Source organism: Onychomys torridus, chromosome 19 (assembly GCF_903995425.1).
Source record: "Onychomys torridus chromosome 19, mOncTor1.1, whole genome shotgun sequence".
Classification (NCBI taxonomy): Eukaryota; Metazoa; Chordata; class Mammalia; order Rodentia; family Cricetidae; genus Onychomys; species Onychomys torridus.
Genome location: NC_050461.1, coordinates 17,021,217 through 17,133,275, shown reverse-complemented (window position 1 = coordinate 17,133,275; position 112,059 = coordinate 17,021,217). Strand labels below are relative to the sequence as shown.

At 45.0% G+C, this 112,059-nt stretch overlaps 1 protein-coding gene across 1 annotated transcript; it reads right to left on the bottom strand.

Moving 5' to 3' along the window:
• Positions 1-11,048: 11,048 nt before the first annotated feature.
• Dcbld1 (discoidin, CUB and LCCL domain containing 1) lies at positions 11,049-92,266 on the bottom strand. Its single transcript, XM_036169345.1, has 11 exons — positions 92,021-92,266; positions 64,457-64,669; positions 46,452-46,586; positions 43,793-43,844; positions 39,387-39,459; positions 28,607-28,740; positions 21,683-21,723; positions 19,704-19,791; positions 18,349-18,398; positions 15,486-15,605; positions 11,049-13,162 (listed from the first exon to the last, which is right to left on the bottom strand). Exons 1-11 carry the CDS (start codon positions 92,103-92,105, stop codon positions 12,642-12,644), a joined length of 1,512 nt encoding a protein of 503 aa, XP_036025238.1. The 5' UTR covers positions 92,106-92,266; the 3' UTR covers positions 11,049-12,641.
• Positions 92,267-112,059: the final 19,793 nt, after the last annotated feature.

Sequence of the window (112,059 nt, the reverse complement as noted above, 5' to 3'; positions counted from 1 at the left end):
TTTTGCCCCCCAAAAGCCAATTTGTTAATATAAAACAGATTAAAACAAAAAGCATTTGGGATAGAAATGTTTTTACAGTTTACCACAAAGTTGAAATAATTTTAACCTTCTGACTTAGTTACTGTCCTGCCTGTTCCCATGGTAAGACACCATGACCAAGGCAACTTAGCAGAAGAGTTTATTTGGGGCTTACATTTGCAGCATTCATGCCATCATGGCAGAGAGCGTAGTGGCAGGCAGGCATCGTGTTGGAGCAGTAGCTAAGAGCTTATTGATCAACAAGCATGAGGCAGAGAGAGCTAATTGGGAAGTCCAACAGTGACACACCCCCTAATCCTTCCCAAACAGTTCCACCAATGGGCCTAAATATTCAAATATGTTAACTTATAATGGCCGTTCTTACTCAAACCACCACAATGTATTAGCCTATGAGGACTATGCCCACTCAAACCACCACACCTTGTATACACCTACTTAAAATAGCCTCCAAATATATAAAGGGAGGGGGCAAGATGGTTCAGTGGGTGAAAGCTCTAGCCTGATGACGAGATCAGCCCCTGGAACCCATCTTGGTAACAGCAACACAACATCAGAAGAAATCAAGATTTGAACAAAGGTTTGCTTTAAATCTTAAGTTAAAGCTATATTTTTTGTATTTCGTAAAAGAAAGACCTGCAGTGTCTAATGAGGAAGGTAGATGGATGATGGTCTGTATCAAGGAAACTTGGGTAAATGTAAAACAGACACTAAAACGGATTGTTAGTTTAGGAAAGGTAGGTGCAATTTGAGAGAGTGCCAGTAGGGGGCAAGAAATTCCAAGTGCTGCGTATAGCCTGCTGGGCTAAATGTTTTTGAGGATCCTTACATAAACTAGACTCATTCTAAGGATGAATAAATTGAAGTTTGGAGAAGTTATGTCATTTGTCCAGGGTTACACGGTGTCGGTCGTGATTTAAATTCCTCTCCTCGTTCTTTAATAAGCCATGAAGAGAGAAAAGGGAACTAGAGGTGATCTCAAAGGCTTTCCGTGGCTCATTCCATTTACATGACTTTCATTTTTTCCTAAGTGGGACAAGGCCTGATGAAGCCTAGGTTTGGAGCAGTCTTAATTTTTTTTAATGGTGATGGAGAACTGTAAGGTGATGAAAGGGAGGCAGGGAGATCAGGAATTCAGGAGTATCCTCAGCTACGTAATGAATTCCCTGCCCGCTGACCTATATGAGACTCTATCCAAAACCAAAAGGAAAGAGTGTCAGGCTTGTCTGTAATCCCAGGACTAGGAATGTCTTGGAGATGTAATTATAAGTGACAAAATGCAATCTGTGCTCCCATATGATGAGATGGCACCTATGGAATCAAGTTGTCTATGTGTGTCTGACCATGTGTGGTAATACTCTGGCAAAGTGTCGCGGCATGGGTGTGTGGGTTCACACTGTCTGTGGAAAGAAGATTCAGAGGCACCTTAAGAATGAATCTAGGGCCAGAGGATGAATCTAGGGAGGCAGAGCCAGGCAGATTTCTGTGAGTTCGAGGCCAGCCCGGTCTACAGAGCAAGATCAGGACAAGCACCAAAACTACACAGAGAAACCCTGTCTCAAAAAAACAAAACAAAACAAAAAATGAATGAATGAATCTAGCCTTTCTCGGCTGCAGGGGGGTCCAGCCTCTAAGGACTTAAGCACTTTCCCTTCGCCCAGGGCATTTTTATTTTCTCAATATTTAACTTTGGCAAGTTGATTTCCATATGCTCAAAACAGCCTGAAAGAGCTGCCCAAATACAATGCCAAGTGCAAATTCCTCGATTCGTCAGGTACCATGGTTTTCCAGGTTTCCTGAACCAAGTTTTGCGCAGGCTTTTGATCCTTGGGAGACTCTCAGACAAGATTCACATAGGCGATATGAGAAGCAAAAGGTAACAAAGGGTAAATAAAAGATGGGTTAGGGCTAGGTGCTACTCCGGAGCCAGGCCAGGAGTAGCTCAGCAGGAATGCAGCTGCAATACTCAGAATACAGAAAAGCTCCGTTTTTCTGTGCTCACCTGCTAGTTCCGGCTTAGCTGTGGAGAGTTTATCAGAACATTCCACTCGCCCACCCTGTTCTGCACAGAGAGGCCACACTGACGGAGTGCGGTCTTCAATCTCCCTTCTTTTGTTGGAGGAGCTAAGATGTGTAGAGAAGAAGTGTAATGGGTGCAGAACACATTGTATAAAGAGGACTCTAGAGGCTGTGCATGGTAACATAGGCCATGAATCCCAGAACTTGGAAGGCAGAAGCAAGCAGTTCTTTGTGAGTTGGAGACTCACAAAGTTTGGTCTACATAGCAAGTTCCAGACCAGCTGGAGTTATTCAATGAGACCATACCTCAAAAACAAGCAAGCAAAAAGATTCCTATCTGTAACTGTGGCAGTTTAAATGAGAATGGCCCCCATAGGCTCATATATTAAAATGTTTGGTTCCCAGTTGGACTGTTTAGGAAGGAGGTATGACCTTGGAGGAGGTGTGGCCTTGTTGAAGGTGTGTCGCTGGAGTGTGCTTTGAGGTTTCAAAATCCCATGCCATTCCCCATTCTCTTTTTCTCTCCCCCTTTCCCCCTCCCTCTCCTTCCAGCTTATTGATAAGATGTAAGCTCTCAGCTACTGTTCCAGCACCATGCCTGCCTGCCTGCTGCTACACTCGCAGCCATGATGATACTGGACTGGGCCTCTGAAACTAAGCAAGCTCCCAATTAAATACTTTCTTTTATAAGAGTTGTCTTGGTCATGGTATCTCTTCACAGCAATAGATCAGTGACTAAAACAGCAGCAACCTTTGCGGGCGGGGGGGGGGGGGGGGGGGGGGGGACGGGACACAACATCTTCTACCCAGAGGAACTGGAGTTCCGTGTGTTATATAACTAACTAAGGAGAATTTATCACTCCCTATGTGTGGGATCAGGATGTGGAAACCAATGCCTTATTCATTGTACCTCCTGCTCTCTCTCTTTCTCTTTCTCTCTGTTTTTGTTATTGTTTGTTTGTTTTTCTTTTTTCTTTCTTTCTTTCTTTCTTTCTTTCTTTCTTTCTTTCTTTCTTTCTTTCTTTCTTTTTTTTTTTTTGAGCTGAGGATCGAACCCAGGGCCTTGTGCTTGCAAGGCAAGCGCTCTACCACTGAGCTAAATCCCCAACCCCTGTTTGTTTTTTGAGACAGGGTTTCTCTGTGTAGCCTTGGCTGTCCTGGAACTCTCTTTGTAGAACGGGCTGGCCTCGAACTCACAGAGATCCTCCTGCCTTTGCCTCCCAAGTGCTGGGATTAAAGGTGTGTGCCACCACCGCCCAGCTTATTTAGAACCATGCTTATCTTTCTCACAGCACAGGAGCTAATCCATGAAGTTGATTTGTTTTGCAAAAGTGGGAGTTTAATTCATCCTGCAGCCACAGAACATAAGTGATAGAATGCTGGACTCATCTGCCTTCCTAAGGATTGATCTTAGAGAGCTTAAATCATTTTTTAACCTTTTTTTTTTTTTTTTTTTGTATTTTATGCATTCAGGTATTTTGCCTGCATGAGTCTGTTCACCAAATGCATGCTCAGGAGGCCAGAAGAGAGCATCGGGTCTCCCAGAATTGGAATCGGAGACAGTTGTAAACCATCTTAGGGATGCTAGGAATTGAACTTGGGTCCTCTGGAAGGACAGCCAGTGCACTTGACCACTGAGCCATCTCTCCAGCCTCATGGAGGTGAGCACCAATCAAGAAATCGGCTGGCGGTGCATGTGTAAACCCTATTGATGGCTCATTATAGCACACATATCAGATAATGGCAGCATTAGTGTGATCTGAGGGGTGACATCCATGAGACATGATTGCAGAGCCAGGTGAGGAAGTCCCTGCCTTCAGTGAGTTTGAGCCACACAGGGCTCTCTTCAAATCCCTAAAAGATCAGCAGCTTTAAACAATCATTACAAAAGGCGGAAATAGTGATGAATGCTTATAACCCCAGCAGTTGGGTCACAGGCAGGAGCGTTATCTCAAGTTTAAGGACAGCTTTTTCAATTGAGTGGTTCCAGGACACCCAAAGCTACATTAGCAAGACCCTGTCTCAAAAGAAATAAACAGTCAGCCAGGCAGGGTTGCTCATGCCTAAAGGCCCAGTGCTTGGAGGCTAAGTCAGAACTGCTGGGAGTTTGAAGCTAACTTGGGCTACATGGTGAGTTCGAAACCAACTTGGACTATATAATGAGAACTTGCATCAAAAAAGGGAAATCAGGCAAACATACAAAATGTCCTGTCTTTGCTAGGGTACTGTCGCTGTGATGAAACATCATGACCAAAAGCAGGTTGGGGAGGAAAGGGTTTATTTGGCTTACATATGCACATCATAGTCCATCACTGAAGGAAGTCAGGGCAGGAACCTGGAGGCAGGAGCTGATGGAGAAGCCATGGAAAAATGCTGCTTAGTGGCTTGATCCTCATGACTTGCTCAGCCTCTCTTACAGAATCCAGTACCATCAGCCTAGGGGTGGACCCACCCACAGTGGACTGGGCTCTCTCACATCAATCACCAATTAACCCTACAGGCTTGTCTATAGCCCAGTCTTATGGAGACATTTTCTCAGTTGAGGTTCCCATCTCTCAAATGACTCTAACCTGTGTGAAGTTCACAGCACATCCTCTTAAACAGAAACCATCATTACCACATTGATGCGTAACCTGTTGCTAACTGGAGGGTCCAGCCTCCAGACAGCACTAGGGTATGCAAAAAAGATAAATAAAATAATAATAATAATAATAATAATAATAATAATAATAATAATAATCCACAAATGGGATGAGGGCTAGACTTTTTTCTATTTGAGGGGAAAATAAGGAAGCACATACTTTCTGATGACAGCTTTCTCTTTTACTTCATCTTAAAAAATCCCTTTCTGAAAATCTGTCTCTGCATAATTACATCCCACACTGTTACATTCTCCACACGGCCACATACCTCTTTTGCACGGTTACATCTCTTTTCTATACAGCTTCATTTTCCTTGTTTCCACACAGTTACACATCTCCACACAGCCATACGTCTGTCTCATTTACACAGCTCTCTCACCATACAGCCACATCTCTCCCTGCACAGCCATGTTTCTATACAGTTACATCTCTTTTTTACATAGCTCCACATCCTTCTTCTATACACATTTCTTCTCTCTATTCTGCTACATTCTTTCACATATTACTACACCATTTATTCACTCTTTACTCATTCATTTAGTCTCTCACATTACTCCTGCACACTCAACACACACACACACACACACACACACACACACACACACCTCACTCTCACACTCACTCTTCAACAGTCAAACTCAGGTACATGTTCAGGGTCTGACTCATTCTCATAACACATGATTTTTTTTCTCATGCTAGGGAGGTCACACCGACTGGACACTGAGTAATGCTTGTCCATGCACATAGCTCTTTCCCAGACAGAAAGTGACATTGAAATTCGGGACTTAATAACAGTTAGTTGGCTGAACTCTGAGTCCTGTACAATAAATGGAGGCTGGGAGTACGTGCAGAAAGTCAATTACTGCAGAGGGTTATTTCTGCCAAAGTTGCTTCAAGTCTGATCTTGATTCAGCAATAAACACCTGGGAATTTGTTTTTGTGTATTCTCTGCAGGGACAGCTAGCCTGTTTTGAATTTGTTATGAAGTCTAAAAGTTGCTGTCTTTGTGACTGAGAATACTGCTCTTTTCCTGTGTCAGTTATGAAAAAATATTCTAGTATTATTTCTATTCATCAGAATTATACAGCTTAAGCAGAAATCATCTTCCTGACCATCCACAGCAATATGTGTGCCCAAAGATGCAATATTTTCTCAAGATAAACACGCAAGCAGTGGGAAAATACCTGTTGCAGTTTTTAGGGAAGAAATGTAGTGGCACATGAGAAAAATTACAGGCAGAAGCAACATTTACATTCATTTACAGTCAGTGACCCTTTGCCAGGTGGGGCTCCCATCAGATAATTTTTCATCTAGAGGGTTGACCTGCTAAACACTAGTTGTCAACTGCTGTATACTTCCACGGCCTCTGGTCAAGCCATTGCTATCAGCAGCTCTCAGCAGTAACCTAAAGAAATCCTAGTGTATTCAGGGTCCTCTGGTGACTTTCAAAAGAATGTCTTTATTGGTTGCTGTTGTTGTTCTTTACTCCTTTGGGGGGGCCCAGCTCCCAAATAAACCACACACAAAGGCTTATTATTATGTATAAATGCCCAGCCTTAGCTTGGCTTATTTCTAGCCAGCTTTCCTTAACTTAAATTATCCTGTCTACCTTTTTGCCTTTGGGCTTTTTTTCTTTTCTTCTGTATATTTTACTTTCAGCCTTACTTTGTGGCTTGCTGTGTGGCTGTGTGGTTGGGTGGCCCCTTGTTCTTTTGCTCTTTCTTCTTTTCCTCCCAGATTTCTCCTTCTATTTATTCTCTCTGCCTGCCAGCCCCACCTATTCTTTTTTCTGCCTTGCTATTGGCCATTCACCTCTTTATTAGAAATATCAGATGTTTTAGACAAAAAGAGTAACACAGCTTCACAGAGTTAAGTAAATGCAATATAAAAGAATACAACATAGGGCTGGAGAGATGGCTCAGTGTTTAAGAACATTGGCTGCTCTTCCAGATGTCCTGAGTTCAATTCCCAGAAACCACATGGTGGCTCACAATCATCTGTCATGAGATCTGGTGCCTTTTTCTGGCCTGCAGGCATACATGCAGGCAGAACACTGTATACATTATAAATTAATCTTTAAAAAAAAGAATGCAACATGCCTTTGCATTATTAAACATTTCACAGCACACAAAAAAATGTAACACATCTTAAGATAATATTCTACAACATATTCATTTTATGTATATGATGCTTTGCCCAGATGTATGTCTATGCACCACATGCATGCCTGGTGTCCTCAGAGGTCAGAAGAGATTATCGGATAGCCTGGAGCTGGATTTACAGACAGTTGTGAACTGTCATGTGGGTACTAGGAATTGAACCCAGGGCCTCTACCACAGCAGCCAGTGCTTCTAAGCACTGAGCTGTCTGTCTTTCCAGCCCTCGGGCTTATACTTTTTTTTTGTAACTTTTATTACATTAAAACATTTATTTTGTGAGAGAAGAGGAAATGGTGTATGTATGCAGGTTGCAGAATAACTTGCAGGGAGTCTGTTCTCTCTCTCCATCGTGTGGGACCTGGGGATTGAACTTGGGTCTTCAGACTTGATGGTAAGTGCCTTCACCCACTGCACTGGGTAAAGTTAAGTTTTTAAGTTGGCACACAAAGCAATGGTTCTTTGTTTTTGTCTTTTTAATTGTATTACAGAAATGTGGTTTGAAGATAAGCCTTCCAGCCAAGCTAGGTGGGCCTATGTGACAGTCAACGGCACTCTTATTTAGCATAGATCATTAGAGTTGGTAATAGCAGAAATGAGGAAGCTTTCATTCCATTGACAACAAATGCAAACACACTTACAGGTAGGATGTGGTTGGATATGCCTGTCCTAACATGGGAGTTAGAGGCAGGTGGACCACAAGTTCAAGGTTATCTTCTGCTACATAGAGAGTCAGAGGACATCCTGTGGGACATCAGGGTCTATCTCAATAAAATAATAATATAAACCAACTTTTTGGTTTTGTTTTTTGAGAGTTTCCCTGTATAGCCCTGGCTGACCTGGAACTTGCTCTGTAGACCAGGCTGGCCTCAAACTCAGAGATCTGCCTGCCTCTGCCTCCCAAATGCTGGGATTAAAGGTGTGCACAACCACCACTGCCTGGCATTTTTCTATTTTTCCTAAGAGCTGGAGATTGCAGGTGGACTATAGTTTGTCATTAATTTTAAGAGGAATAAGAAGGTTCAAGTTACCTTTGCAACACAAAAAGGCCATGTATGACTTTGGAGAGATTTGGACAACCCTAATTTAGGGGTATGTTCTAGCAGACCTCAACTACATTTATGGCCTTTTCTGTGGTAGTGAGGAAGGCTTCTCTTGATCCTATGAAATTGTCTGTAAATCCTGTGAACATTTGCACCTTGCTTTAAAGGTTTTGAGGTAAAGTTTAATTGCCATTCTTTCTCTGCAGATGTATCTAACACTGGACAGTCTTTAAAAAGTTGAAGTTAGCCAGGCAATGGTGGTGCACTCCTTTAATCCCAGCACTCAGAAAGCACAGGCAGGCAGGTACATCTCTATGAGTTTGAGGCCAGCCTGGTCCACATAGTTCCAGGATAGTCAGGATTACATGTAGAGACTGACTCTCTCTCTCTCTTCTCTCTCTCTCTCTCTCTCTCTCTCTCTCTCTCTCTCTCTCTCTCACACACACACACACACACACACACACACACACACACAAAGCTGAGGAGGTAGAGCCCAATGGTCTGTAACTACAGTCCCAGATTCCAACTCCCCGTTTTGCCCTCTGTGGGCACTGCAGGCATGTGATATACAGACATACATGTAGGCAAACACTCTTGCACATCAAGTATTTTAAGTTGAGGAGACATGGGAAGGAGGTTGTTTTCTATGAAAATTTATCCATTTTTAACAACATTTTCATACTTCTTTGTAGCACTTTTCCTGCGAGGGTGGCTTATTATCAGGCCCTAGGTGTTCCTCCATAGTAGGTTAGTTATCTCCTGTGGTTAATAGGTTTCCTTGCTCATCTTTTTCAGCCTGGTCTTTTATCAGCCAGTGATCCAGCCTGTATTCTTTGTACTTCTGAGAAGGTGGTCTTTGGGCATTTTGATGAAATGAGGAGGGTCTGGGACCAGGGCCCTAAGTTTATGTAGTTGTGTGAGAGCTGGGGGTTTCACTACAAACTTCTCAATCTTACCTGCCATATTAGTCCCTTGGCTGCTCAAATCTGCCATATTAGTCCCTTGGCTCCTCATGGGTCTGCCCCATTAATTTCCCCCACAGTGAATCATGACTTCCTGTTTAAGGGGTAGTACCACCTCAAAGGTTGGAAGATTATACCTATATTTCACTGGGAAATTTTTAGCCATCAACATTCCACTCCCCTTCCAGATGGGCAGATACTACAAACCTGTTCTTGGAGTTGGTGTGGGTATTTAAGATCTTTTCTTGTTCTAATTATAAGGCCTGAATATGGGCAATGAACTGTTGTTGCAGGAACAGAGGTTTGAAAAGTATATGCATGTCCGTTAAGGTACAAAGGCAAGTAACCATTTTGTGTTCTGCCTTATTAAATGAGTTTTCTATGGAACTGCTGCTACCTATAAGGCATTAATACTTTGAAACTATGAAGAGGCATATCTAAGGAAAATACATATATCTATTATTCTTATTACCGTGTGTATGGGGGATGGCTTGCACATGCCATGGAGATGTGTGGAAGTCACAGGATGACTTTGTAGTCAGTTCTGTCCCCTTCTACCTTTATGAGGGTTCTGGGCATTGGGCTCAGGTTGTAAGACTTAATTAAGCAGCATGCGCTTTGTCTGATGACTTCTGATGCTGCCTGGATTTGGTGTGGGGTCTGAACTTGTGTTGTCCCCAGACTAGTGTTGAAGCCTCGTTAATTAGCAGAGCAGTTGCAGCCTCTGCTTTTAAACAGCTCAGCCACTCTACTGTCACTGAACCTTAAGAGGAGCCAGTGACTGTGATGGGTCAGTTTGGTTCGATCCCCTAAAGGAAAACTCTGCCTTTTGTGTATACAGACTTCCTGTAAGGGTGTATAGCTAAATCTATATCTAAACTGAGGTTTAGAGTTTAATTCATGAGGCAGTCTGGCTGAAGGGAATCCAATCTGTCTCCCCCAAACAGAATTTAGTGGGTGTAATAGGATATTAAGCAAATTAAGACAGTCTCTGATAAATGTGGCATTTTTAATTATTTATTTTTATTTTATGCACATTGTTGCTTTACCTTCACGAATGGATGTCTGAGTGAGGGTGTTGGATCCCCTGGAACTGGAGTTATAGACAGTTGTGAGCTGCCATGTGGGTGCTGGGAAATGTCATGTTTTATTTTATTTGTGGCCCCTAGATTTTATTTGCTTGTTTTTTGAGACAGGGTCCTGGCTGACCTGCAACTCGCTTTGTAGACCAAGCCTGCCTCTGCCTTCCAAGTGTTGGAATGAAAAGCATGTGCCACCAGACGTAGTGGTGGATTTCTGTGAGTTCGAGACCAGCCTGTTCTACAGATTGAATCCCAGGGCAGCCAGGGCTACACATCCAGAAACCCTGACTCACCATACAAAACAGGCATGTGCCACCATGACTGATGTCTGTAGATTCTACATGGTCACATGATTTTGATTTTAAATGAAGTCTGTGTATGTAAAACGGAAGAAGAAATGAAAACGTCTAGGGTCACAGAGGGGATAATGGGATGGGGGCAGGCAAGAAAAAGGAGAGGGGTTGGGTAGTCACTGTTCAACACAGAACATACCTACACAACGCTTTAAAGATGACTCGGAAATGTGGAATTTCAGTGGAGAGGATTTATGCAGTGAGCAAAACAGTCGGGTGACTGGAGGCGAGCACAAGTCAGCTAACAATGCTCACGTCTCTTCACGGAAGGCACATTCTAAAGTGGAAGCATTAGTAGGACTGGAGGGCGGAACCTTTGGCTCCCTGACATCCTGAGTTGCCCTGGCACAGTCTAAATCGCAGTTTCCACCAATCCTCAGGAAAAGCAACCACTACCCGGGTAATCGGGCACCAAGAATTAGATGCTCTAATTGGAATTATTTAACTTGACAGTGTGTCTAAAGCCTCTCAGAAGACAGAAAGTAAAACCAGATGTGAGCAGGGCAGTGGTGGCGCACGCCTTTAATCCCAGCACTCAGGAGGCAGAGCCAGGTGGATCTCTGTGAGTTCGAGGCCAGCCTGGGCTACAGAGTGAATTCCAGGACAGGCTCCAAAACTACACACAGAAAACTGTCTCAACAACAACAACAACAACAACAAACAAACAAACAAACACCAAACCAACAAAGAAGAAAAAACCCAAAACAAAACAAAACAAAAAACAGATGTGAGGGTGCACATCTGTAATTCCAGCACTTGAGAGGCAAAGGCAGGAGGATCAGAAATCCAAGGTCATCCAAGGCTACACTGAGAGCTGACAGCCATCCTGGGCTACATTAGAGCCTGAAATAAAAAAATAAATAAATAAATAAATAAAGTTGCAAACCAAATTAGGGGAATCCAGTTACAGGGTGAACCTCTCACTAGCCCAGCAAGCAGGAGCCCAATGAGAATTCGGGGGCTGTATGATTTGGCATAGTTTACTACAATTAGTACACACACAAAATCATGTAAACTCCATAAAGCAAATGGTTTCTCCTCCACTATAACCAGGTAGTCTGCCATTACCCTTCAGCGCCCTATTTTAGCACAGATATAATTCATAGAAAATGGCAGTCATAGAAATAGGGTTACAATACAGTTTTTAAGGAAAGGATTTTTGGTCCATAGTTTCTATTAACAAACAAGACACATACTTTTTCCTCTTTGGCAAAAGAGGTTAAATCTCCCAGTTAATTCACAAAGCCATCTCAGGGAGAACAACACTGAACATGAGGTACAGCCGAGACCTGGGCTACTCTATGAGTATAATCACATATTTAGGAGAAAACAGCTTTCTTACACTACTGGTTCAGTTACCAGCCCGCCACTGGAAATCTCTACTTAAGACGCGCGTAAGAACACATTTCAAATAACGTTTGTTTCCCAGGGGTAATGGAAGTCGCCGACATGCACTGTTTCTGGAGAAAGTTGTGAGAAGTAGGCCTTCTGAGCTCAGCTACATGTTTAATCTGAGGTTTAGAAATACCTGACAGTCTCCCGAAGCCACAGCTGTTCCGCCACCTTCATTGTAAGATGTGGAGAGAAAGCGTGGTGGATTGCCTTGAGTCCCAGCACCCTGGAGAGGCAGATTTGCTTATGAACACTGTGCATTAGGACCAGGCCCTTCCCTTAGAGAATGAGGTCCCTCGGGGTACAGCTGGGTCCCACACAGGCCCCAGGACACTGGACTGCCCTCACAGAAGGGAGCAGGCAGCAGCTGCTGTGGAGTGCTTGCTTGCATAAATCTATGGCCATGAAAGTGAACGAACCTATCCCTGTGTGCTTTTCATATTTCAAGTAATTTCATTTCTTCCAGGAGGAGTATCAAAAAATGCTTTTAGTTTATCAAAAAGGAAATGAGCCACCACAACCAGATAGGTTTTTTTTTGTTTTGTTTTGTTTTGTTTTGTTTTGTTTTTTTAACAGACCTGCTGCTAACAGTGTCAGATAACCAAACACACTGGGAAACATGAACATGTACTACCACATCTCTGCAAATCCCGAGTTTTCTCCTTAACCCCGGTGTAGAAAACCACCACAGACTTCCTTACTTTAATCCACGTTAAATACGACTGTACAAATTGCACATTTTACAGCACAGCATCACAGTTGGAGAAATGAGGAAGGTCTCCTTAGTCTAGCACAACAGAAAGCAACCGGGTCTGCTGGAAGGGTCGGAACAAGACCAGCTGCACAGTTTCTGTAAACAGTGAGTGAGGTTGTCTCTAGGATCCATGCACATACTCCTTCCAGTGACTCACAGCAGAGCACGCTCAGTACCACAGCAGGCTTTTTTCACATTGGGTTCACAAAAGAGCAGTCATGGCCATCTGGTTGAGGGGTGCAAGACCGTTTCTGGGTGCCGAGTAACCATCGTTCACCCCAGGAGTCACCTGCAACTGAGGGGAGGGGTCTCTGCTGTCCAAGAAGCTACTGGCAGCAGGCTTGTCGTAGCCACCACCCACAGGCTTGGGGCTTGCTGGCCTCTGGTAGCCTTCGCTCTGGGTGGCCCCTGCGGCAGGGGGATACCCTCCGGAGGAAAGGGAGTGTTTGTGAGTGGGCCTGGGCCCCGGGACTCGGTAGCCATCCTGCGTGGAGAAGGTGTGGGCTCGTAACAGGTGCCGCTCCACGATGGGCGTGGCGTACTCCGGCTCCGAGTGTGTCAAGGGCAACGCGTACTCGTGGCGGCCCAGGCGGTGAGGACAGTCGTAGTGGCCACTGGCCTCAGCGCTCACCTTGGCCTCCTCAGCGTCTGTGTCCATGGGCCGGAAGGTAGAGCCCTTTCTTGTGACTGTTCCAGTGCCAATCATGAGAGGCTGCTGATAATCTGAAACCAGATGAGCAAGCATCATTAGTGCACCAGCCAACACAAGGGCGAGTTAGCGGGTCACAGAATAGACTTTCCCTTCCACTCAACTCTCCGTGGGGTGACTAAAGAGTCTCAGGCTGCATGAGAGATAGGAAATGCCAAGTCAGATGCTGCAGCTGGAGCTTAAACTACCATACTGCCTGCTTCAGGGAGCCGCAAAGGGCCACCGAACCTTGGAGACAGGAGCCATTGGTTAGGGGAAAATGTTTTGTAAAGCAGAGGCATTTACTTATGTATTTATAGGCAGGGTCTTGTTGTGTAACCCCAACTAGACGTGAATCTGTGATCCTCTTGTCCTCAGCCTCTGGTGTTTTGGGATTACAGGTGTGCAACTTCGTGCCCAGTTTAGGGGTGACTTTTAATTATTTATTTGAGGTGGGTCTCATGGAGTCCAGGCTGGCTTTTTAATTTGTTACATTGGTGGAGAACAACCTTGAACTCAGGCTCCTCCTGGGATCCTGTACTGGGATTATAGGAGTCGGCCATTGGGCCCAGCTAGGAGTGACTTCCAAAGTGGCCTTTGTAAAGTTTGGATGTGGATGTTAACACAAAAAAAGACGGTGTGATGACCAATGTGACCAACTCTTTGTGCCAACTTGACTACATCTAGACTTAATAAAGTAAAAACCCAAATGGCTGGGCACACCTGTGAGGGATTTTCTTTCTTAATTAAATTATTTGGTGTGGGAAAACCCACTTCTAATCTGGATCTTTGAGGTGGGAAGATCCACCTTTAATCCAGTCCACACCTTCTGCTGGCAGCTGCTGTATCCCTCTGTATAAATAAAATGCTGATTGGCCAGTTACCAGGCAGGAAGTATTGCTGGGACAAGCAGAGAAGAGAATTCTGGGAAGAGGAAGGCTGAGGCGGAGAGACGCTGCCAGCCACCACGAGACGATGTTAAGATACCAGTAAGCCACAAGCCATGTGGCAACTTATAGACTAATAGAAATGGGTTGATTTAAGATGTAAGAACAGTTAGCAAGAAGCCTGCCACGGCCATACAGTTTATAAGTACTATAAGTCTCTGTGTGTTTACTTGGTTGGGTCTGAGCAGATGCGGGACTGGCGGGTGAAAGAGATTTGTCCTGACTGTGGGCCAGGCAGGAAAACTCTAGCTATAGGTAACCTAGATAAAGGACATGGAAGAAGGCAACTTGGCTCTCTCTTAGCCTGCCTGCTCTCACTAGCAAGTCCATCCCTTTGCTGGCATTAAAGCCTACTTCTTCAGGATTCCGGTGTGTACTGAAGGCCAGCTGAAGACCCTCATGACTGGACAACCACTGGATTCTTGGACTTTCCAGTGGTAGACAGCCATTGTTGGACTAGCTAGACCATAGCCGGTAAGCTATTTAAATCCTTTCCCTACACACACACACACACATTCTATAGTTCTGTTACTCTAGAGAACTCTGACTAATCCAGAGGAGAAGAAACAACTATGAAGACAGTCTGATGTGGCAAGGGAATTAAGGACCTGAGGTGGGTTAAGGGAAGGAAGAACTAAGCAATCGCTCTGGGCTTAGTGATGAGTGTCCGGATAATGAAAGAAGGCCTAACTGGGTGCCAAGGCTCTCCTGAGATGGTGAAATAATTCAAATCATTTTAGACATGAGGTAAGACTGTCAGTCCATGTTACAGCAGGACACAAAACAGAGGGAAACCAAGTGACCTCTCTCAACTCACACAGCAATCAGCAGTGAAGTCAGGACTTGAAGCTGTACCTAGTCTGTACTGTGTTAAACCCTCTGTCAGATCACGGGCTGTGGAAGTCTCACTCAGAACCCACATGCTAGCAGTCTGAGGTCACTCTGAAGAAGATGAACAGTCAAGAAATAAAACTGGAAGAGAAGACATGGTGATGCTTTCTCAGGGACACTGAGCCATTGTGACTGACAGGGCCTCAATGTAGCTCCTTCTGCTCAAAGGCAGGAGATGTATTAGTTCATCATTCAATTAGTCTTTTTTGACCCTCTTTTCCAGTACTTTAATAAAAACCCAGGTAGCAAACAGATGAGGAGCTTCCAGAGACTAGCCGTGCGTGCTATGGGCCTTCACCCTCTGTGTCCTTCTGTGCCCTATAGAGGTACTCAACTCAGCTCGAGGGACTATTGACTAATATCTCAGTGTCAGCTTGGAATTCTGCACAGAGTACAGAAGAAAAAAAAAAAAAAGCACACTTCTGCTATAATAAAAGATCTTAGCCTTACCGCTGTCCTGTTTCCTGTCTCGCACAAGCAGAGCCTCCTAAGAGCACTGTCCCTGGGGTATGACACTCACCGGCCATGTCACTAGTGATAAGATCCAACTTTTGTGTCATCTCCTTCTCATTGTCATAGCTGATGGTGAATTCGGTCGACTGATGCCTAGCAAAGGGATACTTAATCTGCTTCCAACATCCTGAAACAAAGGGAAGATGAAACAATGCATCAGACATGTAACTCACATACCCTATGTGTTCTCCATGTATCTGAATTCAGTCTCTTGTAGGATGTTGATAAACTGAACGGCCATAGCTCGTTAGTTGTGTGTGCTGAGCATGGCACGGTGAGATGAACCCTTCAATATGTATCTACTGATGGATTGATTGATTGATTGATTGATTGATTTTGAAAGAGGGTCTCTTTGTATAGCTGTGGATGTCCTGGAACTCCTTATGTAGACCGAGTTTGAACTCACAGAGATCCACATGTATCTACTGATGGTTTTATTTATTTATTTATTTATTTATTTATTTATTTATTTATTTATTTATTTTGAAAGAGGGTCTCTTTGTATAGCTGTGGATGTCCTGGAACTCCTTATGTAGACCGAGTTTGAACTCACAGAGATCCACATGTATCTACTGATGGTTTTATTTATTTATTTATTTATTTATTTATTTATTTATTTATTTATTTATTTATTTATTTTGAAAGAGGGTCTCTTTGTATAGCTGTGGATGTCCTGGAACTCCTTATGTAGACCGAGTTTGAACTCACAGAGATCCACCTGTTTCTGCCTCCTGAGTGCTAGAATTAAAGGCATGTGCCACCACCACGCCCAGCTCCCACTGATGGTGTTAAATGGATTTGTGGACTGGAAAGGTGGTCCAGTGGTTCCAGCACTCTGTTTTGATTGCTGTAACCCACATGGCAGCTCACAACCATCTGTAACTCCAGTGCCAGGGGATTCGGCACCCTCTTCTGGACTCCATGGACACCCAGCATGGAGGTAGAACACAGACATATATGCAGACAGGCAAAACACCCAAACACATAAAAACGGGTATAGCCTCCAAACTCTGGAGCCTTATGGGCCCAGCTTTCCATCATTCACGTAAGACTGGTACCCACAGGAGACAACAGAGCTGCTGTTTAGACTCAGCCTGTTCTCAGCATCTTCAGGCCTCCGCTGTATTTGCTGGGAATGGATCATGCGTGTGTTCTGGAGAATTCTTAGGACACAGGTCGGTGGTATTCATCTATAATCCCAGCACTAAGGATGCCAAGGCTAGCTCGGGCTTTATAGTGAGTTCAAGGTTAAGCCTGGACTACACACTGAGACACTATCTCAAAGACACAGGAAACTACCAATGGAAGAAAGAAAAAGCGGATACAGCAGTGAGTGAGCTGTGGTCTGAGAAATGCTGGAAGAGGACAGGTCTATTTGCACAGTCCTATAATCTTCAGCTACTCAGGAGGCTCAGACAGGCAAGAAAAAAGAAAAGTTCAAGGCCTTCCTGAGCTACAAAGTGAGTGCAAGACTGGCCTAGGAAACTTAGTGAGACCCTATCTAAAATAAAAAGTGAAAAGGTGTATGTGGGGGGGGCTGTCGTTCAGTGGTAGAGCTCTTGTCTACCATGGTTCAATCCTGCTGTGCCAAACAGAGGTCTGAAAATACTTCATGCGTGAATGTTTTTATTAATTGTGGTCATTATTATGGACCAGTGTATGGAGTGTGTATCTGTGCGCGTTCGTGTGTGTGTGTGTGTGTGTGTGTGTGTGTGTGTGTGTGTGTGCGCGCGCGCCCATGCCATGGTCTGTGCAGAGGTCAGAGGACAGCTTTCTGGAGTCAATTCTCTTCTTTCACCATTATGTGGGTTGAGGGATCAAATCCGGCTATCTCACTAGTCCTGTCTTTACTTATTATGTTTGATTCTAAGAACAGAACCCAGGCCAAGCAATGCTCAGTTCACTGGCAGGGCTGCTGTCACATCTCCTTGATGACAGACAGCGTATGTGGTGATCTAATCTTCAGGACACATACAGAAATGAAGAGTGTAAATGGGAGGGGGCTCATGCTGAATACAGATCTGGTGGCATAAACACTCAGAAGTACAAGATAGACTAAATGGAAAAATTCCAGAAGTAATTCATATTTTAAATGGCATGCTGTTCTTAGAAGAAGAATAAATTTGTGTGCAATGCTGCCTGTAAGGCCCCACCCCCCACCCCCCGGTCTGGTGTATCCACCTGCTATATGCTACTCCAGGGTGATGGGCAATTTGACAGACTCTAGATTTACCTGGAAAATGGGTGTCTGGTGAGGGGGATTATCTTGTCTGTATTAACAGAGGTGGGAATACCCACCCAACATGATGGGACCACACACCGCCTGGGATCCTGAACTGTAACTGGAGAGGGAGAACTGGGCAGCAGCTTACATTCACCTCTCCGTGCTCGTCCATCGTGGATGCAATGTAACCAGTTTGCTTCAAGTTCCCGCTATCTCCTACTTCCCACCATGATGGACTGTACCTTGAACTGTGGATGTAAACAACTCCTCTCCTTTAAATTGCTCTTTTTAAAGATTATTTTATCACACACAACACACAGTACGTTATAATTGTCCTATTCCATTATTATTTAGCTGCTTGTTAATCTCCCACTGGCTAATATATAAACTACACTCTATCAGAGCTGTGCATGTCAAAACTTTCTATATATATATTATTTAGTTCTATCTACAGTTTTGGTGTCTTGGAACACAGCACCCACAGATAAATGGGCTTACAGGGTATGGAACCCAGAACCTTGCACATGTTAGCCAGGCATTCTACCACTAAGCTTTATCACCAGTCCTACAAATGCACTGACTAATTAACGGTCTTGCCCCTTTCCTTAAAGACAGAATAAAACTGAAGATGGAGGTTTTGACCAACCTGTTTTCTGAGCCTCAGCTGATATATATGGATTTCCTTTCTTCTTCTTCCTATTAAGACAAAAAGTCCTACTAAATATTCACAAGCCAACCTATCCACCTTGTCTCTTCATATAATATGAATATCAGAATAGTACTTACCTCACAGGGTGTTCTGAAGACTGAACTAGAAGCTGACATACGTTTACAAAGCCATGTGTACATATAGGATCATATGTAAATATATCTTATAATTAAGGTCACAATGTTTTCATTGATACTAATTTTATTTTGTGTACTGTATCATTATTTGATTTTCTCAGTGGCTCAGGACACCAGTAAAACCCTTAAGTAATGATCACTTTTATGTACTATTTTCTATAAAGTACAAATTATAGGTGCCTTTAAAAGCAATTAACATTATCAGTTATGTTGAATGTGTAGAGTGATTCAGCATTCTACTCATACTAATGCACATTTTTATAAGTTCTAAAGCTGTTTAAAATGGAAAAAGAGAACATTTTCTACATTGGTTTAAAACCACCTTCTAACGTTTGTCATAATAATAAAAATGGTATATAAGGGTTCTAGAAAAGATTCAGTATCCATCATGGTGAATGTCTTTGTTCTACAAATGAAAAAAACAGCCAGAGCAGATGGTGTTGGGTTGTTTGGTGACATGGGTGGGAGCTGAACCCAGGCCCCAGGTCCTCCTTCTTAACACTTTCCATGGGTGGGAGGACAAGGGAGACTTCAGAAGGAGTATGTCAGCTCCCAGATGTTGACTCATGTGGGAAGCCTTTATAGAAGCTTCTATGCGATGAGAACTGCTTAGAACATAGCATTGGATATTTCTATGCCAACATCAGGACCCAACTTATTTTTAAAATATAAGCGAACATTTCATCTCTAAAGAAGTCATACTGCTTCTTTAAGGCACATTTACCAGAGGTGGAAACGTTTGAGATTTATGAATGTGTTGGTATTGTCAACTTGATGGGATTTAGCCTGGCTATGGGAGAACACCTCTAGGTTTGTCCATGAGGGTGTCTTTGAGCCTAGGAAGGCCTAACTGAGACAGGAAGGTCCACCCTAATTGGGGGTGGAACCATTCCACAGGCTGGGGTCTCAGAGGAAAAGAAAAGGAGAAAGAGCCAGGCCTTGGCATCCATCTCTTTGGCTCCTGCCTGCAGGTGGGATGTGACAGCTACTTCACACTCTTGCCGCCATGCCTCCCCCAGAGTAACAGACTGTGTGTCCTCAAACTGTGAGCCAACACCGGCCTTCCTTAGGCCGTCAGAGTGATGAGAGACGTTAGCTAACACACTGTTCATACAGGTAATTAGAGAAGAAATGAAGAGGTGTCGAGTCACATACTTTCTGAAAACTGCAAAGACCCCCATTCCAGCCAGAAGGAGGGTAACGAGGGCCACGGATGGAATAATCATGGTGGTGATATTCATTCCTAGAATGAGAAAGCCACCCCGTTACAACACAAATCACCTACAAGCAAAACTCAGGATGGAAAAGTGCTTCAGAGCTGGGTGCAGGGGTGGACAACTTTAACCCCAGCACTTGGAGGGCAGAGGCAGGAGGATCTATGTGGGTTTCAGGCCAGCCAAGGATACACATGGAAACCCTGCCTCAAAAAGCCCCCAAATAAAACTCAATAAGCAAAACTGCTTTGTGCACAGGGAAAATGACTATGCTCGGCCTTTACGGTGTGACAAAGTAAAAGGGGGATGATGTACACTCTGAGCCAAGTCTAGAAAAATCAAAGTGTTCCTCCACCGAGAAGGGCAGCTTTCCACGCTCCTAGGACGAGCTTCTTGCTGGCTTCAGGTTAAGACAGCTGAAGGGAGAAAGCTGCATGCAGGGCCCCCAGCAAAGCTCTCACACTCAGTTTCCACAGCTTGGGGGGCTCTGACAGGTCACTAAGCCCGGGGAGCCAGGGGCTCTCACTGTCAGAGCCTCCGTGAAGAGGAAATGCAGCCTGATATCCTCAAGCAGCATTTCAGTCTGCTACTGAAAACGTCAGCTTCTCTGCTATTCTTAGTGTGCCCTCGCATGAAGAGGCAAGCCTGTCCCCGAACAGGCCCCTGGCTGTGGAAACTGTAAACAACGGAGGATATATATCACTTGGCACCTTTCCTGGTGATCCTTGGGGAGAAAATAAAGGACAATCGGAAGTAAAAATGTTAGCCCGGCATGGTGGTGCATGCCTTTGATCCCAGCACCGGAGAGGCAAAGACAGGTGGATCTCTGTGAGTTCAAGCCCAGCCCCAGCCTGGTTTATATAGCTCATGCCAGGCCACCCAAGGTTATATAATGAGACCCTGTCTCAAAAAAAACAACAACCAAAGTAGCAATGTATAGTTCATGAACAAGAGGTTAAAAAAAAAAACTCAGATGGATATAAAATACAGGTAAATTCCAGTGCTGTCATTCATAAGAGTAAAATTTCAGGAAAATCTGACAACTTAAATACTGTGGAGGGGAATGGTTAATTATGGCATATCCATATATAGCAATTTAGAAAATACTCATAATTCAAAGTTAAATGAAAAATGTATGGTATGGTATAGTGTATGTTACTGCTTATTATGATGTGTGTGTGTGTACATACACATGTTTACTACTCTCTGTTTTTTTCAGAGTGGGTTTCAGGTAGCCCAGGCTGGCTACAAAACTGAGGATGATCTTGAACTCCTGATCCTTTTGCCTCTACCTTGTGGTAGGTCAGACCCAGTACCACCTGTTTGGCTGGGACCTCCAGGTCGCCCTTGCATGATCAGGAAGCCCCATTTCTCTCTCTCTCTCTCTCTCTCTCTCTCTCTCTCTCTCTCTCTCTCTCTCTCTCAACTCTGCCTGCTCAGATAATCTCCAACAAAGAAAAGGTGCCAAAAAGCTCGGTTCCACATTCCTGGTGACCACTGCAACTTCCTCTCCTGTTGCAGCCGAAGCATTCCAGCTTTGACAATACTGGGCACAAACCCCGCTTGTGGCGGACATGTCTTCATCCCTCCACTACAGGCTATATAATCTCCCTGCTTTAGTTCAGGCACGTGGCTTCTCCTGCCCCATCTCTGGGACTGGAGAACCCACCCAGGAGTTGCTTTGCTGAAATAAACCTGTTCTTTTACTTTTTCAATTAGGCTTGATGTGGCTTACTAGGTTGGCTGAGAAACCTATTATCTGGGTACAGAACACGGATTACCACCCAAGGATAAAAAGAGGATTACCACCCAAGGATAAAAAGAAAATAAAACAAAACAGAAAATTCTTGAACTCCATAACCTGTGGGCTTTGCAGGACTAAATTCGCACGGAAGACTCTGAAACAGTAATGATCCTTACCGGTGGAGGTAAACAGAAAACGCTTTTCCGACAGGGAACCACTGAAATAAAGACAAATAGAGGCACGTGAGTCGCTTCATTAGCTGTTGGAGCCGAGCACAGCACTGCCCTGTGGGGTTCACACACCCACCAGCACCCCAGGCAGTGAGGATCACAATCCTGCCAGCTTCCTGTTAGCATTCTCATCAGTGTCTTACAGATAAGCTAACTGTCATAAGTAAATTTAAAAAATAAAACATAGGTGACAAAGGCCAGGCCCAGAGACATGACCTTTCCTAACAGTAAGGGTTAACTGTACAAACTGCATTCAACAGAGACATTCTCACACATGTACACAAGGCTACTCTGATTGTATTTAATCCCCATCACCCTCATTCCAAACTCTCCATGGCCTCCCCAAACTGAAGAGTTACCTACCCTAGAGTGCTTTCTATTAATTACTGGGGCAAACACCATCTGGAAGGGGAGCAGGGTTATTTCATGTTATAACTCTTAGATCACACTCCATCACCCAGGGAAGCCAAGGCAGGACCCCAAGACAGAAACCTGCAGGCAAGAACTGAGGTAGAGGACATGAAGGTATGCTGCTTCCTGGCTGGCTCAGCCTGCTTTCTTACCCATCGCCACATCAATCAGCAAGCGAGAAAAATACCCCAGTCATGCCCACAAACCAACTTAACAGAGGCAATTCTTTAACTGAGGCCCCCTCTCCCAGATCACACCATCTTGTGCCACAGAAAACTCAAGCAGCCCAGTCCCCTTCTGCTTGGCTGCTATTATTTTTAAACTCTTGTTATACAGCCCAGGCCTTCCTAGATCTCACCATGGTAGTCTAAGCTAACCTTAAACTTGCCACAGTCCTCCTGCCCTAGGCCCCTGAGTTCTGGTATTAGAGGCATGCACCATACCACACCCAGATATTATATTAATCTAGATTCTGTACACGAGAGAAAAATATGATGATGTTTATCTTCCCAGGTCTGGCTTTTCTTGCATAATGTGATGATCTCTGGTTCCATTCTCCTGCAAATGCCCCATGATTATCCTGAACAAAACTCTTTTGTGTGGACATGCAGGTATCTTTGTGATATGCTGGTAAAAAGTCCTTTGGTTTTATGCCCAGACATAACTGGGTCTTACAGTAGTTTTTTTTTTTTTTTTTAAAGATTTATTTATTTTATGTATATATGAGTGCTCTATCTGTATATACACCTTTGCACCAGAAGAGGGCACCAGATCTCGTTACAGATGGTTGTGAGCCATCACGTGGTTGCTGGGAACTGAACTCAGGACTTCTGGAAGAGCAGCTAGTGCTTTTAACCACGGAGCCATCTCTTCAACCCCCTTGTTTTTAGTATTTATCAAGAGCCCACCCCCTTTTGTCTGGTATTTCCATTTTCTTTCTCCTAATGTCCCAAACTAAGAACTCCATTGGAAATGTGCCCCCCCACACACACCCCCGAAAGATCACATCAACTACGTGCTACAACACAAACACCTATGTCTGCCTACACTGCCGGGAGGCACTAGAACATTCGCTTTGATTTTGTTGTGTCAATTGGAGAGAGTAAGTATAGAAGGATAACTTTTGAACGTGAAGATATGAATCCCGTGAGACGGCTCAGTGGATAATGGGCTCTCTGAAACCCACACCTCCTACAAGTTGCCCTCTGACCTCCACATGAATTTAAGGTATCTATGTGCATGCACACCACTCACAATTTTAAAATGCACTGAGATATTTTTATAAAAGGTGAAGGCCTGAGGGAGGGTTCTGCTAACAGCTCTCTGCCTGGCTTTCTTTCATTATCAGATGGCCTCTGAGGCGCACTTCCCTCTATCTAACCAAATGGGACAAGGCCACACTAAGAGCAGACAAACCTTCTCCTTAAAAACCACCACCCAAGGGAGGGCAGGGCTCCGAGGCACCACAACGAGATGAACGAATTCCACCAAATTACAGGAATAAGAAGCCTCCCTCTCCCTCTGGGCTCCAGAGATAGACAGTCTGGAACAACTTAAGGTAAACACAAAGGAAGGCTTCCCCTTCTGATGGTCAGAGCCTCCTCCTTGGGATGAGATCAGTCCCTCTTCCTGATTCCATTCTGGTCTCCTCAGATGGAGGAAGTGGCCTGACCCCCGGATGAATCCCAGAAGAGTCTGGATATTTACTTTAGGGACCCCTTCTTCCTCAAGCTGCAGCGCTTCCTTCTCTGTTTTCTTCCTGAACACCAAACAATCGTGTGTGGGAACCGAAGTTCAATGACCGAATGTACGGTGTTTCCCCGAGGGCAAGACTTCACAGATAAAAACAGCTGCTCCCTGAAGATTTGGGATCTAAACAAGTAGAGGAGACTGGCTTAGCATACAGCCGACTCCCTGCTCAGAACAAGGATCAGGGAGGAAGTACAGCCCTGCGACATGAAAATTACATTTATGCATTAGGTCTAATTGCTACACGGGTGATTGAGAGAATGAAACCTACCTTTTTTTTTCTTTTTTCTTTTTCTTTCGAAGCTGAGGACCGAACCCAGGGCCTTGCGCTAAATCCCCAACCCAAAACCTACTTTTAAGCCCACCATTTTAATATTTCTCTTCAAAGTAAAACAAAACCCAGGCAGTCCACATTAAACTTTGTCACCCTGCTTTCTTTTAAATGAAGCATTCGGACATAAACAAAAACAGGCCAAGCACTGGAAGCCAAGTCTAGGCGAGAGAGCCTTAGTTCTTCTGAAAGAGCACCCAAGCTTCAACAGACACACAGAGAAAACCCTCAAAAGTCAAAGATCAGGCGGGCTGAAGAGTCAAAGGTTGACAGCACACTGTTTAAACGATCAGATTTATCACAAGCAGTATATAAAATGTAATGTTCCAAGGTTTGAGATAGATATAAACCTAAAAATATATGGATGGGCTGGAGAGATGGCTCAGTAGTTAAGAGCACTGGTTGCTCTTCTAGAGGACCTGGGTTCAATTCCCAGCACCCAATTGGTGGCTCACAATCAATCCGTAACTGACTTCTGACCTCTTTGGGCATGAGGCATGCATATAGTGCACATATATGCATGCAAGCAAAACACTCATACATATAAAAAAAATAGGATAAAAATCTTAAGTATGTGTAGTGTATGCACACACTTATGTATTAGTTGGGTGTGGTAGTGCACACCTTTAATCTCAACACTCAATTGTTGCAAAGGCAAACAGATCTGAGTCTAAAACCAGCTTGGTCTATACAACAAGTTTCAAGCCATGCAGAGCTATGCAGGGAAACCGTCAGGGAAAAAAAAAAAAAAAAAAGGCAGAAAAGAAAAAGTATATATGTGGTATAATTTCATTTATTTTAGTGATGACATCAGCTTCTAGAAGCATCCTGCTGAGCATGGTGGTGCATGCCCTTGACCCGAAAGCTGGAGAAGAGGAAACAGAATTCAAGATCAGGTTGGCAAATGCAAGTTGCAGGCTAGCCTGGACTGAGACCCTTTTTTGAAACAAAACAAAAAAATTATCTTTGAGAAAAGAATCGCTTCATTGTTAAAACCTCATGGCGGTCGGAGCACTGAACCCAAGCCTCTGGTGTGTGTGGGATCTCATGGCAGTGGGGAGCACCAAGCCCAAGCCTCTGGTGCTGTGTGCAGCTCACACCCTGTCCTCAGTGGACACTCTTTCGCGCATTACACCCCGCAGGGCTTGCATTGTCTGTCAAGATCTTAGATCACAATGCCTCCACCAGTAACCTCCTCCACACCAGGTGTGAAATCGGTTTTTCTTTCTCCTCAGCCACCTGCCAGCCAGCCTGTTGGCTACCAACAGGACCAGCCAGTAACCATCTCCACTCCTCTCCAGCATCGGCATCATCCCTCAGCTTTAACTCTGTCCGCGCTAAGCTGTGCTCCTCCCTTTGGCCCTATCCATGACTGATCTCTGTCATAAAGGTCCCATAACCAACTTCTCTCCTACCCCTAGGTCTCTGTCCAAACCCCACTCCCAGGAGCCTGGGCTAAAACCACAATCTGGAAAAGGATTTTAGACCCAGTGTTTACTTGTAACCTCTGAAGTGTTTTTTGTTTGTTTTCCTTCAAAAATGTAGAATGCACTTTTCTGAAAAGGTAACCCATGAGGTCAGGATTTCTATTTGACCCTCACATTGGTTAAACTATATGTATAGACCTGCTCAAAATGACATCACACTCATCAAACTCATGCTAACTCGGGAACCTATCTATTACTGATAATGTGATCCCCGCCCCCCAGGTTTTCTGACCCCCCCCCCAAAATACATATATATATATTCTGTCTAGATATATACAACCCAGCCTGGTCTGGAATTTGCAATCCTGCTTCAACCTCCCACATGCTGGAACACCATACAATCTTTTTGTTTTGTTTTGTTTTTCGAGACAGGGTTTCTCTGTAGCTTTGGAGGCTGTCCTGGACTAGCTCTGTAGACCAGGCTGGCCTTGAACTCACAGAGATCTGCCTGCCTCTGCCTCCCAGCCATATGTTCTTGTAATATGATTTCTACCAAGCAAGACAGCCCACACTCTTATGAGGGTTGTCTTCGTCAGAGTGACTACTGCTGTGTGATCCAACACCATGACCAAAACGCAAGTCCGGGAAGAAAGGGTTTATGTGGCTTACTCTGAAGACAGCAGGACAAAAACTCAAGCAGGCAGGGCTGGAACCTGGAGGCAGGAGCTGATGAAAAGGCCATGGAGGAATCCTGCTTACCGGCTTGCTCAGTCTGCTTTCTAATAGAACCCCAGAACTACCAGCCCAGGCAGGCATGGCTCTACCCACAATGGAATGGGCCCTCCCATATCAACTGCTAATTAGGAAATGGCCCAAAGGCATGCCTATAATGCTGTCTTATGGAGGCCTTTTTTTTAACTGACACTCCCTCCTCTCATATGACTTTAGCTTGGGTCAAGTTGATATAAAACCAGCCAGCACAATGACAGAACAGTCTGGAGCTTTCTGTGTGCAAGAGACATCCAGGGTTGCTGTGAGTGGCTGGGAGGTCAAGTACTTGTCTAGCATGCACAGGGCTCTGGGTTCCATCTTCAGCACTGACTAAACTGGGTGTACACCTGTAACCCCAGAACCGTGGCCATAGAGGGAGAAGGACCAAGTAGTGTTCAGAGTCAGCAGAAAACAATCATTAGGAAGGGGACTTAGTGCAAAATCGTACGGCCAGAGAGTGGAGCGACAAGATACAAGAGTCCTGATTCACTTCCGACTCGTGGATCCCAAAGAGTGTGCGGTTTCTGTCCTGAGCCTCATTCTTGGGACTAAAACTGTGGAAACCTGTCCAGAACACAATCATAGTAAAACATTTCCAGGGACAGACAGAGGACATGGGAGAGGGGGGAGTGAGAGGGGCGGGGTGGGGGTGGGGGATCTGGAATTTCCAAGAGCACACTCACCACTGCCCTCTCGCGTGTGTGGGCACCCACACTCTGGAGCAGCCTACGCTCACTTCAACACAGCTCCGAGTGTCTCCTGAACTCTTGGGGAAGTGTGAATGGACGCAAAGCCTTGTCTGAAATCAATTTCCACACCCACCCCCACGAAACACATAATAAAAGCAATCGCCAGCATTTGTTTATTTATTGCTGCCTTTTCTACGCCTCAAAAACAGTCTCTAGAAATCTTTGGGTCGGGGAGGACTCTGTGGTTCTATCAATATTGTTTCCGTTTCCTGTCTTCCTCAGCATTAGATACAATTGAAGATAACCAGCCATTTGCTGAAAGTATAAGAACCCGAAAGCAGCCGGGCGGTGGTGGCGCACGCCTGTAATCCCAGCACTCGGGAGGCAGAGGCAGGCGGATCTCTGTGAGTTCGAGGCCAGCCTGGGCTACAGAGCTAGTCCAGGACAGCCTCCAAATCTACAGAGAAACCCTGTCTCGAAAAACAAAACAAAACAAAAAAAAAAAAAAAAAAGAAAAAGAAAAAGAAAAAAAGAACCCAAAAGCAAAAGCATTAATTCTCTCCCACAGGTGCAGCTGGGCATGGAAATGCTCACACCAGGGCTCAGGCCATGTTACCTTCTATGCCGGCACACCCGGATGTCATTTACCGCTACATTTATTTTCCACATAAGGACTATAATCGCTGTTGAGGCTCTCGAACATTTTTAAAGATTTATTTATTTTATTTTTTAAGGGGTGAGTGAAAAGGAGAAATAAAAAGGAAAGGAAAGGGCATGGCTGTTTCTAGGTCCGGTGGAGGAGAAAGTTTACTGTAGATAAAGGGTATAGGTATAGGAAGGGACGTCTGGGAGAGTGCAGAGTGGACATGACCAGGCTGAGCTGGGCTGCATGGGGAGAGGGAAGGGGGAGGAGAGTGAGGGAAACCAGTTACTGTAACCAGGAGGCCAAAGGAATACGGGGAAGGGTAACCAAAATGTCAGGGAAGGGCATCTGGGGGAAGGGCAGCCCAGCCCCTGGGCTGACGAGTTCAGGGTAGAGGGCAGGGTATACCAGCCACATCCTGTAACAGGTAAGGACCGAGGGATGCTGGGAGAACCTGGCACACCCAAGTCCAGCTTTGACGATGTTAAACAGGCACTTCAGCTCAGTCCAGCGTTTGAAACTTAACAGTATATGTATGAGTGCTTTGCCTTAATGCACGTAGATGGACCACGTGCATGCCTGGTGCCCAAAGAAGTCAGATACCCTAGAGGTCATCAGATACCCTCGAACTGAATCATGGATGGCTGGGAGCTACCAATGTGGGAACTGAACTCTGTTCCTCTGGTAGAGCAGCAAGTGCTCTTGACTGCTGAGCCATCTTCCCAGCCCCATCACAGATACTTTCACAGCTGACTACCACTTGGCATCACATCCTGCCGCCCTTTCAAAACCGTCAGCTGATTACGGCCTCAGGACTTTCTCCTCTCGGAACACAAGCAAAGTACTTACTGCCTGGAGAGCACACCGTTGGCCAGGACTCCTTCATAATGACTGATGCCTTTGCTCTGCAGCAGGTTGATGGGACCACCTAGTTCATCTGTGATGATCCCGGCGTGGATGGCAGCTTTGCACAGCAAAGAGGTCTGAAACAGAGTGACCCCATCATTCAGCACTCACTGAAGAACACACTGGAAACAAAGCTGCAGTTGGCTACTTTGTAGCAGAAAAAGAAGACAGTCCTAAATACAGTCGAGCTGTGTGCTCTACACCTGCCCTGTAGCTAATACTAAAACCAGGAGGACAGAGGGTCATGACCCTGGGTCTCAATCACTGAACTCAACTGTGTTTATGACAGCACGGATTCTCAAAGGAAACGTTTCCCCAACTCTACATTCCGGCACTTGGAGAAGGAAGCAAGGAGACAGATGATATTTGGAACCAATTACCTTGGAGTTGCAACACCACCAAGGAATTCTGTGATTTTTTTTTTTTTTTAATAAGACTTCGAATTTCCCACCTGAGATTTGGCAAAGGAAGTCAGTTCTGCAGCAGCTGACCTCATTGTCAGAAACAGACCGTATGACAAAAAAGAAGCAGAGACCCATGCGGGCGCCACCTTCCACTTTGGAAACAAAGTCAGACCTAGAAAGAGGGAAAAGGATGATGCTCCTTAGCAGAGACCCCCTCCTGCATCTGAAAAAACCTTCCCTAAACCTGCCTTCATTAGGAAGCATTCTTCATGGTGAAGAGCACCAGTAACCCCAGGAGGACAAGAGTTGAAGGCAATTTCCAGCTCCAAAGGGGGATCAGCCTGGACTACACTGTCTTGGCAAACCAGAAATGGGCCTGGGGAAATGGCTCAGTGGGTAAGGCACGTGCTGTGCCAGTGTGAGGACGCCAGCCCTCAGATCCCTGGAACCTAGATAAAGCCAGACACAGCAGTGCCTGTAATCCCAGCATTCCTAGGGTGAGAAGGGAAGCAGGAGCAGAAGGCTGCCTGGAAAGCCAACTAGAGTGGCATACTGTACTGTGGCAAACAGGAGACTGTTCGAATAAGGTGGAAGGCAAGGACAGACATCTGGGGTTGTTTGTTGTTCTCTGAGCTCTACACGCGCATTGTGGTGTGTGCGCATGAGCTTGCACACACACACACACACACACACACACACACACACACACACACACACACACGTGGGAGGGCTGGGGAGATGTTATTTCAGAAGACCCATGTTCGCTTCCCAGCACCCATGTGACAGCTAACATCCATTTGTAACTCCAGTTCCAGGGGATCCTAAGTCCTCTTCCAGTTGATGCAGACATTATACTCATGTTGTACATAGACATCTACGTAAGCAAAACATCCATACACATAAAACCTTTGTTTTTTGTTTTTTGTTTTTTTTGAGACAGGGTTTCTCTGTAGCTTTGGAGGCTGTCCTGGAACTCGCTTTGTAGACCTGGCTGGCCTTGAACTCACAGAGATCCACCTGCCTCTGCCTCCCAAGTGCTGGGATCACAGGCATGCGCCACCACCGCCTGGCTAAGCTTTTTTTTTAAATCTCAAAAAAGTAAATAATAAAATGTGGATGGGAAAATGGTGAGGGAATAGCTCAGTAGACGTCAATCCCCAAGACCCAAGTGGCAGAAGCAGGGGACCAATGCTTGTCAGTGTCTTCTGACCTCTACACTCATGCTGTGCCGTGTGACTCCAATGCCTGCCTCTCCCCACCCCCAGGCTCATACATTTGAATATTTGGTCTGCATTGGGTGGAACTGTTTGGGAAGGATTAGGAAGTGTGGTCTTGTTAAAGGAAGTGTGCTATGGGGCGGGGCTTTGAGGTTTCAAAAGGCCAAGCTGTTCCTAGCTAGAGCTTTTGCATTGTTGTTGGCTCAATGTATGAACTCTTAGCTACCATCCCTGCCTGCCTGCCCGCCACCATACTCCCAGTCATGATGGTCATGAACTATAAGAAAGCCCCAATTTAATGCTTTCTTTTCTAAGTTGCTTTGGTCATGATGTCTTTTCACAGCAATAGAAAACTAAGACATCCTACCCACAATAAATGAACGCAATGTAATTATTTTAAAGGGGAGTATGCGGCACAGTGGTAGAGCACTTGCCTAGCATGTACGAGGCCTAAGTTCAATTCTCAGTCCCATCTGCAAAAATAAATACACAAATAGATGGCAAATAACTAAAAAAAAAAAAAAAAATTAAAGAAAAGATAATGCAGGGCTGGAGAGATGACTCAGGGGTTAAGAGCACTAGCTGCTCTTTCAGAGGTCCTGAGTTCAATTCCCAGCAACCACATTGTGACTTATAACCATCTCTAGTGGGATCTGATGCCCTCTTCAGGCATAAAGGCATACATACAGATAGAGCACTCATATACAAAAATAAATCTGCCTCAGGCGTTGATGGGGGGAAGGCAGGCATCTCTTCCCCTGTCCATGATGCCCTAAGACAGATGAATAATGGAGATAGCTCTCCCATGCTCACAACTGGCTCACTTATACCTCTGCCAACAGGGTTAGCTGTACTGTGCTGCCCAGACGAGGTCCAGGGTCCAATTTTCTGGTGGTACAGCTGGTTAGGGGGAGGGACAGCTCCCTTGCCAGCTGGAGGCAGTAGAGTAAGGGGGAGAGCATTTTTCCCTCATCCTCACCACCACACCGCAGATGAGGGAGGCGGTACCGGCTATGGCCCTCTCAGACCCTCAAGGCTGGCTCATCTGCAGCCCTGTCTACAGGAACAATTCTACTGTGCTGCCCAGGTGAGGCAGAGGGCCCGTTCTCCCGAGTACTGCGGCTGGTAAGGAGTTTCGGCTTGCACTTTGTTACCTCTCATTTGTTGGCTTCCACTAAAAAACTTTGTGCACAGTAAGGCATGCCTATAACCCCAGCATTTGGGAAGTAGAGACAGGAAAGTCAAAGAGTTCAAAGCTAGCCAGCCTCAGCTACATATTCAGATTTTAAGATCAGCCTGGGTTGCAAATGTCCCACAGCAAAAAAAAATTTTTAAAAATTAAAAAAAAAAAAAAAAACCCAAAACAAAAAACAAACAAACAAAAACCTCGACAGCTAGGGATGCAGCCCCTGGGAGGAGCGCTTGCTCAGCGTGTTCCAGTCCAGGCATCCTGGCTCCACTTTAACTGCATTACATGTGCGGAAGTCATTTCTCTGCTCTGGCTTTTCTTCCTAAGTCAGCCAGGCAACAACTAGGATAGACTAGATTATCTAGATTAGGTGGTGTCCACTCTGGACGTCTGCCACCTTCTGGCTCTACCCAGTGCACCCTTTGTAGGGTTCACACAGGCTTGTCTGCCTCCCTGGGCCCCAGGATGGAAGCAAGTTAGCTACGGTCTGCTGGGCAGCTCTTCCCAATGCCTTGAATCGTTTTCTTCCTCAGAATCCGGCCTGGTGATAGATGAACATCTCAGGAGCTATGTTCTCTAGAGAGTTCCCAGTGACTGGCAGACCAGGTCAGTGAGCAACACCACCCACCAGGGTAACTGGTCATGGAATACTCTGACTTCCCCCAAGGAAGAACGGAGGAGTCCAGTGGTACAGATGTCTATGAAGGAAAGTTTCAAGCATAGATACGTGCAGGGCACAGGATAAATGTCTAGGGGACAACTCACCAGATCTGCCCATTAAATCATCACAATTAAAATGACCACTATTAACCACAATTATTTTCTTATTAAAAAACCAAAAATAGCAATTTCTTATCCTACAATTTAAGCATAATTCATGCTTATAAGTGCCCCCCTGTATCAGTTTAAAAATTGACCTTCATTAAATCTGGTTTAAAAACCAAAAACACTCCCGCTTGAACAATGAGTACTTGGATTTTCCAGTTAGTTTTGCCATGTGAGTGTAGCACAGTCCAATGCACACATGACCAAACTACATGACTGGTTTGTGTTAATTAGTGATTGGCCTTAGACAAAATCCACTAACTCAACTGAAACAACAGTGTTACAATTCTTGAAGAAGCACGGGGAACACACACAGCTCTGGCTCTTGACGATAGCTTTTTCATGTCTAAACTTACATTTATGTAAATGTCTCTATATATTCCTTGCACATAGTTAATAAATATGAGAAGTAAATGCACACATAGATATAAGATTTTAAAAATTTTTTTAAAGAGTAAGCATTTAGCTTGCAGTTAATAAAACATGAACTAAAAAACTAGTAAGGTGCAATAAAAAAATAAAGCACATGCTTAGTCAAATGATGGCAAGATGTAAATTATAAAATACACTCCAGAGCCATACCGGATGGTACATGCCTGCAACCCAAGCTCTAGAGAGACTGAGGCAGGAGAGTTTCAAGCTCAAAGCCAGCCAGAGCCACACAGGGAAGTGAACGTCTGTACCTACAATACAGAATGAGACACTATCCCAAAAACAAACAAACAAAACGAAACAAATTCACCTCCAGTCAACCATGTGGCTTGCTCCTATATGCTCCATTATAGCTCCTACAGTCTTCATTTCAGTATATTTGAAACATCTCTTTCTATGCAAATAATATTCTATAGAAATTTTAGGAAATATGAAAAGTCACTCATATTGTCACTACATAGAAACACTTTTCATTATTCTGTTTTCCCTACATTTTTTTTGTTTTGTGTGTGTGTGTGTACATAGGCCTAGTTTCTCACTTTCTCTGCCTAAACAGGAGTAGTATACTTTTATTTTCTTATGTTTCTTGGACACTCTTATTTTTGAGATTTTGTATAATTACATAATTTCCCTCTTCCCTTCTCTTTCTCCAAACCCTCCCATCATATACCCTTCCCTGCTCCCTCAAATCTGTGGCCTCTTTTTCCATGAACTATTACTGCATCCACATATGTGCGTGTGTCTGTGTGCACAGATATATCCTGCTCAGTCTGTATATTACTGTGTTTTCAGGACTGATCATTTGGTACTGGACAACCAGTTGGTGTGCTCTTCCCTGGGGAAGACTTTCTCCTGCTCTCAGAGTTCTTTAGTTGCCTATAGTTTTTGAGGAAGGTTGAGGCCACGTGGGCTCTCCCCTGTCCACTTTGGCACGTCTGTTGTTGTCCCTGTTGGCAGTTTCTTGAACATCTTTTGAGAACAATGAAGTTGTAAAATGAATTAGTTAAGGCCCACAAGATGGTTTACCAAGTAAAGGTGCCCAGTGAGCTGCCACATTTGATACTTACATTCTGTTTTGGTTTGAATGAGAACGGCCCCCATAGACTCATAGATTTGAATGTTTGGTCACCAGGAATGGCACTATTTGAAAGGATTAGGAGGTGTGGCCTTGTTGGAGGAAGTGTGTCACTGGGGTGGGTTTTGAGGTTTTTCTCTGGGCCTATAGGTCAGGATGTAGGTCTCAGCTTCTGCTCTAGTACCATGTGTGCCAACAAGCTCCCCACCATGATAATAATGGACTAAACCTATATGTTATGGAATAATGTTTCTGTGCACTGGTTTAATAAAGTGTTGTTTAGCCAGTAGCCAGGCAGGAAGTATAGGTGGGATAAGCAGACAAGGAGAATTCTGGGAAGAGGAAGGTTCAGTCAGGAGATACCAGCCTGGTGTCCAGGGAGCAGCATGTAATGGCACACAGGTAAAGCCACAGAACACGTGGCAACATACAGATTAACAGAAATGGGTTAGCTTAAATGTAAGACCTAGTCAGTAATAGGCCTGAGCTAATGGCCGAGCAGTTATAATTAATATAAGCCTTGGGTCTGAGGGGCTGCGGACCAGGCAGGATATAGGAAAATCTTCAGCTACGCCTATGAAATTATAAGCAAGCCCCCAATTAAATGCTTTCTTTTATAAGTTGCCTTGGTCATAGTGTGTCTTCACAGCAGAAGAACAGTGACTGAGACATGCTCAATTTCTGGAATCCACACAGTGAACACAAAACCGACTTCACATGTTGTCCTCTGACCCCCACTCATGTCATGGTACACAGGGCCCCCACAACAAAATAAATAATAATAAACGAATTAGTTGGTGTATCCTATTGAAAAGCAGATTATTCCACTATTAGCAAGCTGAAAGGCTGCCCCGTGGTCACATCTTAAGAAGTCCAAAGCCCACACTGCTCTGTTGGCACTGAAAACAGACATACTGTATACATTGTCAGATAATGAGACAGAGCTCAGATTCTTAAGGACTCAAAAAGACCCTTAAAAGTTTTTCACATATAGCCTCTGAAGATCTCTTCTGTCCCCACCCTTCACTCGCACATATTATCACCAACAAAATGCTTGTAACTTCTACATATTTCTCCAGACACCCTATCCCATCCTCTGCTGTTTAATTATTCCTTTTATGCAGCTGAAATTGGCATCTCTACGTTTATCCATTGATCCTACTGCTTGGTGCCTTTTGGGCCACACAGAAAGAATCAATACCTTTTCTGTAATTATCTCTTCAAAACCATATATTCTCAGTGAGCTGTGTAAGCCCAGCATTTGGGAGATTACAAGTGCCAGGAAGACAGAGTGTTCAAGGTCAGCCTACAGGAGACCCTGTCGCAGACAGACAGACAGACAGACAGATTCTCCCTCCAGCCAGAACACTTGCTACTTCAATGGCTCCTCAAGTAATTAGTTTTCCAGATTCTGTTTTCGTGATGTACAGGATGCTTTGGTTTTGCAAACAACCTCCCAAAAAAGACTCATGACACTGAATGTATTTCCTAAGAGGAAGCTGCCATGGAGCGGACTCTAAAATAACCCTCGGGATCTGCTTCCTGGTAATCTCCCTGGTAAAATGCTGAGTGTGTACGGAAGCTATGATGTTCTTCTATGAATAACTCCTGGAACTAGGCAAAGAGGCGGATGTTACCCACCCCTTTTCACTGGAGCCCATGTTAGTAGGAGGTACTTTGGCTAGTGATTCTCCCTTGGTGGCTTCAGGAAAGAGTGCAGCCATGTTAGGAAGAGCATGACAAAAAGGACAGCAGCCACCAGGCAACATCCAAGAAAGCAAGGTCTTTGGTCCACTGACCCTCAGGCACCAGAAACGCGCCCAACACCACAGCTTAGGAGCCCACCTGTCACTAGAGGGACTGCAGCTCCAGTTGACACATCAGCTGTAGCCTCATGAGATCCTGAAGTGGGAACCCACTTGAACCCTGCTTAGACTCCGAAACCACAGAAAATGGGAGAGACAGGGCCAGCAAGATGGCTCAGTAGATAAAGGTACTCGTGGAAAGCCTGCCCACCTGAGTTTGATCCCTGGATTCCATCATGGGAAGAAAGAATAAACTTCTGAAACTGTCCTCTGACCTCTGCATAGCAAACATGCATGCACAGGGCACACAAGCCACTGAACACAGATACACAGACAGACACACAGACAGACACACAGACAGGCAGGCAGGCAGACAGACACACAAAACACACACACACACACACACACACACACACACACACACACACACACACACACGGTGTGGTGGTGTATGTCTCCAATCCCAGTAACTGGGAGGCAGAAGCAGGTAGATCACTGAGTTTGAGGCCAGCTTGGTCTATAGAGAGTTCCAGGCCTGCCAGGGCTACATGGTGAGACCCTGTCTCTGAACAAGCAAGTGCATAAGTAAGAAATGACAAGTGGAGACAAGAGATGTTGCTTCAGACTTGGCGTGTGACACACATTATGCAGCTACTGAGTATCCAACAGATACGTGGAAAGCACCAATCAGACTTCTCTAAAGAGATGCGCTTTCAACAATAAACGGCAGCCAGGCGTAGTGGTGCATTCCTTTAGTTCCAGCACTTGGGAGGCAGAGGCAGGCAGAGTTTGATGCCAGCCTGTCTACAGAATGAGTTCCAGAACAGTCAAGGCTACACAGAGAAACCCTGTCTAAAGAACAAAACAAAAGCAAAAGCAAATGGTACCAAAGAGTTGGTGAGTAACAGAGGACCTGAATGCTGGTCCTGTAGATAAGTACTTAGATCTAACACACAGGAGCACTAGTCCCCCATCCCCGTTACCCCACCCCCACCACACACACACACACACACACACACACACACACACACACACAAACAACAACAACAACAAAAAAAAAACAAAAACAAAAACCCCCACAAAACAGGAAAACGATAAAAAAAACTTTGAAAGGGAAAACACTCCAATTTAACATTTGACTTCCCCTAGCTAATTTCCTGGAATCATTTAGGAATAGCTTTGCTAAGTAAACATTCAAAACAAAGAGGTATAGACCATTGGAAGAGTCAAAACTTAGGTGTCCCACATGGGAGAAGGAAAAAAAAGAAAGAAAGAAAAAAGAAGTCCAATAGGCCGGATGAATTCCTGTGTCCAATTTATAAACAAAAGCAATGCAAAATCACACCATGATCTATTTCAAAATCAGGATGTGCTAAGAGAAAAAAACCAAACAAAACAAAAAACCCCTGCCACAAAATTAAAGTCATGTTTTCTCTCCAGCCGGCTGACTTATCAATCTCTACAGGGTGAGCAAGAGACACTTCTCCATGCACCAGGACACGTCAGTAACAGCTTTTCCCAACACTGCACAGACTTTTCACATTTTGAACAAATCAGACCAACTTCCAATAGTGAAATGTAAATCCAACTATTCTAAATAGTAACATAAGCTAAGAGAGCAGAGAAGAATGGGGGCGTGGGACCAGGTTTCCAAGATGGAAACCTGTAAGTAGAATAAGAGGTGGATTATGTATTAGGAGCTAGGACAGATTAGAAAAATAAGCTTCTGAGATTTATTTTGTCTGGGAACAATATATATAAAACCTAGAGTGCTCTTAGGCATAAAAACGGAAGGGGTGGGCAGCAGGGGTGAATGAGTGCAGGACAGATGGCTTTTACTCTGTGGTGTGACCAGTCAGGTCGCTGGCTCGTGTACAGAAGCCAAGTGCAGCACTAGAGAGCCAGGGCTAGCAAGAGGACTCAGTCAGCAGTGCTCCTCATCTGCTGATGCAGGCCCGACAGTCCTCATAAAGTCAGGAGAAAATGGACGCTACAGAGAGAGGTGTTCTGTGATCCCCATGTGCGCTTACACACACACACACACACACACACACACACACACACATATAAAATAAAAAGGGAGGATGAACCCTGAGTTCGGGGTGGGGGGAGGGAAGGAGGGAGGGAGGGGGAGGGAGGGAGAGAGAGGGAGAGAGAGGGAGAGAATATGAATGTTTAAGTATACAAATCTATGACTTTTTTTTTTTTCTCCCAGGACCTGCTTCTGTCTCCCAAGTGCTGGGATTAAGGGTGTGTATCACCAGCAACTGGAATCTATGGCCTTTTGTAGAAATTGGACAGGTGTTTAGATCTCAAGGCTTGTGTATTAAAAGCTAATACCCAGCCTGTGGCACTGTTAGCACCTTTAGGAGGCTGGCCTTATGGGAAGAAATTAGGCCACCAAGAACGTGCCACTGCAAGGGTCTGAGGAATGCCCCTTTTGCCTCTCTGCTTCCCAGCTGTCCTCGGGTGAGCAGCTTGCTCTACTATATGCTCCCCCATGACCCACTGCTTCATCTCAGACTTCCCCATGACCCACTGCTTCATCTCAGACTTCCCCATGATCCACTGCTTCATCTCAGACTTCCCCATGATCCACTGCTTCATCTCAGACTTCCCCGTGATCCACTGCTTCATCTCAGAACTTCCCCGTGATCCACTGCTTCATCTCAGACTTCCCCGTGATCCACTGCTCTCATCCTCAGACTTCCCAGTGATCCACTGCTTCATCTCAGACTTCCCCGTGCCACTGATCCCACTGCTTCATCTCAGACTTCCCCGTGATCCACTGCTTCATCTCAGGACTTCCCCGTGATCCACTGCTTCATCTCAGACTTCCCCATGATCCACTGCTTCATCTCAGACTTCCCCATGATCCACTGCTTCATCTCAGACTTCCCCGTGATCCACTGCTTCATCTCAGACTTCCCCGTGATCCACTGCTTCATCTCAGACTTCCCCGTGATCCACTGCTTCATCTCAGACTTCCCCCGTGATCCACTGCTTCATCTCAGACCTTCCCGTGATCCACTGCTTCATCTCAGACTTCCCCGTGATCCACTGCTTCATCTCAGACTTCCCCGTGATCCACTGCTTCATCTCAGACTTCCCCGTGATCCACTGCTTCATCTCAGACTTCCCCGTGATCCACTGCTTCATCTCAGACTTCCCCGTGATCCACTGCTTCATCTCAGACTTCCCCGTGATCCACTGCTTCATCTCAGACTTCCCCGTGATCCACTGCTTCATCTCAGACTTCCCCATGATCCACTGCTTCATCTCAGACTTCCCCGTGATCCACTGCTTCATCTCAGACTTCCCCGTGATCCACTGCTTCATCTCAGACTTCCCCATGATCCACTGCTTCATCTCAGACTTCCCCATGATCCACTGCTTCATCTCAGACTTCCCCGTGATACACTGCTTCATCTCGGACGTCCCCTATGACACACTGCGAGCAGGCTGACTGAACGTGCTACAATGGGTGTGATGGAAACAAACCTCAGGTATTCATTACAGTAACAGAAGGCTGGCCAGTACAATGGAATAATACTTAAGTGCTAACATATTTTTGTTCTTCATTTCACTATTACTCTTAACAGGAAGTAAGAATGAAAGCATAGACTACATTGGTTTCAAAATTAACGCATTTCACCATCTCATAAAAAAGCAAATGTGCATCTGTGTAGATTTCTATATCCCATCTCGTTTGATTTTGCAATCAATTCAGGCACAGAACCAACACTTACTCTTTGGTGTTACCCTTAATCACTTACATCTCTGTAGCCATCTTTCATATTCCCAGAAATGTCTCCTGCTATGTCTCTACAACCAGCTGGGCAGAATTTGCTGGAAAAAAAGAAGAAAAAAATTTATATTTTATCAAATTACACTGAAACAAACAAACAAAAAAGGCATTAAACTAAACTTCAGGGGTTTTTTTCCCCCCTCTTTCATAATGCAGGCAACACTATCTTGCTTTAAAGACAAAGGAGAAACATAATTTACAAAACCACAAACTGGTCTAAATGTTAACCTGGGGAAAAGTTTCACACAATAGTTCCTTGCGTTCTATAAGGATTCATCACTAGTTAAGTATTAAAGCAGCTTCCCTAATGTGCTTTGATTCTAAGATGCCCAAGAAATACTTTTAAGATTTAAGGAAATTTACCTATATAGCATAACCCTATTCTTATTAAAAGAAATGTTTGAAATGTTATGTTTGCATGAATAAAAGGAAGACGAAGAACGACACTCTGGAACTCTGTCTTGGAACAATTTCTGTGTTCACACACTGCAACAGCTCATTCTCTAAACTATACTCCCCGCAGAAACAAAATGGAAGCCAGATGTGTAAATTTAAATATTCTAGTAGCTGTATTAGAGAAGTAAAAAGAACCAGGGAAAATTAATGATATACATTTAACATAATAAGTCCTGTTATTTTCCACATATAAAGAAAAACAACATGAATCAAGGAGATAATTTAACTTTGTTTTTTCTTAGTATTGGGAATATATGTTACACCTGCGGTACACTTCACCTTGGACTTGATATAGTTCAAGTACAGAGTCATCAGGGCTACTGTAACAGATACTACTACTCTGTGTTAATAATTACCTTTGCAGTTTAAAAGGCCTATTTTTTTTTGTTGTTGTTGTTGTTTTTGTTTTTTGTTTTTTGAGACAGGGTTTCTCTGTAGCTTTGAAGCCTGTCCTGGACTAGCCCTATAGACCAGGCTGGCCTCGAACTCACAGAGATCCACCTGCCTCTGCCTCCCGAGTGCTGGGATTACAGGTGTGTGGCACCACCGCCCAGCTAAAAGGTCTATTTTAAAATTAGGGCTCATTCAGGGTTTACCATACAAGCCGGTAATCCCGACTAATCCGAAGGCTGAGACCATAGGATCACATGTTTAAGGACAGGTTTGACACACACACACACACACACACACACACACACACACACACACACACACACAGAGCCAAAGTATAAAACCAGATAGCTCTGAAGATGAATGCTGTACACCCATTTCTATATATACTACTTAACATTCCTTCCTTCCTTCCTTCCTTCTTTCCTTCCTTCCTTTTGAGATTACAGTATAATCACACCATTATTTCCTCTCTCCAAGCTTCCTATATGCCCCTCCTTGTCTCTTTCAAATTCATGGTCCCTTTTCTCATTAATCATTGTTACATATATGCATAAACATATATATTCCTAAATACACAAATACAACCTGCTTGGCCTCCACAATGTAGATGTTTTCAGGGTTGACCATTTGGTACTGTATAATCAGTGGGTTCTCCCAGCATCCCTAAGTTGCTTATATTCTTTGTGTAGGGTTTGAGGCTTCGTTACTGCATTTAAAGAGTGACAGATTCCAAAATAGCAGCTGGTCTTTTATTTCCTTTCCTTTCACTTTCCTCTTGCTGCTTAGAAAATTAGGCTGTAATGACAACTAATTATGGAATGACTTAAATAGACATTTCATGTTTTTTCCTAGTGGCCTGTATGGTAGTAGTAATCAAGGAATTGAGAAATAAAAACAACCTCCTGCAGGTCCACAGGTCCTTAAGGGACAAATTGCTTAGTGCCGGATAAGCCTCTGGATTCAGAATGTTTAGGGTTGCAGGGAAGTGAATTGGTGGCAATGATACACATAATAAAGACCCCCGTGGAGCCCTCTTATTAATCAAAAGCCATAATGGCTCATGTGGAATGCACGAAGAGCTATAGCAAGAAAAATGCAGAAAAACTCAGCAGCCTCACGCTAATGTAGTCTAATTGTGCTGTCAAATGAATTGACAATCAAATGAGTAACAAAGGCCTTCCAAAGCTCTCTGTATTCTGGAATTATGGGTAAGGGGTGTGGGCCTGCCTGTACCAGTGGCCATACTTCAGCATTGCCAAATGGCTGGCCTAAAGTGGAACCAGTCTGTCATCATAACGCCACATTGTATTCTTGAATATATTCTCCTTCTCTATGATGCCCAGGGCCCTGAATATGTTTGGGTGGTAAGACTTTAGAGGCCATTAGCCTCTGTATACATGGGTTGAACAATAACCTGACAAGGCAACATTTACTTTACATGCTTTGATTCCTTATGTTTCTCTGGTAGACTTAATGTTAGCTTATGGTGACATTTTAGTTGTGCTGAAATGTGATTTTATTTGTATGTTAATAAATAAAGTTGCCTGGGGGTCAGAGCTAATAGCAAGCCATAGCAGAAGCCAAGCGGTGGTGGAATACGCCTTTAATCTGGATCACATGACAGGCAGATCTCTGTGCATTCAAGGATACAGCCAACATGGAGACACAAGTCTTTAATCTCAATACCAACCATAGAAGACCTGAAGGTCTGTATAGACGGGCAGTGACAAGAAGGTCATGTGGTGGGGTTTACAACCAATGAGAAGGCAGAACAGAAAGTCAGTAAAAAGACAGACACACAGGAAGTAGGTCTCTTGCTGAGGGGAAGGACGGCAGCGGCAGTGAAGGGTAAGAAAGGTTTTCAGCTTTTAGCTATTGCTCTGACCTCTTGGGATTTTAACTGTGCATTTGGCTCTGTGTTTCTTATTTAATAAGACCGTTACACCTACATTAGCTAATACTGGGATTGACTGTGCTGTGTGCATCAAATGCCTACACTGAGAATGTCCTGAAGTGTGAGGCAGTGAAGAACACAGGCTCTTAAACCTAACTCCCCATGCACACTCAGGGTATCGGACTTAGTGGTTGTGAGTCTCTATCTTCAGGATGTAACAGAACCAACCTTGTAGGCAGGCTGGAATATCACAGAAGCTACTTCCGTGTATGGTGTAGAGCGCTGCATGGGCCACTGAGAAAGCACTCTAAAGTCACAGCTTTGTAACTGCTGTTGGCAGCCACTTCTAGACAGCAATTCTCAGCTGGGGGTGCTGTGGTCCCCCAGAAGGCAGGAGGCACTGTCTAGAGCCGGTCTTAGTTGTCACAACTAGCATGTGGAAAATTCAGTGAAGGGAGGCATTTAACAATGCCTGGGACAGCCCCACACAACAAAGAAACGCAGAAAGAGCATCCCTGTGGTTCGGGTTTCCTCTAGACCATAGGACTTCATCTGCGGTTGAGGAGGAAATGTGTATCAGGGATTAAGCAGATCTGTAGCTAAAGTAAAGCTGAGATAACAATCCTTATCTAGATTCCCTCTAGGATTTCTTTAGGGTAAAAGACAGAAGCTGCATAAAAGAACTAAACAGCTTAGCCAGGCAGTGGTGGTGCACGCCTTTAATCCCAGCACTCGGGAGGCAGAGGCAGGAGTATCTCTCTGAGTTCCAGGCTAGCTTGGTCTACAGAGTGAGATCCAGGACAGGATCCAAAGCTACACAGAGAAACCCTGTCTCGAAAAACAAACAAACGAAAAGAATTAAACAACTCATTTCCACATACCAGTCAAGGAAACAGTAGACTCCAGACTCAACTGTGGCTCGTTGGTAATACAGCAGAACCTTAGGATCAGCGAACTGTGGACCAAGTCCCAAATATAACCTGCTGCTTCTTCGTGTGTGTGTGTGTGTGTGTGTGTGTGTGTGTGTGTGTGTGTGTGTGCGCGCGCACGCGCGCGTGCTCTTCATTCAGCCCAGACTCACCGCTGAACCTCTTGCTTATATAGCTCCCAATGACTAGGACAGTACAGGTATGTACCACCACACTCATACCCCCACACTACTGCTTTTCTTTCTTTTTTTCTTAAGGCTTTTAAACCTTAAATCATGGGTACATGTGCGTATTTTTGTATGGGTATGAGCAAGGGAGGACAGGTGCCCAAAGAGAGCATTGGATCTCTTGGAGCTAGAGTTACAGGTAGCTATGAGCTTCCTGATATGGGTACTGGAAACCAAATTCAGTCTTCTGCAAGAGCAGTGTGTATGCCTGACTGCTGAGCCGTCTCTCCAGCCTGGCTTGTTCTTATAAATAAAACTTTATTGTAATGCCAACATATTTGTTTCCATCACCCATCTCTGCTTTTTTGCTTCAACAGCAACAGAGATGGAATGAGTCAGTGCAATGGGAACTCCTGGCCTACAAATCCTCTATTTACATTGTGGCTCTAGACAAAAGGTTTGCAGACTCTGCCTTTGGGGAACATCTCAAATACTCCTTATTGTTACAAGTGGATAATTCAGGACACATATTTACCTGTATTTTTCCTCCGAATAATGATTGCCTCGTTCCAAACAGGTTATTAAATCTATTACAAATAAAGAGAAGTGCAATTAGCAGGTGAGTGGAAACCAGGCCACCTGTTTCTAAATATTTCTTTAGAGATTAAAAAAAGTGAACTTTGAAAGCATTATCATGTTATTTGAATTTTTTTTTTGCCTAAAAATAAATAAATAAAATCTGAATTACAATCTCCAATGTTTAATACGTTTCTTTTTTCTTTCCTATCACTGATGGTTATTTTTCAGTGCTACTGTCTAGAGAATAACAGAATCTATTTCTAACAGTAACCACTGTACACCTGCATGTATCATGTACACAATATCCTTGCCATTAAAAACCCTATCACTGTTTATGGAAAACATTCCCAGGAAGATCTTCCCCTACTCCGCCCCCCATAGCCCAGGCCCCTTGACACGTTATATTGGTTTGAAAGAAAATGGGCCCCAAAGGGGGTGGCACTAATAGAAGGTGTGCCCTTGTTGGAGGAGATGTATCACTATGGAGGCAGGTTTTGAGGACTCATATATGCTTAAATCATGCCCCGTGGTTCAGACCACTTCCTGTTGCCCACACAAGATGTAGAACTCTCAGCTGCCTCTCCAGCAGCACCATGTCTGCCTATACACTGCCATGTCCTTCCATGATGATAATCGACTGAGCTTCTGAAAATGTAAGGCACATCAATTGAATGTTTTCCTTTGTAAGAGCTGGGTGGTCATGGCATTTCTTCACAGCAACAGAAACCCTAACTGAGACACATGCTCTGGTCCTCTCGCCTCTCCTTCCTGAGCGCTGGGCTTACAGGTATGTGCCACCATGACTGGATTTATGTCACACTGGAGTTATACTCTAGGCTCCAGGGATGCTGGACAAGGAGTCACCCTACCAATGGAGCAACAAACCTGGCTCCTCAGAGCATGTCAATTCAAACAATTCAGCCAGCAGCATCCAGTAACATAGAAACAGAAGTTTACCAAGAACACTGATATGGTGATGAACAATCTATTTTTTTTTTTTGACACAGGGTTTCTCTGTGTAGCCTTGACTGCCCTCAGACCCATAGAGATCTGTCTGTCTCTGCCTCCCCAGTATTGAGATTAGTGTGTACCGACCGGCTAGTGATCAGTAATCTTGATCAACAATGGGGAGCAAACGGAAGTTCCTTACAGGGGAACATACTTAGTTAAACCAGCAAAATAGTTCCCCAAATATCCCATATTCTTGGCAATAGTTCTTTTTCTCCAGGAACCTTTTAAGAATCTTAAGGAACCACACATGGTAAACACTGGCCATGAGAGGCAATCATATCTAATCCGCTCCGAAGGAAATGAGTGGCACATCCCCTTCCAGGCAAATTTCTGCCACAGGGGAGTAATAGCAGGAACACTGGGCATATTGTGACCCTGGATAGTGATGTAGTGGGTTACATAGTGATGTCTCTGCACCATATGAGACCCAGGAAGGAGCTGACTGTTATTTATTAAGTGGTGCAATGTTTTTCATTAAGCAGCACTGTTTACCATGAGAGAAAAGTCACAAGGTACAACAAAATCCACTGTAAGAGTTTATTGCTGGGCAGTGGTGGTGCACGTCTTTAATCCTAGCACTCGGGAGGCAGAGCCAGGCGGATCTCTGAGTTTGAGGCCAGCCTGGGCTACAGAGCGAGATCCAGGATAGGCACCAAAACTACACAGAGAAACCCTGTCCTGAAAAACCAAAAAAAAAAAAAAAAAAGTTTATTAAGGGAAGGGAACAGAAGGGATGTGCTTAGGCCTATGGAAAGATCGTGCAGGAAGAGGAGGAAGGATATGTGGAACCCGCTTTTATGGATTCCCCCTTGCGTATGGGCTCACGTAGCTACACCACACATACACATAGATTACGTGATCATGCAGAGCATGGATTACATAGGACATAAGGCCCTGGAATGACTAAGTGTCTTGCCAGCACATACACGGTCATGGGGGAGTGGCTAGGAATTCTAACACTGACAGTTTCCCACTCATCAGTACTCATGTTCTCTTCCCTTCTCTCCCAACCATGGGGTGTCATGTGACAGTGACTTCTCATCCTGCTACCACTACTGTGTCTCCAAGCTGGTGTGCTAGGGTATGACAGGGGTGAGAGTCACTACTGAAAACATCTGCTTACTGAGCAAGAAAGGAGGCTGGGGAAGGGCTTCAAAGAAGCCAGATCATAACAGGGGCAGGGGAATTTACCCAAAGACATGTCAATCAAGGTTTATAGGAAACAAGATTTACTCTATCCCACAGGCATCATTGGCTCCACTCACCACATGCTCTAAAATGACTCAGAACAGGACCAATGACTTCAAAGAAGCTGTTCCACTTACATCCTCTGGCCCGTCTTCTTCTCCCCACGACAGGGTTGTACTAACCATAGCCTTGCCTGGCCTGAAACTCAACTCATGTGCAGACCGGGCTGGCCTTGAAATCCCAGCTATCGGCCTGCCTCTGACTCAAGACTGCTAGGATTAAAGTCACGCCCAGCTTGTCCTCATGTTTTACAGTTGCATCTGGGATCACAATTATGTCCAGAGGAAGAGATAAGGAGCAAAAATATGTCTCAGGCAGAGAGGCTTTATGTACACATAGTGGTTTTTCTGTGGTACCTGGATGGTCACTGCTGGTATAGGCCAGAAGAAAGCCCCGTCCAGAAATGTGAGTTCCACTCTGGAACCGGACGGTCACTTCATTTGAGTTCACCCAGAGTTCTTTGGGAACAGCCCAACTCCCACAGTACGGACCTGGAAACAAAGCACATGTGGGGCACATTTGAAAACTTAGAGAGAGCAAAGAGAAGTCTGTTTACAGACGAGATGTACTCTATAACACACATAAAATTTGTAACTCTTAGCCACCTGGAATTCTGTTGGACAGAAACTGATCTGCAAAGCTGATTAGACAGATAAGCTCAGGGTGGAGCAGCTGACGGTGGCCAAGCAAGAGGATGGAGTCTGCTCATTCTGAACAACCCTACAGATGGGTTTCCATCTTGGAAAAAGACTAACAAAACAGGTCAAATAAAGTAATGAAAAGTTTATCATAGAGAATATACGCTAGGGACCTACTAAGTATGCCCAAAGAAACCAATTCAAAGGAGGTTCCGGATGAAAATATAATGCCGAATACATGATTGAAAAAAAAAATACTGGACGGGTGAGATGGCTTGGCTCAGCAGATAAAGGTGCTTGTCACCAAGTCCTTGTAGTGGAAGGAGAGAGCCAACTTCTGTAAGCTGAAGTCTAGCTTTCATTGAGTTCTGCGGCAAGCATGTACCCACACACATACTCATAAATAGACGTAATTAAAAAGTTAAATTTTTGCTCTATGCATTGTTCACATTTTCCTCTTGCATTAACTTCTGTTTTAACACAAAGTGCGTTTTGATTTGGGCCACAGAGTCTGCACAAAAGCTTGAATAAAGGCTCTAAAATTATTTCTAGGGGAAATTGCTTGAAAAGCAATAGCAATGTTGATAACCTTTCAAAGGGCGAGATCAGACTGAGTGTAAAACAGAAACGATAGCCCTTCCTCCGCCTACTTCAGTGAAGTCCAACAGAGCACTGCATTCCACAGTGTGCATGAGGAGTCACAGGAGGTTTGGACTTGGGAGTACTGGGGACCAAACTCAGGTCAATGGGATTGGTGGCAAGCACCTTACCCAAGGAACCGTCTTGTGGGCTCCATGAGCAAGTTTTGTTTTTGTTTGTTTTTCCTTTTCTTTTGTGAGACATTCTCATTGTACAGTCTTGGCTGACCTGGCACTCACTATGTAGACCAGGTTGGCCTAGAACTCACAGAGATCCATCTGTCCTGAGTGCTGAGACTAAAGGTATATAGCACCACGTCCAGCTCCACAAGCAAGTTTTGAAGGGAGATTCTTCACCAACTTTTCTTAGAACAGTTTAGAAGCAGCCAAGAGCAGCAGCTACAACAATCAGGCTAAGAAGGAAGAGACGTGGAAAGAAATGACCACGCCAATTCAATAGGAATCAAACCGGCCCACACTACCCCAAACCCTCATAGGATCGAAATGGTCCCATTCAGTAGATCAGGAACCCAACTAATCAACACCCTGTCCTGCCAGGATGTGACTGCTCTCCTGTCCCATCCAAGTTTCATATTCTGAAGATCTGAGAGAATAACAGAGGGCTGGGGCCTTATGCTCCTACCCTACATCTCTGCTGTTTCCTATTAATAAGTTACAGTGAAATCCAAGTACAATGACTTCTTGGCCCATTCAGACATTAAATTTGTGTGTGTGGTAAGTGTACATGTGTAAGTGTGGACACATGTGTGCCTGTGCATGGGTAGAGAAACCAGAGGTAAACCTTGGGTGTCTTCCTCTATTGCTCTTGACTTCATTAAGAATATGTTTTGAGGCCGGGCGGTGGTGGTGCACGCCTGTAATCCCAGCACTCGGGAGGCAGAGGCAGGTGGATCTCTGTGAGTTCAAGGCCAGCCTGGTCTACAGGACAGGCTCCAAAGCTACAGAGGAACCCTGCCTCGAAAACCCCCCCCCCCCAAAAAAAAAGAATATGTTTTGAGTGTTTGCATGCATGTATGCATGTATACTATGTGTGTGCATGCCTGGGGCCCACACAGACCAGAAGGTGGTGTTGGGTCTCCTGGAACCGGAGTTAGAGATGTTTGTGAGCTGTCACATAGGTGCTGGAAACTGACCTTGGTCCTCTGCAAGAGTGACAAGTACTCCTAACTGCCCAGTCATCTCTCAGACTCCTCTCTTAATTTTTGAAACAGTCTCTTGCTGAGGCTGGAGCAAATGGATTCAGCTGGGCTGTGTGGCCAGTGAGCTTAAGTGCCTGGCTTTTATGTGAATCCTGGAGATCACGACTCAGGTCCTCATGCTTGTGGTAGGCACTCTGCCCACTGAGCAATCCTCCTAGCTCCCATTTCCCTCTTTATAAGCCTTCATCACATATTAATACTTCCCTGATGTAGTATTTGCCGGCTACTGAGAATAACTCACATACCAAGAGCTGTCTGAGTGCTTCTTTAATAAAAAATGCATGTTTTCTATTTGCACTGTGCCCACAGAGCAAGACAATCTTATAGTCGCCTCTTTATCACCAGCTGTGCTTCAAATATGACTTGCATGGAAATGGTCTTCTATTCATGGCAATTTGTAAAAGCCAATCCCAAATAAAAGGACATACGGAACATTTTTAAAATGTATTCTCTTTGAAATACCATGGAAAACAAATGAACTGTGCCGGGGCTGGAGAGATGGCTCAGAGGTTAAGAGCACTGGCTGCTCTTCCAGAGGTCCTGAGTTCAATTCCCGGCACCCACATGGTGGCTCACAGCCATCTATAATGAGATCTGGAGCCCTCTTCTGGCGTGCAAGGTTACATGGAGGCAGAATGTTGTATACATAATAAATAAATAAATCTTAAAAAAGAAAGAAAGAAATGAACTGTGCCAAAGAAAGAATATAATTATATACTGGAGTTGGTTCATGACTACAATCCCAGCCACTGAGAAGAGAAGGCAGGAGGCTTTGGAATTCAATGGCAGTTTGGGGTACATGCCAGGGGCATGTCTCAGAAACCCGAGGGCTGGGGATGTCTATAACTCAGCGGTAAAATGCTTGCCTAGCATGTGCCAAGGCAGTTGCCTGGCGTGATGGTTAATGATTAGCAACTTGACAGGCTCCGGACTCACGTAAGAGACAAGCTGTGAGGGATGCCTTGATTGGGTTGAGCTGCAAGACCGACCCTAAAGCAGGGTAGCACCATTCCCTGGCCTTGGGTCATGGACTACACAGAAGGCTACCTGAGCATGAGCTGCAGCTTGGCCAGCTACCGTGAGCTCCTGCTGCCAGGATTTCCCAGGCATGACAGACTGCATCCTTGAACTGTGAGCCAAACTAGCCTTTTCTCTCTGAAGTTGCTTTGTCAGGGTATTTTACCAGAGTAAGAGCAAAGTAATAATAAATCCAGCACAGATGCCATGGAAAACTAGGATTTCTACAAATTTTAATATTGTTTATAAATATTACAAACAGGCAATTAGCTGATCTATTGTTACATAACTGTCCTTGTTAGGATTCTTGTCGCTGGGATAAAACAATGAGCAAAAGCAAGTTGGGGAGGGAAGACTTTCTTTTAGCTCAGCATGCCGCAAACGGGTGTGTCCTAGCGGGAGTATAAGAAACCTTGCTCTGTGTCACTGTCACATAGAAAGGCTTTCCTGACTTCTTGAGTGACTACAGAGTGAGTGAGGCTTAGTTCAGGCTGAGGATGGAACCAGATGGAACTGGAGCCCTGACTGCAATGCAGACTGTTGGGCAAGGCACCCAAACTACCACCCAACCCCAAGACTGGAGGGCTGAAGATTTGTAGATGAGTTTCTAAATGGTATTATTAAAAAAACGCGGAGCCAAATATGGGGTGAAAGCCTTAGAGAGATGCTGTGGATGTCACTCTGTGTAAATAAAGTTCTGATTGGCCAGTGGCCAGGCAGGAAGTATAGGCGGGACAAGAGAGAAGAGAATTCTGGGAAGTACAAGGCTGGAGGGAGACACTGCCAGCCGCCGCCATGAATAGCAACATGTAAACACACTGGTAAGCCACAAGCCATGTGGCAAAGTATAGACTAACAGAAATGGGTTAATTTAAGATAGAAGAAGTAGATAACAAGAAGCCTGCCATGGCCATACAGTTTCTAAGCAATGTAAGTTTCTGTGTGCTTTCTTGGTTGGGTCTGAGCGATTGTGGGACTGGCGGGTAAGAGAGATTTGTCCTGACTGGGCTAGGCAGGAAAACTCTAACTACAGAGAGATCAGGGAAGTAGGGAAAGCCACCAGCCAACCTTACCTCACCCACTCTGCAGCTTCCGAATGTGAGTTCCTTCCTGACTACACACGTCTATATGCCTTGCTGTTCTGCCATCTGATTGGCTCTCTCCATTCAGCTACATCACTTCCTCTTCCTACACTGCTCTGTCACTTCCCTATCTGTCTGTACAGACCTCCATGGTTAACTAGTTTTGGAATTTAAGGCATATGACACCACACCTGGCTCTATTTCCAGTGTGACCTTGAACACACAGAGATCCTGCCTGCTAAGTGGTAAGATTAAGGTCATGTGCTACGGTTACCTGACTTCTTTCTTTACTTAAAATGGCTGGTCTTTTTCCTCTGATCTCCAGGCAAGCTTTATCTATTAAAGTGCAAATAAATTATCATCACATATCAGCACAAATAAAATATCACCACACAGATTTCTTTCCACAGGCTAGAAGCTGTATAAACTGACAACATGGCTGCTCCGAGGTATGGTTAAGCAGAAGGCTTTTATTGTAGATACGAGGGAGAGAACAGCCCGAGGCATCTGGAAGAGTCCAGAACAGAGAAGGTAGTAGATTGAACATGGCCAGCAGACTGAACTTAGCCATGAATGCACGGAGAGGGAGCGAGAGAGAGCGAGGCATGAAGAGACAGAGTGTACCAAGAGTGGAGGCCAAAAAAGGGGAAGCAGAGCTGAAACAGCAGGGTTAGATGGAGAATTAATAGCTGGAGGAGGAAGCCCATGAGCTGGAGGAAGTTTGCTGTAGGGAGAGGTGAGAAGAGCAGAGAAGAGCCAGGATACCAGCATGGACTCTGAAGTGTGTAACGGGTACTTGGGATACTGAAGGAGCCTGGAGGGTGTCGTGACATAGTGACTTTGATATGCTAATAGGCACCACAGATAGCCTTTTGTCCCTTCAGCCAAGGAAGAGGGAAATGGCTCAGCTGGTAGAGGAATGCTGTGCTTTGTCTAACTGCCAGAGTTCAGGGGAGATGGAGTTTCCTCTGGAACCAACAGAAGCCAATAACTGTCTTCCTAGAGTTAAAAGGGAAAAGAGATATCCAATGGGAACCCCTAGGAGATGGTGGCTGTCCAAGCAATGTTCTCAGTTTTCCGATTCCTTGGAAGATGATAACCCACTCCCTACCCAATGTGGCCTTGCACAGGCTAGGCTAGTGCTCTACCACTGGACTACTCTTTTTCACCTTTTAAAACTAGAACATTAGCTTGCTTAGACTGGCCGTGAACACACTAGGTAGCCCTTGTGAAACTCTCCTGCCTCAGCCCCCGAGGGGCCAGCCTGAGAGGGCATGCACCAAGAGGCTTGGAAGAACCGTGCCTTCTCTTATGAACTCTTCTCCGGCCCCACATATGTTCAAGCGGTGAAATCGTGTGCCGCACACCAGCATTTTGGTCAGTGATGGGCCAGATGGATTACTGTGGCCTCATCAAATCAAGATCACGGAGTCAAAGCATTCCACGCTTACAGCGATTGTAATAGTTTAGCGGCGGAGGGCAACCTTGGCGGGTTGCAGCCACAAAGTCACACCATGCAACAGTGCTCACGTGGGAGGCTTGCTGGGGAGAGGTGATGCTGCCCCAAGAACTCTGCCCCCAACCACCACAGAGGACCCTGAAGTGGCCGTCTAGGTAGCTGGTAAGTCTCTGTCATTTTTAATAGACCAGAGGCTGCTTGGTCTGCACTTCTGCTTACTCAGGTAAAACTTATCCTCCTCGGAACTCTGATGGTGTCTCACGATCAGGCTAGTGAAAGCTCTGTCATGTAACAGCAGCAACCAAGGCTTCGGTGGCCTTCTCCATTCTCTTGGTGTATAAAATTCAGACATTTACACTGGCCTGCTCTCAGGGACCTGGTAGGACACATCAGCAACAGCAGTCAAGATGTGACACTGTAGCTACTGCAGCCATCAAGCACAGCACTTTCCCTATGCGCATGCGCTATGGCCCCTCATAAAAACCCTTCTCATCCCTCTCTTTCCTTCTGCTCCCGCTCAGGAGGCGGCGGCCTCTGTGCCTCCGCCCAGTAAGCCTCCCACATGAGCTCTGTAGCGTTGTGACTTTGTGGTGCCCCTGGGCTCCAACCCCCTAAGTCAAGTCGCCTTCTGTTACGGAACTCTTTCAGTGGTGCTAGTAAATATAAACTTCCTGAGCAGGATGGGGTGACTCATGCCTGTGATCCCAGCACCCGGAGGCTAAGGCAGGAAAACCGCCCTGAACTGGAGGCCATCCTGAGTTACCGGGTGAATTCCGAGCCAGCCTGGGCAAGACCCTGTCTCCAAACAAACAAGCAAACAAACAAGAACAAAATAAAAATAAACTTCCTGACCTGCTCATGGTATGGATACATGGATAGACAGTGCATAGCACTTGATAGCAGGGGACTGTCACCACCTATTCATGTACTTATTATGTCTACTTCATTTTAGAGTCCATTCCATGTGTGTCTGTATGTGTGAGCATGCGTGCTTGTGTGTGTGTGTGTGTGTGTGTGTGTCTTCATGTAGTGTAAGCTGACCCTGAACTCACTTTGTAGCCAAGGATGACCTTGAAATCCTGACTCTCCTGCCTGACCCCACTGTCCCTCTCATGATGGACTAAAAACCTCAGCTAAGATAAACTAGTCATTCCTCCCTTAAAAACAAACTCCCCCAAAGAAACCATGAAGCCAGGCAGAGTGACATGTATGCCTGTAAGCTCAGGATTTGGGAGATGGAGCAGGAAGCTAAGATGTTCAAGGCCATCCTCGGCTATCAGCAAGTTGTAAGCCAGACTGGACTACATGAGACCCTATCTCAGAAAACACAAAACGGAAGCCATGTTGAGCACTGACCTGTACCATTTTGGCTTGTTTAAATACGTGCAATGTTCACTAACAAAACTGCCCAGTGAAGTATTATTTCTCAATGGAAGGCAGAAATTGTGCTTCACCGGCATCACAGAGAAGCAGGAAGCCCCCCCCCCCCCACTCTCCTCTCAGCTCTAGCTCTGCTCCTCCGCCAAACCCATGAACAGAAAAGAAGCCGGCCCCAAGCCCCAGAATATTCACTTCATCAGGTTTTGCATCCTGAATCAACAGGATAAGGAATTTGGGGAGGAAGATGGCCATGCTCAAAGGGCGTGAAGATCGTAACCCTCTGTGGGAAAACAGGGCAGGAATTGGCCTTCATCAGGCACTTTATTATTTTTCCCACGTTTATTTTATGCGTGAGTGTTTTACCTGCATGTATGTATGTAAACGATGTGTGTGCCTGGTGACCTCAGGGGTCAGAAGATTGATGTTTATGAGCCATGTGGGTGCTGGGAAAAGGTCCTCTGCAAGAGCAGCAAGTGCTCTTAACTGCTGAGCCATCTCTCCGGCCCCTCACTCAGGGACTTTAAAAACCACTATCTCAAATCAACACCCAGACATTTTTGGCTGTACATGCAGGTTTCAAGTTGGCTCGCTTCTTGAATTCACTACTGTTACAGTGAGAAGAGGGCCTTGTTTCTCACTTCAGAGCACTTGTTACATGATGCTTGCCTGCCCTTCATGCACTACTTTCCACTCGATTTTTAAGAGGGGCGTCTCCTATATTTAAACATCTGAAAAAAACAGATCGTCAACTCAAATGTGTGCACAGTAGCTCTTAGTTCTGACCATTTCATATCACATAATTTTGACCACATTGGGTATACTCTTGGTTGCAGGCAGTGTTCTTTGATGGGAAACCTGTTTCCATTTAAAGCCAGGCTAAGCCCTACCTTTCTAAAATCAGGGTGCACACTTTGTAGGGTCTCTGGTTCTCCACCAGCAGTGCCGAGTGTGGCACTGCACCGGAACCTGTCATCCAAGACCTCCTCTGTTGCTGCCTAGCCCGGGGCTCATGTAGTGCAGTCTGGCCTAGAACTTACTAGGTAGCTAAGGACACCCTTGAACTTCCTGCCTCCACATCTGACATTACAAATACTGATGATACAAGAGTGCTCCCCCGACACCCAGGTTTGTGCAATGACTCAGCCCCCTACCACCCAAACCACACTAGCAGTGCTATGACCTTTATTCTTAGCTGTGGGACAGGTGACATCCTGCCCCACGTCACCCGGAGAGAACGTTAATTAGATAGGCAGAAAAACAAGGGAAGAGATCCCTTTTACTTTTTGTGGGTAAGTGGAAGCCCTAGATCAGGGAAGAGCCATTAGTGACACTAAATGGAACAGCATTGTAGCATCTGACCCCAGACATGAAAGGAAGCCCTCACAGACCCCAGGCCAGGAAACCAGGAGCTAGCTGCCTTCTTTGAGCACAGGGGCCGGTTCCTTAGCTCATCTGTCCCCTTTGGCACTCCATCAGCAGTGGAGAGGGAAACCCTTGGTCTCCATGCATGAATAGAGCAGAGCTGTGCCATTAAGAAGAATCAGGGGCCTGCTCCAGGGCAAGCCTGGAACCCTCCATGCTTTGGCAATGTGTGCAGCAGCTCATGGCTCTTCTCCACAGGCTGCCTGGTCCTTGGCATCACAAGGCATTGAGAGTGAAGCTAGAAACAGTTCCAGGTCGTTTCTGGTGGGTAAGTGTTTTTTTTTTTTTCTTGCAACTGAATAACTAAGCTACTATTTTATGGGTGAAAGGGTCCCATGCATAACATTAAGAACACAACCCCCTCCTTCCCCTCTATAGCCAATGTCAGTGGAAACACACACACACACACACACACACACACACACACACACCCCAAACGAAAACAGAAAGCCTCCCCAAACACCCCTCATTAGTCGTATGGAGGCCCTCCTGAACTACATACATAAATGTCAGGGCAGATAGGAACATGCCTGGTGGGACTCAGTGGCCTTCCCTGGGAACACCCCTGGCAAGGCTAGCGGCAGTGCACTATGGGCTGCCAGGAAAGTGGTCCCCAGCGTGGTCCAGCTTTGTGCCGAGGGGCGTGCTGATCAAACACTCTCCAGAAATGCTGGAGCTGCTGTCAGAGCTCTATCCATTTTTCATTTGCTTTTCAATGCGGTCAAATGGCAGGATTTGTCCAGGCTTGCTAATTGCAGCAAGGTCATTGAACAAAATTACAGATTTTTCAGGGCCATTTTCTTTGAAAAGGAGAATTAGCATAAAAAAGGGGATATTCCTGGATTGTGCCATTAAAACCATAGTCACGAGATTTTGGTCTCTGGTTCTCAGACAAAAATCAGTTAACTCATGACAAGCGAGCCAGACAGATTCCCAGACAAAGGTGCAGCTCTCCTGGGGGTGTGAAGAAATGCCTCCCGGATCAGCACAGCACCCTTCCAAGCTATCCTTCACACAGGGTGGCAGGCAACTGAATGGGTGTCTCCAGAGAAGTAGCTTCTCCTGCCCCCCTGGAGACGATGGTTATGTAAATGAAATACCTAGGAGACCATTTAGGCAAATCCAGCCTTTTATATGCTGGAAATTCCTTTCAAGGTTCTGTTTTTTGTTTGTTTGTTTTTTGGGGTTTTTTTTGTTTTGTTTTTCCAGACAGGGTTTCTCTGTGTAGCTTTGCGCCCGTAGACCAGGCTGGCCTCGAACTCACAGAGATCCGCCTGCCTCTGCCTCCTGAGTGCTGGGATTAAAGGTGTGTGCCACCACCACCTGGCTAAGGTTCTGTATTTTTAACTTCCAAAAGCTGAACAATTTTATTATTTACTTCTAGTGTCTGCGACAACTATTTGTGAAACAGTGGCTTTTGGGCTTTGTGCTTTTTCTCTTTGAATTAAAAAAAAATATATCAAGAATCATAATGACAAGATGCTATTGCAGTATGCTAAATACCTACCATTCTGAAAACTTAGGAAAAAAAATTCTTTTCTTTCCTAGACAGGGTTTCACTGTGTTACTCTGGCTGTCCTTGAACTCAGAGATCTACCTGCCTCTGCTTCCCCGTGCTGGGATCAAAGGTGTGCACCACCATCATCTGGCTAAAACTTAGAATAAACTGAGAAATCTCATGAGTGAGGAAACTCTTTGTTATTTCCTACTTTTTCCATTATCTTGATTTTAGTATAGTACAAACATTAACAGTTAATGTCATAGCGCGGTATTTGTAAGTCACTGACAACAGTTAAAAACATACATTGGGCGTGGAGGTACAGGAAATGTAGACTGATCTTTGAACTTCCTGATTTCCCTACGGCTCAAAGCACAGAGCAAAACAGGATTCCTCAAACTGACTACAGTTTCCTCACACCAAAGGCCACTCTGGCTTCCCACAGTAATCCTACCAGGAAGCTCGGTGACCGATTTCTCCCAGCCTCAGCGTAGAGACCCGATGAAGTACCCATCTCCTCCAGCAAGAGCCACACAAGGGCTCAGATGGCCTGTGTGAGGCTGAATTGGGATGGTGCAGTGCTTTATTAAGAGCAAACTTTTAGAGTCAGATGCCCACTTGAATCCCGAAGTGCTAAGTGAGTTTAAGCAAGCTTAACCAAGTTCCTCAGCCTCTTCAAGCTTCGGCTTCCTTATGCACAGTGGTGAGTAACAGGAGAATTGGGAACATGCAGGTACTGAGGCCAGGGTCCCATGCATCTCTAACACTGTTTCATGGATTTCCACCCAGTCAGTGGATGGAAAACCAAGCTTCTCTTTAAGTGAAGGTTGTCTGCAGACAGGAAAAGCCAAGTGTGATCCCTCCATTGGTGTCAATACAGTGACATTCAACTTTCTCTTTTGGAAGAAGCCAGCTTTATCTATTTGCTAAAAATCAAGCTACAAGCCAATGGTGACTGATCCTCTGGAATGGCAGGGTTGCACTAAACACTCAAAGGATGAGAAAGGAGGGATAAAGGGTCCTCCCAGCTCAAGGACACCCATTTGGCAACAGCAACACTTCAGGTAAAGTTGAGATGATGGCCCCGACATCTGAAATAGGTTCAGAGTCCAGCACAGAGGTTGGAAGGGGAGCTGCAGGACATTGAGAGAGAGCTTTCTAGGATAGGTGGTCCTGGACTGGGAACTTGAGGGGTGTGGGGGAAAGGTGTGTGCATGCCTATGTTAGAAGGAACTGGAAAACCGGGGGAGGAGGAAGTATCGGCAAATACAAAGGGCACAAAGCTGTACGAAGTGATAGTCAATATTCCTTGGTTGTGAAACTGATTTCAGTGAGTTTGAAGATGGTCTTGTTTATCACAGAAAGGACAGTTCTCTTGCCTTGGGGAAGCAATTTCAGGGAGGGGAGACTGCAGGAGACAGGGAGTCAGCTCCCTCCTTATACTGCAACAATTTCCTCATTCCCAAGCCCCTCACCCTGCCCCTTACAAAGGGTCACAGCCAGCTTTTTATCCTGGCAGAACCCTCGGTTTCCAGAAGCCTCCTCACCTGCACCTCCGTCCCCACCACATGTGCTAATAAGAAGCACAGTCTTGTCTGTTGAAGGTCCAACTCTAATCGATTTCTGCTTTCTTTGTAACATGATGCATTTAGGGAAAAATACACACACACACACACACACACACACACACACACACACACACACGGGAATTGGGATGGAGTTAAGGGCTACAACTACACATAGAAGATCAGAGAGTAAGAAGCCTGAATTCCACACTACCATGTTTCTGCAGATGACAGTACACAATGATTTATTTATTTACTTACTATTTATTTCAGTTTTCGAGACAGGGTTTCTGTATAGCCCTGGCTGTCCTTGAACTCAGAGACCAGCTTGCCTTTCCCTCCCAAGTGCTAGCATTAAAGACATGTGCTACCATGCCCTGCACAGAATACAGCCATTTTTAAAATAAGAAAATATTATGACAATATTTAACAAGATAATCTTAGGTGGCCTAGAAAACACTGGGGGTTAGCAAAGAAATGGGGGGGGGTGTCAGGAAGTTTTCTAGAAGAAATACAGGTTAATTGTCCCTTATCTTAAGTGCTTAGGACTAAGTGTCTGATGGTGGGAAGGCTTCTGCATGCTGGTATTTGTATAGATTTTTATCAGCCTAACATGCCTCACATCAAACCAGAACTTAAAGTGCTCTGAAATCCACAACGTTTTCCAGTCTTTTTTACTTGTGCACACGTGTGCAAGTGTATGCAGGTGCCCAAGGCTGAGGTCTAGTTAGCCAATCTGCTCCTGGGGCTCCCTCAACCCTGCCTCCTGCATATGGGGATTATGAATGGGCTGTCACACCACTCACCTAGGTTACATGGGTTCTGGGGATCTGAACTCTGGTCCTCTGGCTCTGACGGTACACCATTTACCTGCTGAGCCATCTCTCCATCCTATCTTATCCCATCCGTGTCCTGACAGGGAACAAGAAGTTCCCGAACCGTACCATTTGTGATACGGATTTTAGATTGGGATGCTCACTCGACCTGTATGCTTCCAAGTAAATGTATTCATTCCCCGAAATGAAGAGAGTTTCTACTATTTTATAGACATAAATAAATATGAGATGTTTTTCATCAGTGTCTCATTCTATGTTCTGTTTGAATAACAACAAAATGGTTATTGGAAGAAACTGTGCTTGAAATAACCTAGAAGCGGTATAGTTTTGAAGGATAACAACAACAAAGATCCCACTGGAGAAGACATTGCAAAGGGAGGCAAAGAAAGGTGATGCTGACATTGAACTTCACATTTTGAAAGCATATGCCACTCACAGATTCTGGTATTGAAAAGTTACAATCTATTCATTCATATTAGTTTAGTTTCTAGTCACTTCCTTTCTGAGACTGAGTTCTATAGTCCAGACTGGTCTTACACTCCCTTTGCAGTTGAGGATGACCTCCAACTCTGATCTTTCTGCCTCGGCTTCTCAAGTACTAGGATTAAGAGCATGTGTCACCATGCTGAGCTAAAGTTTCCTTTAGGAAGTAGTACTATGCCAGGCGTGGTGGGTCTTGAATGTACTCAAAGCACTGGGGAGGCTGGGGTGATGGGGTTGCTGTGAGTGAGTTCAAAACCAGATTGGGCTACAGTAAGTTCCGGTCTAGCTTGAGTTACAGTGAGACCCTGTCTCAGTACAGACAGACAGGGATAATCTTATGCGGGTTAAAAATGCAGCATCTGAATTTAATCACAAGGGACATCAAAGCAACCTAACCTGACAGACACCGTACAAAATAACTGGGTAGCACAAAAGACAAAGACAGGCTGAGGAACAATCCTTGATTACAGGAGACCCAGGAGCCACGGCAGCTAAACGCTTTCTGATCCTGAACATCATCCAACATTCTTTCCTTCCTTCCTCTTCAGACAGGGTCTCTGGCTGGGCTGGAACTAGTTATGAAGACCAGGTTGGCTTCTGACTCACAGGACTCTGCTCTGTCTCTGCTTCTGAGTGCTGGGATTAAACGCGCATGCCACCACGCCTGGCTTAATCAACTGTTCCAATTTTTTTTTTTTTAACTACTTCAAAAGCCTTTAGCAGGGTCAGTTTCTTAACTCAGCCACACACATAAAAATACCATCAAAGAAGAGGGGACCACAATTGAGAAAGTGTCACCATAAAATTGGCCTGTAGGGAAGTCTGTGGGGACATTTTCTTAATCAATGGTTTATGTGGAAGGGCCCAGCCCATGGTGAATGGTGCCACATTTGGGCAGGTGGTCCTGTTGTGTGTAAGAGAGCAAGCTGAGCAAGCCATGAGGAGCAAGCCAGTTCCTGGCTTGAGTTCTTGCCCTGACTTCCCTGAGTGGTGGAGTGTGACCTCAGAGTTGTGAGCTGAAATAAACCCTTTCTTTCATAAGTTGCTTTCAGTCATTTTTTTTTTTAATCACATCAATAGCAACTCTAAGACAGCAATTGGTACAAGGTTCATGGGGTATTGCTGTGTGACAGACCCGACCATGTTTTGGGGAGGACCTCGGAAGAACTTCGTTGGAAAAGCTGTTGAGTCTTTGTGGCTTAGGGAGTTCAGAAACAAGAACATTGAGAGAAACTGAGACTGGCCTGTAGGGGAGTCTGGAGTATTTCTTGATTAATGATTGATGTGAGAGGCCCCAGCCCATTGTAGGAAGGTGGTGCCACCCCTGGGCAGCTGGTCCTGGGCTGTGAAAAATAGTAGGCTGAGCAAATCATGGGGAGCAAGCATTCCTTCGTGGTCTCTCTGCTTTAATTCCTGCCTTCAGGGACTGTGACCTGAGAGCTGTAAGCTGAAATAAAACTGTTCCTCCCCAAGTTGCTTTTGATCATAGTGTTTCATCACAGGAACAGAAACCCAAACTCAGACGGGTATCTTCTAACTGACGGCTGCACTGGAGGATCAGCCATAGTCCTAACCCATGACAATCAGTTCCCACTCCATCTTCTCTGCACAGGCTTTTGAATACCAACAATCTCCAGCGTGTATCTACTCAATTCCTATGAGATGGAGTGGTGCATTCCCACTTATTGACAGTTCATCTTGGTGCAAAGAACATGGGTGTGTGTGTGTTTGTGTGTGTGTGTGTGTGTGTGTGTGTTGAATTCCTGAGTATGTAGGAGGTAGGGGTGTAGAAGCCAGAGGTTGATGCTAAGATGTCTTTCCTTGACCACGTTTCCACCTTCCTTTGAAACAGGGTCTTTTACTGAACCTGTTTGAGTTATACAGGGTGGCCACCAGGCTCCCAGGACCTGCCTGCTTCCGCCATGCTGGGGTCACAGGCACTCACCTCCATGCCTGCCTTTTATATGGGTTCTGGGATTCCAAACTTGGGCCTTCATGCTTGTGCAGCGATTGATTTACCCACGGAACCGCCTCCCCAACTCCCTAAAGAATGCTAAAAATGTATATGAACCATTAAAAGTTAACTGCCCAGTAATGAAACCTGTACAACAGCTAACGTGGGCACATTCCAAGAATGAGGACTCTTGGCAAAGTTTGCCAACATTCACGCCAGAAAATGTTACTCTTTTTCAAAACATTAATCCTGCATTCAAAACACAACTTTGAGTCTTAATGTCCCTTACCAGTGGGTTTTAACAATTGGTTGGTCAATGAAAAGTACTGAACTGTTTGAACGGAAGAACCCAGCTATTTCAGTCACACATGAAGCCGTTAGAACTGCAGGAGTCATTCCAGCCATGCCACAGTGCTGCAGCAGATGCCCTGATCTTCCCAGGGACGGGGACACGGGACACAGAGCTGGCCCCTGCCTAAGCTCGGGTTCCAGGAGGACAGAGTGCTTCTGCCTTTCTTTCTGCATGCCTAGGGGAGGTTCAAACTGACCCAGGGTCTATTTTAACTCAGCTAAAGCATATGCTTGGCTAGTGGTTTTCATCAAAAGAAATCTTTAAAGTAACCACAAAAGAAGAGCTCTGAACATCATTAAACATGGTGTCTTAACATCACCAACTAAATTACTACTTTTTTGTGTGTTTTAGATAAAATTGCTCCATAGCATAATAATGGGCTGGTCCAGCCAAGAAGACAGGGTTTATGCAGCACAAGGAAGCCTTGAACTGAGTATGTATCAGAGGATGACCATGAACTCCTGATCTTCCCGCCTCCACCTCCCAAGTGCTAGGATTACAAACCTGGGCTGCCCTACCCCCAACCTCCCACTCACAGGCTTTGTTTACATCACCAGTTTTCAACCTGTGAGTCACAACCCAATGGGGCTGAAAGACCCTTTCACAGGGGTCACCTAAGACAATCAGAAAACAGATACTTACTTATTATTCACAACAGTAGCAAAATTACAGTTATGAAGTAGCAACAAAATGATTTTATGGTTGGGGGATCAGCACAATATGGGGAACTGTGTTAAAGGGTCAAAGTGTTAGGAAGGTTGAGAACCAATGGTTTAGATGATGGGAGGAAATGTGTGTCTTGGAGCCACAAAAAAATAGAACCAGATTCTTCTCTCAGCCCTTAATGATACAATCGTGTAGTCCTGATCTCGCTACCAAATCTCAGGGTGGCTCCCTGGATCTGTAGACTCAGAAATTAATAATTTACCCAAGAATGCATGTGGGCATTCTAGAAATTGCGTGTAATGGCTACTTGTGTCCAACATACACCAATTATGCTAATTTCTAAGAACATAAATCCTGTTTGTAAGAGATGAACACAACTTTATAAAGAAAAACTTCAAAGAGGAATAATTATCTTTTATCACTATAACAAATCACAATTCAGTACCCATTTCCTAGTAAAGAATCCACTTCTTAAAAAACTCAAGAACCAAGGGCTGGAGATATAGCTCACTTGGTAGAGTGCTTATCCAGCATGCATGAAGACTCGGGTTCAGTCCCTGGCACCAAATAACCTAGGCATGTCTATTCATGCCTATAATCCCAGTGCTCCATTGCTACAGAAATAGATGGATCATCCTTGGCTACAGTGAGTTCAAGACTAGCCTGGACTACATGAGACCCTGTCTCAAAAAAGTCAAGAATCCAGCCGGGCAGTGGTAGCACACACTTTTAATCCCAGCACTCAGGAGGCAGAGGCAGGTGGATCTCTTCGAGTTCAAGGCCTGGTCTACAGAGTGAGTTCCAGGACAGCCAAGACTGTTACACAGAGAAACCCTGTTTCAAAAAAATTTAAGAATCTAAAGATGTAGATGACAGAGTTTGGCTTTGGTACTTAAAGGAGAAAGGGTTTCTTCTGGCTCACAGTTCAAGGGAAGTCTGGTGGCAGAAGTGGGAGGCAGCGGGTCACACTGCACCCATAGTCCAGAAGCGGACAGTACCAGATGCTTTGGCTTCTTTTTTTATTCTGTGTGTAGATTGGGTGAGTCAAGGAATTTTCATGCCCAGAAAGTTGTCAGCAGCTTTCTATTGTCTATAGTCTGTCAAGCTGACCATCGATATTAACCACCACGGACGATTATCTCGATTATCTCAGGCATAAACAGAATACTCATAGCACAAGAAATCGGACTTCAAAGGTCATTGGGAAAATTCCCTTTACACTCTTGTCCCTTCTGACTTCGTTCTTACCCGAGAGTCCATTCTCTCCGTTCACCTGTCTCTGCTTCACTGTTCCCGTATGAGAAGGGCCACCTGACCACCCCACTGAGAGAAATGATCAGAAAACAGGCTCTTCCCTGCTGTAGGGTTCCTTCTTTTTCTTTCTGCCATGTTATGAACGCAGTTGTCTTTTCTCCAGGGATAATCTCCATGAGAGGAATTTTGTTTGTTCACTGAATAGAACCCATAGAACATCTGAATCACAGTCACTACTCAGTAAGTAGGCAATGGCCAAATAAACGAATGTATGTGTTAGCCAAATGCCACATTTCCAATTCGGTTTCCAGTAAGAAAGAAATTCAAACCAATCTTCTGAGACACATGGGGCAGACATTTAATATTTCCTTTACTGTTTCAGTTTATGAACGTGGATCTACGTTACCCTGCAGAGAGTTTACACAGAGCAAGTTTTGCTTCCCCTCTTGCAGGGCTGTGCCGCTAACCAACAGACCGCTATCCCTTCTCTCAGCTCCGTTCTTCCACACTCACAGAACCCCACACCTCCTTCCTTACCACACTGGTCTCTCAGCTCAGATCTTCCACACTCATGGAACCCCACACCTCCTTCCTTACCACACTGGTCTCTCAGCTCCATTCTTCCACACTCACAGAACCCCACACCTCCTTCCTTACCACACTGGTCTCTCAGCTCCTTTCTTCCACACTCACAGAACCCCACACCTCCTTCCTTACCACACTGGTCTCTCAGCTCCTTTCTTCCACACTCACGGAACCCCACACCTCCTTCCTTACCACACTGGTCTCTCAGTTCTGTTCTTCCACACTCACGGAACCCCACACCTCCTTCCTTACCACACTGGTCTCTCAGTTCTGTTCTTCCACACTCACGGAACCCCACACCTCCTTCCTTACCAAACTGGTCTGTTGGACTGGTGAAGAGAAGGTAGTCGGAAGTGCAGGTCTTAGACTCAATGTTCAAATCTCCCAACCTCAGAATGAGCCTCTTCCCCTTCGGGACTCTGATGATCTTTTCACACACAGTGTGATTGGGATAAGTCCCTGGATAATTCTTAGATGTCATTGTGCCACTGTCCTGAGAGGTCACTATGTGCCCACAGCCATCACCTGGTAAAGAAGAAAGAATGGAAATATTAAGTTCAATCGATTCCTACCAAGATCAAGAGTCTTCTCCTCTCTCCAAGTCAAGTGTTTCTCTTTTGTTTTTTTTCCCTGAGAGAAGGAAGGGCTAAACAATGAAGTCTGAAAATGAATTATGCAGCTGCATCTCATTTCAAGTTGTTTCGTCTTGGGTTCCCAGGTTCACCTACTGAACTTGGTGGGTCGAGTGTTTCATACTCGGAAATGGAATGCGCAGCCCTGAGGAAACACGCCATTTGTTTTCCTGGTCATCTATCTATCTGCCCATCTAAACTTGTTCAAAAGGCCTTAGCCTCTTGTCACACATTTGTCATGCTAAAAGCCCATGAATAATAATTTAGAACTTACTTCAGTGTGGCCCAGTGAAATAACGCATACAAGATGCTCCCGTTAGAATGTAGACTAAACAGACAGGATTCCCTTAGCTGAACAACCATTCCAAATTTATGTCTCAACTACTATGACAGTCACAGATCCCAAGATTTCTCATAGACTCAGGGTATCAGAAAACATCAAGGTTTTACTGTGTGGGGTGCTCAGAACAAGCTAGACATGGTATTAACTAACTACTGGGGAATCATACAAAACCAGTAAGGGCCACTTTACAGAACTTGGGTCCCTCGTTAAGAACTGTAATTCTTTTTTTTTTTTTTCGAGACAGGGTTTCTCTGTAGCTTTGGAGCCTATCCTGGATCTCACTTAGTAGACCAGGCTGGCCTCGAACTCACAGAGATCCACCTGCCTCTGCCTCCCGATTGCTGGGATTATAGGCGTGCGCCATCGCTCAGCAATAACTGTAATTCTAAATCACTCATTCTCAACTTCCCTAATGCTGTGACTCTTTAATACAGTGCCTCTTGTTATGCTGGCCCCTAACCATTAAAGTATTTTTGTGGCTACTTGCTAACTGTAATTTCGCTACTGTTATGAATCATAATGTAAATATCTGATATGCAGGATATCTGACATGGGACCCCCAAAGGGGTCATGACCACAGGTTGAGAACCACCGTTCTAGGTGATATGTGCTGTATCAAGGAGCCTAAACACAATAATTTAAAAAAAAAAGAAAAGAAAAAAAAAAAAGAAAGGAGCATGGAGGAGAAAGACAAGAGAATGCATTTTCACAAATTTTATAAGTAACTTTCTAAAACAAGAAGTTTTTACTTTAGATTATTGGAATAGTGAAGTCCACCAGTTAAACGACAGATTGTGCCAGCTGAGGAGTGATCAAATGAACGACAGGACACAAGTATCTAAGGGCACGTGAACCAAGCCAGCTGCAAGGCGAATGGACGACACTGCATCTGGGCCAAACACAAGGTATCAATCACTTTGGTTGTCAACTCTGGGGTGATAGCTGAATTCCCTGGGCTCTTGAGCAGTTACATGTATAAAACTAGGGAGAGGCATATTATACAATGGCATATAGTAAAGAGGGCTTTGAATTATTTATCTGCTTTCAAAGGTTTTAACAGAAAACTAAATTATGATTTCTCCAGAAAATTAGAAGTAATGTCAAACACATGAGTAGATACTCTCACAGGTCTAGAGAAATGATTCCTGTCCTCTTTTTTTTTTTTGGTTTTCCGAGACAGGGTTTCTCTGTGTAGCTTTGCACCTTTCCTGAAACTCACTTGGTAGCCCAGGCTGGCCTCGAACTCACAGAGATCAGCCTGCCTCTGCTTCCCGAGTGCTGGGACTAAAGGCGTGCGCCACCACAGCCCGGCGGAGTCCTGTCCTGTTAAAGGAGGCAGGTAAGCACCCTGGATCTCTGTTACTCATTTTCATTCCTTGTCCTACTAGTGTACGATGATTTTGAACATCCAGAAATACCAACCCTGCGTTAACAAGTGTGAAAAACCAACAACCACACAGAACAACCCACTCTACAGACAAGCGAACCTCACAGCCACCAAGAAGCACTGTCGTTTGAATGTGCTCATTCTCGGTCTGTGCAATTCTTCTCTAACAAGAGGATGCAAAAATGTCTCAAGATAACACAGGGCTGCTAGGAAGGCTCTGTGTAAGAAGGCTCTTGCCAAGCAAGCTGAAGGAGCTGAGCTTACCCTCAGATGTCATGGTGGAAGAACAGAATTGATTCTTCAAAGCTGTCACACACACACACACACACAAACACACACACACACTCACGAAGTGGGGGTACTTCATGCACACATAACAGCAAAGTTTTAAGGAAAAGGAATTTAAGAACATAGAACTGGAGGGCATGGTGGTGCATGCAGCTTGGCATCCTGGAAGCTAAGGCAGAAGACCAGGAGTTCAAAGTCAGCCTGAGCTATGCAGTAATACCCCACCTCAAACAAAATGAAACACACTAATATAAAATGAGGAATAAGCTGGGTGTGGCTCACACCTATCACCTCAACACTACAGAGGCAGAGGCAGGAAGATGGATGCAAATTCAAGATCAACCTTGTCTACACAATTAATTCTAGGTCTACCAGGGCTATATTGTCTGACCCTATTTAAAATTAATTAAAAATAAAACAAGGAGCAATTATATGAATCAACCTCAACATGATTATTAAGTTAAAAAATTTCATCTTTGAAAGAGTGGTAACAATTTGACAATGAGAAACCCCAGGGCATCATTTTCATCCAAGGCCCCCCATTTTATTTCTTCCCAGTCATTTATGCTTTTAAGCCCCAGGGGAACTCTCACCCAGTGGGGCTGCAGATGGGCAGATCTGTCCCAGGCGTCCCCATCATTGCTATGTAGAGGGACCTGAGCCTCCTTGGGAAGACTTCCCTTCCCACACTCAGGATGAAAATCTGCACCGCACAAGAAGTGTGGATTCACTAAAATGCTAGCAAGGCTCAGGGGAGGCTGCACTCTTTCTCCTGAATCTGAAAGTGGGCTGTAGGGTTTTCTGTGGCAAACGCTGCTATCAGCTTATCTGTATTAAGTCAGCAAATTCATCCACTGTCTTTCTACAGTTCTGATGACTTTGAATGATGGAGCAGAAATACGCCAAAGGGGGGAACGGAAAAACGGTGAGGCAAAAATGGCGACAGCATCATATGCCAAATGAGGCAGGCCTGTAAACATACAGGAAAAAAAGTCAGGCGTCCCACAGCTTCATCCTGGCCCTCACTGCCAAGAAGGCAGAGCTGTTTAAAAATCTATCAATTTGCCAGGCAGTGATGGCGCATGCCGTTAATCCCAGCACTTGGGAGGCAGAGGCAGGCAGATCTCTGTGAGTTCAAGGCCAGCCTGGTGGAGAAACCCTGTCTTGAAACAAACAAACAAAAATCTATCATTTTAGCCAGGCACCGGATAGGAGGAGGACCAGGAAGCCAGCTTGAGTTACAATCTCAGAGAATAAAAGAAAAGGAAAGAAAATAAGTCAGGTAAAAAGTCTGTGGCTCCCACTTGAAACATTAACCTTATAAAACCCTTTAAAAAGATCACTGTTGGGGCAGCAGAGGTAGTTCAGTGATTAAAATGGCTTCCTGTTCTTTCAGAGGACCTGAGTTCAGTTCCCAACACCCATGTCAGTTTAGGATCACTTCTAACTCCAGCTCTAGGGGATCAGATACCCTCTTCTGAGTCTGGAAACACCTGCATCCAATGCATATACTTATACACATACACATACATAAATGAAATAAGTCTTGGAAAAACATCCTTGTTAGAGTAATGTCGATAAATCGCTCACTAATTTTATTAGCCGTGATATGATAACGAGGTTACATAAGGGCCTATGGACTGCAGCACAGTTGGTAGACAGCTTCCAGATTACGAAGGAAGACCTGGATCCCACCTTCAGCACCCTAAAATCAGGGATGGAGGCACACATCTGTCTTCCGGCACTTGGGAGATAGAGGCAAGAGGATCAGAAACTTAAAATCATTCTCAGCTATAAAAGTAAATCCAAGGTCATCATGGGCTACATGAAACCCTGTCCAAGAAAGGAAAGAGTAAATAAAAGGAAGAAAAAGTAGCATTTATGCAGACACCCACCGACTTGAGTAGGGCTGAAATGGCATGCAGCCTGAGATTTGTCTTAAAACACTTAAGGCAAATGGAGAGAGGCAGGATAAAGGGAGAGGGCTGTCGTGACTTGCCGGGAAGCGGGCACAGTGAAAACTGATGAAAATGGGAAGGGATGTAGCTCAGTGCTAACATGCTTGTTTCAAGGCTCTGAGCTCAGTCGCCAGCTCGGTTAAACAGAAATGTAATAAAGCCAGTGTTTAAGAAAACTAATAAAATCAAAACTTTATGATTAAATTCCACAGAAGTGTTGGGGTCGATCTCCCAGGCAGAGAGAGCTGGAGCCACCTGCCTAACTTCAAAGGAGAGAGGAGAAAGGGAAGGAGGAAGCCTTGCTGCAGGGGATCTGTCTGCTCTTCAAAAGCATCTGCAACAAAATGTTTATCTTTTCCTTCCTTTGAACTGGAATTCAATTGCCAAACACAGGATGACTAAACTAGTATCTTTCCTTCCTGCCCCTGCCGGAAACTGCCAATCCACCACAGAGTATTTCTCTCTCGGTGGTCCCTTCGCAAGAGACCTAAGTTCTGCCTGCTGCTCAGAGCAGCAGCTGCATTGCGGAAATGACCAACCATTCTCTTAAAACCATTTACAGAAATAAAGCAGAATGGGAGTTCAAGGCCAACCACAGGTACACAACAAGCTGAAGTCAGCCTGGGCTACAAGAGACCCCAAATGAGAGCAGTGCCATTCACAGCAACTGTTCACAAGGACCACACACCCCTTAAGACTTAGAACTGCTCGTGCTACCCTGGGAGTGCCACAAAAGCCTATGTAAAGAGCTGGTGTCAGGGTTCCTAGCAAGTGCCAGGCCCTGGGTTCCATCCTCAGCTCCGGGGGGGGGGGGGGGGGGGAGTAAGGGGGGGAGCTGGTGTCATATGGATGGAAGAATCATATTCTGGAAAAGTAAAATGGAAATTATAGTTTATGGGAAATGCTATGGCTGGATGTAGGTGGCATATACCTTTAATCCCAGCACTAGTTGGCAGAGGCAGCTGGAGCTCTGTGTGAGTTTGGGGCCAGCCTGGTCTACAAAGAGAGTTCACAGTTATATACAATGAGAAGTAAAATATTACATTTATTTACTTGTGGAAATGTGTGTGGGTATTCATGTGCCGAGGCACACGTGTGGTGATCAGGGGACAATTTTCAGGAGTCAGGTCTCTCCCTCCCTCATGTGGGTCTCAGGAATTAAAATTCAAGCTGTCAACTTTTGTGGCAGGCACCCGTACTTACCAAGCTATTCCATTAGAACTCTCAAAGTGATCCGTGCACAGAAGTGCTTTCCCTCTGAACATTTGGAAACAATACATTTAAAAAAAAAGTACAAGCACTCAGGAGGCAGAGGCAGGAGGATCTCTGTGAGTTCAAAGCCAGCCTGGTCTACAGAGTGATTGTCAGTAGAGCCAGGGCTATTACACAGAGAAATCCTGTCTGCTGCCAAAACTGAGGACCTGGGTTCAATTTTGGGAGAACCATTAAAAAAATATTAAGGTTGCCGGGCGGTGGTGGTGCACGCCTTTAATCCCAGCACTCAGGAGGCAGAGGCAGGTGGATCTCTGTGAGTTGAGGCCAGCCTGGTCTACAGAGCGAGATCCAGAAAAGGCACAAAGCTACACAGGGAAACCTTGTCTCGAAAAAAAAAAAAAAAAAAATTAAGGTTAAGCTGGGCATGGTATCACATCTTTGCAATCCCAGTACTCGGGAAGTAGAAACAGAAGGATTAGGAGTTCTAGACCATCCTTGGCAACATAGTGAGTTTGAGGGAGACGCTGTCTTAAAAGTGTGTGTGTGTTTGTGTGTGTGTGTGTGTGTATATGTACAATACATAATACAGATGTGTGGTATAAGTTTCCAAGTGATTTTCATCTTGTTTATTATACATTTATCTTCTTAAATTTTTACAAATTAATTTATATTGATTAATTGATGATTGACTGATTGATGCCATGGTTGTTGCGGTATTGAAGTCAGAGGACAACTTTTGGGAGTTCTCTCCTTCCATCATGTGGGTTCCAAGGATCAAACCCACATCATCAAGCTTAGCAACCTTTACCTCCTGAGCCACCTCACCAGACAGACCCTTCTCTTCTAAAGTCGAATGTAACTACATCAGAAAAGTAACATAAAAAGACCAATTCACCTAACAGTCTTTGTAACGATGAAGTCTACTTTTAGCGCCAGCCATATAGATAGCAAAACCTCTCTATAAACCAATAAGCTCAAATGTCATTAACAAAAATCATGCAACAGCTAGGGACAATGTAGCTCTTGCTTTAAGGAGTTCAGTCATGAGGGGGAGATAATAGCATGTCATTTTTTTTGAGTCTCACATATCTTCGACTAACCTTAAACTCACTATGTAGCTGAGGATGCTCTTACATTCATGCTCCAGCTTCTACCTCTCAGTGCTGAGATCATAGGTCTGCACCCTTCTGCCTGGTTAGTGCTGGCACTTGGACAGACCCAGGGCTTTGTGCACCCTAGGCAAGCACGCTGCCAACTGAGCTGCATCCCAGCCTCGAGTAATTCTTGGGAGTAAAGTTATGAGTACAAAGCCATAAATGTGGACTTACTATCTTCCCTATCTACGACTAAGAATGGTGGCTAGGCCTTGTCACCTTTAACGCTGGCTATTCAGGAAGATGGATATGAGTTATTTTCTAAATATCTGAATCCTAAATCCTTGTCTACAGGAGCAAACTTTCTATTTAGTCTATTCTAGTTCCTCTGGCTAGGAAAGGAAAACAGTAACTTCCTTAAACAGCTCTCTCCCTTTGATGAGATACGTGCTTCACGAACAGGGAAAAAAGTGAATTAAGAGGTACCTAGTAAGGACTCAGACCTACAACACTAAAAGGCTTACGAAGAAAACTTGGTGGCTGGGGAGACAACTCAGTCGATAAAGAGCTTGTTGTGCAATCATAAGGACCTGAGTTCAGATCCCTGGCAGCCAACTAAAAGCTGGGTAGGGTGGCTCTTATCTGCAATCCCAGTGTTGGGTGGATCCCAGCAGCTCAAGGGCGCCTAGCTGAATGGATGAACTCCAAGATCAGTGAGAGACCCGGCCTCAAACAAGGAGGGGGCTGGTACTGCAAACCTTGCCAAAAGCCCATGAACAGGGAGGTCACAGGTCCCAGCCATGGGGCAGTGGGAGGAGGGCGGGGGGGGGGGGGTGTTAGTATCCGCTCAATTGACAGCTTGTCAAATCTCCTAAATGTCTGTGCCTGCACCCATAGATTAGTGCTGCCTTCAGCCTTGGTCAGAGAAGCCTCTCTGAACAGCAGGCGGGGGCTAAAGTGCTCAGAGTGTTTGTTGGGTGCCCAATCAGAAACGGGTCGTCTGTGTCAACACTCCCACCAAGGCTCGGGGAGCATAGTGGAAGAGGGGGGGAGAGGATGGAAGAGATGGAGGATGGAGAGAATTCTGCAAGAGGCTGTTTTCTGGACAGGACACAGTCGTTGTCATTAGGACCTCACAACGGCTGTGGTGACCCACACAAGATCTGCCCAAGATGGAGCCCATCGCCATTCCAGTACGGAGTGATAGCGGAGGGATTTGTGAAGCCCCACTCTTGGGTAAGGATGCTGCTAGAGGATGGGGAATCATTTTCATTCGGCGGTAGAGCCACTGGTTAGAAAGAAAACCCGTGGGACAGTAAATAACCCCGACACCCACGCTCATGCAAGCTACCCCAGTGAAACTTAGTGGGACACACACACACACACACACACACATACACACACGAGAATAAACAAAGTAAATGTATGACATTGTCAAGAAATAAGTAAATGAACTACTTATCTTTGCAAAAGGTGGACAATGAGGAAGATATGACGTAGATCTCTGGCTTCCATATGGACATGCACATGCATTCATATGCACAAGCCCACATAAGCATACACTACAAACATAAACATACAAAGCTTTTTGTGGGTTTGTACTGATAGGAGGACTATTTGGGTGATGAGCAGTGACTACTGCACACATACTTCCAGACTGATTATGTTCTACTCCCTGGAGTAAAACCAGAAGTCTATTTGATTATGACCCATATGGATTTACCACAGCGCAGGTCAGCAAGTACGCACATGTGTATAAACCGCCCCAAAACTTTATCGATCCGATTCTTCCATTAGATGTAACCCACTGCCATGCTCCTCATTTGATTCTATCGATGGGCAGCTCACTGATAGCACACTGGTTTTGCCTCCTGAACCTCCATTACCAATGAGCTCCAACCAGTAATTTGGGCAAGAGGGCTCTGAAATACTGGGAGAGCGAAACCACTTCCAGAAACACGAGTTCATTACGGCTCCATCTGTGTTGTTTCAAGTTACGACAGGTCTCCACACACACAATCACCAAGCGTGGGCGTGAGAAAACTGCTTCCCATGTCTAAGATCAAGTGAGCTCTTGACGACTGCAATCTTCTCAACCACAAAGGCAAGCTTGCAGTCATCACCACACTCTTTGTCTGCTGGTGAGGCGGCCAGATTCCCAAGGCATCACTAATTCTACAGCAGGCCATGCTCTCATACACACTGCTGTCCCAGCATCGCTCAACTATGCTTTGTGTGCAACCAGGAGAAACAAGGCCGACAGGATGGCTTAGCATAGTGGTTCTCAACATGTGGGTCGAGACCCCTTGAGAGTGAATGGCTCTTTCACAGGTATAGCATGAATCTTAAATGGTCTTATTAATAGGAACAAACTCGGAGCCAGGTATTGGGGTGAATGCTGGAAGATCTGAGAAGCAGAACAAGCCATGGCCACCTCACTTTGCCAATTCCTCAGCTGATCCTGTTTCCTCAGACTGGAAGCTTCTGAGTCCTCATCCAAAATGGATCTCAGCTAAACTGTGTTGTTCAAAGCATAAAAGCTTAACCAGCTCTAATTCCTGGTCCTCAGGCCTTACATACCGTTCTGCTTTCTGCCATCACTTCCTGAGATTAAAGGCTCACTTCCTGGGGTTAATGGTGTGTGTCACCATGCCTGGCTGTTTCCAGTGTGGCTTTAAACTCACAGAGATCCGGATGGATCTCTGCCTCCCAAGTGATAGGATTAAAGGTGTGTGTGCCACCATTTTCTGGCCTCTATGTCTATCTAGTGGCTGTTCTGTCCTCTGACCCCAGATAAGTTTATTAGGGTGTACAATATTTTGGGGAACACACTATCACCACACACAGGGGTCGCCTAAGACCATACATAGGAAAGCACAGGTATTTACATTACGATACATAACAGTAGCAAAATTACGATTATGAAGTAGCAATAAAATGATTTTATGATTGGGGAAGAGTTCATTACAACATGGGAAACTGTATTAAAGAGTCACAAAATTAGGAAGGTTGAGAACCACTGGCTTAGTGGGTACAGGAGCTTGAGACAAAAGCCTGATGAGCCGAGGTCAATCCCCAGAACACACGTAAAGATGGAAGGACAGGACTCCAAAGTTGTCCTCTGATATCTACAGGTATGCCAGGACATGCCCTCATTTACCCCTCTCTGGCAATAACAATAAACTTATGAAAAAAATTTTTAAGAAATAAGCTGGATGGTTGTGGCTCATGCCTTTAATCCCAGCACTCGAGAGGCAGAGGCAGATGGACCTCTGTGAGTTTGAGGCCAGCCTGGTCTACAGATCTAGTTCCAGGACATCCAGGGCTACACAGAGAAACTCTGTCTCAAAAAAAAAAAAAAACAAAAACACCAAAATAACAACAACAACAACAAAAATATTATTAAGAAATGGAAAAAACAAAGGCAAAGGGCTTAAGTGGCCATGTGAGAATTACAAAAGCAAATCTGAAGTTGTGACCATAACAGTTCATCAAAGTCTTCAGTGTTTCTGAGCAGAAATGGGCACTATTATTGCTATACTGAAAGACATCACAACTGTCAGCTAGGAAACATGTGACCAAGTTCTTCAAAACTGTTTAATAGTCTCTCCCAACCCTATTTTTACTACATATAAAACCAATGCTAATGATCTGATATGGTCATAATTTTGTTTCAGCTTAAAAACATGTGAAGCAAAAAAATAAAAAAGGGTTTGCCAAGGTCCCGTCTGTGACTGCTGCCCTCCATCAGTCCTTAGTTCTCAGCCCTTTGGAAGTGCCTCCACTGACTGACAACCTCAGGGGGAACTCAAAGGCAGTGAGTGGATGCAGGAGTGGAAAAACTGGCCCCCAAACTCCCAGTTGGGGACTTTTCCATGTGGCTATCCCAGCTGCAAAGTTCCCCTGGGGTCAGTCACAGCATGGCCCAACTTCTTCCCATTCTTTATAATAGTTGTCAAAGCCCAAATCATGGACTCACCAATTCCCTCTGCTAATCCTACAGTCTGCTTCTCAGGTGCTACAGTATGGTTGTGCAGGTCTCTCTAGTATTTATGTTAGAATCCTAGTGCATTGCTGAGAGGCGGGACTGTAAGAGGTGAGAATGAATGAATGACATAGAGCCATGATCCTGAGAGCGGGTTCCTAGCGCTAGGTGGTGGTGGTGGTGGTGGTGGTGGTGCATGCCTTTAATCCCAGCATTCGGGAGGCAGAGAGAGGCAGATCTCTGTGAGTTCGAGACCAGCCTGGACTACAGAGAATGTTCCAGAACAGCCAGGGGAGAGAGTGTTCCAGAACAGCCAGGGCTGTTACACAGAGAAACCTTGTCTCCAAAAACAACAACAAAAGAATGGGTTGCTAATGAACATAATGTCCTAGCTCTAAATTCTTCTCTCTAGGGCGCACATTTTCTGACTCTCTGACCTTCTGCCACAGGCCCAGTGGCTCTTCAGTCTTGAACTTTGCATCCTACAAGACTGTGAGGCAAAGCAATTTATTTTCTTGATGCATTAAAAAGATGGGAGTTGGGGAGGGGCCAAGGAGGCTGGGAACAGAACACAGCAGGCAGAGGATTTGCCTAGTAGGCAGGAAACTCATAAGTTCTCCCCAGGCCCACATAAAATAAACAACAAAACCCAGTAGCTTTGACGTATGCCTGTAGGCCCAGCACACTAGGCACCTTAGGTTACACAGGGAGCTTGAGGCCCATCTGCGCTTCACCAGACTGTCCCAAAATGAAAAAAGAAAAACAATGAAAGTATCTCCCCAGAGAAATGATCAAAACCAAGTTGCACCAAACAGAATGTCTCACTGGAAGTGCACCATCTAAAAACAAGCAAGGCATTTCCACGACCATCAAGGACTTCCAACTGCCATACGTTGTCTCCACAGCTGATATTTAAAGAGCTTCGAGTTGCATACCATACCCAAAGGAAGGGACCCTTAAAACCAAATTCTCTATTATTCTTTTATGTGCTACAAATAAAACCAGTGGCAACTCTAGCTCTTGGTCACTCTCCAGTCTCCACAACTTGAGTTAAAGGCCACTGAGTGTTGTGGGGGTGGGTGGTCTTCACTGCTCCTATTTGGTTCCCTTTCTAATACAAGAAGTTTGTCTAAATGAAAAAAAAGAAAAATCAAGTATCATATCCACAGCTTACTCCTAACTATAATTAAGAAAAAATTTAAAACTAGTATTACTGTGTGTTTATGTGTGCATGTATGAATGTTGGAGCGGGGGCAACAGAACATGCCATGGTGTGTGTGTAGAGGTTGGAGGACAAACTTTGGAGTTGGTTCTCTCTACCCATCATTATATGGGTCCCAGGGATTGAATCAGGGTGCCAGACTTGGCAACAAGTACCATTTACCCACCAAGCCATCTCACGGGCCCCATCATGTTTTTTTTGTTTTGTTTTGTTTTTTAATTTCTCTTGTTTTTTTTTGAGATTATAACATAATTACACCATTTCCCTTCTCTCTTTCCAAACCAATACCCCTCCTTGCTCTTTCAAATCCATGAACTCTTGTTTTTCATTTATTGTTGTTACACGCATATGTAGATATATTCCTAAATACATAATCACAACGTGTTTAGTATGTACCGTGTTATTTGTACGTGTGTTTTCCAGGCTGACCACTGGGTCTTGGATAACCAAGTGGTCTGTTCTGCCTCGGGGAAGAGCATTTCTCCAGCTTTCAGGATTCCTTAGCTGCCTCCAGGTCTTTGTGTGGGGTTGAGGCCTCTTCAATTTCCCATCCACGTTAACATGTTTACTGTTGTCCTTGTTCCGATCACATACAGGCAGCCATGCTGGCAAGACTTTATGGATGCTTATAATTATTTTTTTAAAGATTTATTTATTATTATGTACACAGAAGAGGATGCTCATTACAGATGGTTGTGAGCCACCATGTGGGTGCTAGGAATTGAACTCAGGACCTCTGGGAGAACAGTTGGTGCTCTTAACCTCTGAGCCATCTCTCCAGCCCCCTATAATTATTTTCTAAAGTGACCTTTGTCTGTGTTTATAAAGGTGATAATAATCTAACACCCTGGATATCTTACAGTTTCACAGGCAATCAAATGTGTGTCTCAAATCTCATTTTAGGTCATTTAACTTAAATGCACAGGCAATTATTTACATTAAATGTGTCATTAGTAAGTAAAAAGAAAATCACATTTTCAAGAAAAAAAATTACAAAGTATCTCTATACAGCACGTTCAAGAAGCTTATCAATGTCATGAAGTCCGTGGCATCTATTAATGAAAGCTAGGCAGTGAGAGCACCTTTACCAGGGGAGATGCGGAGGGAAGACACCGAATTACTTTGCACATTTGTGTTTTGTTTTTTTGTTTTTGTTTTTTTTGGGGGGGTTTTTTGTTTGTTTTTGTTTTTGTTTTTGAGCTGAGGATCGAACCCAGGGCCTTACGCTCGCTAGGCAAGCGCTCTACCACTGAGCTAAATCCCCAACCCACTTTGCACATTTGTACTGACCAACACCAGAATGCCGAGAGAGGTGCAGCTACCATTTCCATTTATTTACTTTTTTAGCTGAAACTGCATTCCAGGCATAGTGGTACACCCCAGAACTTAGGAGGCAGAGGCAGGTGGACCTCGGTGAGTTTGAGAGCGAGGTCCAGGACAGTCAGGGCTACACAGAGAGATGCTGTCTCGAAAAACAAAAAGAAGAAAGAATATATTCTGATATTCTGATCAGGGTTTCCTCTCCCTCATTCTTCCCAGTATAACTATCATTTTCTAACTTCTTTAATTACTTCCACATCCCTGAAAAGAGACAGAGCTCAATGATTATAACCCTGGGTCTGCCACAACCCTTCCTGACACTGATTGGGGGCCTTAAGTGATTGCTTTCACCTACCTAAGTGTCCTCATCCTCAGCCACAGTATAGAGACAAGGATGGTACCCACGTCATAGGATTATACTGAGTATTACAACAGGCACAGGGCTGGCAGTGATGGTACAACCTGAAACCCCAGCACTTGGGAGGCAGAGCCAGTGGGATCTGGGATTCAAGGCCAGTCTCTTCATAAAGGTCCTGTCTCTAACCAATTAACCACACAAGCACAGAGGCAATAAAACGTTAAGGATTTAAAGTGGGCGTGGGCTGGAGAGGCAGTTCAGCAGCTAGAGAACTTGCTGCTCTTCTGAAGGACCTGAGCTTGGTCCCGCACCCATACCAGGTGTCTCACAAGTACTTTTAACTCCAGTTCCAGAGGCTCTGCCACCTCCTCCTGCCTCCACAGGTACCCCCTCCACTGACATATAAAAAAAAAAAAATACCTAAAGTATTAAAAATAAATCTTTAAATAAAAAAAAAAAATCAAGCATGCATGGTGGCACATGCTAGTAATTCCAGCACTTAGAAGACTAAGGTAGGAGAATCATTGTGGGGTTCAAGGACAGACTAGCCCCTGTCTCAAACAAAACCACAACTAACAACAAAAAAATTAATGTTCCATTTATTCCTCTGTGAACACACGTGGAAGTCAGAGGACAACTTGTGGGAACTGACCTTTCACCACGTGGATTACAGGGATTTAATTCAGGTTGTCTGGCTTGATGGTATGCACCTTTACCCACTGGGTCACTGTCGCTGGCCCAAGAGTTTAATATACTTTCAATTGCCATTAAAAAAGATTATAGATATTGAATTAGGTGACTCCAAATTCATTACTCACTGGCTATATGATCTCAGTTGAGAAGCCACGTATCTTCTGTGTATCAATTTCCTTCATCTTTAAATTACCAACCATAACAGGGTGTGGTAAAGATAAATGAGGCTATGTATGCACAAGGCTTTAAACTGCTGAGAAAGTCAAATTAGAGTACACTCCCCAATAGTTATCCAATGCCTGCTTAATGCCAGGTCAGCATATTCCTAAGCACTACTGTCTCCGGTTCCAGTATTTGGAACATTTACATGGAGGTCATACCATCCTCTCCAAAGAGTTCAGAGTCAGATTGGGCTACATAGCAAGACCAGACCCCAAACAAACAACAATAACCATAGCAACAGTCATACATGAAGAATTCAAGCTGGGCACGCATGGTAGCACATACATGTGGTCCCAGCACTGAGGTGGTAACGGAGCTTGTAGAATCCCACCTCCTGCTTTTCCATACCCATGTCAACGCCCTCACAGTGCTCAGAGAAGCATTAATGGGGCAGCAGCCTCTAGCGTTTCCCAGGGAACTCTTTCTTCACTGGGCATCTCCTGGGACCAGAATTCTGTGGAATATACTGGTGACTGCCTGGATGAGGCTCTCACAGTGAGATGTTCAGAGAGATCCCATAATGGGGTTTCTGGGGCTAAAGGGCCAGGGTAGAGAAGTGGACTTTGGCCTTTAGAGTTCTAAAAATGATACTGAAATTGAACTATGTGATTTGACATTCAAAAACAAGACTTTTCCCACTGATGTTACTAGGTTACAAGTTTTTGGAAGCATTAACCAAATTCAAAAAAAAAAAAAAAAAAGATGCAAGAAGTTTCTTGATTTCATGGATGAAATTATAAGGAAGGTTTTTATATAGCAAAAAAACTGAGATAATTTTTTTAAAATATCGAATGTTTATTTTGTGTATATGAATGTTTTGCTCCAGTGTATGTATGTATACCACGTGTGCCTGGTGCCTGTGGAGATCAGAAGAGGCATCAAATCCCCTGGAACTGGAGCTATAGACAGTTGTGAGAGGCCATGTCCTCCTCTGCAATATCTCTGAGCCATCTCACCAGCCCCCCAAGACAACTCTTTTATCTACACTGCACAGACACTCAGAATAAAGACGTCCAAGAAAACTGGCAGCTAACTTTACTAATAATACCAGGTCGCTGATGTTCAAGTTGCTATAGATTAAACTGAAGGCTAATCAAGGATTCTTAGCCAGGTGTGGTGAAGGGGGCCTGTAACGCAGAACTTAGGAAGCTGAAGAGTCTAAGGCCAGCTTGACCTCTCAGTGAGACCCTGCCTGAAAAACCTGGCAAACAATAAAAAAGAAGAAACAGCAGGCGGGCGGGCGGGTAGGCAGCAGGCAGGCAGCACACAAGTAAGTATATAAGCTCAGTGGGCATGCTGAAGCAGGCAGGAAGTCCTGGGTTTGATCCCCAACACTGCATAAATGGGTGTGGTGGACGGACGCTCACATCTACAATCTCAGCTCTTCCGTCAGGAATGTCAGGAGTTCCAGGGAATTACATGAGTCTCATTACATACAAGAGACCCTGTATCCAAAAATAAGTAAATAAATAAGTAACTGGGGAGGGGTGTGTTTCCTGTCTGTAAAATACACTTTTTCTTTTTAAGTGTTTATTATGCCTCTGGATAGAGATCAAAGGGAAATTGTGGGAGCTGGTTCTGCCCTCCCACATGTCTGTCTCAGGTGTTTAACTCAGTTGGTTAGACCTGGTAGCCAGTACTTTTCCCTGGCTCACTGCTCCAGACTATGCACGCTTCCTAACGTTGATTATATGTTAAATAAGACACCAACAACATTCAAGTGACTTTTCCCGTTGAGTCTAGATATCCAAATATTGCCAAGTACAGAGCTAATCTGGATTACAGAGGTTGAGAGTGCTCACATTCACTTTGGCACATGCAAGGGATTTTTCAGTTTGTATTGATGGTTTTCTAAAAAAATAAAAAATAAGAGGGTAGACATAGGAGGATCAGGAGTTCAAGGCCATCCTCAACTACATAGTAAATTCAAGGTCAGCCTGGACTCCATGAGACCCTGAGAGGACTCAGTGGATTACAGGTGCTTTGCTGAGCAAGCCTGATGTTCAGAGTTTGAACTCTGGAACCCAGGTAAAGTTGAAAGGAGAGAACCATTTCCACAAAGTTGTCCTGATCTCCACACATCTCCTTCCCAACAATAATAAATAAACAGAAAGTTTTAAAACAGCAACAAAATCAGAACAAAAAGTAAGACCCAAAACAGAAATGGGGTGGGGGAATCACAAAAAGAATTATTGCCAAAACCCAGCATTTACCATGTGCTTAACTCTACAAGGCAGGCTATTTTAAGGACTCTATATTATATGTTATTTTAAACTTTGCGACAATCCTATTTGATGGACAATGATGGTTCACTTCACACACAAACACACACACACACACACACACAGATCTGAAATAGCTAAGCACACACTCCAACAAAACACAGGTGAAGTTCCCGATTCCTTCTTTCCCACATATCCCTTCCGTTAGCGGCAGGTGTGTGAAGAAGTAGCTACAGCTCCGGGCAGGACCACTCAGCCCATGTGGCTAACAGGGTATGAACCTAGATTGACTCCAAAGACCACCAAACAGAATCACTGTGCCCTGCAGCCACCTTTGCCTAAGCTGCCTGAAATAAACGTGAGGATCTGGAGGCAGAGGCTGATGACCCTGTCCAGGTGCATGTTACTGGCAGGACCACGGGGGCACTGAAGTCCACGTCACCAGCAGTTGTATTTTGTCTCAAAATTAACATGAGGAGCCAGGCTTGGGAGCCCACACCCAGCGTCTAGGCACTGGGGAGGCTTAGGCTAAACTGAGTTTGTGGCTAAACTAAATGAGTTACATATTAAGTTCTACACTCAGCCTGGACAACACTGTGAGACTCTAGCTCAAAAGCACAAAAAACTGGAGGAAATAGTCATGTTTAATTCAGGATTTCTTCTAAAAATGACATAAGAAATCATTACCCTTCCTTTTTAATTATTCAAGCACTCTTTAGTAGATTATTCAGGAAATAGTCTACTGGGGTGTAATTTCACTTCCAACAGAGGTCGTTCGCTTTGCTGCCAATCATGTGGTTCCTGAAAGTCGGCAGGCTTGGGGGGTAAAGTGCTGCTCGGCAAGCCTCAGCCCCAACAGTCACCTGGAGAACTTGATTAAAAACTCAGGATTTGGAAATTTTACATTTCTAAAAGCTCTTTGGAATAATTATCCCACCGGCCCCCGGCAAGATGCACCCTGAGGATGAGGAGCTGAAAAAGAGCACTCGGGATGAATAGGGATATTGAAATGAACCTTTTAAAAGTGAAAAGTGCTTGAATCCCCAGTCTGGGGTGGCTTTATCCTCAACAGCTCCTCCTAAAATTAGAGCCCAGCATTGCCAAGTTGCTAATACTCATTTTCACGCTGGATGGGAGTCAGCAAAACGTAAAGTCCAGGACCTAAGACAGAGTGCCACTTAATGCTACCCACGAGTGTCAACTTGTGAGTTCTTGAGTCAACTGAGGAAAATACACCAAGAAAAAGGGTAAGAATGTTTGTCTGAGCACAGACCTATATAACGTGTATACAGAAAGCATTCAATGTTGCCTGACCAGAAAATAAGGAATCTCAGTAGGGAGAGAGAGGGGGGGGGGCTCTAATATGGAATGAAGCAAACGGCCTGGGGGGAGGGAATAAGCCTTACAACACGCCTATCATTCCACAGTCCTGGAAACTGCACGGCCTTTGTGTATTCTGAGCTTGGAATTTATCACAGTGTCATAGAGGCAAATGGTTTGCTATTAATTAGGATTTCCAAGAGTCAAGTGTGATTACCCCTAAGAGAAAACAAAGACTGTTCATTTAAAGCTTGGTTGCATAAATTACCCTCTGGCATCATGTTCCTGCAAAATTTCTTTACGAAGTTCTCCCCTGGACAGGGGAGCACACAATGGTTTCCTTGTGTGAGTAGGGACCACATGAAGGCATTTGGACTGGAAACCATGTCCCTGTGTCCTTCTTTCCATACACAAAGGGCAGACACCCAGGATAAAGGGCTCCATCTCGCTACATCTCAGTTCCTTTAACAGTTCTCAACATCAATGAGTTAGATTAAAAAAAAAAAAAAAGTTAAATCAGAACCTAGGAGATTGTAGTGGTGCACACCTGTAATCCCAGCACTGAGGAAACGGGAAAACCACTGAAAGTTCAAGGTAAACAAGGGCTAGTAGACTGCCCCCCTTCCTTTTTGAAAGACTCATTTATTTATCTATCTATCCATCCATCCATCATCATCATGTACACAGTGTTCAAAAGGGCAACAGATCTCATTATGGATGGCTGTGAGCCACCATGTGTGCTGGGAATTGAACTCAGGACATCTCTGGATGTCTCTGGAAGAGCAGCCAGTGCTTTTAACCTCTGAGCTGTCTCTCCAGTCCCAGACCCTGTTTCAAAATAACAAAAAGGACCAGCCTGGAGATATATGTCTGGAATCCCAACACTGAGGTGGAAGAAAGAAGATCGGGAGTGAAGATCACCCACAGTTACATGACAACTCAAGGCCAGCCTGAGATATGTGGGGGGGAGGAGGGGGCTGAGGGGAAAAAATAGTAGACTGTATAAATTTTATGGTTCTTCATAGCTTATATATATATTCTTACATATAGCTCAACGTATTCTCATTTTGTTTCTATCTAATATTTAACAGAAAACACACACTGGACAGTGCATGTCCATGACATGGCTTACCTCAAGGCTAATGTCACTAATGCCTAGTTATTCCCTCAGATGACCTGAGGTAAAAAAGGACAGCCGCCCTAAACGTGCACACATCGGTGGGTCTCAGTGGAGCCACTAGCTCACCCCACCTACCCCACCCATTCCCACGACCAAGTTGACATTTGCTATTTTCTTGAATACAGACATGGTCATTGTGGCATGGATATGCAATGTCTATCAAAGCTGGTTGTTGAAGGCTTGGTCCCAGTGCAGTGGGATTGGAGGTGGGCTGAGAGGGCTCTGGCCTCACCCATGGATTAATCCATGGGTGAATTCACAGATTAACAACCTATTGGAAATGACAGGAACTTTATGAGGTAAGGTTTGAGGAGAGCGGGTCTCCCAAGCTCTGCCTCTCTAGCAGCCTAGGAGCAGCCCGGTGGATTAACCTTAGGCTGAAACCTTTAAAATGACAGGCCAAAGTCAAGTTGGCCTCTGTTAAGTTCATCCTCTCTCATTTTCTGTTGATGTGATGGAGAGAGGACACACAGCAGTGTTTTCTAAGGCTGTTCAACAGTCCTATCTACAGATGCTCCTGAAGATACCCTGTAAATTTGACCCTTTCTCTCTTTTTTTCCAAACCTCAGCGGAGGCAGAGTAGCTTCCCCAGCCAGGCGCTGACTCAAGAAATAGTCATCTGGAGTCCTTATCCGCCAAACTCGGTAGTGGTAAAAATAATCAGGCTTGGACTCATGGATCCAGAGATTCCTCCAGCACATCCTCCCCCTCTTCAATCCCCACCCCCACCAAAAACAAACAAACAAAAAACAAAACAAAAAACCCACAACCAAAGAAAACACAAGTCTGGCTTGGTTCTGGGTTCAGTGTACCAGGACTCACAACTTCCTTTCTTTTTTCTTTGTGTGTAGCTTTGGAGCCTGTCCTGGAACTCACTCTGTAGACCAGGCTGGCTTTGAACTCACAGAGATCCGCCTGGCTCTGCCTCTGAGTGCTGGGATTAAAGGCGTGCGCCGCCGCCGCCACCCCCCACACAACTTCATTTCTAGACTGAGTTAGACTGAGCTAGAAAACCACATGGGAGCTGGAGAGACGGCTCAGAGGTTAAGAACACTGACTGCTCTTCCAGAGGTCCTGAGTTCAATTCCCAGCAACCACATGGTGGCTCACAACCATCTGTAATGAGATCTGGTGCCCTCTACTAGCCTACAGGTAGAACACTATACATAATAAATAAATAAAATAAATAAATAAAAATAAAAACACATGGTTTTCTTCTTCATCCCATCAAACAAGTGTTCCCTGTCACACAAGACAAGCAACTATACATTTTTGTTTTGTTTTGTTTTTGTTTTTTGAGACAGGATTTCTCTGTGTAGCTTTGGTGCCTTTCCTGGAACTCACTTGGTAGCCCAGGCTGGCCTTGAACTCACAGAGATCCACCTGCCTCTGCCTCCTGAGTGCTGGGATTAAAGGCATGCACCAACACTGCCTGGCTACATTTTTTTAAAATGTATACAAAGAATGGAATTAACATCTGGAAGGTGACACCAGCATGAGTCTTCCACCGCAGAAACTACTTCACAGTCTAATTTTAAAAATGCTGTTTTCTGGCAATATTTATCCTTTCTTCCCCATCGCCAGGTGTCTCATACACTAGAGCAAGTTGTACTTCCGCATTTATTCTTTTTGGGGGTATATATACGGGGGAGGGCAGGTCATGCTTGCCTCATGTACACATGTGGAAGCCAGAGGAACAACCTGTGAAGAGTCAGTGTTCTCCTTCCCCCACGTGGGTCCCAAACTCAGGTTGTCATCAGGTCTGGCAAGCAAATTTTACCAGATGAACCGTCTCACCAGCCTGAGTAAATGCATCCTCTCAGACTGTTTCCTTACTGACAACCACTGGGGCAGGCAATCTCATTACTTCGCTGTGTCTAAGTTTGGATTCTCTCTCAACCAGTGAGATTTGGACCTTAGCAAGAGGGTGGGCATGTGTTTCTACCACCTGCTCATCCCATCTTCAGTGAGCACTCAAGTCGTTCTGAGCACGCATCAGGTACTGTTCAATGACACAACCTCCTCAAGGACCTTACAGTCCAGTAGCAGTCAAGACAAACACACAAGTGTAAGTGGTCCACTCTACTCGAAGAGGGCAAGTGCTCTCAAGAAAGCAGAGGGAGGGAGGGGAACATGGGGCTTGGGAATGGTTGAGAAAGTCCACCCTGATGGTAACATCTGAAAAGGCATCCAGTTGCAGGTACAGAGAATGAACAGCACACACAGAGACTCTGCTGTAGAAGGGGCCTAAGATCTTGGAGAAGCAGGAAGACAGTCAACAGTTGAACCCTGACAGGCTTGAGTATAAGGGAACACAGGGAATGGATTCGAGCCATCAGGAGAGGAAGTATGAGAAAGTCAAGTTAAGAGTACAGACAATAACAAGAATAAAGCAGCCGATGAGCGCTGCGCCCTGACGGCGGTGTGCAGAATGCAATGTCTAGCAGGTCAGTGCATTACCTCAAAGGTAGAGAAAGCAAGCAGCCAATTCCTCTAACAAGGACGGTGAGCTCACACACTATCTGAAGTAAAGTTTTAGAAGGTAGACAGAAAGAGGAGTCCAAACCTCTGCAGGGTGTGGTTCTCTGAAGAAGTTTTTGTTATTGTTCCCACCTTAACATGTTTAAAACGTGTATTAATTTATTTCCCCATGCATCTTGAAAACAGGTAAGGGCCGGGTGTGGTGGTACATGCCTGTAATTCCAGCACCTGGTCTACACAGGGAGTTATAGGTAAGCCAGGGCTTACAGAATGAGACCTTGTCTCAAAACAAAACAATACATAAAAAGCAAGCAAGCAAACAAACAAACAATATATATATATATATATATATATATATATATATATATATATATATACACACACACACACACACACACACACATGCACATACATATAAATATATAAATAACAACAAGAAAAAAAAAACAGCCTTGTTTGTGCTTGCCTATAATCCCAGAACTTGCAAGATAGAGAAAGGGCGATCAGATCAGGTCACCTTTACCTAAAAAGAGAGTTCAAGGACAGCCTGGATCACAAAACAAGCAGTAATAATGAAAGCCCCAAACAGACTACACCCCATAATTCCTCAAAAATGATAGGTCTTACTTTCAATGTGTGAGTTTTTCACGATTTTCAAACCTGTTTTATACCACAAAATTAAAGGGTTCAAATTATGAAAAATTCAGTAAACTGTGTGAAACACTGTCCAGAGTTCAGACCCTGCTCTAAGGACATCCTTCGGTTTGGTGGCTGACTCCTTGAGCATGGCCTCTTTTTGTTCCAAGACGATGTTTCTGAACACTGCAAATCATTGATTTCACCAGAGCCAAAAGCTTTGGGTAGACTGTTCTGCATGCACATTCCCTTCTCTGCTGTGCTTGCATGTGAAAGGTATCCGTACTTACGTTAACATGCCAAGAGAGCTGGGCTCGGTAAACACCGTTAATGAGTGGAAGCAGTTGGATGTACCTACATAAAGAACTTCATTAAGGTCTCTATACCCTCTTTCCACTAATTAGGAAATGGTTTGAAACTATCTCCTAAACACAAGGAGATTGTTTGGTCCAATTCAGAAATAGTCATTGAGTGTCTCGTCAGATGCTCAAGGCAAGGATGCCTGGGATGGGAAACAGCCTGTAGGGCTGGCTAAGCCTCACTGTCCCCTGGACAGGTAAGATCCGGGAAGGCAGACCTGGTGCAGAAGTTGCCAGAATAAACTTGTACTTACTTCTTTAAAAAAGCCACTTACCTAAAAACATCAAATATCAGCAGATCACATGTCTACCCAAATATAAATTAGTGATGAAGTCTAGACCTTCAAACAGCAATAAGTCAAGAGTTGGGAAGTGGTTTTTAAAGCAATCTGTAAGCATCCAGGAGTTGATCTTCAAAGCATCAACTGCTTGTTTTCATTTCTGTGGATATTTAAGTCAGCAGGAGGAAATCTGTACTCCCCATAAGCTCATATTTTGGTGAAAAGAGAATCAGGGTTTTGAAGAGCCCACCACAACAATCAAGGGCATTTTGGAAAGAATGTAAGAGCTGGAGGATGGGGAAGGGTCGTAGAAAACTGCTTCTGGACGTGACACGGGTGTCACCCCCCAGAACTCACAGAAGACCTACCCTAGAGTGAGCCATACACATTCTGGGATGGATAACAGAGAGGCTCCATTCCTAATTGAGGAACTACTGGCTGGTGAATTGCTGGGGGAAAAGAAGTCATTTTTCTTCAGTAGGTACTGGTAAATTCTCCATCTCCACTAAATCCCACACCCAGGCTTATGCAAACAATCCTAATTAACTCGGTGATGAAAACAACAAACCAGTAAGAGGGGAACTGGCTGGGAAAAGAAGGGGTCAGAGGTGGTGGGAGGAGACTAAGACAGGGCAAGGTGGGTAGAAATGATCAAAACACATTATATACATGTATGAAATTGTCGAAGAAGAAGTGGAGAATACCTTAAAAAGAATTTAGGCCATTTTATTTCTACAGAAATACTATCAAGGTAATAAAGCTGCTGGACCAAATCCAAGTACATAAGTTGATACAAAGAGAATCAACTCAAATGAGCAAGCTATAGGTCATATTGCTAAAAAGTAAAAAATCATGTGAATGCTGGGCGGTAGTGGCTCACGTCTTTATTCCCAGCACTCGGGAGGCAGAGCCAGGCAGATCTCTGTGAGTTCAAGGCCAGCCTGGTCTACAGATCGAGTTCCAAGATAGGCTCCAAAACTACACAGAGAAACCCTGTCTTGGAAAAAAAAAAATCATGTGAGAAGTTTATGGAAATATAGAACCTAGGCAGAGTGACTCCAGGGAAGGAGCAAAAGAGGGAACCATGCTGGGCAAGCACACTGGAGAGGACGGATTTCGAGAAACAGAATAAAAGCATCACAAAGGCAAACAGCAGCCATATAAAACAGTCACTGCAGCCTTATGAGGCCACCAGACCCCAGCACAAAACTTCAAATAGCATCATTGTCCGGCATCATAAATTATTTCGGTGGAAACATGGTGTGGTGGCCCATGCCTATAATCCTAGCACATTAGAGTCTGAGGCAGAGGAATCACAAATCTGAGGCCAGCCTGAGCTATAAAGACATGCCTGGGCCACACAGCCTGACCCTGTTGTCAAAAAACAAAACAAAACAAAAACAAAAACAAAAACAAAACAACAGCCGGGAGGTGGTGGCGCACTGGGGGGGGGGGGGCAAAGGCAGGCGGATCTCTGTGAGTTCCAGGCCAGCCTCGTCTACAGAGCAAGTTCCAGGAAATTCGCAAAGCTACAGAGAAACCCTGTCTCGAAAGACAAACAAATAAACAAATAAAAACAAACAACAACAACAACAAACAGAATAAATTAAATGAGGGGACTGTAGTTGCAAAGCTTCCACAGATACTGGTAGCCAGGCAGGTCCAGGAGACTGGGGAACCATTGCATGAACAAAAGGTTCAATTACGTATAGTAAGTTCTCAATAAAGACAGGCTAATAAGCCAGAGAGCATCAAGAGCACTGATTTCATTCCTGACGCTATCTGACCCCATAAATTAAGAGCCTGGAGCAAATCTCTAGACCTAAAGTCAGTATGGTTGTTTACATTTATAAATACTTGAAAACTGTCCTACCAAGGAGTCTGGAAGCCGACAGATATGAGAACTACTTTAAACTCACAGGAGCCAGATGTGATGGTGACAGTCTTAGCAGTAGGGAGCCAGGAGCAGGAGGGTGGGACCAAAGATTATTCTTGGTCACATAGCAAGTCTGAGGCAGGCCATTTGGGGATAGAGTGAGACCTTGCCTCAAACAAAACAAAACAAAACAAAAAACCCAAAACAAAAAACAGGGCTGGTGGGATGGGAAGGTTCTTGCTACTAAGTTTGATCCCTGGAATCCACATGGTGGAAGGATTCCTGTAAATTGTTCTTTTATCTCACACATGTGTGTACCCAGTACACAGACAATAAAAAAAATTAAGTGTTTAAAAACAACAACAACAACAGTACTTATCATTGGAATTCCTAAATCCTTTTCAGTAAATATTTCAGACCTAAGTTTTACCTTTTGTATGTGAATAACCATATTCATTCACTCACTAATTCACTTGTTTGTGTATTTGTCTATTTGCTTATCTATCTGCTATTTATTTATTTGTTATTTTGGCAGTCTGGCAATGCAGCCCTGGCTTTATGTTTTGTGTGTGAATATCCTCATTCATTCATTCATTCATTCATTCATCTGTGTATCTGTTTATTTATCTATTTATTTATTGGTTTGTTATTTTGACAGCCTGGCAATGCAGCCCTGGCCTTACCTTTTGTGTGTGAATGCCCACATTCATTCATTCATTCATTCATTCAGTTTTGACAGAGTCTTGCAATGCAGCCCTGGCTGGCCTGACGTTTACTATGTAATCCAGGCTAGCCTTGCATTGGAGGCAATCCTCCTGACTGTTTCCAAAGTGTCTCAGCTAGACAAGCACACCTGCACACCTCGATAGTACTCATTCATTTTAAAATCCCAACTACAGAGTGTGTTCTACACTAATCCTAATGACAGCATCTTCTTCCCACAGTCAACAGTAACAAGCTCTGAACTGTGAGGCCGGGTAAGAAGCTGACCAATCATACTTCTAAAGCCCTCCCTTAGCCCAGGTAAGCATTTTCACGTGGAGGTCTTGCCGTGAGGCAGACTCACAGATGTGCAAACTTAGAGGTGCCTTTTCTGCTCCTGTATCAGGAGTTCAGGCTAGATAGTGAGTCTGAAGCAGGAAGTTTACAAAAGACCCTGTCTCAAACAAACGAACAAAAGGAAAATAGAAAGAAAGAAATGAATGGGCTGCACCAGTTAAGAGATCATGTAGCTCTTGCTGGGAACCAAGTTCAGTTCCCAGCACCCTGAACAGGTGGTCACAACTCCAGTCACAGGGAGATCCATGGCCTCTGGCCTCAGGCCTCAGATGGTCCCTACATTCATATGCACACACCTATATTCACAGACATAATTTAAAACAAAGTAAAATTCTAAAAAAGAAACAAGCAAAAGCCAAAAACAAAATAGAACAACCCATTGAGCCGGATATAGTGGTTTGTGCCTGTAATCCCAACACTTAGGAGGCATTACGAGGATTGTCACGAATTCAAGAGTAGTCTGTGCTACATGAGTTCCAGGCCAGCCTGTCTCAGAACAGCAAATAATAACAATAAATAAATTAGAAAATTTTTAAATGTGGCTGCAGAGATATCTCAGCGGTTATGAGGACAGATTGCTCTTGCAACAGACCCAAGGTTGGTTCCCAGAACCCACACCCAGGGGCTCACATCTGCCTGTAATTCTCGGTCTAAGATATCAAGACACCTCTAGCCTCATTGGCATCTGCACTCACATGCATATAGCCCAACACAGACACAAATACACACAATTAAAAATAAATCTTAAAGGCTGGAATATAGATTGGTTGGTGGAAGGCTTGCCTTGCCCAGGGGTCCCCAGCACGACAAAACAAAACAAAACAGAATGTTTATAATGCATCATAAGGTCTTATATATTGCAAATTTAACACACTTTTAGATTGTGCTACAGTATATTTTTGTTTTGTGTTTTTAATACTACCAACATGCTGAATGTCTGGGTGAACGAGTACATTTTTCAATGAAAAAGTTCCAGCGATGGGTGTAACTTTGATTCCTGTTTCACCAGAAAGTACAGCGGGGGAGGGGAAGGGGGGTTGTCCAAGATTTCTACATAAACTTACCGCCATTAATTAACTCCGGTTAGAGAGGAGCAAAAAGGCAGGAAAGGAGAGAAATAAAAACTGAAAGAAAAAACCGGCAGAAAGCTGACCCTTCCTATCCAAGGAGAACTAATTAACGCAGGTTAATGAAACAGAGCCACGTAGGGCTGGGAAACCAGATTCCTGCTTTAATTTGGTGGACTGAAGAGTAAATTCGGTGGCGCTGGAAGCAGCTAGCTACCGAGGAAAAGCAGCCTGGGCCGGAGTCGACTCCCTCAAACACCGTCTTGGAACCGGAGCCGCAAGCTTCCAACTGGGGTCTCCAGCCGGGCACGCGTGAGGCTGTGGGGCCCCCGTCTGCAGCCTGCTCCCGGCTAGCCTCGCAGAAGCACCCCCGATGCAGCCAGAGACCTGGAGCCGGCGGGGTGCTCACCCAGAACCAGGCCACTCGCACCCGCCGCCAGGGTCGGGAAGTCTGGGAACTAAGTGGCCAGGCGGGGACACCGCGCAGGCAGCCGGGGAACAGGCGCCAAGCTGCCGTGCTGGTTTGTGGTGGGGAAGGAGGGAGTTTCTGGGGCTCGATCCGGAACGCACTCGCCGACTTCAGCCCATCCCTGGCCTGGCGGAGACCGCCCGCCCCGCCGCAGGCTCCCCCCGGAGGCCCATAGCCCTCCCGGAGCCCCGGTCCCGGCGGTAACTCACCCAGCTCCTCCGCCTGCAGCCGGAGCGGAGCGCACACAGCGAAAAGCAGCGCCAGGACGCCCGGCCCACCGGCCCCGGCCCCCATGGCCCTGCCGGGCTCCAGACCCGCAGGATCGGCCTCCCGGCCCGTCCCCGCGCCGCCGCTGCCCGCTTGGGGCAGCCTCCTCCGCGGCCCCGGCGCGGCGCGGGCACCCGGCACCGATGCCTCTGGGCGGCCCGCGCCCGCGAGAGGGCGTGTCCGCCCCGCCCCGCCCGCCCCCTCCTCCTGGTGACCCGCGGAGCCACCCGCCTCCGCTCAAGGGGAGCGCCCAGTTTCGTCCCCCTTCTTCTCTTCCCCCTACACCTCCACCCCCCCGCCCCGCGCTCGCCACCTGCCCCGATCCACGTGAACACGGAAATCAAATGTTCACCTGGCGCGCAGGCCCGCCCGCCGGGGAGCCGGGGAGCAGGGGCGCCCGGGGCCGCTCGCTGAGACTCCGCCCCCTACGCACTTGGTCGTCTCCACCCGGCTTGGAGGTCCGCCAAGGCGGTGCAGGGCACCCCAGATCTGATGGGGTGATGGCGGTACCTGGTAAAATCCAGTTCACGTCCATCCATAGTGTCTCTCCCTCTATCTGTCTCTGTCTCTCCGTCTGCCTGTCTGTCTGTCTCTCCTTTCATTCATTCCGTGGTTTAGCTCTGCTGTCTACCGGGCTGGGCGCGTAAAATCCACGCGGCATCTGCAGAACTTCGAAATAATCGCTCAGTACAAATTGCCATCGGTGACGCCGAGGGTGTCCTCGGAGCACATTCGGGGAGATCATCTAATCAGATGGATGGCGAGAGGGCTGCGGGGAGCAGTGCTGCCTCCGAGGGTGAAAGGGCGGAGAACTGAGTTCGTGGCCAGGTTGTTCGGAGGAGAAAAGCTCCGGTGTAGCCGGGGCTCGGTAGGCAGGTGGGTGCCTGGCCAGAAGTGGGAACCACTGTGCAGAGGAGGGCCTGTAAGAGATGCTTAAACTCTAGTGACCTGAGTCCCGACAGCTTCGTGCCGAGCAGTGACTGATCCACCTCTCTTAGGTGATGGCCAAGTCTTGAGAGAGGCAGGATGGGCCGCTGAAGAGCCTGGAGTCTATTGCTGAGTTCACTTGGGGTAACTGGCCGTGAAACTGGACAGAGAGAGGGTCAATACTAGTTTTAATGACTGTCCCCATTAGGTCCCCCGACCTTCCTCTTCGGGGTCACAGCCTTAGCACTAGCTGGCGCACCACCTGGCGGCCTCTAGGAATTATTACACCTAGAGGTTCAATTACACCTAGAGGGAAGGGCGACTAGGCCCCTGAGGAATGTCAGCCCCTCCAAGGCCACGTGATCTTTGGAATCCTCTCCACTCCCCATCTCCAACCCTAGGCTGGCAAGAACGCTTAACTCTTATATGTATATATATACACACAGAGAGAGACTGAGGTTTCTTGGTTTCTTGTTTGTATTGAGAGAGCTTCTCTAGTATCCCTGGCTGGTCTTGAGTTTGATAAGTATCCGGAGGCTAACCTTGAACTTCTGATCCTTCTATCTCTACCTCTCCGAGGTAAGGGAATACAGGTCCGCACCATCCTGCCTGGCTTACACTTTAACTTTTGAGATTTCAAGTGAGATTTGGCAGTGGACTTTGCACTCTCCACTATAGCAACCTTAGAGGAAAGAATTCCAGCTTTGGAAGATCTGAGTCCCAGGGCCAGCCTCTCACTGGGACAGATCCTCCTGCCTGCAGGGTTAACTCTCCTGGTTGTCATAGAGAGGAAATAAATATGTATATAAGGATTTAGCATGCAAACGAGGTACTTAAATAGTAGGCTTATGTTCAAATCAAAAGTAAATATACTTTCATGGAGATATTGACTATCTTTTCACACACTCCATAAAAAGTTACCATTTACTAACTTCATCTCTCCCTGTTACATTTCCTTTTTTTAAAAAATAAATGGTCTTGTCTGAGACAGGGTCCAACTATGTAGCCCTGGCTGGCCTAGGAAATCACGGGTAGCCACCTGCATCTCCCAGGTGCTGAGATTAATTTTGACCACCACAACAGACTTTTAATTAAAATATTATAATCACATTTTCGTTTGTTTTGTGTATATGTGTAGGTCCACACATGTAGAGGTTAGAGGGCTGTTTGTGGGAGTTCCTTCTGGCTTCCCACTGTTGCAGGACCCCAGGCTTGAACTGGGGTCACTCAGGCTTGACAGCAGATCCTTTATCTGCTGAGCTGTCTCACTGGCCACAGCATTCCTTTTCAGGTTGTTTCTAAGAAAGGGAATTTGGACAGCTGCTGGCTGGCTCTAACAGGTTTGGCTCTGTGGATTGTGAATGAAGCAAAGACAATCAGGAGCATTGTTGAGCAGTGAGGAGGAATTCATTGAGTGAGTCAGGTGGGCTCTGGTGACCTTTTCCATCTTAGTCAATACTTTATGAATAGTCATGTCTTTCCACACTGAAGTCCTCAGCCAGATAAAAGGAAAGATTTAGGATCTGGTAGCAAGGAGGATTCAGAAATTCCAACTGGCCCCAGGGCCTTCCATTTACCAATCCCTTTCTTGAATATGAAAGAAAATGTCTCCATAACAAAAACCGCAGGGGCCAGTGACAGTGGATAAAGGTGCTTGCTGTCTGGGTACAGACCAAAGCTCAACTCCTGGAACCCACAGGTTGAGTGGAGAATGCCAACTCCGGCAAGCTAAGAAAAAACTCAGTAACCAAGCATGTGATACAGGCTCATGATCCCAACATTCTAGGCTAAGGCAGAACCTCGCTGACAGCCTGGGCTATAGAGTGAGATCCTGTCTCAAAAAAGGGCAGACAGAGCTAGGTGTAGTGACTCATGTCTGTGGTCCCAACATTTGGGATACATGAAGGCAAACTCATACACAAAGAATAAAAATAAATCATTTTTAAAAGCTTTAAAAAAATTTTTATACAGCAATGCATAGCCTTAAAAAAAACAAACAAAGAAAGAAAGAAACCACCACTGTTTCATACAATAAGAATAACTTAACTTAAAGTACTGCCTGGTCTGATCTCAACATTGACCTTGTCTCAAAAAAGGGGGAGGGGGCAGGAGAGAGAGGGAGGAATGACTGGGGTGTAGCTCGGTAGGATAGACTGACAAATGTAAACAGGTAACCATTATTGTACCTTCCGTAAAAGTAAACACTCATTAAATTAATATCAAAATACAACAATTCTTTTTGTTTGTTTGGTTTTCAGTTTTTTGAGACAGGGTTTGTCTGTGTAGCCCTGGCTGCCCTGGAACTCATTCTGTAGACCAGGCTGGCCTCTTGCCTCCCGAGTGCTGGGTTTAAACTCATGTGCCACCACTGCCTGGCAAAACACAAATTCTTCCATCAAGAATATATGCTTGTTTTAATTCTAAGACTTTACTATTAAAAAAAAAAAAATCTAAAATCCTTTTAAAACATCTTATTTTGTGTGTGAGTCTTTTGTCTGCATGTATGTATATGTATACACTGTGTGCATGCCTGGTGCCTAAGGAAGTCAGAAGAGGAGTCAGATCCCCTAGAACTGGAGTTACTGATAGCTGTGAGCCGCCATGTTGGTGCTGGGACCTAAACCAAGGCTCTCTATAAGAGCAATACCTGCTTTTAACCACCGAGCCCTCCTTTAAGCCCCTTCATTTTAATTTTTCAAAGCTAATATGTTATGGGATTTCCAACCCCAAGTTTCACTAATGAAAATAGTAGTCACTGGGACATCTCCCACAGTGAAATGTGAAAGGGTCCCAGGAAGGAGTTTCTCATCAGCCTTCGACATACCAATCCCTCTATTTGCCATCCACTGTTTATTTTGTGTATCTTTTTTTTAAAAAAGATTTATTTATTTATTATGTATACAGTATTCTGTCTGCATGTATCCCTGCCCACCAGAAGAGGGTGCCAGTTCTCATTACAGATGGTTGTGAGCCACCATGTGGGTGCTAGGAATTGAACTCAGGACTTTTGGAAGAGCACACAGTGCTCTTAACCTCTGAGCCATCTCTCCAGCCCTATTTTGTGTATCTTATTGCAATTTGTGCTTATATATTTTTAGCCCTTCTGTTATAATACACAGCTGCAGGTAAGGGCATACCTTATTTGTATATATAGTATACATGTCCTAGTTTGCTTAAATAAGAGAAATGAAATGGAATTACAAGCCTTAATATGTTTCTAAAGTAATTAGAAAACTTCAAACTAGATTTTGGTTCAGTCTGATGACCTAACCAATTTTATCCTTAACCTTGAATGACCCTGAGTATGACTCCATAACTATGAAGATGAGATCTGAGATATAAAATTGAAACCTTATAGGCATCTATCTCCTGCTGTGGTGGTATTGTGTTCCCCAAAATATTGTGCACGCTAATAAACTTATCTGGGGTCAGAGAACATGATGGCCACAATATTAAACATAGAGGTTAGGCAGTGGTAGCACACGCCTTTAATCCCAGCACTCAGGAATCAGAGTCAGGTGGATCTCTGTGAGTTCAAGGTCACATTGGAAATAGCCAGGCATGGTGACTCACACCTTTAATCCCAGAAAGTGAGCCTTTAAACCTAGGGAGTGATGGCAGAAACCAGAAAGATATATAAAGCATGAAGACCAGAAACTAGAAGCATTTAGCTGGTTAAGCATTTGGTTAGTTCAGCATTTTAGCTGGTTAAGCTTTTAGGCTTCTAGCAGCAGTTCAGCTGAGATTCATTTGGATGAGGACTCAGAGGCTTCCAGTCTGAGGAAACAGAATCAGCTGAGGAACTGGCAAGGTGAGGTGGCTGTGGCTTGTTCTGCTTCTCTGATCTTCCAGCATTCACCCCAATAACTGGCTTCAACTTTCATTTCATTAAGTACCTTTAAGATTCATGCTACATCCTGCTGCCAAGCCTGGACAGAAATAGAGACCTTACGGCTTTGATTTTGAGATAGGATCCTCTATAGTTTGTACTGGCCTTAAACTTTAACTTGCTGTGTATACAGGGATGACTTGAACTCTTGATCCTCCCGAGTGCTTAAATTATAGGTGTATATTACCACACTGAGCTTCCCTGTTGCTTAAAAAAATAAAATAAAAACAGCTTGTTGTTGATAGCCATTGGAAAGCCACGTCTTCTAGGTCTGGAAAGAACTGTTGAATGCTATAACTTACAATGGGAAAACACTACCCTCTAATTTTTTCCTTTCTCAGTCCAGACACTCAAGCTTTGGTTCTACAGCTGTTCTCACTACTCCAGGCTACCTGGCTCTCCCCACTTTCCGGATGATTCCCCTGTCTCCATTACCATCTTATCAGCCCTTTCATCCATTGAGAGAGAGAGAGAGAGAGAGAGAGAGGCAGACAGGCAGAGAGATAAACAGGCAGCCAGGCATATAGCCTTTGCCTCTTACTTTCACAGATTTATCCAAATAACTGTCCTTGTTAGAGCTAGAGTCCATGACTATCAATCACGGTAGGGAGCATAGCATCAGGCAGGCAGGTATGGCACTGGAGTAATAGCTCTAAGAGCTTACATTTTGATCCAAAAGCAGAAGGCAGAGAGGGTGAGTGTTGCTGTTTGCCTGGTGAGGTCTCTAGCCCCTGGGGACAGGGGACGAGGAGATGCAGAGGCAATGACACAGACTCCGGGAGGTTGCAAGCAAGCTCATTTATTTTTAGGAAAGGGTAAGCCTTACATACCCTCCTCTCCATCCTAAGGAAAGGTCTGCCTTACTGCTCAGTACTAAGTTGGTGCTTTCTGACAGGCTCTGGAATCTGCTGGCCATTGCTAGCCTCAAGGGCTGCCTCTTGGCTATTTTTGCAGGATGCCTAGTCATTGTGGGAGTAGGTATAGTGCTTGCCCTGGCTTGTCTGGAATGTGTAGCAGTTCTGTCTACCTCGGGTGAGCTGGGAATGGAATGTACTTTTGGACACCCCCCCCCCCCCCCCCCCCCCCCGCTGTCACCTTCTTCAACAAGGTCAACCTCCTAATCCTTTCCAGACGGTTCCACCAACTGGGCACTAAGTATTCAAATAAAAGAAGCTATGGGGACCATTCCCATTCAAACCACCATAGACGATAACCCTCTGAAACTGTAATTCCTAAATAAACCCTCTCCTATATTAGTTGCCTTGGTCACGGTGCCTTATCACAGTCATGGAAAAGTAAAAAAGATGATGAAGAGAAGGAAAAGAAATAATAGTGTCTCGGTTAAGGTGTCTATTGCTGTGAAGAGATACCTGAAAGACCCCCTCCAGTAGCTTGACTGCTGTGACGCCATTTTGCAAGGCTTAAACATAAAGAACAGGATATCTGCAGTTCAGGGGAAGAAGGCCAAACAGGAGTTCATAACTATAGTCGGCCACCCGGCCTTGGGAGAGAAACCATTGAGTCAAAACAGGATATTTATGGTGGGCCACCTGGCCTTGGGGAATAGACAGTTGGGCTAGGAAAACACACACTATGCCCTAGACAAGGCCAGGTCAGCCGCACACACCAAATTTCCGAGAATTAAGCATATGTCCCCAAGTTCACCCTGGCCTTATTTGAATCAACCAATGGGAACCCTGTAACTATGCTTCTCACTTCTGTAACCGTGCTTCTGCCCCTGGGTGTAGAGAGCCGCGTGTAGCCGCACCCTAAAGATGGCTCTGGCTTCTACCCTCTGCCTTCCCGATGGCAAACACTCTTTAGGGTAAACAGCTCCTTATTTGGCTATGGCTGGATTCGTGTGTTGCTGGCATATGCGTGAACCTGTGGACAGTGCCCACGTGGCTGCTTGGGGTTGGCAGCCCAGCCCTACTTAGGTGCTGGGAGAGGCTTGCCCCAGCGAGAGAGACACAATGTAACTAATCAAAGGTCTGATTAAACTGTAATGAGAAGGATCCAGGTGTCGCGTCTTCCTTGCTGGTCGAGGCGGGCGCGACAAGTGGTGGCCTCCTACGGGGACAATTACCACGACTCTCTCCGGATTCAGAACTCATTTACAGTCAGGCGGTACCGGGAAGTCCTCAGAAAAAACTGGGGATCCGCGACAAAAGCGGGTAACGCTCACCTGTAGAAGGGAGAGCGGGAGAGCAGAGCCGCGACAAGAGCGGACGGATAATTTAATTGGGCCGCGACAAGAGCGGACAGATAATTAGATAAAACAAGCAGGAGCCCGGAGGGCTGGAGCAATTCTACAAAGGCTCTGAGAAACCTCCGAGAAACTTTTCAAATTGAGAAAAAAAAAAAAAAAAAAAAAAAAAAAAAAGTATACTAACATGGGCGCCTCCTCCTCGCACCCAATTTTTTTGGCTCTTAACGAGCTGCTTCTCTCTAAGAAACTGAAAATAAAAAAACGCACCTTAGAACGATTTTTGCAACAGTGTGATGTAATTGCTTCTTGGTTTGCAATTTCAGGAAGCCTCACAGTGCCTTCCTGGGAGAAATTGGGAAGAGACCTAGATTTGGATACTGGAGCAGATTGCAGGTGCAGATCGCAGTATCATAGCTAGCAAAGATTGGCCTTGAGGTTGGCCTATACAGGCTTCCTCACAAACATTGCAGGGACTGGGTTATGCCAGTGTTCCAAATGTTAGTGCAAATTTGTTAAATTGGCAAGATTCCGAAGGTCACTCTGGCGTTATGCAACCCTATGTCCTTGAGCTTCCAGTGTCTCTCTGGGGGAGGGATCTTATGAAATCCATGGGCTTTCAGTTAAGTAATGAATACTCCAAAGAATCTAAAAATATTATGAAAAACATGGGGTGTCATCCTGATTTTGGCCTGGGAAAATTTTTACAAGGCAAAAAGGAGCCAATACAAACAGTACCTAGGAAACCCAAACAAGGGTTGGGTTTTTCCTAGGGGCCGCTGAGGAGGGCATTCCCATAACCTGGGTAACAGAGGAGCCAGTTTGGGTTCCTCAGTGGCCACTCTCCTCTGAGAAATTACATGCTGCATATCAATTAGTGAAAGAGCAATTGGAGAAAGGGCACATTAAACCCTCTCTTTCTCCCTGGAATACACCCATATTTGTCATCAAGAAGAAATCAGGAAAATGGAGATTGTTACATGATCTTAGAGCTATAAATGAACAATGAGAATTATGGGACCTGTACAGCGTGGTCTTCCATTGCTGTCAGCCTTGCCTGAAAATTGGCCTATTATTGTGGTAGATATTAAAGACTGCTTCTTTTCCATTCCACTGAATAGCAAAGACAGTAAGAGATTCACTTTCACTTTATCGTCCACTAATCATGAGGAACCTGATAAAAGATATCAATGGGTTGTATTGCCACAAGGCATGGCCAACAGTCCTACAATGTGTCAATTATTTGTAGCAACTGCTTTAGAACCTTTGAGAGCACGTTTTCCAGGCTTAAAATGCCTCCATTATATGGATGATATACTGTTAGCAGCTAAAGAAGAGAGCATTCTTCAAGAAGCATATAGCTCACTTGTAGAATTGCTAAAGCAAAAGGGACTCTGTATTGCCCCTGAGAAGGTGCAACAGAACAAAGTTGTCAATTATCTTGGCTCTAAAATAACTAAACATCATATCATGCCACAAAAGGTAGAGTTAAGGAAGGATCATCTTTGTACATTGAATGATTTTCAAAAATTATTAGGAGATATAAATTGGATAAGAGGAAGTTTAGGAATGGCCAATTATGAGTTAAAACCATTATATGATATTTTAATTGGAGATGCAGCCTTGGATTCACCGAGGCAATTAACCAATGCAGCCCGAGAAGCCTTAACAAAATTAGAAGATAAACTACAAAGAGCTTTTCTTCAAAGAGTACAAAATAATGAGGATATTACCCTGTGCATTCTGCCTACCCAGTTACAACCTACGGGAATTTTATGGCAAAAAGGACCCTTGTTACAATATTTTGGGACGTCACCACAAACGCTAGTTGTTCCTTATGATTCTACTCAAGTCAAGGTATTATGTGCTGCCATAGATGATTGGGCAATTCTGCGTTGTACCTATCCAGGACACATAGATTGCCATTATCCTAAACATCCACTATTAACTTTCTTTAAAGAACATCCTGTAGTTTTCCCTAAAGTAACTGCTTCAAAGCCCATTCCAGGAGCAAGTGTTATATTTACAGATGGGTCTAAGACAGGCTGTGGTGCTTATATGGTGGATTCTAATGAACCTGTAAAGCATCAATTCTTGCCAGGTGCACCTCAACAGGTGGAGCTTTCAATAGTTCTTGAAGTTTTCAAGGCTTGTCCATTTGCTTTTAATTTAGTGTCAGATTCTAGTTATGTTGTTAATGCTTTAAAAAGCCTTGAATGTGCAGGGCCCATCAAATCTTCTAGCACGGTTAGCTCATTGTTTGGACAATTACAGAAACTGATCTGGCAACGTAAAACTCCCTTTTTTGTGCAACACATCCGTGCACATACCAGTCTGCCAGGTCCATTGGCTAAAGGCAATGATATAGTGGATCAGTGTACTAGACAGGAATGGATGTTTATGGCTTCTGCCATACAACGAGCATATGCTTTCCACAAAGAATTTCATGTTAATGCAAGGACATTACAACAAAAGTTTTCTATCTCACGTGCAGAGGCACGAAAGGTGGTACTAGATTGTTCTCAATGTGTCATTTTTCATCATCCTTCTAGCTTAGGAGTTAACCCTTGTGGTTTGCTCCCCCTAAAAATATGGCAAATGGATGTTACACACATCTCTGAATTTGGACGTGTCAAATATGTACATGTATCTGTTGATACCTGTTCTGGAATCATTCATGCCACCCCAATGACAGGAGAAAAAGCCTCTCATGTCATTGCTCATTGCTTAGAAGCTTGGGCAGCATGGGGTAAGCCTCAACAGTTAAAGACAGACAATGGTCCTGCATATCCTGGACAGAAGTTCACTTCCTTCTGTCAACAGATGAATGTGCAACTTGTACATGGCCTACCATATAATCCACAAGGTCAAGACATTGTGGAGCGTGCTCATCGCTCCTTGAAGGAGTTGCTTCAAAAACAAAAAGGGGGAATAGGCTATGGCCGTAGCCCTAAGGACAGACTTTCTCTTGCATTATTTACTCTGAATTTTTTGAATTTGGATGCTTCCAATTGTTATGCTACAGATTTATCTAAAAGGTTGTCTAGTTATCTTTTAGGCAATTGGACTGGAGAGTTCGATAACCTGATGGACCAGCTGAGAGTGGCTATTGTCACGGTGAATTCGACTCTAGTGGATACCGGACTGGTGGAGGGATTGTCTTCCTGGATTGCTACAGCCATGGGCCACATGAAGGAGTGGGCGGGAATAGGAGCCCTAGTAGGTTTACTGGTGCTCACCTCCCTAGTATGCTTGTGGTGCATTTGTCGCATTAGGATCTCACAGCGTCGCCATGCAGCCATGATTGTCCAAGCCTTTATGGCCATTGATGCAGGAGAGTCTCCCCAAGCCTGGTTGGCTACTTTAAAAGATATTTAGGCACAGGATGCGAGGCCTGCGCACTGCACTTGAGGTTATGATACGCTGACCTCAAGAAGAGCAAGTCTGATTGCATGTGGGTTGGTACCCTAACTCCCACCTCTGTGAAAAGGGTATCGGACGGGTCTAGTGTTCTCTGGGTGGACGACGCCTGGATAAACATTAGTACATGTTCCATTTTAGCAGAGATCAGACCTCTACTCTTGCCTGTTGCTTTGTAAAACAAAAAGGGGGAAACTGTAGAGAGCCGCGTGTAGCCGCACCCTAAAGATGGCTCTGGCTTCTACCCTCTGCCTTCCCGATGGCAAACACTCTTTAGGGTAAACAGCTCCTTATTTGGCTATGGCTGGATTCGTGTGTTGCTGGCATATGCGTGAACCTGTGGACAGTGCCCACGTGGCTGCTTGGGGTTGGCAGCCCAGCCCTACTTAGGTGCTGGGAGAGGCTTGCCCCAGCGAGAGAGACACAATGTAACTAATCAAAGGTCTGATTAAACTGTAATGAGAAGAATCCCGGTGTCGCGTCTTCCTTGCTGGTCGAGGCGGGCGCGACACCTGGGATCCTGTAAAAAAGTCCCCCTTTCCCTAGGAAGGCGCGCAAGTCCTCCGAGAGACTTGTCGCCCCAGGTACCTGTGTATTCAAATAAACCCTCTTGCTGTTTGCATCTGATGGATGGTTTCGGTGTGTTCCTTGGGTTCGGGGTCTCTCCTGAGGGAAGATCCCCCCCGGGAATCTTTCAACCACGACCATGGCAGCTTTCATAAGGAAACATTTCATTGGGGCTGGCTTAAAGTTTAGAGGTTTAGTCCATTATCATCATGGTGGAAAGCACGGCAGCATGTAGGCAGACATGGTGCTGGAGAGGTAGCTGAAAGTTCTACACCTGGATCCAAAGGAAGAGAGTGAGACACCTGGACTGGCTTGAGCATCTGAGACCTCAGACCCCACCCCAGTGACTTACTTCCACCAACAAAGCCACACCCACTCCAGCGTGGCCACACCTCCTAATAGCGCCACTCCCTATGGGCCCATGGGGGCCATTTTCATTCAGACCACCACAATTAGTATGCTCTGGGATGAATAAACATGCTTTTCTTAAGTAGACCTTGTAGCGGGGCGTGGTTGCATACGCCTTTAATCCCAGTACTCAGGAGGCAGAGCCAGGCGGATCTCTGTGAGTTCAAGGCCAGCCTGGGCTACAGAGTGAGATCCAGGACAGGCACCAAACTACACAGAGAGATCCTGTCTCAAAAGAAAAAAAAAAAAGCCAAAAGAAAAAAAAAAAAAGTAGGTCTTGTAGAGAAGTTTTATTAGAGTACATCAAAATATCACCACAAATATAACACATCTTTACATAGTTAAAGTAATTTCCACATCTTGTTGGGGGCTGAGGCAGGAGGTTCAGTTTGAAGTCCCCTGGAACTTTACATAAAGATTAAATAGTCTACTGGTGACAGAGCAACCCTAAATGATTGTACCAGCAAGTGAGCTCTTAGAGTGTGAGGTGGAAAAGGCAGAAAAGTTGGAAAATTAATCATTGTGATTAGAGACTTCCTCAACAACGAATAGAAAAGCAGTACAGAAAATCAGAAATTGAGCTGGCAAGGTGGACCAGTGGGAAAGGGCCCTTACCACCAAACCTGATGTGATGACCTGAGTTTGGTCCACAGGACCTATGTGGTGGAAGGAGAGACCCAGCTCCTCTAAATTGTCCTCTGACCTCTACCTGCCTTCAGACATCATTGCACACTCACGTATATAAATAGATTAATGTGAGAAAAAATGAAAAAAGGTTTGAAATTGTGGGACTGGGGATGTAGCACAGTTGGTGCGGTGCTCACACAGCATGCATGATTCAATCTTCAGGACCACATAAAGAGAGTTTGGGAACATAAGCCTGTAATCCCGGTACTAAATGAGCGGAGGCAGGAGGATCAGATGTAAGGCCTTCTGCTACATAGTAAGTGAGTCTCTGGCCAACTGCATCATGAGAAACCCTGTCTGGCCAGGTGTGGTACCACCCACTCAGGAGGCAGAAGCAGGAGGATCTCTGTGAATTCAAGGCAAGCCTGGTCTGCAAAGCGAGTTCCAGGACAGCCAGAGCTGTTACACAGTGAAACCCTGTCCTACAACAACAACCAAAAACAAAAATCCCTGAATTTGCATAGGAATCAGCAACACTGTCAATAAACTATCTATTTAACATTTACAGAATATGCTACCCAACAGTCCCAGGATGCTTTTCTTTTTTCTTTCTTTTCCTTTATTTATTTGTTTGTTTGTTTGTTTGTTTGTTTTTGGCTATTTGAAAGAGGATCTCATATAGCCCAGGGTGGCCTTGAACTCAGTATGTAGATGAGGATGACCTTGAATGATCTTCTTGCCTTTACTTCCTAAGGCCCAAGACTATAATGCTGACTGGACCAAGTAATCAGGCACTAGCAACCACTTTGGACTCATTGGTATCACATGTGCACATCAGAAAATGGGAGATAAATCTAACCAAAATTCAAGGGCTTTCTACCTCCATGAAATTCTTAGGAGTCCATTGGTGTGGGCTATACAGGAGATACGTCTTCTAAGGTAAAGATAAGTTATTGCACCTGACTCTTCCCACCACCAGGAAAGACATTTAGTGAGCCTGTTTGAATTCTGGAGACAGCACATTCCTTACTTGGGTGTGTTACTCCAGACCATCTACTAAATGACAAAGCTGCTAGCTTTGTATGGGGCCTGGAACAGGAGAAGGCTCCTCAACAAGTCCAGACTGTTCTGCTGCTTGGACCATAAGATCCAGCAGATGCAATGGTACCTGAGGTGTCAGTGGCAGACAGGCATGCTGTTTGGAACATTGCCAGGCCCCTATTGGTGAGTCACAGAAGAGAACTTTGGGGTTTAAAGCAAGATGCTACCATCATCTACACATAACTATATACCCTTTGAGAGACAGCTCATGGCCTACTATTGGGTCTTAGTAGAAATTGAATGTTTGACAATGAACCACCAAGTTGCCATGCAACCTGACCTGCCAATCATGAGCTAGGTGTTATCTGACCCACTGAGTCATAAAGTAGGACATGCACAGCAGCAAACCATTATCAAAGGATGTGGTGTATATTAATAGGTTTTCTGCCCAGAATAATAAGATTTTCCACTGATGCAGTCAGCCAGATCAAGCTGAATTGAATAAGTATAACAGCAGGTTTATTGCAAGCAACTCCCAGGTGGGTTCACCGGTCTCAGAGAATGAGGCCAGAGAAGTTACATGCCCAAGCCAGGACAGGATAGTTAAGCTCAGTTTGTGCCCAAGTGTGGTCAAAAGCTGAGTGCTTAGGCAAGGACTCAGATGACTGACTGGCAACTTCAGGGGAGGAATCTGCAGTAGCCACTGAGAATGTGAGCTGGGCTTTTGGTGCCTTTCCTTTGTCCAGAGACTCTCTGAGCAGGCGGTGGTTTGGAGATGGGGTGTGTGGGGCATCCTGGATTGTGTAGGGGAGAGCAGGAGGCTCCAACCAAACAAATGTGTGATCAGGCCCAAGCAGGTTGTGAAGGCACAGCAAGTTACGTGAAGAATTTGCACAAGTGCCTATGGTTTCTACTCCATTACAATGCTCTCTGCTGCCAAGCATGCACCTATAGCCTCATGGGGTGTGTCCTATTCAGTTGACTGAAGAAGAGGAGACCAGGGCACAGTTTACTGATGGTTCAGTGCATTATCCAGGCAGCACCCAGAAGTGGACAGAGCTGCATGCAGCATTACAACCCCTTTCTCTGAAAGACAACAACGAAGGGAAATCCTCACAGTGGGCAGTGTTGGTTAAAGTGGAGACAGAGACAGAGATAGAGACAGAGAGACCACACAGAAGGAAGACAGCAGAAAGAGAGAAGGGGGGGACACAGAGGGCCCATCCACTTTTTAGGCTGGGCCGCATCCCAGGATGATGATGTAATTAAGGACAGAACCTTTACATCCCAGACTTTCACTTATTATTAAAAAAAAAAAAAAAAGCAGGTAGATGGGAATAGGGGTGTTGTTCCTCTCTAAAACTGCTTCCAGCTGATTTTTTGGATGTTGGTTGGCTCTTGGGGGGATGGAGAAGGGGCATCTTCCAAGGTAGACAGGCATTGTGGGATGCTGTCTGTCGTCTGTTTGTTCTGAAGGCATGTATCCCTCTTGGCTATGGCTGGCAACCTTCTGTCTGACAAGATGCTGGTAACATAGAAAAAAGCTTAGAGAGAAAACAATCATTATTATTTTATATTAGTAGATCCAGCCTGTCCAGATGGATTTTGAAACATGTTAAGCTTTATCAGAGACAGATTATTTTAAAGCACCTGTTTCCTTTACTAGTTTGGCATCCAGGAGACAGGTGATCAATTGTAAAAAGCATCTCATAGTAATAGGTATTTACATTAAAATTTTCTGTAGAGCCCAGACACTTTTGGGTCTGGGGGTGTAAATACCTTTTAGCGGTTACAGTTCCTTATTTGATGATCTTTGGACTCCAGTTCTGTGGTGGTCCTATGCCATTGGCTGAACAGTGAATTAGAACAGGGAACTGGGAAGAGAAAAGCTTGTGGTGCATGAGAATTTATTTTTTGGAATTAGGGACAAGGCAAAAATCATGGCCCTGTCTGTATGCACATGAGAAACACAGGCAGTAACTTGGAAGTGATACAATGAGCTCTTATCTTAGTTGGAAATATTTTTCATTAAGTAACTCTGAAAATGCAATTAAATCTGGTGAGGTAAGGCTGTCCTCTGTACCCGACAATACAAAGGAGAAGTGACATCCTAAAACTCCCAGGACTGAGTCAGTGGCTCTGGTGTCCAGAAGGAAAGAAATAGATTGCTTCCCTGCTGCGTTCTGGGTTCCCTGCCATGTCTGTAGCCAAGCCTAGGTCTGTTGAAGGTCTTAGTTTGTTGTACCCATGCATCTTGGTGCCTAGGGGCAGTCAGCTGACTGGTTGTCTTTCTGGGCGGCACTTTTAACCAGGCTATTAATGGCCTGGCAGGGCATTTGCTAGCCTGTGGCCTTTTTTCACTTAAAACAGGGACCCAACAGCTTTTGGGAGTCAGCGAGTGTCAGCACTTGGCAATTTTGTTTTTGGGCTTTTATCTCTTCCCTGGCACACCTTAAATGCCACAGATGACTCTTTTGCCCATGGGTTCAGGAGCCTTGCTCTCCAGATGCTTAAGTTTTAGTCGAGGAGGTCTGGGGAACAAGAGACGGATTTTATTCTGTGTCCTGGATTTTTTTTTTTAACTGATGATTGGTGGCTTAAGGACAGCTTTTGGAAGATCTGCCAGTAGGCAGACTGTAAACCGATCCTTTTGGAAGGGTTGTCTGAGGCTATAAGCTGATTTTTTGGCTTAGGAGCCATCCTGACTACTGTAAACTTAATTTATGGATCTTAGCCACTTTCAGACCTGTCTGTGTTTCTTAAGGCAGTTGAAAATGAGTTAAGTGGAGTTAAGGTGAGTTAGGGCCAGAGTCTTAGAAGCCACCCAAGCCTGTCCATTTGAGCCTGCCCACTGCCTTTGGAAGTCAGACAGAAAAGGTTGCACATGGCAGACACATAGGTGGGGAGGGAGAAGGGTTTAGAGCTTTAGCAGAAAGCTTGGAGATAAAGTAACTCTTTTATTTGCCCATTCACCACTGTCAGAAGTTCCTGCAACACTATGAAGTGGCCAGATTTATTGGTACCCGCCCCATCCGCCAATGTAAGTGGGTGGTATCTGCCCCTTTGTCTCATGGCTGCAGCCGAGAGAAAAATTAAAAATTAAAACAACAAACTGGGATCAGACTTCAATCTCGGGCATCCCCAAGAGTGGAGAGAGATCCAAGAATCAGCTCAAGTTCGCCATTCCTCTTCATCAAGGGAACGTGAGGGCTGTGACTGAGCTGCAGTTGGTTCACCTGGTAGACTGGAGACAACATTTTCTCCACGCTGATGGTCTCATGGTCTCATGGTCTCACTGGATGGAGGGGGAGGAGGCAGCAGCAAGCGGCAGCAGTCAGCAGGTCCTTGGTTGGTGTATCCAAGCCTGAACGGCACCAAATGTTGGTTAAAGCGGTGCTGCTCGTGGCTGGCCATGCTGACAGAGGAGCATGCTGGAGGAAAGTCATGAGCCATAGTTACCTTTTAGAGCTTTATTGGGAGAGAGGGAGAGAAAGGGGGGGAGAGAGAGAGAAAGGGAGAGAGGGAGAGAGGGGACCAGAGAAACAGAGAGACCGCGTGGATGGGAAGAGAGCAGAAAGAGAAAAGGGGGACACACAGAGAGCCTGCCTGCTTTTTAGGCTGGGCCGTGGTCCCAGACTGATGAAGCAATTAAGGACAGAACCCTTACACCAGTCCCTCAGGTTTCTCCTGCACAAGAACATCTCTCATATCTTCTGAATCTAGAGGCTGAAGACTGATGCTGCTCTGTGTGGCAGCCAAAAACTGACAACCTCTGCCCCCAACAAAGCTATTGAGATAACCATGGAGGATCCCAGGCTGTCTGTCCAGGTAGCAAGGAAATCTGTCATTTTAATTGATACAGAGGCCACTTGGTCTACACTTCCTTCTTAAACTTACCCTTCTCAGATTTCTGTGATGAAGTTGATGATGAGCCCTAGCTTTATCAGTTTAGCAGCAGAAAGTTGACCTCAACAAGCCACACCCCACTAGGCTACAGCTGCCAGTTTAGTCCGTTCATTACTAATAAGCCTGTTTTCACTTTAAAAATATTTTGGTTTACAATTACCTTGGGCACAAAAGATAGACATGTTACTTTTTTTTTTTTCTTTTTTCTTTTTTTCCCTGAGACAGGGTTTCTCTGTAGCTTTGGAGGCTGTCCTGGAACTCACCTTGTAGACCAGACTGGGCTCAAACTCACAAAGATCCTCCTGCCTCTGCCTCCCGAGTGCTGGTATTACAGGCATGCGCCACTACCGCCCAGCGACATGTTACTTTCTGATGATACAAATTTAAGCACTTTAGCTGGGCATGGTGGTGCACACTCTTAATCCCAGCACTTGGGAGGCAGAGGCAGGCTCAGGCTCAAATTTTTAGTCATCATCTTTGGTTCTTTTCTTTTCTTTCTTTCTTTCCCTTCCCTTCCCCTGCTCGCTCTCTCTCTGGTTTTTCAAGACAGGGTTTCTCTGTGTAGCTCTGGCTGTTCTGGGAACTCACTCTGTACATCAGGCTGGCCTCAATCTGAGAGATCCTACTGTCTCTGCCTCCTGAGTGCTGGGGTTAAAGGCTTGTACCATCACACCCAGATCTTTGTTTATTTTCTAAGTATAGACTAAAAAGTACTTCTCATTGTGCTGGAAACACTTCTATCCAGTATGTATCTGCTCAGCCCTCTGTCCAGGAAGAAAGAACATTGTGTTTTCATCCCAGAACCACCTTTTGGGTCTTCAAGCAATTCTTCCCCTTTGTTCTCCTCCTGTCTAGGAACTTGGCCAATGATTTTACCATGTTGATGACTCTTCAGGCCTTATTTCGCTATGGGTCAAAGGCATAAATCTGCTTAAGTTGACTGTAGACACTTGCTAACTTCTATGACAGGATAAGACAGTTCAGAGGTTCCCCCATCTTGTATTCTTGATGAGGACATTTTAGGTTTAATTAGAATTTGATTTTCTTGATGGGGCATCCTGTAGAAAATTACTAAATCTATTCTAGGAACCCAAGGTCAACACCACCCAGCTAAACACTTAGCTTCTGTCAAACTGCTTGCTTGCACAAAAACTCCCCAGCTGTTGCTGAGGGAGATACCAGAATGTGGTTTTCACCTTTAAAGTCCCCTTGTTCTAAGTGTTTATCTCTAAGTCTTATCTCTAGTTTTAGATCTACCTTTAACTATTAACTCAGAACTAAAGGGTTCCAACTTACAGGTATATCTAGCTGTGACAAAAGTTGCCTAGCCAAGTTGCCTAGCAACGGAGCACACTTGCCAGAAATGGTGGGAGCAGAGATAGCTTGGAGGGATAAGGGTCAAAGGGATAAAAAGGCAATTTTGTTTTCAGAGAAGGACAAGATGGAGAAGAAAAAAGAGAATGGAAGAACTAGACAGGTAAGAACTAGAGAGAAATGAACCGAGATGGGGAAGAACTAGATAGAAGGGCTAGAAGAGAGGACTAGAGGAACGAGATGGAAGATGAGGAAGAACAAGATGAGAAAGAAGGAAATGGGAGAGGAGCTAATGTGGGAAAGAACTAGATGGATGAGAACCTAGATGGGGCAGAACTAAGATGAATGAATTAAGATAGTCTTAGAGGGAACAGCAGAAAGATATAGAGAGAGTCGGGCAAGAAAGGAGCTAGGCATGAGAGCACACTAGTAGTTGTGTAGAGAGAGAACTGACTCAGAAGAATACAGTGTATCTACTAAAGAGTTTCATGTATGTAGATCCATTTAATATCATTGAAGATTAAATTATCAGCTAGCTGTAGATTCTTCCCAGACCCTGGGAGAGGACTATCAAGGGGCAGGACCCTCGTAGTCCCTGTTACTATACTTGGGCTCCAAATACCTGAGTGTAGTCCCAGTCAGATGGAATAAAGACTTGCTATAAGCTGTGTCTGACGAGTTACCCAACTGTGCTTTTTCTATGTGAGGATTTCAGTGCAGATTACAGATAGGGGTCATCCTACTATATCTAAAACTTATCTCTTTTGTCGATTTTAAAGGATTCATGCAAGCTTTAGGGAGTTGAAACTTGGATCCATCTGTCACAGTTCAAATGGATACCTTCCTCCTATTACTGTTTGTTGTGTGTTCTCTTTGTCCTCCAGACCTTTCCAGGCAAAAAGACAGACCTGGAAATAGCAAGTCCCTAAGTCCTTAACTTTCCCTTCTGTCCCTAGTCTGTATCTGTCCCAGCACATTTACACTCAGCTGACAGACACATCTGGGAATCAACTATGGCCCTGAAACTGCTCCAAAATGGGCTTTCCTCACTAGCCACAGGTGGTCCTGAAGAACCAGTGAGCCTTTTTAGACTCACCCAAAACCATGTGAACCAGTCCAGCCAAGTAAAAAGAGAACTGGCTTGTAAATTCCAGTCTCCAGTGGCCAGCTCCAGAACTCTTCTGTGCCTTGAGCCTCTAGCTCCTACACCCCCTCAGCCCCCTGGTCTCTACCCTTCTCATAGTAATGTGATTGCTTCCTTTCTCTTAGGGGTTTTCAGACAAAATTACTGGAAGGTCAGTGAACCAGATGTTTCTCATGCAATTTCCTCAGGTCTCCTACAATCACCTGCAGGCTTCAACCCCTGCTTGGGACCAGCCTTCTGACCTCCCCTCTTCTCAAGCCCCAAACTGCAGGATGTAACCAGAGGTCTCATTGCCCCTTATCATCAAAAGGTGGTATGTTAGATCCAAATCATCATCATGACTGGAGTGTGCCAGCACACACACACACACACACACACACACACACACACACACACACACACGCATACACGCTGTGTTGTGGAAAGTCATTCACATTCAGGCACTGCATTCTCATGGAAATGGTTTATTATAATAGGTGATAAAGAAACAGAAAAGACAGAAAGGAGAGAGAGAAAGAGAGGTGTATGCAAC

Excerpts from the sequence above, each read along its gene's own strand:
- Dcbld1 (XM_036169345.1), bottom strand. The coding sequence starts at position 92,105 with ATGGGGGCCGGGGCCGGTGGGCCGGGCGTCCTGGCGCTGCTTTTCGCT. Across the intron at positions 19,792-21,682 it reads TTTTCTGTTTACCTCCACCG|GAATGAATATCACCACCATG; the intron begins GTAAGGATCATT and ends TTCTCATTCTAG. Across the intron at positions 18,399-19,703 it reads GTCTTTGCAGTTTTCAGAAA|GAAGAAGAAGAAAGGAAATC; the intron begins GTATGTGACTCG and ends TTGTCTTAATAG.